At 43.4% G+C, this 144,179-nt stretch overlaps 2 protein-coding genes across 5 annotated transcripts; both read left to right on the forward strand.

Annotated features, from left to right (window-relative positions):
- The first annotated feature begins 289 nt into the window (after positions 1–289).
- On the forward strand, positions 290–39,975 carry LOC147893747 (zinc finger CCCH domain-containing protein 6-like). 2 transcript variants are annotated; one of them, XM_087386199.1, is made up of 6 exons: positions 290–1,043; positions 37,146–37,364; positions 37,577–37,701; positions 37,829–37,941; positions 38,144–39,242; positions 39,419–39,975. In XM_087386199.1, the coding sequence occupies exons 1-6, from the start codon at positions 921–923 to the stop codon at positions 39,459–39,461; spliced, it is 1,722 nt and encodes a 573-aa protein (XP_087242325.1). In that variant the 5' UTR covers positions 290–920; the 3' UTR covers positions 39,462–39,975. The 2 variants fall into 2 exon arrangements, with proteins under 2 accessions (XP_087242325.1, XP_087242327.1); XM_087386201.1 differs by having other exon boundaries at positions 38,147–39,242.
- A 28,324-nt stretch (positions 39,976–68,299) lies between these two features.
- LOC147893748 (homeobox-leucine zipper protein HDG2-like) lies at positions 68,300–75,063 on the forward strand. 3 transcript variants are annotated; one of them, XM_087386089.1, is made up of 11 exons: positions 68,300–68,328; positions 69,528–69,715; positions 69,875–69,992; positions 70,136–70,327; positions 70,413–70,874; positions 71,860–71,961; positions 72,107–72,316; positions 72,670–72,844; positions 73,130–73,392; positions 73,842–73,934; positions 74,039–75,063. In XM_087386089.1, the coding sequence occupies exons 2-11, from the start codon at positions 69,615–69,617 to the stop codon at positions 74,429–74,431; spliced, it is 2,109 nt and encodes a 702-aa protein (XP_087242215.1). In that variant the 5' UTR covers positions 68,300–68,328; positions 69,528–69,614; the 3' UTR covers positions 74,432–75,063. The 3 variants fall into 3 exon arrangements, with proteins under 3 accessions (XP_087242215.1, XP_087242213.1, XP_087242214.1); XM_087386087.1 differs by having other exon boundaries at positions 68,312–69,275; XM_087386088.1 differs by lacking the exon at positions 68,300–68,328 and adding an exon at positions 69,188–69,275 and having other exon boundaries at positions 69,436–69,715.
- The last annotated feature ends 69,116 nt before the right edge of the window (positions 75,064–144,179 follow it).

Here is a 144,179-nt window from a genome sequence, read left to right on the forward strand (position 1 = left end):
CAATATGTCTAAAACTTGCTGAGGGCACGATTGTGGGCATGATTATGGGCACTCGAGGGCCGCTGCGTGGCCGAGAGTAGATCGCCGCCAGCGGCGTGCACGAAGGGGGTGAGTGTGCAAGAAGGGCTGGGTGTGGAGAGGCCCTTGGGTTTCTGCCACCTCAGGATATCTCAAGCCTCGTTTTCTTCATGTCTTCGTCATCCTCAAAGACTTTCCCAAACATGATTGCTTTCGTCTTCAGTCTCGTATGGACTTTTGTCCCTTTCATCGCTTTCACAATTTCACAATAGCCTTCTCGCTCATTCCTACGAGCTTTCATATTCAGATTCGTCCTGCCTTTGCTTCGTCCTTTAGGAACGCATCGCCACCTTTTGTAGCCTCAAATTTCTACCAGTGTAATAACCGGTCTCTTGCCTTATAATGCTGCGTGGATGACCACTCCAGTTCGATGCATTTCATCCCTCAAACAGCCTTCTGGGAAGGCTTTTCACAGGAATCTGGCATCCAGTTGAGCTTTGTCATAAGTTATAATCACAGAACAAGCCTCTAGATCGGGACAATTTCCTTTGCAAAAGCTGGGCTTGCTCTCGAAATTTTTATGAACTATCCTAAACAATCCGCACCTGCAATTACAATAGCTGTAACCTTTGCAGAAAACAACATGGGCCTAAACAACATTCACAAGCACAAAACTCTAAAGAGTAACCTGCTTTGAATTCCTAAAGTCGGTAAATGCAAACTTGCGACTCGCCTACTCATCCAAACATCTACACTTATCACGAAATATATGCATTTGCTCATGAGAAGTGGAAGTTCATCGTGTATAACGTAAGCAGATTGGTTGAGAAAATCGGGTGTACAAACGTCACATCAGCATAATTTTTACACTAAGGGGGGAGAAGATACAGGCAGCTGGCCAAATGACGACAGCTGTGACGCCCAGCTCTCCACTTGTCCAGGTCACCCCTCAAAGATTAGAAAACAGGCCAAAGCGCCCCAGAGCAAAGAATGTGTCCTGGGCAGCAGAAGACAACTTGTGTCAGGTTGGTGTATTCTGTGGAGTTTGTGTGTTCAAAGAGATTCTTCGAGTTTTGCAGAAAGGGGAATGCTTCTACTGTATGAATGTCTGAACTCCGCCTCTTGTAATAACAATTCTGCCAATCCATTTGTTATTCTCATCTCAATCTCATGACGAACATTCCAAATCTATAAGGCTAACAATGGACAGATTCTGAGTGGTTGGGAAGTTTTGTGCAATGATGTTTCTCAAGGTTCCGAAGGACCAAGACAGGTTGATTTATGCTGATTTAGTGGAGATATTTTTTTTGCTACTTCTATCGTAGTTCAGCTTTGACATCCCAAATTTGTCAGTGTTTGTGCTTCCTTATTCTCGCAACTTCCTTGCGATGTATTTCAGGAGATGTCACCACTTTGGAGGCCATAGTAAGCCATCGTTTGGAGTTTTTAATCTGTGCGAGTGGAAGAGGGGAAGCGATTTTAAGTTCTTTAAACCATAATACTTTTCACAGGATGGGAATTGTGAAGGCTTGTCATTACACCGCCTTTACCCTGCCCACTCCCCAATCAAGAAAGATTCGTCCATTATGTGAATCAAAAGAAGCAGCTACTGCTGGCACATACATCAGGCAGCTTTGCGCCACACAATCAAAACCTAACAAAGAAAACTAAACAGGGAAGGGTCGATGTAGATGATGTCGGATTTTTTGTTCACCTGTCTAATGAAGTTTGAAATGTTGGACAGAACTAGCTCAGCTCCATGGACGGAACTAAATGTATGTTGTTGGCATCTTTCTTGGCCATGGTGTCGCCTCCTCTGATCATCAAGCTGTCAAGGTCCGCCCTCAGTTCGTGCAAGTTGCTGCTGGTGGTGGGAGCTTTGGAGCTGTCCCTGGAGTTCCCTCTCAACTACGGGTGCACCTCACCATTGCTCGCTGGTAACCCACCCTCAGCTCGGTGGTCGACCGGTTGCAGTTGCCGCTCTGGTCTTTGGAGTGGCCATTGTAGCCGCTTCTCAGCCCGTAAGCAAATGGGTGCAGCCCAGGGCACCCCTTTGGTGGGAGCATGGCTCAGCAGAACGTGTCTTGTGCCTGCATTTCAACAAGTAGCCCCCTTAGCCGAGTGTGTCTCTGCTCGGCTGGTTACCTTGTGCAGCTGGCTGTTTTGCTGGCAGTTGAAGGTTGGTGCTCTTGCCATAGGTTGCCATTTCTGGGCGGCTTGTTGCAGAGGCTCTTTCCAATCCCTTGCTGTGTGATACAGTCCGGAGGTATTCTAGGAGCTTCAAGGTTCTCCTTGGCGACTTTTTGGAGCTGTTTCTTGAGCTGTCCTTGCAGCTGGGAACAGCCCCACAGCCTTGGGCTCTCTTTTCTGTGCTTTTGGCAGAGGTTTCCGAAGCCCTGAGCCTTCCTACCTTTGCTGAGAGCCTATGTGTTTTACTGGTTGTTTACAGCCAGCCTTTAAGGGGCTTTTGAGGTCTCAGTCCTCTTTAGCCTCTTCCTTTTCCCTTTTCCGCCCATCTTGTTGGCAATGCAGCATTCATGTTTTGTCCCTTCTGAAGAATGAATCTTGGGGGTGACCTTGGTCTGGCTAAAGGGGATCACATGGCAGCACCCTCGACTCCCCAATCCATTAAGGTTCTTCTCTCTCTAGAAGACAAACAACACGTGAAGCAAGCAGTCAAGTCATCATGATAGTGCAGTGGGGCAGGATAGTTGGACTCACGCCCACGAGGAGTCAGGCGTGTGATCGGATTTAGGCGAGCCTCTCACTAAAGGGTGACCACATCTAGGAGGTTACCATCTATCTGAGAGGTGTCTTCTTCCTCCGGTTGATTTCCCCCAACACCACCTTGGCCCTTATGGAGCAGAGCCTGCTTTTCCTTGGCTCTTATTTGGTGTACTTTATGCCATGGTACCACGGGTTTACAATTGTTGATATGGATTTGACTCATCATGCGCCCCAATTCTCCGCTTCTCGGGGCTCCCAAGGGAGTATCAGACTACCCTACATTCCATCGGGAGAGCTTTTGGCATGGTGATTGAGTCTCCACCTCAGACAGCCCAGAGACTCTCCCCAAAAAGATCCTTCTTGAGACTCTCGATTGCGAGAATTCAATCAGTGCATTGAGATCTAAGGTCTGCTGGGTCAGTGTCTATGGTGCGGACAGATGGGTCACTTGGTATGTTATTATTGGAGGGTTTTGGGCAGGGCTCCTTCCTAGCCTCGCCAGAAGCAGAGAGCAGTGCGTCCGGAGAGAGGACAACGTGCAACTGGACAGCGGATGGAGTCCCTTACACACTAGGTGGAGCCTTCTGAGGGGACTCAGACCAAGGTGGAGTGCAAGAAGCCAAGTAGGAAGGCTTTGAAGAACTATAGGTGTTGATAGTAAGGTGAAAGCCTAACTCACTCTCTCTCCTACTCACTACTGATTGAACTGAGACTCAAACACAAGTGGAATGGTGGGTGAGTGTGAGAATCTGAGAGAGAAACATAAGGGGCCTCCGAAGAGGAAATAATAACTGAATAACTGTCTGCCCAATAAGGCTGAATACAACTGAAAGAATTAAGTACTAAAGGAACATTGTGGAGAGGGAGAGGGAAAGGGAGAGGGAGAGAGTGTTGGAAATAGAGGATAGAATCACTCACACGTCACTTCCGATCTAGCTCATACAACACTCAAAAAACGGAAAGAAAGATAGGACAGAAACTCAGATATATTCCTCCACAAAAGTGGGCAAACAAAAGTTCAAGGATGAGCGTGTACAAACAGCTCCGAGATGCTGTCAATTGCTGAGCCTCTTCCTCTCTCTCTGTGCGCTTGCCTGTGTGCAAGGCTGTCTGTGCAAGTGATGAGGAGTGAGGGGGGAATGGTGGCTTTTTATAGGAGGGGCTACACCCCCTTAAAGTGGCTGACCAGGGGGTCGGCTCATATAAGGGCCCATGTGCCCAGCACATGGGCTGCTGCTGCAGTCCCCAATGCCCCCCGTACGCTGATCTAGGAGGTGCCTAGGATGCCGCGCCTTCAACTTCTTGCTGCGCGGGCTCCAGGACAGGTAGGTGTTCTGCCTTCTCTTCTTCCCCTACCCCCTATGGTCTTATGCCCCCTTGTCCCCTCTAATCGGGGGCTCACAGGTGGAGCAGTGACCTTCTAACACCCCCTCTCAATGACACAACTGTGGGCCGATCCCCATGCGTCGAATGAGGTGTTCCATCTGCTCCTTGGGAAGTGCCTTCGTGAAGACATCTGAAATATTGTCATTGGTGGGGCAGTATATCAACTCTATGACTTCTTCGTCAATGAGTTCTTGAACAAAGTGGTAGTGAACCTCGATGTGCTTCGTCCGTGCGTGAAACACGGGTTTGTTGGCGATCGCTATGCAACTCTGGTTGTCGCACATAACCGCAGTCACATCTTCTTGGGCCACATTCATGTCCTCCAAGATCCACCTGAGCCACAATGCTTTACATGCCGCTGTACAGGCAGCCTTGTACTCCGTCTCTGCAGATGAAAGGGCGACAGTAGGTTGTTTCTTACTCAGCCATGACACAACTCCTGATGAGAGTAAGAAACAATATCCAGAGGTCGATCTCCGAGTATCAATGTCACTTGCCCAATCACTATCACAAAAACCTCCCAACTCAATGCCTCTGGTATAAGTGATGCCGTAGGTGCAGGTACCCTTCAAGTACCTTAGCATCCTCATACCTGCGTCCCAATGAGCCTTCTTGGGTGTGGCGGAGAACTGACAGAGCAATCCAAGTGCGAAGGAAATATTTGGTCGGGTATTGGTGAGGTAAAGCAAACTTCCCACCAAGCGTCGATATAGTGATGAAGCAACCGGCTGAGATGGATCACGCGCACACAGCTTCAGATCAATTTCCATGGGAGTCACTGCTGCTTTGCAATTTTCCATCTCAAAGCATTTGAGCAGTTCCTTGCAATACTTCTCTTGTGAAATAAAGATACTGCTCTTTCCCTGCTTCTCCTCAATCCCAAGAAAGTAGTGAAGTATGCCTAAGTCGGTCATCTCGAAATCCTCCATAAGAAGTCTCTTGACCTGAGCAATCTTCTTCGTATGATCCCCAGTAATGATGAGTTCATCCACATATAGAATCAATACCAGCCGCAAATCCCCCTCTCTGTCGAGATAGAGATTTGCCTATGATGGACTCCGCTGAAGCCCGATCTTCTGAAAGAAAACATCTATCCACTGGTACCAAACTTTGGGGGCATGTTTCCTTCTTCAATTTGTAGACTTTTGATGGGGATCCTGGAATCTGAAATCCTGGTGGTTGTGCCACATATTCCTCCTCTTCTAGGTTACCATTCAAAAATGCATACTTGACGTCCATCTGAAAAATAAGCCAACTGTGATGAGCAGCCAAGGCAATGACTGTTCGAATAGTCACCATCCTAGCTGTGGGGGCAAAGGTCTCGTCGAAGTCAAGTCCTTCTAACTGTGCATAGCCTTTCACCACCAATCTTGCTTTGTACTTGTCCAAGCTCCCATCTGACTTGAACTTAAGCTTGTACACCCATTTAGTCCCGATGACCTTCCGTTTGGTTGGTTTGGGCACTAAATGCCAGGTGTCATTTTTCAAAATGGCATCCATCTCTGCTTTTTTTTTGCCGAAAAAACAGTGCTAATTATATTACTTCGAGAACAAGATACAAAAGGTCAGCTTGTAGCTGACGGGCTGTGTTCACAAATCGGACACAGCCCTAAAAGGTAACACAATAAATCACACTCTCACGTCGGGATAAGGCGAGTGTGAATGAACAGCCATCGGGGTGGTGAGTAGCGCCACCGAAGGCCCTGCGAAGTCTGCTTGAAGAAGAGGCCCTGAGTGTTCCAAGTCCGGAGTAAGCGTCTCCGCTTCTCTTGACCGGACCGGGAATCTCCCTGAATCTGGTCCCACTGGCCTCTGAGGGTATGAATAACCTCGCTCCAAATATCAGTCATGATCTGGGCAGTCGATAAGGAGGTGCCACCGAGGATCTGCGCGCAACGCGAGGTCCAAATGTGCCACCCTGCTATGCTACTAATAATCTCCCAGACTGGCTGCCTCTCTTGAACTCCTGTATCCGCCTCTGCTAGGTGCTGCGGGATACCCTCGAGCAGCCCCCATGTACCCTGCGTGATAAGGAAAGTGGGGTCCTGCTGGCATGCCTCGAATAAGTGATGTAGACCAGGTGCGGTACTGCACCAACAGAACGCACCCCACGTGATCAACCCTAGCTCTGGTGCTACGCGAGTGAGAATCCCGAAAGTCCACCTCCACACTTCCTGGGCGCGAGTGCAGCTCCACAAGCAGTGTTTTGGTGACTCCTCAACCTCATGGCAGATCTGACAGCGTCCGTCCTGGCCTATCTGTCTCAACCAGCTCCCCACTGGAAGACCTTTGTGGGCGAGAAGCCACAGGAAGTAGGAGATCTTCCGCGGCCGCCAGCTCTCCCACAAGGCCTTCCAGAAGGCCTGCAAAAAGAATCTGGAAATACCCTGTGCATACCAACTGGGCCGCTGGGTGGGGGGGCGGCTCTGCATCCTCCCAAGAACTCGCCTGCCCAAAGTCGTGCTGTAGGCAAAGAAGGAGGTCGGCCCTTGTCCTGTCACAACCTCAGCTCCACTCTCCTGGGTCCCAATCAAGCTCTGACAAGGCCCGCCCCTCCCAGAGCCAGAGTCGCCAAAGCTGCAGCTGATCCTGCTCAATGCTAGGATCGGTACGCCAAACCTTCCCCAAAAGGCCTACGATCCGAACCCTCTGCCAAGGGAGTAGGGGGTCGATGAGTGCATCCTCTCTCCTGAGTCGTCCATCCCCTAGAACCGCGAAGAAAGAAATAGAGGAGTCGTCCGTACGTCCTGCGACCACCAGTGGAATGCCACGGGGGGTGAACTGTCCCAGCCAACGGTCGTCACCAGGCATGAGGATCTGAGGCTCAGGTGGAACCAACCAATCAGCTGGGATCGCGCCGTCGATCTCCGTGCGTCTCGCCTGGGCTCCACGTGCACCTCCAACTGCGTCTGCGAGATCAGCCGTCTCCAAATGTCCGTACGTGTCCCTCCAAACTCGAAGGGACCGAGCTGGCCCCGTCATCCAACCATCCCACTTGATATGTGATCTCTCCCCCAGCTGAAGGCCCTCGGCATCTCTGACCTGATCATTCCAGATAAGCGGCTGTCGATCGATCTCCTCCTGACAGCGGGGAGGGGACTGAATGAGACTGAGGCGGAGCCGCTTCCAAACCATGAGGAGGCTACGAACGAGTGGGGAACGGGGCTGAGTAAGCGGGGCGGAAGTGAAGATCCACCTGAGGGACGGGAGCCACTCTCCACTTCGGCGCGGGACCAAGAACCGACCCCCTGCTGAAGTAGCATCTTCCACGTCTGCCCCCCCGGGGTCAAACCGCGGATGACTAACTTGCCTAACAAGGCCTGACTCTGCAGCTCTGGATCGATGACTCTCAGGCCTCCCTCAGCCTGCGGAAGAATAACTGTCTGCCAAGCAACCCTGGCTCTGGTATCTCTGAGGCCATCCTCCCCGGACCAAAGGAAGTTCCGAACCAGCCTCCTAAGCTGTGCCACACTGGATCTCGAGAAACACCAACAGGAAGCCACATACCAAGCCGTGGCAAGGAGGACTTGGTTGACTACCAAGGCACAACCTGCAAGGGAAAGCTTAGCAGTGCTCCAGAAAGCCAGCTTCCGTCGGATGGAATCTAGCACCGGGAGAAACTGCTGAGCTGGCGTGATGTCCAGGCCGACCTGAAAACCCAGGTATCTAGCTGTCTGTCCCCGCGGGATCCACCTGAAACCCAAAAACCTCCCCCACTGAGAACGCGCCCCGGGGTCTGTGAGGAAACCAACTGATTTGTTCCAGTTGATTTTCGCACTAGCAGCCGAACAGAAGACCTCCAGGGCCATCCTCACCCTCTCCAGCATCAACTCATCGTCCTGGACATACAGGGCTGTGTCATCCGCGTACTCCGAGTCCAAGAGCTCCGTGTCCTCTCGGAGGGGAAGGCGAACACCCCTGATCCCTGTAGACCTCGCCCGGAGGTAGTAAGTCATAGCCTCGGCGAAGAAGAGAAACAGGTAAGGGGCAAGGGGGCAGCCCTGACGCACTGATCTCTCCAAGCTAAAATGCTCACCCATCCTGCCTCCAATGATGACTCTGCTAGAGGCTGTCCTGTACAAAGCTGAAATATCCTGAATCCAACCTGCTGGGAAACCTAGCCGCTCCAGAGTCCCCTCCAGAAAGGACTAGTCCACCCGATCGTAGGCCTTCTCAAAGTCGAGAAGTAGGATGGCAAGGTGTGATCCGCTGTGCTGAGCCCACTCCGCCGCCTCTGAAAAGGTGAAGACATTATCCAAGATACTGCGATCCTGGACAAAGCCTGTCTGAGTGTCATGAATGAGGTCTGGAAGTAGAGGCCGAACTCTAGCGCTGATCATCTTGGCTAGGATTTTGTAGGCAGTGGTAAGGAGAGTGATCGGGCGCCACTGACGGATCTCCTGTCTATCTCCTCCCTTCGGGATGAGGCAAATCAGTCCCGAGGAGAGGCTCTCTGGCAAATAACCGCTGCTGAAAATCCTCTGAAGAGCTGCTAAGAGGGGCTGATGGATCTGGTCCCAGAAGGAGGTGAAGAATGCCCGGGATAGCCCATCCTCACCTGGGCACTTCTGTCCATCGATGGCCATCAAGGCCTCCAACATCTCATCCGTGGTAAACGGTGCCAACATCGTCGCCTGCATGCTAGGCTGGACCAAGGAAGGAGTGTGTCTCCACACCTCCTCACGGGCACGGCGAGTGCGAGGAGCAAGCAGCTCCTGCTAGAAAAGGGTCCTGTAGAAGTCGGTGGCCAATCCCAAGACCTCTCCCGGATCCGTGACGATGTGTCCCTCCGCGGTCCTGAGACTCCGAAGCTGATCACCTGCAGCTCTCTGGCCATGTGTCCTGAAGAACTCCCTGCACATCCGGTCACCCTTCCGAGCCCAGAAGGAGAGAGAGGCGTGATAGGAAAACTCTGAGCGGCGCTGGAGTGTCTCCTTAAGAAGGGCTCTGGCTCGAAGGGCCTGGATCCGAAGCTCCTCCGAGCCCGGGGATGCCTGCTGGAGCCGCTGAATGGAGGCGAGGTCCCTCCGAAGGGCTCTCTCTCTACCCCACCACTCCTGTCGAACCTGTAGGGCTGCGAGCTGGCAGATCTGGCTGGACTCCTGCAAAGCCTGCGCCACCGAATCAACCAAATCCTCGCACTCGCCCCAGTCTCTATCCCAAAGACTGCAAATACTGCTGCGCACGTCCTCCCTCGAGAAAATGGAGTCGGGAATCCGGCATGAGCGGGGGGGAAGGGCCTGAGCTGCCGAATCTAATGATAAGAGCACCGGCGCATGGTCGGAGAGTGTCGTCCCTGGAACTATACCGGCCTGACCACCTCTGCTGATGGCCCAATCACTAACATAAAATCTATCCAGCCTCTCCAGGAGTCTGCCTCCTTCCCTGCGGAAACCCCACGAGAAGTCCAAGCTCCCGTGCCAACGCCGGAAGGACGGGTCTCGCCAACAGTCCCTTCCTCCTGTCGCAAAGATAAAAGAGTCCCAAGCGGACTGCTCTGCCTGAGACATACCTGTAAACTCCGGTCCTCTGCCCTGCTGGTCCTCCAAGGTCTCCAAATTGTTGAAGTCACCTCCAACAGTCCAGGAATCCATGTCTGGGAGAATCCCTGTAAGTGTCCTCCAAAAGGTGGCTCTACAACGGAGATCTGTGGGAGCATAAAGGTTGAGAATTCCAACTTTGGAGCCCTCCAATTCCAGGCCTACCCACAGGGCACGACCTGGAATCAACGTGCCATGACCGAAAAATCCCTGGGCTAGCTGCTCTCCCACGGAAGTACAGACACCACCACTCCTCCCCAGTGCGCCGATCAAGGGCTCCCAATAAGTGTGAGAGCGACCAGGGAGGATCTTCCCGCATCTACGGGAGTGAGCCGCCGAAAGCTTGTGTTCCTGGAGCAGAAGTACATCCAAACGTCCTATCACTGCTGGCTGAAGTTCCTGTCTCAAAATGAGCTTCCTGGGACCACGGGTGCCAGAAGAGTGAAACCCGTTCACATTCCAGGATACGAGGTGTAGGCTCATGGTGAGGGCTGGGAGGCAGCGAACAACTGTCTGCTCGCGGTCGAGGTCGAAGAAGAAGCTGACATTTCGGAGGAGAGGCGCTGGCGCTTATGGGAAGGTTTGGAGGGGGAGGCGGGGTCGTCCTGCCCGTCCTTCAACACCTTCAGCAAAGGCGAGAGGCCTTTGGTACCATGAACGAAGGCTTTCTCGAGCCAGCTCGAGATCTCTGAGGTGGACATCCCGTAGAAGGCACGGAGTTTCTGAGGCGTTTAGGCTCTGACATCTTGGGGGAGGGGCCAAGACAGGGGGGCCTGAGGATCACAATCAGTCTGAATCGTTTGGCGGCGCAGCGCCACCGCAGGCGCACGTCACCCTCGGACCACTGAGTCTCGAGAAGTTGCCCACCGGACGGGCCTATCCAGGAGCAAATCTGAGCATGCGTCTGCTCCCTGAGAGCCTCCCAGACCGAGTCGTCTGTCCAGGTCTCGGTGCTGTCGCTGAGGAATGTGAAAGCAAAGCTAGGGCCATCCCTAGGGGCCAAGGCGGCTATCTTCCCATCCGCCCCTTTGCGGAGCAGGAAGATACTGATGTCGAGGCAAGCAGGGAAGGTCCCGAGGTCGGCCACATCCAAGTAGTCCCATGGGCCAGATCTGTAAAAGTCGCGGGGGAGCTCTCTCTCCTGAAGCTGAGGCTCGTCAGAGTCTGCCACTGAGGGGCTAGCGGACGGAGAAGCCTGCTCCGGTGGTGGTGTAGACTCCGGGTGTCCTGCCAGCGGAGGGGGAGGGGGAGGGGGAGGAGGCTGGGGAATAGGCAACTCAGACTCCTCAGGGGCGGCTAGCGGAGGAGAAGGAGGGGGAGCGGGAACTGCCCTCGGCTGAGGAACCGTCAGAGCAGCTAGCTCTGCGGGAGAACTGAAAGAGGCGGGGGGGGGGGGAGGGATGGGGCTGCAACTGGAACTGGCGCTGAGAAGGAGGGGGAGAAGACTGAGGAGGACGAGGGGGCTGAAACTGCGGGTCGGGAGACAAGGGGTGCAGTTGGGGGATGGGCTGGGGCTGGATGGGAAGAGGCTGGGGAGAGGAAAAGAGGGGGACTTGAGGCTGTGGAGGGCGGGCTACCGTCGAAGAAGATGCTCTCCCATGTCCCTGGGGCAGCTGCCTGTCGGGTCTCTGAGGTGCAGCTACAGAGGCGGGGTAACCTCTGCCTCCTTGCCTTTATCATAAATCTTCTTGTTCTTTCCTCTTTTCCTTCTAACCTCAGTCCAGCTGCCAGCTATCTCTGGTCCGGGCTCCGGCTGCCTCTGCTCCTCCTGGTGTGGCTGCCTGGAGGGGGGAGGAGGGGGCGGAGAGGGGGGAGGCGGGGGAGGCCGAGAAGAGTTGGCGAAACGTGGGCAAGCAGCCGCCAGGTGTCCAAAGCCGTGACACCTCAGACACTGTCCTGGCTGTCCGGTGACTACCATGCTTTGGGTGATGCTGCCGGCACCTGTCACGATCTCGATCACTGCCGGGAGTCGCAGGATCCGCCAGAGCCACACGGACTCGGGGGGCTCCTGCCGTAGTCACCGCATCGGCGAAAGTAATGTGCATAACCCAGCCGAAGTGGGCACCCAGGTCCCTAACAATCGGCCGCAGCTCAGCAGCAAGACCAGGAAAAACTAGCGTCACTGGATGGCGAGGTATACGGAACCGGGCATCAAAATCTACTGCGCTGAATCCACGGTACCACGGGACTATCATGATAATCTTTCCATCCACTGACGTGGGGGAGCCAGCAATCAGGTTGCTCGCAGCTTTCGCATTGGAGAGTTTAAGCCAGAAGATGCCCCTTCCCATAAGGGCCACCTCCTCAATATGGCCGTCCTCTAGCATGAGAGTGGACTGGAGCCAGTCCCTGATGGCTGATCTGGATGGGGAATGTCCAATGACTCTGCCATAGACCGAGGTAAGAGCAAAGTCATTGGCAACCTCCTGAACCCGAGATGATTGCTGCTCTGTCAGGATGACGCGGTAGGCATCTGGAGAGGGAGGGACCGTCTGGGCCTCTGGTTCCAGGCAGGGAGCCGCCATACCGCCAAGACAAACTGCGAGGCTTCCGATGAGGAAGAGGCTGTCACCCAAAAAAAGGGGGGGGTAGAAGCGGGAGGGTGGAGCCTGGGTGTGGCGGGAACGGAGGTGGCGCGAGGTGGAGGCGTGGAGGCGGGGGACGGGTGAGGTGGGGCGGCGGGAGCGGAAGCGGGGGCGGAGGAGAGGCGGAGCGGGGACGAGGGGGCGGACGGGGGGCGGGGGTAATGGAGGGGCGGAGGGGGCGGGGTGGGGCGAATGGACGAGGGGGGGGGCGGGGGTAAAGGCGGGAGGGGAAGGCGGGGGTGGAACGGGAGGGCGGAGAGGCGGGAGGGGGCGGGGCGGGAGGCGAGGGGGCGGAATGGGCGGCAGGGGTGAGCGGAGCGGAGCGAGGGGGTAGCGGGTTGGGGCGGAGGGGGGTTGCGGGGCGGGGGTGAGTGGAGGGGGGAGCGGGCAGGGGTAGCGGGGCGGGGGTGAGCGGAGGGGGTAGCGGGGCGGGGGTGAGCGGAGGGGGTAGCGGGCGGGGGTGAGCGGAGGGGGTAGCGGGGCGGGGGTGAGCGGAGGGGGGGGGTAGCGGGCGGGGGTAGCGGGGCGGGGGTGAGCGGAGGGGGTGAGCGGAGGGGGTAGCGGGCGGGAGGTGTGGAGCGAGGGGGTAGCGGAGTGGAGCGGAGGGGGTAGCGGGGCGGGGGTGAGCGGAGGGGGGGAACGGGCGGGGGTGGAGCGTGGCGAGGGGGACGGAGCGAGGCGGGGGTGAGGGGGGAGGTGAGGGCGGAGGGGTAGGGGCGGGAGAGGGCGAGGCAAGGAGGGGGAGGTAGAGGTACGGCAGGGGAGGGGAAGCTCGCAGGAGCAGGTTGCAAAGCAGTACAGGGTGCATCCATCTCTGCTTGCATGGCTTCCTGCCATTCTGGTATATCCTTCGCTTCCTGGAGGGAACAGGGCTCCACAAGTTGAGCCACCAAAGCATAGTTCACGGAGGGAGTCTTCATGTTTCTTTGAGACTGCCGCGCTTCGGAACTGCTCTCGGGAATGCCCATGACCCGTGAGTCTGCTAATGTCTTCAAATACCATTTAGGTAGCTTCTTCTTAGATGGAGATGCTTTTGATGGAGTTGACTTGGGAGCTGGCTCTAGAATGGCATGCTGCTCCTCCTCCTCCTCGGGGTCTTCAGTCGGCTCCACCTCTCGGATGGTGACTTTGGGTGGGGGTAACGCTGGAAGTTCTCGAACCTCTTCTGCAGGCTGTGGCTCGGTCTCTTCAAAGATCACATCCTTGCCGATAAGGATCTTCTTTTAGTCCGGGTCGAATAGGTGATAGGCGTTGGACTCTTCGCTGTATCCCAAAGATACCACTCCGGCTATGGGGATCCAGCTTTGTCTGCTCATCTCTATGTACATGCACAAATGCTTTAGAACCGAAAACCCTTAGATGAGATATGATGGGCTTCTTACCATAATAAGCTTCGTATGGAGTCTTGTCATCAACAGCCTTGGTCTTGGTTCTGTTGAGGATGTGAACGACAATGTTCATGGCTTCACCCTGTAGGCTTTCGGGAGATTCCTCCCTCGCAACATGGTCAAACCTGTCTCTATGACGGTCCTGTGCTTCCTCTCATCAACTCCATTCTGCTAAGATGTGCGAGCTGTATCTTAATCCCGTGCTTCTTGCAGAATCCATTGAACTCGGTAGAAGTGAACTCTCCCCCTCAGTCCATACGGAAGGCTTTGATTACCTCCCCGCTCTCCTTCTCTACCTGGGCCTTCCAGTCTTTGAATTTCTCGCTCCTTGTCACTCAGTTGGAATTGGCCTCATGTGCCCCAACAAACTCAGATCCTCCTTGCCACTTGGTCGGGATATATTGAATAAAGGTTTTTGAGTCGAGGGATGGTTTTGATGAAAGTTTATTGATTCCACAACACAGAGGATTCTATAAAAGTGTAGAGTATTGAATATAGAACATGAGCTACAAAGTCTTAAGTAGAATACATGATGGATGTTGTCAAATTCTCCCATTAGAATTTTTAACATCTACTTTATGTTTTGGTGTGAAGGTGATTGTAATGCTATTTGGTTGCAGAAGCCTGAGAATTCTTGGCCAGGCAAAATACCCGTGTCATGCGACTGAAATCATCCACCTAATCAAACATTGGTCCGTAGATGTTAGCGTGAACCAACTCGAGCGGCTTCTTGGCCCGTGATGAGGCCTCTTGTGGGAACTTGTCCTTGTGTTGCTTGCCTTCTACGCAAGCCCTGCAGACACGATCATTGCCTGCAATCGGTGGAAGTCCATCCACTATCTTTGTCTTCTACATCTCGGAGAGAGTGCTATAGTTGACGTGACCGAACCGCTCATGCGACAATCTGGATCTGCCATGGTCCCTCTGCACCAGAACGCGTTGAGCTGATATAGCCCATGCTCCTCGACACCTTGAGCCACCACTTGTCCGTTTGCCTTGGATGTGACAGTGACCTTGCCGTTGTTAAAGAAGACCGACATGTTGTGCTTGTCCATCTGACATATAGACAATAGGTTCTTGCACAAATTCGGTACATACAGTACACCAAAAATCAACTCCTTGTTTCCTGCAGTCGTGACGAACGGAATACTGCCGACACCCTTCATAGGGCATGACTGGTTATCTCCAACATTGACCTTGGAATCGGGATGCGTACCTTCCATGGTTTTGAACCACTCCTTCTTGTTGGACATGTGCTTTGAATCTCCACTGTCCACATACCAACCTTCCTCTCCTTCACTGAATGCATAAGCGGAGCAGTACTCAGTGATGATGAAGAGAGCGCCGGTCGTGACGTTTGCCGATTTGGTCTTTGGCTCCTTCTTGGACTTGGACTCCTTCTTCTTGAGGTCTGTCTTCTTCTTGCGTTACTCTTTAGCAGAATGACCAAGCTTCTCATAGTAGAAGCACTTCATATGCCCCTTTTTCTCTGCATTCTCGGTCTTGCTTTTGTTCTTGGAGTCTTTGAACTTACCCTTGCCGGGCTTGTCCCTTGCCACGAGAGCCTCGTCCGATTGAGTAAACAAATTTTCCCAAGCCTCTTCCTACAATAGGAAAGGCCCAAGCTCCTCGAAGGTGAGAGGCTTGGTCCTCTGTCTTGCAGTGACCGTAGTCACGAAACTCTTAAAACTTCGAGGTAGCTTGTGTAAAATCAACAGTGCCAGTTGACTTGAATCTACCTTCTGACCAACTGCGACGAGTTGGTCCCTTACCACTTTGACTTTTGTCAGATGGTCATGAACATTGTCTGCCTCAGTCATGTCCAGGTTGTACAGTTGATGTTGGAGCATCAGAATTCAAGATGTATTGTCAGTTTCATACAAATCCTTCAGGATAGCTCACGCCTCTACAGACGTCTCGTCTATTTGGATGTGCGAAAGAACAGAGTCCGCCGTGTCCCAATGATTAATGCTAGGCAGTGGGCATCTCTCTCTTCCCAATTCTCAAGCTCTTCACCATCCATTGGAATGACAATGTTCCCCTTGCTGTCCAACAAGTCTTCCGGTTTTGCCTCCACCCCCATTGTTAGCTTCCACAACTTTCGGGCCACAAGATGGCTCCGGATTTTCAATTTTTAGATCGGGTAGCTCGACCCGTCTAGCTTCCCTGACTCTCCGAAGTTCGGGATTGTGAATGAGAGGAATCTGGAGGAGGAAGAAGGAAGAGAAGGGGCTGAAAACAATAGAATCTTTGTCCTCCATCCTTGCTGTAATAAAGAACAGTAAACTGAATTTACAGCTAAGAACCTGACCACGCAGCAAACCTGAGTGTTGATTGGAGTTGCCTTCTTGCAGAGGTACTCCGATCTAGAGCTGTGAACCTAGCTCTGATACCATGTTGGAAATAGAGGATAGAATCAGTCAAACCTCACTTCCGATCTAGCTCATACAACACTCAAAAAACAGAAAGAAAGATAGGACAGAGACTCAGATATATTCCTCCACAAAAGTGGGCAAACAAAAGCTCAAGGATGAGCGTGTACAACAGCTCCGTGATGCTGTCGATTGCTGAGCCTCTTCCTCTCTCTCTGCGCGCTTGCCTGTGTGCAAAACTGTGCAGGTGATGAGGAATGAGGGGGGAATGGTGGCTTTTTATAGGAGGGGCTCGGGCCCCTTAAAGTGGCCGACCATGGAGTCGGCTCCCTGATCTAGGCACCGACCTGCAAGGCCCCAACCAACCAGGCTGGGTCGGCTTTTCCTGGCTGATCTGGCCAGCTTGGGCCAGGCCTATATAATGGCCCATGTGCCTGGCACATGGGCTGCTGCTGCAGTCCCCAATGCTGCCTATACGCTGATCCAGGAGGTGCCTAGGATGCCACACCTTCAACTTCTTGCTGCGCGGGTTCTAGGACAGGTAGGTGTTCTGCCTTTTCTTCTTCTTCTACCCCCTATGGTCTTCTGCCCCTTGTCCCCTCAACAGGTGGGGCAGTGACCTTCTAATAGAGAGAGAGGGTAGGCTAGGGAGAGAGAAGATAATACCCAAATGGAAACATAATGAAAGTGAAAGGATTTGGAAATGAGCTATAGATCAAAATGGAAAGACTCACATTGATAAGCTTGATGCAGACTCCTTGATGTGTGTGTTGATGTGACACACAAGTACAATCATATATAGGATAGACACACATTAGAATACCAAAGTGTATATTGGATATCTCCCAATATGACACGTGGTACTCACACATAAGACTCTACTAGAACTCCTAGTAGAACACACTAAAATACACTTGACTTCCCCCATGAAGGAAAGGTGAGGGACTACTGGAATGGAACCAAGAGCAGAACATGACAATGACGGACTACTAATCTGTGCACCCCAAGTAACTCAGAGGCTAAAGTCCGAGCATGTTTAGAGGTTGATCCAAGCACTCTCATGGCTTGAGACTCAACATGACTCAGAGGCGCATGTCTTAGCATGGCTACATGACCAGCTCATAGGTCTAGGAATACACCAACATCCGGGAACTCGGCCAGGCTTGATAAAGAGACCCTATCAAAGCCAATACATGGCTCCTACAATATATCCCCCTCCAGGCTCTAAAACAGGGTGACATGGAGCCACACACCAAACATCATTTTAGAAGGACTATCGAAGGCTGAGAACCTTTATTGAGTCAAAGAGATATTACATTCAATTTTTGGGGGACTACCTAGGGCATAGTACCGATATACGTCAAGCTCATGGACATATTTTAGAAGACATATTCATCATCCTCATCTACCTCCCAAGGGAAGGATAGATTTCAGAGATGAGCAGTGAGAGCAAAAGTTGGTGTCCTCTTCTTCTTCTTCACTAGTGGAGTTGAAGCCAAGTTAGCATGCTCCTTGGATTATTGTTTGGCAAGCTTCTGAAAACAACGGTCCTCTGTATGGCCAAGCTTCTTACAAATACATTTGAAAGGTTTGAATGGCTTCTTACCCTTAGAATATAATGCTTGCTCCTCATCCTTGTGCCTTCGTTCATGATCGAGAAGCATTGCAACCATTTCATTAAAGGACATATCCCGTGCTACACGAAGCGTCGGGATGATATCACGATACAGAGGAATATCCTAAATGCTGAAAAGGAGGACATCCACTTGATCATCTTCCCCAACAGGGGCCTTCAAAGCAGCAAGTCGGGTGATGCGGGATTCCATATGATTCAAATGAGCATTAAGAGAATCTTCATGCTTCATATGGAGCTGAAAGAATTCTTGTCTGAGAAATACTTTGGAATTGATAATTTTGTTGCCAAATAAGTGCCCTAGCTTGTCCCATAATTCATGTGCAGTGCCATCAAAATCCAAGTGATAATAACGTCATCAGACAAACCCAAACCAATGATAGAAAGACCTTTGTCATTGAGAGTTTCCCACGCTAGAATTTTCTTTTCGTCAGATTCAGGTTTCTTGTCTTTGCCACTAATCACCTTCCACACAAATTCCTTCATAAGGAGAAGCCTTGGCTTGGTTTGCCAAGTTGGAAAGTTCTTACCAGAAAACATTTCAATGATGATTTCCACTTTGGAATTCTCCATGTCTGCTTCAAATGTTGCAGCAATACGGGATGAAGTACGAGCTCGGAGCAAAGGCTAGAGTAGTATGGGTTGTAGTAGCCGCTCAACTTGCAGTCGGGCAGAAAACAGCCAAGAAAAGGCAGTGGACCAGCTGGAATAGCATGGTCAGCAGCTCATGTTGCAGTTGGGGCAGATGGCGGCATTCTTGAGGTGTGAATAGCAGCAGCAGCAACACTCTTCAAGTAGGTTATTTCTTAAAAAACAGGCTCTAAATGAGTTCGTTTTTAGAGCGACCACCAGTAGAAACGTCTCCACAACAATAAGCAACTATTTCCTTCACAAAATAGCCCCCAAAACAATAAAAACGAGTTATCTTTGAGCAAAAAACGGGCTGCTTTTGAGCAAAAAATGAGCTGTCTTTTCCTCTATGAAGACGTCCACTAATGCCCACAAGAATGGTGACCAAGGTGCTCCAAATCTAAGCACAAATCTCTAGCAAACTCGAGGCCTAATGGTGTAGCAAAATCCGCAGCAAATCACACAGCAGCTCCAACTCCACGAATCAGCTCCAACGTCCAGTAAAATCCGCAGCTCATGAAGAGGCTACGAGTGAAGGAAGAAGGGCTGCCTTCCAAGGGAAAAGAGGGAGAGTAGCTCCTCTTTCTTGGCCTCCCTCACCTCAATCCCTTGGAAGAGCAAGGAGCAAGAGGAAAAGGACTGGGAGAAGGAAGGATGGAGGAAGAAAGAAAGGGAGGAGGAAGGATGGCTCTGATACCATCTGAAGGAACATGGTGCAGAGAGAGGTTAGGCTCGGGAGAGAGAAGATAATATTCAATTGGAAGCATAATGAAAGTGAAAGGAAATGGCAATGAGCAATAAACCAAAATGGAAAGACTCACATTTAAAAGCTTGATGTAGACTCCTTGATGTGTGTGTTGAGTACAATCATATAGGATAGACACTCTCTCAACCTTTGAAAAAAGCCATGTCATTTTTGTATTTTATACCCCTCTTCCCAAGGTCCAAAAAAATCAAATTTCACCCCCTCTTTCTCCCAAGCTTCTAAGATCCTCTTGACCCCTTTTTTCCAATCTCTTGCTGGTATTTGCATTGGGGATGCGTGGAGTAGCTCAGGCGCTTGATGTGCAACTTCTTATGGGAAGGATCGCATGGCACAAGAGCCAAAGTTGCTTGGCAGACAGTGGGCTCAGGCATTAGGAGGCTTGGGCATCATTGTTTTGGAGATAAAGAGTAGAGCCCTCCTGGGCAAGTTCATTGTGAGAGGTCTCAGCCCAGGTGCAGAGCCCTGGGGTGAGAGCTCCTACTTCAGTGAGGGCTTCTTAGGAATACCCCATGCACCGGTGGTCAATGGCAATAATCCCTTCAGTGGATCTTCTTTGGGACCCTGGATCTTCTTTGGGACTACTCTTACAAGGAAGGGCTCCCCATTGATGCGGAGTCTTTACAGGGCCTGGCAGCGGCTGGCAGGAGGACTCATTTGGGCTTGCCCCCTGTGCAGGAAGGAGTTCGAGTGCCAGCCTTTTATTTGGTATCTAGAGATTTGACAGGACCGTCTCATGCTTGGGCAATGGATTCGTATAGGTTGGGCACTATGGGACAGTGGTCCAGCCAGCTCTTTTGGGACTTGGAGTAGGCTCCCCGTGTAGGCAGAGGCATGGCTTGGTGCCATTTCCCATCTCCAAGGGGCTTGTACGCGGATGAGGGAGATTGATGCAGCCATTCTTGAGTCATGGCAAACAAGACTTCAAATATGACAGCTAGTCAGTGGGCCAGGCAATTCTCTAGGACTGGGGTACCTTTGAGGATTATGTTTAGGCACAGAGACCGAACCCGTTTCTTCAGAGTGGGGCCGGGAGGGCTCCTTCAATCAGTTGATGCGAGAGACCTAGATATGGATGGGAGCCTGGATTCACTTCACTGACAGATGATTAGGGTAGTGGGCTGTTTGGGCAAGGAGTGGTCCATCTACCTGTCTTGCATTTCGGATCAGGATGCACCTCGGTGGCAAATGTGGCTTTGGGAGGGACGTCCCCTTCGTGAGGTTCAATGATCCGAGAGAGTGGTTTTGGCCGTTCAGATACAGCAAGGAAGGTTAAGACTCAACCCCCGTCAGATAGAGCAAGGAAGGTTAAGACTCAACCCCCATCAGAAGAGAATTAATAGAGTGGTTGAAGACCCTTACATAAAGAGACTATGTCCATTGCCACTTGCAAATATTGATGCACATCGGTGACAAAGTTCAGATCGTGTTCAAATATGGGTGTTGCTTAGCATTTTCTCTGCTTCATCAATACAAGAAGCAAATTTTTGCTCAAATGGAAAGCTTTGGTGCTACCACAAAGTGTTTTTCCTTCCAGAATCTGAGCGTGTACAATAGAAACCAAGCATGAGAGCTAGGGCTGTTGAATTTCACACGTGCAAATTGTGCAATGGAAGTCTAAAGTGATCTAAAACACACACACACACACACACACAGTATTCTCATCTATGTAAGATTGAAAGGTCTAAGAGATTGAAAAAACCAGAATAGTGAAAGCTAAGGGGTGGGGCCACTAAAAATGGGCACTCATACCTCAAGGCTGCTGTTTGAAACAAGAAAACAAATACAATGTGCTATCGCTGCAAGAGAGAGAACCAAAATGTAAAGGGCAGCGATGGGAGGGCACTGCTATTGGCTGCCAAATCAGCAATTCATTCGGATAACTGTACATGTGAATGCTGTCTCATCTGATAGTGGCTTTGGATCTAGGGAGGGTTGGCATCGTTGAGGAAGAAAATCTGATGGATTACTGCTGGTGATTAGCATGTCCAGACTGTCTGGGTCCCTCCCTCCTCTATAGCCTCTAGAGAGGAAGCTCGTCGTCTAACAAGTGCCATTGTCACTCCTGTGGTCTCTCCCTAGTAGAGAGTAGATCCTCTGTGACTCTTTGCTATGTCTAGTCCCTTGCTGCCCATGGCTCAGGTTGCTGGAGGAAAAGTTCGTGATCATCCTCTGACTAGGCTTTGAGAGTCCCTCCTGTTCTCTCATTTAAGCTCGTACGAGCTGAAGTCTATGTCTATAGCCCTGGAGGAGGAAAATGGCCATGCGTTTCTGATCCGGGTGTGCCAGAAACTCTCTTAGTGGGCCAAAACTGCTGCTGATAGCGTCCACGAACCTCATATTGCACAGGGCATCTGAATGCAAAAGTGATCTTCTATCTCAGTCTCCTACATCTCACATAAAGTGCACATCCATCTCTCCCGTGGGATGCCCTCTGCCCACCCTGTCTCAACCCATAGCATGTGTGAGGATACTTGAAGTTGTCCAATTTAGCCCGACGGTTCGGTAAACCCCTCCTTTGAGATGCGTAAACAGTGATCTTTGTAAAAGTTGAGTGTTTAATCGGGAGCTTAGTGGGCGCTAACCAAGTGTTGTACGTGTGGAGTTGCAATATATCCTCTCTGATGACTTGCCAATATATCCTCTCTGATGGCTTGGTTCACCTCATAGTAGGTGAGCAGAATGGATGGAGTCTCAAGGCTATATTGAAATGGTGGCAGTTTGCCCATCTGTAGTCCCAAGCCTGCAAACCATATGTGTATCCGAGCATACCAGCTCCTGTGATCCCCCTTTGCCTCCAATGCCATAGATGAAGTCTAGGCTAGCCATGGCAATGTGCGGCGTTCAGATGTCGTGGTACCAAAGTCCTTGACTCTATGGAGATAAGTGACCACCTGGAAGACGGCATTGAGCTAGAGAGGAGTAGCTCCAAACTTTGCTAGTATTATCTGATGTGGGATCGATGGCTTGCTATGGATCATCTGAGAGCCTAAAGTCTCTATGCGTGACCAATCTCTCTGATAGACTTGTCTCCAAAAGGGATTGCCGTATATTCCAGCTGAGCAAGCAAGTGAATCAAATAGAACTGCAGTCCTGGAAATGAGAGTGAAAGCAATGATGCTCTAGACTGGCTAGTGTGGCAAGGGCATAAAATTTTGCTGGTTGCATGTGAAGATCGGGTTTGAGAAGAGAAACTCCATATGTATATAGGATGCAACAATCTCCACTGGTGTTTTGTCAAAGGTAAAGTGGTCTCGATTTGTGTCTCCCGAGCCTTGGTTTTACCCAACCTGACCTTACATGTGTCTCACAGAATGACTGGAGTGCATCCACATGCCGTTGGAGATCTTCGGCTGATGAGGAGAGTAGAACCACATCATCTGTATACAGTAGAATTGGGATGAAGGAACCAGCTAAGGGTGAGTCTGCTCCTCCCAAGGATGTGATGAAGGATTCAAGCTTGCCAATGTATAGGCCAAACAAGGTTGGTGACAAAGGACAACCTTGTTTTGACCACGGTCGTGTTCATGATCTCCTCTGACCAGTTGGTTGAAGTTTTGACTTTGCTTGATATTGGAAAGAAATCTACTGGATAAAGTGGGAGTACAAAAGAGAAAATCTGATGGTATGCAAGCTGCCTAAGGCACTTTATGTGCTGAGACAAGCTCCATGGGCTTGGTGTGTTGGAAATAGAGGATAGAATCACTCACACCTCACTCTCGATCTAGCTCATACAACACTCAAAAAGACGGAAAGAGAGATGGGATAAAAAATCAGATATATTCCTCCACAAAAGTGGGCAAACAAAAGCTCAAGGATGAGCGTGTACAAACAGCTCCGTGATGCTGTCAGTTGCTGAGCCTCTTCCTCTCCCTCTGCGCGCTTGCTTGTGTGCAAGGCTGTCTGTGTAGGTGATGAGGAATGAGGGGGGAATGGGGGCTTTTTATAGGAGGGGCTAGGCCCCCTCAAAGTGGCCGACCAGGGAGTTGGCTCCCTGATCTAGGCACCGACCTGCAATGCCCCCAACCGACCAGGCTGGGTCGGCCTTTCCTGGCTGATTTGGCGGGCTTGGGCCAGACCTATATAAGGACCCATGTGCCCAGCACATGGGCTGCTGCTGCAGTCCCTAATGCCGCCCGTCCACTGCTCTAGGAGGCGCCTAGGATGCCGCGCCTTCAACTTCCTGCTGTGCAGGTTCCAGGCAAAGTAGGTCTTCTGCCTTTTCTTCTTTCCCTACCCCCTATGGTCTTCTGTCCCCTTGTCCCCTCAAATCGGGGGCTCACAGGTGGGGCAGTGACCTTCTAACACCCCCTCTTAATGACACAACTGTGGGCGAATCCCCATGCGTCGAATGAGGTGTTCCATCTGCTCCCTGGGAAGTGCCTTTGTGAAGACATATGAGATGTTGTCGTTGGTGGGGCAATATATCAACTCTATGACTTCTTTGTCGATGAGTTCTTGAACAAAGTGGTAGTGGACCTCGATGTGCTTCGTCCGTGCGTGAAACACGGGTTTGTTGGCGATCGCTATGCAACTCTGGTTGTCGCACATAACCGCAGTCACATCTTCTTGGGCCACATTCATGTCCTCCAAGATCCACCTGAGCCACAATGCTTCACATGCCGCTATACAGGCAGCCCTGTACTCCGTCTCTGTAGATGAAAGGGCGAGAGTAGGTTGTTTCTTACTTAGCCATGACATAGCTCCTGATGAGAGTAAGAAACAATATCTAGAAGTCGATCTCTAGGTGTCAATGTCACCTGCCCAATCACTATCACAGAAACCTCCCAACTCAATGCCTCTGGTATAAGTGATGCCGTAGGTGCAGGTACCCTTTAAGTACCTTGGCACCCTCATACCTGCGTCCCAATGAGCCTTCTTGGGTGTGGCGGAGAATGGACAGAGCAATCCAATTGCGAAGGAAATATCTGGTCAGGTGTTGGTGAGGTAAAGCAAACTCCTCACCAAGCGTCGATATAGTGATGAATTAACTAGCTGAGATGGATCACGCACACTTAGCTTTAGACCAGTTTCCATGGGAGTCACCGCTGCTTTGCAATTTTCCATCTCAAAGTGCTTGAGCAGTTCCCTGCAATACTTCTCCTGTGAAATAAAGATACTGCTCTTTCCCTGCTTCACCTCAATCCCAAGAAAGTAGTGAAGTATGCCTAAGTCAGTTATCTCGAACTCCTCCATAAGAAGTCTCTTGACCTGAGCAATCTTCTTCGTATGATCCCCAATAATGATGAGGTCATCCACATATTGAATTAGTGTCACAAGAAACGTTTCTAGAAACGTTTCGAGATTTTGACAAGCGTTTCGTCTAGAAACGTGTAAAATTAGTTTGTTTTATATAAATGATAAAAATAGTGTATTTTTATAAATTATATTTCAAAAAAACTTCCACGTTTTGCACGTTTTAGGCAGAAACGTTTCTTCACGTTTCTACTTTCCGAAAGGCGTTTTCTGGTTACACTGTATAGAATCAATACCAGCTGCAAATCCCCCTCTGTGTCGAGATAGAGATTTGCCTCTGATGGACTCCGCTGAAGCCCGATCTTCTAAAAGAAAACATCTATCCGCTGGTACCACGCTCTAGGGGCCTGTTTCAGCCTGTATAAGGCCTTCTTCAGTTTGCAAGCTTTTGATGGGTATCCTGGAATCTAAAATCCTGGTGGTTGTGCCACATATACCTCTTCCTCCAGGTTACCAAATGCGAAGAAAATATTTGGTCGGGTATTGGTGAGGTAAAGCAAACTCCCCACCAAGCGTCGATATAGTGATGAATCAACCGGCTAAGATGGATCACGCATACTCAGCTTTAGACCAGTTTCCATGGGAGTCACTGCTGCTTTGCAATTTTCCATCTCAAAGCGTTTGAGCAGTTCCTTGCAATACTTCTCCTGTGAAATAAAGATACTGCTCTTTCCCTGCTTCACCTCAATTCCAAGAAACTAGTGAAGTATGCCTAAGTCAGTCATCTCGAACTCCTTCATAAGAAGTCTCTTGACCTGAGCAATCTTCTTCATATGATCCCTAGTAATGATGAGGTCATCCACATATAGAATCAATACCAGCTGCAAATCCCCCTTTGTGTCGAGATAGAGATTTGCCTCTAATGGACTCTCTTGAAGCCCGATCTTCTGAAAGAAAACATCTATCCGTTGGTACCAAGCTCTGGGGGCTTGTTTGAGCCCGTATAAGGCATTCTTCAGTTTGCAGGCTTTTGATGGGGATTCTGGAATCAGAAATCCTGGTGGCTGTGCCACATATACCTCCTCCTCCAGGTTACCGTTCAAAAATGCAGACTTGACGTCCATCTGAAAAATAGGCCAACTGTGATGAGCAGCCAAGGCAATGACTGTCCGAATAGTCACCATCCTAGTTGTGGGGGCGAAGGTCTTGTCGAGGTCAAGTCCTTCTGACTGTGCATAGCCTTTCACCACCAATCTTGCTTTGTACTTGTCCAAGCTCCCATCTGACTTGAACTTAAGCTTGTACACCCATTTAGTCCCGATGACCTTCCGCTTTGTTGGTTTGGGCACTAAATCCCAAGTGTCATTTTTCAAAATGGCATCTATATCTGCCTGCATGGCTTCTTGCCATTCTGGTATATCCTTCGCTTCTTGGAAGGAACGGGGCTCCGCAAGTTGAGCCACCAAAGCGTAGTTCACGGAGGGAGTCTTCATGTTCCTTTGAGACCGCCACGTTCCAGAACTGCTCTCGAGAATGTTCGTGATCCGTGAGTCTGCTAAAGTCTTCAAATACCATTGAGATAGCTTCTTCTCAGATGGAGGTGCTTTTGATGGATTTGACTTGGGAGCTGGCTCTGGAATGGCATGCTCCTCCTCCTCTGGGTCTTCAGTCGGCTTCACCTCTCGGATGATGACTTTGGGTGGGGGTAGCGCTGGAAGTCGGCTCGGTCTCTTCAAAGATTACATCCGTGCTGATAAGGATCTTCTGTTAGATATGCTCAATGCCCCACCCTCCTGGTAATTACTAGTGGTCCAAGGTGCTCATGTTGTAAGGCCCCCATATGAGGAGAAGCCATGTGTGAGCCCGGGACACTGGATGGATCGAGACTTGCATGTCAGATGAGGTCTATCAATGAGATCGTTGATGGTAGAAAGGTGATCTATGTGAGTCTAGCCTATGGGCTAGGCAGGGTAGGTAAGCTAGGAGCACAACGAGGCACATTGTCTTGATTGTGTGGAGCCCCTATTCCTTGAATATTCCATGGACGACTGGTCGGTTCCACCGACTAGGTTGATCCGACTACCACCCTCATAGCTATAAAGAGGCGATCTTCCCAGTCCATTGCATCAGATCAGATCAGATCTTCGAGCTAGTAGCTCTTCAACTAGTATCTGTCTAGATCGCCATCTAAGCTCCACTATGGGAGCGCACGGTGTCGGTGCGGAAGGCTTTGATTACCTCATTGCTCTCCTTCTCTACCTCGGCCTTCCAGTCTTTGAATTTCTCAAAAGCCTGAGATTTCTTGGCCAGGTAGAATACCCATGTCATGTGACTAAAATCATCCACTAATAAGAGAGAATACCGTGAACTTGCGAATGAATTTGTCGACATTGGGCCGTAGATGTTGGCGTGAACCAAGTCGAGCGGCTTCTTGGCCCGTGATGAGGCCTCCTGTGGGAACTTGTCCCTGTGTTGCTTGCCTTCCACGCAAGCCCTGTAGACACGATTATTGCCTATAATCTGTGGAAATCCATCCACCATCTTTGTCTTCTGCATCTCGGAGAGAGTGCCATAGTTGACGTGACCGAACCGCTCATGCCATAATTTGGATCTGCCATGGTCCCCGTGCACCAACGGAGCGCTGAGCCGATATAGCCCATGCTCCTCGACACCTTGAGCCACCACCTGTTCATTTGCCTTGGATGTGACAGTGACCTTGCCGTTGTCGAGTAAGACCGACATATTGTGCTTGTCCATCTGACTGACAGACAATAGGTTCTTGCATAAATTCGGTACATACAGTACACCAAAAATCAACTCATTTCCTGCAATCGTGATGAACGACACCCTTCACAAAGCATGGTCGGTTATCTCCAGCAGTGACCTTGGAATCGGGATGCGTACCTTCCATGGTTTTGAACCACTCCTTCTTGTTGGACATGTGCTTTGAAGCTCCACTGTCCACATACCAACCTTCCTCTCCTTCACTGACTGCATAAGCAGAGCAGTACTCAGTGATGATGAAGAGAGCTCCGGTTGTGACGTTTGCCGATTCGGTCTTTGGCTCCTCCTTGGACTTGGACTCCTTCTTGAGGTCCGTCTTCTTCTTGCAGCACTCTTTTGCAAAATGACCAAGCTTCTCACAGTAGAAGCACTTTATCTGCCTCTTTTTCTTTACATCCCCAGTCTTGCTTTTGTTCTTGGAGTATTTGAACTTACCCTTGCCGGGCTTGTCCCTTGCCACGAGAGCCTTCTCGTCCGATTGAGTAAACAATTTTTCCTGAGCCTCTTCCTGTAATAGTAAAGGCCCCAACTCCTCGAAGGTGAGGCTTGATCCTCTGTCCTGCAATGACCGTCACGAAAGTCTTAAAGCTTCGAGGTAGCTTGTGTAAAATCAACAGTGCCAGTTGACTTGAATCTACCTTCTGACCAACTGCTGCGAGCTGGTCCCTTACCACCTTGACTTTTGTTAGATGGTTATGAACATTGTCTACCTCAGTCATGTCCAGGTTGTACAGTTGATGTTGGAGCATTAGATTCAAGATGTATTGTCAGTTTCATACAAATCCTTCAGGATAGCCCATGCCTCTACAGACGTCTCGGCTCTCTGGATGTGCGAAAGAACAGAGTCCACCGTGGTCCCAATGATTAATGCTAGGGAGTGGGCATCTCTCTCTTCCCAATTCTCAAGCTCTTCACCATCCACTGGAATGACAATCTTCCCTTTGCTGTCCAGCAAGTCTTCCGGTTTTGCCTCCACCCCCGTTGTTAGCTTCCACAACTTGCGGGCCACAAGATGGCTCCGGATTTTCATCCTCCAGATCGGGTAGTTCTACCCGTCTAGTTTCCCTGACTCTCTGAAGTTCAGGATTGTGAATGAGAGGAATCTGGAGGAGGAGGAAGCAAGAGAAGGGGCTGAAGAGGCAACAGTAGAATCTTTGTCCTCCATCCTTGCTGTAATAAAGAACGGTAAACTGAATTTACAGCGGAGAACTTGACCACGCAGCAAACCTGAGCGTCGATTGGAGTCGATCTTCACTGCTCACCAGAGAGCCACCACTGTGCCGGGCTTTGGTTTTTGAGTCCCAGCTCCAAGATTGATTTGATTCAGTTTGTATTTGATTGATTGTGATTTTACTGGAGCTCCTAAGCTCAGCAGACCAGCATAGATTAGTACTCAACAAGGGCCCTAGTGCGCCCTTTGCTTCAGCCCATTGAGGCTTGTATGAGTCTTCTTTGTGTGCACTTTGTCCCATAGGCCCGTGAGGCCTCCTGTGGATGTTAACACATCTTTCTTTCTTTCTTTCTCTCTCTTGCAATCTCCTTTTCTTCCCTGCCCGCTGTGGAACAATAAAGAAAACAAGCGAAGGATAGCACCAACAATAAGTTGTCAGAAAGCAAATCAGCCAGATAGCCTCGAAATTCAGGATCCAGAAAATAAAACAAAAACAGAGTACTTGCCTGTTTGCCTTCAACCTAACAAAGTCCGGAACTCTCAGAAAGCTTGTGCTCTCCAATCGAGAGGTAGGGAGAATCTGTAATAAGACTGGAGCATGGTCAGATAGAACATAACCGGGGCGGATCCCAATCTGTCCTCCTCTGGCCTAGCCCCAATGGCCAATATAAAACCTGTCAAGCCTAACCAAAGAGAGAGAACCATGGAAAACCCCTGACCAAGAGAACTGAAGACTGTCAGCCAAGTGACGAAAGTCATCCAATCGAGCTGCATCATGAAGTCCAACATGTAAAACAAAACTATCCCACTCCACTCTCTCCCTATCAGAAAGGCCACCCTCTATCTGGCCCGACTTGTCTTCAGAGAATTCAACCATGTTGAAATCTCCTCCAACAATCCAGGTGTCCGCCTGAGGAAGGGCCTCTTTGAGCTGTCTCCAAAAAGAACGTCTGTGGGCTGGATCCGTGGGAGCGTACACATTGAGAACACCAACTGCTGTGCTCTCAATATGAAGAATAACATAGCATGCCCTGCTCTCCACTAGTGTACCCTCTTGTGTGATCTCTGGGGTCCACCTGGCTGAAACTGAAATGCAAACTCCTCCCCTCGTACCATCCGCTGGGCTCCAATATTTTCGGCTCTGTCCCCTGAGTAAGGATCTGCATTTGTCAATCCTATCCTGGGAGAGCTTGTGCTCCTGGATAATCACAATGTCTGGAGGGGACCCTGAGGAAATAAACCGAAGGGAGTCCCTAAGCAACTGCAATCTAGGAACTCCCGATCTACGACCATCTGCATCTGAAATAAATCTGCGGCCTAGACATCGAATGGGAGTGAGGGGATGCCAGTGGCAGCGGCACAAATGACTCTCTCTGAGGGTGCAGTCCAAAAAGCTCCAACTCTGCCCCAACTCATGTAAAATGGCTCCATCCAAGGGAATAATACTCTGGCGAGAACTAAGGAGCTGAAAGTCAAACCAACCAGCACTCCTGGGCAAATCAAAGTCTCCCTGAACCTCAAAGAACAGAAACAGAAAGGCCCTGCCACCGAGCCAGGTCGAAGAGTCCTAGGGCAAGAATGAATCTGCGAGCCGCGACTGTTGGGGAAACTGAAAGGAAAGCAAAGAGTGGACACAAACTCAGAATACTTGCATTACTTGGTTGTAGAATAAAGAAGAGTGAGGTCCTTAAGTAGGCACCTCATACATGCTCACTGACATCACTGATGACTTCAGAGCTCCACAATCATCTCCTCAATCTGCTCCTAGATTCTCTCAATCATCCTATGTGGCTCTTCCACCACCTAACTGTGCTTGTGGGCACCTAACTGTGCCTCTAGCACTCACACATAGAAACATAAGGTGTGCCTGAGGCATACACCTTGAGATATCCCAACAAACCCCCCCTCAAGGAAATGCCTCAGGCTATGTCAAGGATACATCTAGTCTCATAGTTTCTCATGCCATCTCATGGTGGTCAAGGATAAATCTATGGCTAGGTTCTCATGCTAGCAAGGGTTTCCTTGGGTGTAAGGTAAACAAAAAAGGGATACAAAAAGACCTTCCAATGGTTATCTCCCCTACATGTACATGCACACAATGTCTGCAGGAGGTACCATGGAGCAAAACATACACATGGCCTACATCATAAGGTGACCAGAGGTGTTTACAAAACACAATAGTTTATTTCATTCATTTTGGAGGACTATCCAGGCTGAGTACCTTGACATAAAAAGAGAGATTTGGAGCATACATAGAGATGTTTTAAAATGCATAATCTTCATGGGATGCCTCATCTTGTGGAGGCAAAATATCCATGTCAAGGCAAGGTCTTACCACATGGGCAGTGTCTAGTGCCTTATAAGATGGTACTATGATAGAACAAGTGGATCTGAAAGTCATATCCTTCAAGAGAACAATTATCTTGTCATCTCCATAGTTGTGTAGAGAAGCATATCTTAGGTATCTGACCTTCATCTTTTTCTTGTACTTGGAGTCAAATAAAAGTGCCATGAGAGGGTAGATCTCTGTAGTTGCTTCCTTTTTGGCAACCATTGTTTTGGCAATCTTCAACAAGGAAGTCAGGTTGGCATTTTCATCCTTTGTAGCATAACAAGACATTGCTTTATGTTTTGGCTTTTCACATATTTTGCATAAGCAAGCCATGAGAGGCTCTAACCCAGGTATTGGGTAGTGTCTTCTCTTACAGGGCTTAGAATAACAACTGAAATGCTTCAAAATATAAGCATTTAATGTAGCAAAGTCTTGTGACCAAATTTCAAACAATGATGCTTTCACTTACATGCTTCATAGAAGTGGCTAAAATGAATACTTTCCAATCAAAACCAGGTCTAGCAATTCAAAACAAAACTGAAGCCACACTTGTACTAAAGTTATTGAAAGTTTCAAAAAACCAGAAATGCTAGAGTAGCATTTTATGTAGCATCATCTTCAAAAACTTGTCCAAAACTGTTAAAACCAAAAGGCTGAACTTGGAGGGCTTGTAGTTCACTCTTCAAAGCAAGGAAAAGAGGGCTTTCTGAAGCAAAAGAAAGCTCATATACCAGAGAGGGTCCAGCACAGAGGTTGGACGAAATGGTGCGCACTTTTGCCCGGGAGAGTTGCTACAGGCTGAACCTGAGTTTTGACGATTTCTCCCTCGTTACTGAACCAAATGACCTGAAAAATGGCTCAAAATCTTCGTCTTGAGGTCACCCATCTACTCCTAAAAGGGCTCAGGCAATGGCGGAGTAGGCAGGGAGTATTGAGCAATAGAAGAAATTCGCTGTTTGGAGAATGGCAGCCAACAGAGACGTTTTTTTCTCAATTGCTTGCAGGTGGAAGTTTGCCCATACTAGAGGAGTTTCCAGCTCAGAGGGTTTGGGCAATGGTCGTTTGTAGGCGGAGAACCAAGCTCTCTAAGATTTTGGGAAGAAGGAGGAAGATGGGGAAGAAGAAGATGAAGAAGAAGATGATGATGTGGCAGAAATGGGTTCAAGGGGGATCAAAGGGCTCTGATACCATGTTGGAAAGCTGAAAGGAAAGCAAAGAGTGGACACAAACTCAGAATACTTGCATTACTTGGTTGTAGAATGAAGAAGAGTGAGGTCCTTAAGTAGGCACCTCATACATGCTCACTGACATCACTGATGACTTCAGAGCTCCACAATCATCTCCTCAATCTGCTCCTAGATTCTCTCAATCATCCTATGTGGCTCTTCCACCACCTAACTGTGCTTGTGGGCACCTAAATGTGCCTCTAGCACTCACACATAGAAACATAAGGTGTGCCTGAGGCATACACCTTGAGATATCCCAACACCGACAATACAGTGAACCGATGAAAACTGAGTCATGCTCAAAAGCTGTCTAGCAATCTCGCTGTCAAGTAGCTCAGCTGACCATCTTTCGCTCCCCCGAGAACGAAAACTGCCTGCGGAGAAACGAAGAATGTGCCCCTCTCGGGATAGAGTAACAGATCCCAAGTACTCCTCAACCTTCTCTGACCGTCGACAAAATACCGGGAGAAGCTCCAATCTAGTGAGGGAGTCTGTGGAGACCCCTCGAGCCAAAAAGGACCAAAACTCAACGGGCAGATCTCTGTCAACCATCTTGGGGTCAAGTCTAGGAGTCAGAAGAGCTGAAAAAGGCTGAGCTGTCCTAACTCTGCACCTGGAATAGGTGAGAGGAAGAGGAAGAATCTGCGACGAGGTGCCTGTAAGCATGGGTGACTGAAAATCTCGCTCGATCTCATCTGCTAGGATCTCCCAACCCTCACGCTTGTCTAGATACTGAGTGAAATTTGTGACCGCACTCGCAAAAGATCTGGATAAACCAGGAGTGAAAAGCTGCGAGGACGAGACTGTACTGGGAGGGGTGTCTAAGAGGACGCTCCGCAAAGCAACAAAAGAAGGTACTGTGCGACGGGGAAGAGAAAGAGGTCTCGAGGGAACCTCATACAGGCACATGAGATCCTGGGACGGCGGGCTCTGACTCTGACCTGTGTCGTGAAATACCTCTCTCAATGGACTGCTGTGAAGAGGCATCCATCTCCGTAACTGCAGCCTGAGCAGTCTCCTGCTGAATAATTGTCTCAGAAACCAATATCTGAAACTCCTGGGTAGAAGTATCAAGAGTCATCAAATCCTGAGCTACTGCCTCCTGCACAGTGTGAGGCCCTGCCTGCAGATGGTCCTCTACATCTCCCCTTTTCGGGGTCTCTTGCACGTGTGTCTCAGCGCGGCCAAGGCAGCTAGGCGCGGCCAAGGGGGGAGCGAAGCCCTGCCAAGGGGGCTGGGTGATGGCGACGGGCGGTGGCGGGCAGCTGCAGACGGGAGCTCCTCCAGCATGTGCTTTCCCCCTCCCTGTATTTTTGGTTTCATAGAGATCCTTCGAGATCTCCCATGCTTCATACACTGTCTCTGGTCTGTTTTAAATGGCCAGGCTAGTGCGACCTGCCTCCCAAATTGACCCCACCAAGGATATGTGTTGCTGACCTCAGTCTGTGGATCTGCCAACCACATGGCCAATCCCACTAGAATGTCCAGTCTGGCCAACCTGCTATGGCCGACCAGGGCCTCCTTGGCTACCAAGGCCTTTCACAGCTCCATATCTGGCCATGCTGCCCACATTGCAGCGTTGCTAATACTGCACACATTGCAATTTGCAGCCTGTTTTGCTGCCCGCATGGCAGCCCTCTTTCCCCTTCTTTGATCAGCCCTGTGGCAGCTTCCTTCTCTGCCCACATGGCCTCTCTCGGATCCCCTTCTGTCAACGTGCAACACAAGCAATTTTCCATGGTGGTTGCCTTTGATGAAATTATAGATATTTTCCAATACACTTATGCCACGTCCAATGGAACAAGATCAATACGGTGCTGCTGGTCATCCTCTACCATGTCCTCATATGGGCGCTCTGAAGTGTGGAGAAGATCCCAACAGAGAGACATTTGCTTCAATAGTGGGTCCCAATTGCCCTCCTCTCGAGATACTAGACAAGGCAGTGGTCCAACCACCAGCCATGGAAGATCTCCTATTCTTTTGGCTGGAAGCACATGGAGGTCTCCTCATTGGCCCATGGCTCGAGTAGATGGTGAGAGATGGTACGTGTCGCATTGCAATTACTATCTATGGCACTGCCGGATGGCCCAAAATTTTTGGAGGTACACACATGATTATTTCAGGACTATGGTGGACCTAGTGTGTGTTCACATGGAAGATGGTAGCCTTTCTCAAAGAGGGTTGGCATGCTTTCAGTTTGAGGCGGAGGTTTTTTTCCTAGTATATTCGGTGAGTGGGGACTCATTGATGCACCAGGAGATCAGTCTGCTCATGCTGCTTCCCACACAATGCCCATCTTGCTTATCAAAGGGTGATGCTTGGGAGACAATTCCCAGCATCACAACATGGCAAATATGGATTGCAAGTTGCAGGGTAATGAGGGCTTCAGGGAAACTCCGAGATTCAAGCACTTTTTTGCAACACCTATCTTGCAGGTATCTTCTACTGTCACACCAATCTGTGGAATATGTTCATTGTATAGTCCACCCCACTAAACTGTGAGCACCTACTTGGGGTTTATCTTAGGCGGTAGAGCTAGAAACCTGAGAAATATGCCACAAGGCTCTCTTTCTTATCAGCGCCCTTGTATATAGCTGATGTAATATGAATTTTTGAATATAGAAGGTTTTTTTGTACCTGTAAAAGAAAGGAGTAAGTGTCTTCTTCCTTCCCTCTCCTTTGCTTGTTTCTCCTTAAACTAGTGTTCTTGCATCATGCATTGCCCGTGGCCCCTGTGTAAGAGATGGCATTTGAATGAGTGTTTGCCATGGTTGGAGATTCGAAGCTGAGTTGGGAGCACTCTATCTTCATTGCATCCTTCTAGAAAGCTTCGATTGCATTTAAAGCAACTTCTCAATGTTTATCTTGTATAGTGCTTTGAGGTACTTCCCCTAGTGTCATCTTTATGGCTGAGAGCTGCTGCACAATCATATGCTTAGCTTTAGAGTTTTTACAAGTATGTAAGAAGCCTCGTTGCAAGGTTGCCCAATCGTGTGAAATGTTTCCCACAAACTAATTTAACTTAATGTCTACCTCATCTTCCAAGCAAGCAGTGAAGGTGTGGAGGTACACATCCTTGCAATCCACTCTCTTAGCCTTGTAAGCTATGATAATTTCCTCACATGAGCCTTTGTAGTTTTATGAAGGTATTCTCTGAGTTTTTTAGTCTTCACATGCATCTTATTTAGGAGCTTAGATAATTGCATTTTCTCTGCTAAGTGATAGGCATTGGCGGTGTTGGCCGTATGTGGTTTTCCAACTCCAGTTTCAATTGCACTCCTTTTTTACCTTTCTACCTTGTCTGCCTCTTGCACTTCTCTCTTGCTCCCTACATTGTATTTCTTCTTCCCTATTATAATTAGGATATAGATCAAGTTTGTCCACCATTCTTCCCCTAGGGCTTCCACGAAATCGATTGAAAGCATGTTCACCATGAGCATGGGGTATCGCAAGAGCCTAACATTTCAACGAGCATAACACAGGAATTTACTTGTCCCTTCTCATTGGTTTTTGTTCCTTCTAGTCTCTAAGGTACCTTCTATTCCTCACGTAGTTCCTCAGTCAAGGAAATGTCTTGCATAAGGCTTGACTTGGGTGCTGCCCCACTTCAAAGAACACCCAATACGATAAACCCAACCACTTACCAAAGCTTCGTTTCTCCCAATGACTAGTGTCTCATCTTGATCACCGGATGAGGTTGACGGGTTTGGTTGAAAACTTGCAAAATATTAGTGTTGGTCTTGGGATGCCAGTTCACTTGGCAATAAGAGTCCATCTAAATATGAATGGAGAGAAATCATACATGTAGTAATGGAAACACCAGAGAAAGGATAGAGAAGACTCAGACAAGAAGGAAGACCAAACTCCTCAAATGGGATTCCACTGTCTGGAAAAGTATTACACTTAGGCAAGCTCCCTTGGTCTGGCCAGAGGGGCTCTATGGCAGCACCCTTGAATCCCACAGACAAGCAGCAAGTACAATAGGCAGTTCAGTCCGTTCAGGACAAGGCGATCGTGGGCAGAATTGTGGGCCTCACGCCTACAAGGAGATAGGTGCGAGAGTGGATCTAGGCGAGCTTGACATTAGAAGGTGTCCACAAGGTCACCATCTATGGAAGAGGCGTATTCCTCATCCAGCTGAGCTCCCCCGACACTGCCTCGACACTCGTGGAGCAGAGCCCCATCCTCCTTGGCCCGCATCTAGTGTACCTCTTTCCTTGGTACTCTTTCCTTGGTACTATGGCTTTACAGTGGAGGACATGGACACGACACACCATGTTCCCCATTTTTCGGTTACGCTTGGCTTCTCAGGGCTCCCAAAGGAGTATCGAGCCATCCTCCCCTCCATTGGTCGAGCATTTGGCATCGTGCTCGAGTCCCTGCCAGAGTCAGCCGCCTCAGTTGTAGCAGATGACGGGGTCCCCAGGATGAGACTGGTGGTTGAGAGCCCAGAGTCCCTCCCAGAGTTGATCCTCCTAGAGACCCTCGAAGGGGGCACACTTCGCCAGCGAGTGGAGATTTCTGGGTTACTAGGTGGGTGTCTGGTGTGCAAACAGATGGATCACCTAGCCAGAGATTGCCCCCGTGGCCATGGCTGAGCGTCTCCCCCCCCACCCCCACAGAGTAGGCAGAGTCAGCAGACCAGAGTCCAACACCCCCTCAGATAGGAGTAGTAGGAGTCTCAGACCCCCTGGGTGACCCAGGTTAAATAGAAAAATAAACCGAGCAAACAAGGCTCGCAAGCGCTACACGCAAAGGGCCAAACGCAGAGAGAGAGACAAGGTTGTCCGCGAGGCACCCAAGGAGGAACAGCAGCAGCAGGAGCCCTTATGTGGAGATCCACCTCCCCCAGCGTTGGGTAAGCTGCTGGTTGGCTGAGTAATCGACTTCATAGTGTAGATGGAATGCCCTCCAACTCTTCGATCCTTGGTGGTTCTTGTGACTTGTCTTAGCTTTCCCTCTTGTGAGAGGAAGTTGGCTTCGTGAGACTAGTCCACAGGCTGTGGTTTTGCTTGTCGTTATGGTGGTCCATTTTTCTTTCAACTCCTCTTAGGCATTATTGACTCCAGTCTCTTACTTCCATCCGTGTCCATGTGGCTCCATCCGAGGTGGATGGCATCTCAAATCCCCTAGGTGGATAGCTTTTGAAGAATTACTGCCACTGCAGTTGTTACATTTTTTATGAAATTACCTAAAGAAATCTTATGCCAAAGCTTTTAAACTTCTATCTTGTCTGTCATCAGATCTTACTATTTTATGACAAATGACGATTGTATTTAAGAATTGGAGACTTGCCTTGATTGTTGTGTATAGTCTGTAACACTACATCGTAAATTGACTGCATCGTGAGTCTTATACTCTTACTATTTTTCTGATGATGGTGCTTGGTTCCAGGTCCGGTTGTTTGAAGCAGAAGATGCACCGTCTTTATCAGGATCAATATGCCAGGACCTTTTGCAGGCAAAGAAAACGAGATTCATGCATGCAGTGATTCCTGTCTCTGCGGATGATTTGCCTCCAGGGTTTGAGGGCATTGCTGCGAAGCGGGCCAGACTTGATGCAGAAGCTATGGTAGCAATGGTCACACAGATACCTTGGCGATGTCCCAAAAGGGTGATTTGCGATACCTGGTTATTATATTGTTTGATGGTCAATGTTGGATGCAAGGTTTTGAGAGTGATAGGAATCCTCTATAACTATAATGTAAATTCAAAGAAGATTTAGACTTGGTAGTTCTTCACACCAAATTGACTCTTTTTGTTGAGGTTCGAGTGTGTTGGAATAGGATGTCCCTTTGCCTGACTTTCTGCAGAAAATACTGGCAGTTTCTGTATGACCCATTGTGGAAAGTTGTTGCGGGTGATGAAAATTCTGTAGTCACTGTAGAGCAGCAGCGGGAAGTCAGGGTGCTGGAGGCTGTGTTTCCGCGCCCTTCAGCAATTCCTCATAGGTTAGAATTTATTTATGTAGCTTGTTCTAGCAAATATTTTTGAGTTGGAGTAACACAAAATCTATGACTACTCCTTTGTTGCCATATGGAGGAGATTCACATGCATTCATGATGTTATTTTCTACAGTCCAGCAGAGCCACAAGAGACACCAGAAGAGATTGAGGATGGCTTAATTCCTCAAATACCTCTTATTCCTATAGAAGATGAGGATGAAGGAATCGATGAGGATAGTCTGCCAGGTAAACTGTAGCACTAATTATGTCTTTTGCTTCATGTGTGCCTTTTTCTTTTTATAGCTGCACTCCGCACCAATGCTTTAGTTCCTTCACATTTATGAACAGAATGAAGCCTAATTTCTTACTTACCACACGGCATTTTCTATTTGTCTAGCACTTTTTTCTGAGTGAAGTATTGTCCATGACTCAAACCTGCCATGTGCAGCAGGTGCTGGGAATCTGGAGTGTCGCTTCTTTTCTAGTCATTTCAAAGTCAAGGCTTCTCCAAATCAGCATCCTGAGTATTTGTGGAAAGATTCCTGGAAAACAGTGTCAGGAGGACACTCAGGAGGCCAGCCCACCCCTGGGTCAAATGCTTGGTTCCTCCAAAATGCAGATCCGAATATTGCTGCTGTGGCTGCTGCAGCATATGCAGTAGTGAAAGCTAAGGAAAGTGGAACGTTGATAGATCATGACCTGCTTGTTAAAATTTTGAGCAACCCTCTTTTGATTGAAATTTTGACAGCCTCAAATTCAAAACTGAAGTATCAATCTGGAGATTTCTCCAACATGTCTCTAAACAGACAAGCTGTCAATGGAAGAAATTCCATAGGAAATAATGAACAATCCAGTGGGGGTTCTTCTAATGTTGTAGGCTCCCTTGTAGAATTGACCACTTTCTCTGACATGGCAGGAAAGCATCAATTTGATTCATCGTCTGAAGGGAGGATTGTTCAGGGGGCACAAGGGAGTTCAAGGCCACATGCCATCACTGATGTTGGGAATGTTTTCCAGCATAGGCCATTCTCTGCCTCTGGAGCTGATGAGCAATTTAGTGGACTGAAAGCAACGTCAGAACAAGCTAACAAGGGAACATTTGGGGCAAACTTTTCCCCAAGTATATATTTTCCTCCTCGTCAAGACCCCTTAAAAGAACTTATCCAACATGGTATAGTGAGGAGAAACAATGAGACTGAGTTAAGGCATCGTACAACATTTGCTTTGGATGAGGTCAATCTAAGTCATGATGTGGCAAGGCATCGAGCTGCTGGTCTGGGTTTGAGGGGAGAGCCATGGTTTCAGAATGTTCCATCTGCAGCCTCAAGAAATGAGGCTGCTTATGTTAGGCTTGGTACTGAAATAGTACGTTCAAGAATTAGAAAGCTGTGTCTCTATTTCAACACACCAAGAGGCTGCCGCAATGGGGTGAATTGTAACTTCTTGCATGATGCGATCTCTGAGAAACCTTACTCCGAGAGAATCAGGACAGACGTTTCCCAGCGTCAGCAGGCAAAGAAGTCCAGAATGGATACTGCAGATACAGAGTAAGTGAGAATCTGCATTCGAGGGTACCTGCCAGAGGGATGATTCATAAAGTCCCAACTGTCTTAGTTCTCTGTTTCTGTGAAAGAAATGATAGGCTGCAGTCATGATAGGTTGTCATTCATACAGGTCAGCTGTTGGTAATGATGTGCTGGACTAATATTTAAGACTTGACCAGGAAACGAGTCTCTTTGATGCAGAACATAATCTCAGATGGGTGAAGGCAACCTGAAGGGATGTTGGACTTCAGTCTTATGTACATGTCTGATACGGACCCTTGAGCTGGAACATACCCAAGGACTGGGGCTGCATGTGATCCTCCACTCTGGATTCCATCAAGCAGCTGTTACCATTGGCACGTCTGACCTATGTGACTAACCCTTCCTAGATTGACAATGCAAATGGCTGTATGGCTATCCAACAATAAGGTCATCCGCCGCACCTGCTGACACATCGGTTCAGTTACACGGTTGAAATCTAGATCTTCTTGCCTTGGGAGTACGCCAGATGTACTTCCTAGATGCGTGGTGGAATTGATTGGATGATGTAGCTGTATACGCCAGTGAGTCCATCCAAGGCTTTCAGCAGCATTTGAACTACTTTGTATGCTCCTGGCAGCTGTATTTACTTGTATTGCTAAAATTTGCTTCAATCAGTTTCAGTGTTCTCACAATAAAATAAGTCTCTGGGAGACAACCTTAACTGCTGAATTGCAAGCTAATAATCACTTTTCAATAATGACAGGCTGATTGTATTGACCTAAAGTATTGCAGGTCGAAGCACTGGGGAAAGAAAATGTGTTTCAAATTATACGTGCTGGTTGCGTGCTCTTCACTATTATGGAAGCCTTGAAAAGTAAATGGAAGGATAGAAGTTTGCAAACTTGCACTCGCTAGTTCAGAAGGGTTTCTATAAGTTTTTTTTTTGGGGGCAAAAAAGAGACTTCTATTAAGTAAGAAAGAAACTCACTAGAGCAAGCTTTGTGCGGAAATACAACATGCTAAGCATGTAATAAAACCACCTCAGAGGAATGAGGTAGAAAGAAACCAAGGCTGAGGCTAAAAATGCCAACTCAACCCTGTAGAAGTCTCATCAAAGAAGGGAGAGTCTCTCCAATCTTTGAGAAAAGTAACTCTTTTGGAGGAGGCTGCTCGAGATGATCCTTGCATGGTCGACCAAATGGCCATCAGAGTATGTACCGTATCTGTCCAAGTACTGGTCAAGATCTGAGAAGGGTGAACCTGAGAACCCTCCAAAGCCTCAGTGCATCTGGCTCTCCAAATGTGCCATGCTACAATGCTAGCTAAGACCTCCCAAGGAGAGTCAACCGAGGAATGAGCAGCCCTGATGAGAGTGGCTGGAACATCCTCTAGAGAGCACGACTCCACAAGGTGTCGTCGGATATGAAGAGCCCAAGAGGAGTCAAGTCTCTCAAAGAAGACCTGGGGCCCTGAAAGAGTGAGCCAAGCCACTGATCCCTAGGTCATGTAGAAAGGTAGGCGAATAAAAGTGTTGAGAAGTCTTGCCATCCCCTTCCATATGATTCTCGCCTATCTGCAATCCCAAAGGCAGTGTTGTATTGTCTCTAGAGCAGAAAAGCAACGAGGGCAAGAAGGGTCAGCTCCGAACCTGGATCTCCATTGGTTCACTACCATGAATAGAAAGCCAAAAGAAGAGAGTGATTTTTCTATTCCGGTGGGATTTCCAGAGCCTCTGCCAAAAAATTTTCTGCAAGTCGGCAGAAATTTGAAAATGAAAGAAGGGGATGCCCTTCTCTCGGTGCCCTTTATCTATCCATTCCCACAGATCCTCCTCTGTCAAGTGCCCAATCGTCTACATAAAATCTGTCAATACATGCATGGATGGGTATCTGTATTCTCTTGTTCGACCAAGAATACAGGAGAAGTGTCCCTGCCACTGTACTGAAAAAGAAAGGCATCCCAGGCTGCCCTCTCCAAAGAATGAATTCCACCTTGTCTGCCTCCCTTTTTGTCTGATGGCAACTCAACCATGTTGAAATTGCCACCAATGATCCAAGAATCTGCAATGGCGGCCCAAGAGAGTAACTCCTTCCAAAAGGAGATCCGCTCCCCTCTGTTGTTGGGAGCATAAAGATTGAGAAGACCAATCTTACGCCCTCCAATCAAAATAATGATCCATTGAGCTCTAGAGGGGGAAATAATACCATGACCAGCAACCAAGGGGAGAATAGAGGGAGAGACCGAAATGCAAGTACCTCCCCTTGTGTCCATAGCAGGCGACCAAAAGGTATGTCTTGAAAGCAGTTTGCTCGATTTAGAGCAATCACTGGCATCCAACTTGTGTTCCTGGATAAAAAGGATATCAATTGCACCTCCAGTGACACCTGGATGAAGCTGATTCCAGATCAGTTGCCTACGGCGACAGTGTGGAACTCCCCCTAGGCCCTGTATGTTCCAGCTGACTATCCTCATCGACGGGAGGATGCTGGATGGAAAGGCTTACCCGACCTAGTAGAGGAGTCCGAAACACTCCTGCTGAGGGCAGGAAACTCAACAGGTGAGAGGATCCCCACACCTGCTGAAGGGGAGGCCCTATCAAAAGGGATCCTTATGACCGGGACCCCTAGGCTGGAGAGCACAAACTCCTCATTCATGAAAGTCGCTGAATCTGCCAGTGCCAAAAAAGTGTTCCTGATAAGCAAGTATGGCCGAGGAGTGCGAAGAAGACCTGCACTCGTGGAAGATGGAGGAGAAGGACCTGTCAGGCGTCTATCAGTAGAACTTGAGCTGGGTGCTGAGAAGACGTGAGGTTGGGCTGAAGAGAAATCTGGAGTCCTCATCTGTGCCTACACTTTCTCGGTCGTCCTGACTGTGGTAGGAATAGTCTGCGAGGAAGAAGTGCCTGTAGCCCCCTCGTGGTCAGTAACCAAGGTGACTCGGGATGGTGCATCGAAAGGCCCCTCCTGATTGGAACTGTAGTGTCTGGGGCTGCAACAACATCCACCTCCGGAGTTTGGAAGGTGTATGTCTGAACAGGATCAAAGGTCTCCTCCTGAGGTAAGGGAGCGGCTCTGATAGCTCTCCACCGTGGTGCTGGGTGTGCTGCGGGCATTGGACGCTCTGCTGTCCCTGGTGGTCCTGGGGTGCGCAAAGCAGGGCGCCCTGTTGCTCCTAGTGATCCTGGAGTGCGTGGTACAGTGTGCTGGTGGGGAGGTGCAATCGGGGTAGTACGTGAAGGAGCCGCACTAGAAGACCTCTTGGGTCTTTTTCTCTTCCTTGGGCAGTCTCTAGCAAAGTGTCCAAGGGTCCTGCAAATCCTGCACTGGTCCTGACTACCTGAAATCTCGACTCTCTGTCAAAAGAGAGAGCCATCTGGACGTTGAAGCATGATGTGGTCATCTGAGATGTTAGGGTCAGAGACAATGATCCTAACACGAGGCACCCCGTCTACACTGACTGCCTCTGCCGAAGAAGAAGGCATGCAAGGAAGGGTGGGGATATCAGTGACCACTCCGAATGTGGCTCCGATAGTGGCAAGTAGTCGATAGTAGACCTGAGGAAGACCAGGAAATCTAATGAACATTGATGTGACCTACCTGTCCTCCTCCACCGGATCGAAGCCCAAGGTGTAGGGTAAAAGAAAGATCCTCCTCGAACCCAAAGCCAAGGGATTAGCTTTGAGAACAAGGGCTGTGGACTTGTGGGAGTCGAAAATCACTTGGAAGAATCCACGTCCTAGAAGTCGAATATCCTTGAGGTGTGGGGCGAGATCTTCTGGTAACGCCGCCAGCATCCAGACTGTGGCCTGTGATCTGGAAGGGTGTGACCCAAAGATGCGGGCGAAAAGTGATGTGGAGCTCTCTAATTCCACATCTCTCTTAAGCTGCTGCAACTTGTCTTCTGAAAAAATGACGGTTCTCGCGGCCGGTGGAGGTGGACGGAGATTGGTTGAATGGGGATCCATTCGCCAATCGAAGTGAAAAGGCCGATTCCAACATTGAAAAAGCTCCGATGGTGAAAATACTGCCCAGGACGCCCTCAAACACGGGTGTAGGAAGAAGGAGAAAGGAGAGGGTAGGAGAGAGGGGAAGGGAAGGAGATATAGAGTGAGGGGGTAGAGGAGGTAGGCTGAGGGGGGAGGCGTATGAGTTAGGAAGGGGGACGGGGAGGTTGCAGGCAAAGAGGGAAAGGGTGGGCGGGGGAGAGGAAAAGAGGGTGGGGGTAAGGAGGGAGGGAGGGGGCGGGCTAGGAGGGAGGGAGGGGGCTAGCGGGGAGGGAAAGGGAGGGCAGGGGAGAGGAAAGGAGGGGCGGGAGAGGAAGCGAAAGAGGGGGGGGGAGAGCAGGGGAGGGGGGGAAGAGGCGGGGGAGAGCGGAGGAGGGGGCAGGGTAGAGCAGGGTAGGGGGGGGGAGAGCAGGGGAGGGGGTGGGGTAGGGGCAGCGGGGGCGGAGAGGGAGGGCGGGGGAGGGGGTGGGGGTGGAGAAGGGGGCAGGGGGGCTTGCGGGTGGGTGAGAGGGAGGGCGGGGAGGGAGAGGGAGGGAGGGGACGGGGGTGAGATGCGGGTGGGCTGGCAGGGAGGGAGAGGGAGGGTGGGGAGGAGGAAGGGGAGAGGGAGAGTGAGGGAGGAGGGAGGGGGGGCAGGCAAGAGGGGAGGGAGAGGAGCAGTGAGCGGAGGGAGAGGGGGGGCAGCGAGGGTGAGGGAGAGGGAGAGGAGGCCGGCTGAGAGAGGGAGGAGCAGCTCAAGGGATTGTTGAAGTGCGGTTTCTATAAATTTGAAAAATGGACTATGAGAAGTAATGGCTTGCAAAATATTACCAAGGATATTTTGAAAAAAAGAATAGTTATAGCTATCTACCAAATTGTCCTTCAAAGTAATGAGTATCAGAACTAGCTCACTGTCCTAGGAAATTGATCCTGCCATCTACTCATCTGCCCCCATTGTATCTCGTAAAAGTGGCAAGCCGTCTAATCAAGTGGGTCTCCAGTGCAAATCCTAACATTGATCTCCAACGCTCAGCACAATAGGAAAGTTTTGGGAAATTCCCAAATTTTTGTACATGAAAGCAAGTAATGAAACTCCCCTTTAAATGCTATGCAAAGGTCATGAAAGAGAAGTTCAAGTATCGGATCCTGCTTTGCGTGAAGATGCACATCTAAAAACACGAGAAGAAGACAAGCTAAAACTTGAAAAACAAAGCTGCTCACTAGGAACAATCATCTTTCTAATTTCAAATAGTAGTTTTTAGAAGATATATGATACTTGTCTACATTTCCTTCATACCTCTCAAATGTGACCTTTTTGCATCCATCTCTAAAGGAGACAAATCTCCTTGAAAATGAGCCACACATACCCCTACATTACAAAGAAGCCAGAATTTCATATAACACATCTCCAAACAAGAAGCTGCAAAGACTTGCCCTTTCATTGACAATGTTTACACCAAGCGGTGAAAACAGGTGGGTGTGAGCGCGCGCTGCGGTCCTGAGTTCAAGCTTGAGGGGCAACTCAGAGCTCCATCTCGATTAGCTAGTATGGGGACGCTATTGGCAATTACCCGCCCCCCAAAAAAAGGAAAAAAAGAAAGAAATTTGCAGTTGCCAAGTGGCACTTTGGAGCATGTTGCAAGAAGCTTAATATTGAGCATCTCACAAGACTTGTGAAGTCCAGGGTTTATATCTAACATTTTCAATCATTTTCTATGAAATTTTCTCTCCCCCTCTAAAGAGGTTCACTTCATGTCCCTTGTCTAAAAGTCTCACTTCACATCATCCCTCCAAAAGTTTCTTAATTTAGTCTCTCTAGGTTGTGAATCTCCCCTCCGCCAAAAAAATGAAATTTCATAAAAAATATTTACCTCCGAGTTGGTGCCAAGGTTGTGAATGGTGGTAAATTGATCACATATTGAGCCCCAAAGGTTAAAAAAATGCATTTCTTATGTGCATGATATGATAAACTTAGGTGGAGGGTACTTTTTGCCCTATAGATAGATTAAATGTTGAAAGGCATGGAGATGTTACATTCCCAAACTCCTATGACAAAAAATGGTGACTAAAATGTCCCTTTTAAGACTCCAGTTGCCTTGACACCAATTGCATGTGCGGTGCATCCCAAAGAACTATCTTTGAGAGCACTTTGGAAGACCATCAACAAAGTACTTTAATATAATATGGCATCAAGGACACCCAAGGGAATATAACATGAGTCCATTGAAGCGTTAACGTGCCTAATTCAAGCTATTTGAAAATTATAAATCTCGAATGTGACAATGCCAATTTCATAGCTTACATTATACTATCAATGTTGATGTATGTGGGAAGGAATGTTTTTTTTGGGAAGGGGGTTTGGGCATGTCTTCCAAGTCCTTATATAAGGTCATAAATTGAAGATCTTGGAAGGCCTAGCCCTCGTTGTTGTTGAAAGATCTTGGAAGGAATAATCCCCCAAAAAGGTCCTAATTTCTCAAATATAATAAGGATACCTTGAAGGAGATGCAATAGTTTGCTATTGTCCATCCAAAGTGGGATACTTGTGTAAACTATGGTTAGCTAAGCATATTTCTTATATAAGATATGATGGCTAGGCTCTCGGGACGGATGGTGGACACATTACCTCCTTCAACACCCAAGAGAATAGAAAATGTATTCCTAGGCCAAGGAAGCCAATAATTCCTAGGCTCTTTGAAGAAACTTGGCTAGCAGATGCCTGGCTACTAGATGAAGAGTATTTAGGCATCTTCCCCATGCCCTAGCAAAAGAAGCATGTACTAGCATGGATGAGGATAAAAAATGTCATGGCCTAAACAAGAACTACAACAAGTGAGTAAGAACCCCTTGTTATCGCCCTCAAGAATCGGTAAAAGGATGCATTTTACAAAGATTTTATCGTCTTCACAACAACTTTTTGAATCAGAATCACTATTTTCAAATGTTATTTTAATTTTGGAAAGTGGTACTAACACCCTTTTATATACGTTGTAATACTTTGAATTCATGGTGTAATTAGAATCTATTAAAACTCATTGTCATAAAATAAGAAGAAAGTTTTCCTAAAGGAACTCCTTCCTTTTTATACATAATATAGTTTCCTAGAATAAGTTGCATATAGTGTGTAGTGGTGGTAAAGTATTTAGAGATTGTGCCCCTAAAGGTCCATAAACTTACAAAACAAAGGGAGAGGTTTACATGATAAACAAAAAATGATAAAGGGAGGTTTACATGCTAAACAAAAAATGTGATGAGCATTAAAGGGGAAAAATGTAAAATTTTTAGATGGGTATGAAGGACCATGGTTAGATACCATGATAAAAATTTATTTGGGTAAATGCTTAACTAAGTGAACCAACCTATCTATGTATTTTGTACTTGACATATGGTAACTTATTTGTACTAGAATATAACAGCTTACACTTAGCTAGCTAACACTTTTTAGTATGCATAACATTGGGTAACTTTCTTGTTTCTAATAGGATATAGTTGCTTACACTTAGTTGGCTAACACTTTTGAGTATGCATAACATTGGGTTGCCTAAGCAGTCTCTCCACCAAGATTGATATATGTCTGTTGTTTTTAACAATCACACTAACTGACTGATAGTGTTGGTGAATCTTGATATATAAATTACATAGCCTACTCCTTTCATATCAACACGGTCATGAATGAACCACAATTTGTAATCTCTACCTATCCCTAGCTATGCATATGTACATATCCAAGAAGAATCGGCTATTTTGAGGCCAAATTATTAAGTTTGTCACAATGGTTAATACTAACCATTAATCCATTACTTGCTTCATCAATTAAAAACAACATATCAATAGACTCCCCTACATTACAATAGAGAGGTTATACATGCATGGCAAATAGAAGACGTTTAGATAAATTCTTTGATTGAATTATTTAACCATTGTGGCCCTTAACTTTACATCAGGAGATTTGGATTCAAAAGGGGACCATATGGAATGCATTAAGGATTGGGCGTAATAAAAGTGGATGATTGAAATTGGTCACCATTGTGCCAAGTTACCATAATCAAAGTTACACTAGCCAATACAGGGACTTAACCAAGGTTGAGTGTATGGGACCTGAATGTATGGTTGGATAATGTGGTAAGTTTGGTTACTTGAACGTCACCACAATTCAAAAACTCCATCAAGTTGAGTTACTTGAACTTAACCACAATGTAAAAACCTCAATCACAATTGGAAAAGTTATCCAAATATTGATTTCCCACACATAAACATCCCTTCACAATTGCACATTTACCTCTATAAGCTTTACTCCAATTTCCTTGCAACATTTTTTGCTTTGCATGTAGTGCTCTATTGTCACTTGAATAGGACATAGTCAGCACTTGCATGTATACCAAGCCATCTACACTAAGATGGATTTCCCACACAAAAAAATCCCTTCACAATTGCACATTTACCTCTATAAGCTTTACCCTTCATTTTCCTTCTTGTTGCAACATTTTTTGCTTTGCATGTAGTGCTCTATTGTTGTCACTTCAATAGGACATAGTTAGCAATTGCATGTATACCAAGCCATCCACACTATCTCAAGAACTCACTACATTTCCTTTCTACTCATGCATGTTAAAACTCAAATGAAGTTGCACCTCTCTGACAACTCATCACAATGAGGTTTTGACCATACTATTTAGGACATTATCATCATGACGCTTTTCATTGATTGGTGGAACTAGTATGAAAAGTTTCGTGATGACATTGTCCTAAATTTTACTATTTGTTCAAAGTATTCGATTATGGTGCCAGTGCTTTGCTTTAACTTTGGAAAGAGTGGGGTAAGATAAAGATCATGATTAAAGTCTCTAGTGTGCAGAATTCAAAGGACTATGCTATAGTGCTACTTATCTCCTAGATCTTTGACCTAGATAAGAGAAAGACATTGTGGCTTCTTTCTTTTACTAAGAGATTGTGAAGGGAAGGACAACACGTGCTTGCTTGTTATAAAGTAAGTAAACATGGTTAGACAATGACTCACTAGATCATTTCTTACTTATGAGAAGATATATATGGATTGGATCTTTTATTATTAAACCCCCTATACGCATATAGAAAAGAACATACTTGAAAGGACATATATACTAGGTATGTACTTGGAAGAACATATTTGAAAGGATATACCCCCATATATAGAAATCTACTAGCCCTTCGATTTACCAATGGCAAGTAATGGAGAATATAGCGTAAGTAGGACCACTTATCGTTTCGACTATCTGGTTCGAGGTAGATTGGGCACAACATGTGTTTCTAATAGTTTCCAAAAGGTGGTGTACCATGGATGGTTAGACAATGAATCACTAAATTGATCAACTCACACACTAGTCATGACTGCATCAAATGCAATACATGCCCTTGCAAAGTTAGGAGCATGGAGGAATAATAGAGGAGTACTTAGAACCGAGGGAAGAAGAAATTTTGGAAACAAGTAGCTCCAAGGATTTCATTAACGTTTTCATGTTTGCATTAATGCATCGTTCACAAATATCATATTCGATCCCAAATAGCATCAGAATAACATCATGATATTGGTAATTGAGAAAAACAACCAGTAAATCAGATAATATTATTGCCGATAGTAGCCTATTATCGGTAGTAATAGGCCTAATATCTTGCTATAAGTACAAGGAGGCCTAAGATTATGAAAAACAAATAAAAGGCAATGAGCATGTTGTTTGATGCTATGATTTAACATCTCAATCACCTTTGTGTATGGAAAAAGATCACCTTTGTGTATGGAAGAAGAAATGAAAAGTGGTAAATAATGTTGGATATATCAAAAGAGCATTGCACGTGTATGAATTGAATATTCTTATTAGATTCATTTTCGGGTCATCCAAGGGAAGAGGTTACATAAAATCAAAGATCCACGTTTATAGAATGTGTTTTTTCACAGCTTTCTAGCTTAAAAAATTCTAAAAGAAGTTTGCGTATATGTTTTCATAGAAGGCATGCATATATATTAATATAAAGTATTGGAAATAATCAACAAGCTACTTATTTTAGTTTCACAATGTTGACAAAACATAGTATGTAAGTTTCTAAATTTTCTATCGAGGCTTAAAAACTTTTGACACACACAAATATAAAGTTTTTGCTTCTTAATGAAGCTAACATGAAAAAATAATCCATAATGAAGTGTATTTTGAAATGGGGGAATCATGAAACAAATATTAAAGCTTTGCTTCTTAATGAAACTGGCATAGAAAAAGCATCCATCATGGCATGTATAAATGTATGTGAAATTAGAGCATGCATTGGACACCCCCTTAACCATAGAGAATTTTGTTATTAAGTAATTGTATCCTATCTTTGTGAAAAGCTCAAGTATAAAGTCTAAGATGTTGTCTAAACTCAAGTATGGGGTATGGGGTATAAGATACATAGTTCACATGCAAAAAAACATTTGCAATGGATTTATGATCATGTTCAAGGAGGAAATTGTGCACAGTTATGTTCTCATATTAATGTTTGGAATATGTAGATTAGTTCAAACATCAACTTTGTAATTCATTGAACAATGGACAAGTTAGAGTTTGGCAAAAGGGCATGTTCTTGATTTGATGCTATGATTTAACAACCCCAACCAATTTAGTACATTAAAAAAAGCAATGAAAAATGCTAAATAATGTTGGACTTACTCAAAGAAGACTACATCCGTATGAATTGAAAATTTCTATTAGGTTATATTTATGGGTAAATCAAGATAAGAGTTCACATAAAATCAATGTTCTAAGGCCAACATGTAGTAAAATCAATGCTCCAAGACCACCATGTAGTACCTCCTTGTTGTAGAGTGTAATATTCCAAAGATTTCTAGTTTTAGGCAACCTAAAATGCGTATGTGAAATTTTAATATGCATAATATTAAAAATGTTGTTGAGTGGTGTATCCTTTCGTCTATGAGGACCTCAGGTAAATAAGTTGGGCTACAAGTTTCACATGCCAAATAATGTTCACAAAGGATTTATGATCGTTTTCAAATAGTAAATTGGTGTGATGTTGTAGTCTCATATTAAATTTTGGGATGTGTAAATTTGTAATTCATTGAACAATTCTCAAGCAAGTGTCCATACCATAAATGAGGAACTACGATTTTTTTATCTCCAATGAGGAACAAAAAAAGGTCAAGATTTGTGTGTGTGTGTGCACGCGCGCGTTGTGGTGGATCCATGTGTCAACTAAAACCATCCTATCTACAATCTACGTGCATGAGGATTATTTTGTATCCTTCCTTTAAATGTTCCACATTCTTAGAATAATGTTTTTGTATTTCTAGAGGATGTAATCTTGTTGACAGATCAATATTTGGACAAAACTATAAGGTATTGGTCGGTTTTTGAGACATCTTCTGATAAAAAATATGTTGGATTTTTCTTACCACTGGAAAAAATGTCAGTATGTCTGTCAAAATGGCATGTTTGGTATCGGTTTTGGGTCCCAACTGTATTTGATAATGTCCATGTAACCGACAACGCTGTGTTATATAAAAAAAACTATGCAGAGCAAAATGGGGCTTGTTCCAGCCCCATTTTGGTCCACTATATATATTTTATTACAAAATTTCCCTTGAAAGTAAGGTAACATAAAATGAATACATGCCATTATAGTGCATTAGAGCTACAAATTGTAAAATTTCCTGAAACTCTCATGTCAGGTATTATTAGAAAAGTTCCCTTTCAAAAAGGGTAGCACAAACATGAATGGGAGGTACAAGATGACAAAATACCAAAGGGTGGCTAAATCTAATCATAGCTACTCCTCATCCTCCTCCTAATCATATCAATCTCTGGTCTTGCCTCTTGCACCTCCAATCTTGTCTCCTCCCTCGCCCTCGCTAATCAGTTGTTCCCTAAGAATGTTGTGTGAAACAATTTAGAAAATATTTTAAAAATGGAAAGGTCAAACATGATTGAGAACAAGGAGGATCGAAGATTTACATGGCAACTCTGCACTACCATCCAAGCTACAAGTACTCCCTCACTATCCAACCTCTTGAAGAGAGACCACGCACCATGATCCTATGCATATTTGTACTCCTCATTTGTAGGGTTTCAAATGGTGGCCAATCACAAAATGCTTGTACACCCAATTGTGAACCTAAATTAAAAACATTAATGAGGTTCTACGAGCAAAACAATGTATTTAAACCAAACTAAAAATTATAAAAGAAGTATGTAGCACACATATACTTACCACCCATACCTGGAATCCTTTCCTGCCACCACTCCTGAGGTGTGAAGTAACTCTCTCGACTATCACCTCCTGCTTCTTGCCCCACTTTGTGGCTTGTCGCAAAGCTCCTGCTTGTTCCTCTTCCAATCTAACTTATTTGCATGAGTAGGCCTCAATGTACCCTCCCTTACTACATTGCAGATCTCTAAATGATGACGTTTGAGTACATTGTCTCATGCATTTAAGCATGTACCTCAAAAACTCTTGACTAGGCAGTATTGGGTACTCCTTCCTCAGCCGATCTATGATAGTCTTTTTTTCTTGGTCTTGCCTTGGACATGGATCTACTATATTTGAGTCAAACGTAACATCCTAGCAATCACGATGGCCCCTTTGTCATCCTTGATGATCTCTCGTAAGTCATTGACATAATAGTGTTGCTTTCATTTGGGGGAAATCAAAAGGGTGTGGATGGGTTTGGGGTGGCAGATATAGGTGGTGGTGGCAGTCGCAATGGGAGGGGTGGAGGTGATGTGAGGGGTGGCACGATAGCAGTGGGAAGGAGCGACAGGTGGCAAATAAAAGGGGTGGTGGTGGGGCCATTGGTGGTGGGCTATGTTTCAGCATATCTACCTCGACTAGAATGTGTGGGCTCATCCACATTACCTAAGGCTCGCAACATCCCTTAATCTTCTTTTTTTTGCCATAGACCCCAATAAACTCTGGACCATTGAAAGTGATACTTTTGTCCTTCCCATACAATGTGAACAGTTATGTACTAATGAACTAAGCTAATGCATTTGTTTTTAAACAATCGTATCATGTCCGTACTTAAGCATATTAATAATTAATGGTATTTTCATCTTAAACACAAGTGAACTTTTTTCTATTTTCATCTAATATGGTGGTGGTATGTGATCCAAGTTGCTCCTCAAAGTTGACGAACTTTTGAAGATAGGGATGTGGATACAGAGATGCCCAATGGATCAATTGATGCTGATGGATCTAGAGAAGAAGATGAAGATAGTGATATGGGAGAAGGTGGTGGAAATAATGACATTGCAATAGAAGAAGGTGGAGATTCTGACATTGGGAAAGAAGATGGGGCTTATACACAATTGATGCCAATGGATCTAGAGAAGAAGATGAAGATCATGATATGGGCGAAGGTGGTGGAAATAATGGCATTGCAATAGAGGAAGGTGGAGATTCTGACATTGGGAAAGAAGATGGGGCTCATGTATAAGTTGATATTATTGAAGAGGGTGAATTGGAGTATCAAGTCTTAGGTAGGATAGAACTTGATGATCTAGGTGAGTTGAGCATAGCACTAGAGATAGACTTATATGGCAATATGGACTTGGCTAAAGATGCAACCTTTGATTTAAATGCTACAAGTTGATTCTTTCGCCATTGATAGGGCTTCTCATTCTTGGCTCTTTCACTTCTATACTTGCATTGTGTGTCAATTCCATATTTAATTCATCATGAATATCTGAGTATTTTCACCCCAACTTGGTGTACACGTTCTTCTATTTTTTGTATTTAAAATGATCAAACTTGCAAGTCAAAATGATTTTGGGTCCTATTACAAAATACTTTCTGTAATTTTTGTTGGGGATGCTAGAGCCAATACAGATGGTATATCTATTGGTATCTAGAATGCCAGAGTTGATATGTGTGTTGGTATGGGTGTCTGTGTTGATGTAAGTAAGTGCGCTGGTACCTAGAATGTCCTTGACACACATACAAATGCCTATACAGACACCCATACTGACACCATACTGAGGGAATTTAGCACTTGCAAACCCTACTGACAATTTGCTAATTACAATGTAAAAAACATCATAAGGTCCGCAATGAATTAGGAAATAAGTATTGGAAATGGACTCCCATTGTGCTTGGCATTGGTGGTCCCATCAGTTATATCTACACCCAGTGTTAGGATAAATCTCTAGCTTCTTCATCCTCTTCAAATGGTATATGTAATTCATCTTCTGCTCCATGTCTTTCATGAAATATGATTTCTTTTCCCTATCAATTCCACTCTTGGAAAGATGGAACTTTAACTTTTATTGCAATAGGAAGGGTAATAATACTTTTCTTGAAGGATGGACCTTTAGATTTTATTGCAATAGGAGGGGTTAAAATACTACTCTTGGAGGATGGAACTTTAAATTTTATTGCAATAGGAGGGGTAATAATACTACTCACAAATAATGATGTTCCTTTGAGAGAATATGCCACTGAGCCTTCTTGAAAAGTTAGAATAAACCTTGTATTTGCTAAATGTTCTTCTTACTTGCTTTGTATTTCATGCTCTTCATCACTTTCAAAGAATTGTTGCAAAGTCCCCATTAGGTTTGTAAGAAATGTAATGATATCCTTGATACAAGAGAAAAAAGCAGTAAGTGTTACCCAAAAAATGCACCTAGTAAAAATAAAATCAAAATCATCAACAATTTGAAGATCCATTAGTTACGTGGGTTTGTAAGAAATGTAATGATATCCTAGATACAAGGAAAAAAACAACAAGAATTACCCAAAAAATGCACATAGTAAAAATAAAATCAAAATCATCAACACTTTGAAGATCCATTAGTTACATCATGGGCCTCCAAGACCTGTGAAAGTGTTGCTTGAAAGTTGATTAGTGAAACAATCTTCGAAGAACATTTTGTTTCTAAAATACAATAGATTATTGGCTTGGATTCACTTCCAAGATAGAAAGCATACATATTTTTTAAATTAACCTTGCTTGTCTTAAATTCCTTCACTCATTGCAATCTTTTTGAAAAGCATACTCATTTCGAGCTTTTGTGAGGAGCAAGGTCATTGTGGATTCAACTTCAACAACTCCCACAATCCAATGATTGGTGGTATCATCCACCTCCACAACATCCCCCTCTCAGGTCACACATTTCTTATTGTAGTGTAAACATAGTGCATCCAACCACCAACACGAAGCAAAAGAGTAGTAGAAAGTAGGGGCACTAAGCTCATATATAGATACCTTTCCAGAAGAACCAATCATTCTAGGACAAACTTGCCTTCCAAGAGAGGATTGCACCCCCTCTTGCAATCTTAGGCAAGGGTCAAGATGGAGCATATTTGGCAAACTCTAATGCCTCTTTGGCCTGCAACTTGGTGATGCTGTCTAGATATAGATTTAACATGTGCCATAGACTACAACAAGAAAAAGGAACCTGTGTATAAATTTAAATAGTCACAAGTTTTCAAGAAAACGCTATGCAAATGTTGTAAATCTATGCAAAAGCAAGAAAAAGTCGCCCAAAAAAAAATAAAGTTTGGACATTCTAAGCATTAAGATTTGAGAAGTCATGTTTAATAATGACGTATTTTACATAAAATAACATAGTAATGACCAATTTAATTGGTGTTTAACTATATAAGGTGTCAATTCATATGTATCTATCCAAGATGTCAGACTGCGTGGTCAAACTGTTTCATAATCTTACAAGGCAAGAAACAAATTTCAAAAGGAACAATGAGTGAGTTGAATCTATAAGAGATGTAGTGAAGGCACTGTTACTTAGGAAGCTTGATTAAAACAAGATTTTCCATGTGCATCTTGATACATCGGGGACGAAAATTATGTCAATTTTGACTCAACGTGAAGGGGACATCAATTTCCCAATCTTTTATGTGAGCCAAATGTGCTCAATGGTAGATAAAATTACTCCAAAACTAAAAGGGAAGGCCTCAAAATGGTGTACTATATTCAAAAGTTTCAGGACTATTTGTCAGGCAACCCTTCTTTGTCCTTTCGGGAGCATTAAGCATTTGCTATATTTGATTAACAAAACAATAATGAAACCCAAATTGATAAGGTGAATGCAAGGAATTCAATTGCAAACAAATTCATAAGTTTGGTTTGTCTCATTGTGGGGAAGATTATTTATCTCACGTTGAAGAAGAAAGATGAGCTAAATGATGCACGGTTGTTCACTGTGTCGAAGTACAAAGCTAGGCACAAACAAACCATGCAATATCCCTCCACAACAATGTTTTTTGAAGTTGATTTAACAAATGAGAGGTCAAGAATAGCACTAAAATTTTGGAAGTATACAACGATTGTAGGACATCTATAGAAAAAGACAGGGGTATGATCCTATGAAAATGTGTGCTTTCATATGAGAGGACCATAGTGGTGGTTGAAGGTCATCAAGAGCAAGAGATCATTTATGACTAAAGCCATAGTATTGATGTTGGAAAACCTGCAAGAGAAGAGAAATAAGTGCACCCAATGACCACCCAACCGTGCCTCTACATAGCCCTCTGGGCTTGCCTTGGACACCTTTTGTAGTTAGGGTAACCTCGTCTACTTGGCAAATCATCCATGCTCCACATGTGCGGCCACTACCATAGTGTCCATCACCATGTGCCCTCTAGCCTAGCTATGTTGGATCCCACCAAAACTTGACTAATGATCACACACCATAGATTAGTTTACAACATTATGCTTCCTAAGGTTGATATTTTACGAGCGTTTGTCTTATGTCCAATCCTTTTTGTGTCTGTTATCAATATTAGTCTCACTTTGTTTTAGGGATTACCATTGTCATAACATTTCTTTGCCCTTAAGAGAGTTTTCATTTGCAAACAAATTCTAGATATCTTTTCTGAAGTGTTCTCAACTTTTTCTAGGTAGAGACTCTGTGAGCCAATCCTTCCATTTAACTAAACATTCATGTTTGACGGAATGCTTAGTTCTCTTTTCTTGGGTATCCAAGATCCTCTTTGGCCCATGTGGCAAGGGCAATGCATCGATAAGGTCTACTAGTACCTTTAGGTAGACTACATTATCATCGACACCCAAAACTTTTTAGGTCAACTCACATGGAAGGCTAGATAAACTTTACTACCTTTGGATAAGGATGACTTATAAGTCATAATTATAGCTTTTTTAAGTATTACGAATGGACCACAATACCTCCATGATAGCTCTGGGACTACCCCTGATGTTAAGGATTGTGAAGGCCTTGGTACCCTTAAGTAAACTTTATCACCTTCCTTGAAAATGACTTGTCGATGACTCTTGTCAATGTAATGGCTGGCATGGTCTTGTGCTCATCTAGCATTATCTTTTGCTATCTTTAACATCTCATTGAGATCTTGAAGGAAATCTTTTACATTTTTTTAGTTTCTCCTTGTTGATTCCCATGGGGCTTGAGGTTGGATAGTGTACATCAACCCAAAGGGACTAACCTAGTAGCTAAATGCTTCACACTCATTGCAAGCAAACTCCAAAATGAGGAGATACTCTTTCGAATTCTTTTGCTTCTTGCTAACATATCCTCATAGCATATCTTCCGGGACTTGATTAACTCTTTTTGTCTGATCATCACTCTGTGGATGATCAAACACATTCATATTTGACATAGTGTCCAACCTTTCAAAACACTTTTGGCCAAAAATGGCTGTTAAACTTTGCATTTTGTTTGCTTACTATATTGGCTAATAGACCATATAAGAGATAGATTCTCAATGAATAGCCTCGCTAACTTAGGCATCTTCATTGTCCTTTTTGTCAAAATGAATTGACACATTTTAGTCAATCTATCCATGATTATCGATACTAAATCATGCCTCTATCCATTCTAGGTAATCCCAATATAAAGTCCATAGAGATGCTTTCCCACTCATCATTTAGGATCTCTAAAGGACTCAATAAACCACCTATTTAAGATGGTTTTCTTTATCGACTTGGAACTTTCCACATTTTAAAACATAATCTTGGACATCCTTAAGCCACACTAATAAAATCGTCTTTTTACAAGTGCATATGTCTTCTTTATTCTAGGGTCGCATGCACTTAGACTATCATCACATTCATACAAAATTTGGTGCCTAGTGTCCTCTTTTGATGGTATACATACTCTATCCTTGTAAAGTAGGTAACCATAATCAATGGAAGAATGTTTCCATTAATTCTTTTCATCACTCAAGGGTGACGTCTCTCGAGACGTAACCTAGTGGCCATGCCCGTGTCAATATTGGGGCCAATTTCTTTCAAGCTCCTTTTAATTCCTTTGAGGATGAGGGATCCCTCTTAGATATGGCATGCCACATGGGAATAATGTGGATCAGCTACACACTCCCCTTAAGTGATTCCAAGAAATTATTCTTTAATTGAGTAACACTCAATTTGTTAACCATGGTTATATGACTCAATGCATATGCTACCACATTGTAATGATCTTTTCAATTTTGAGTTCAGCTGCTTACTTGAGGGTAGCTCAATCCCCTTAAATTGCCCTTTCTAGCTTGCTCTTGGAGGAGCACCCTAAAGTATCAATAGAAATAGCAAAAAGAAAAGGTGCCAAAGGGAATCCCTATCTAATAGATCTCTTAAGGTTAAAGATTGTGTCGTCTCCCCATTACACAAACTTTTGCAGACGCACTAGTGAGCAGTAACCTGACATAGGATCATATATATTTGCCCTAGTCCCATGTCTTGCAGGGATTGCAAAATAAATTCCCACTTTGAATCTATCATAGGCCTTATCAAATCCACCTTCAGGAAGCATATGGCTGGCCTCCCAACTGTTTACAATGACTATAGTAAGTGCTTAAGGCTTTATAAAGCCTTTCTACTCTCACAAGATCCATGTATCCATCGTCCTATAGATCTCTATGTATTTGATTTCGTTTCTTTGTTATGCATATTTCATTCTAAGGTTTTGAAATCTTAGATTTATGCCACATGGCAGTGGATAAGTGTTAACTCCCATTTCTCACTCATCGGTTGGGATTTTGGAGTTCCAATGGAAGAGAGATATTTGCAGATTGTCTTGCCGAGTCCGATTATGCAATGGTGCCCATGTTTTGAGGCATCTCAGGTTCTATTTTCAGTAGCGGTCATTGTCATGGGACCATGATTTCTTGAGCATACCTTATGTAGATCACTCTGGTTGCACTTTGAGCTGTGTGCGCTCATTCGTGGTGTGCATTGGGTTGCAGTGGATGATTTATAGGCCATTTGGATGCATTGCGATCCTAATTAGATGTGCTGATAGGCCCAGATTGCCTTGTGGGATGCTATTTTTTATGGATGCTTTGCACATGGATGCTATTTTATGCTGAGAGATAGCCATTTGACACATTGCAGGTGATGCACTAATAGTGTTATGCTCTCTTAGATGAGATATTATTGATGGATATGCCCATGGACGGTGTTTATGCTTGAGCCATTTGGCACTTATTGTCATTTTGGATTGCCATTGCAATTGGCATTTTATTTTTGGCCAGATTTGCTCATATGGATGCATAGTACCTGCACATGAGTTAGCTGTATCTTTTGATGCTTTGAGCTTTGACTTTTGGTGATATTTCACTCTATTGTGGCATACACATTTGGGTGCACCTAGTATTTGGTGTGATTCTCTCTTACATGCATTACATGCACTAGCATTTCGGATTTTGCTTTATTTGCATCATGGCATCCTCTTCCATGTCTGAAAAGAAGCTTTTCAGCATTAAAAAGTTTGATGGGACAAACTTTTCTTTGTGGAAAGAACAGATAAGGGATGTGCTTATTCAAAAGAAGCAGATAAAACCCTTGCAAGGGATTGCAGCTAAGCCTGCAGCTATGTCCATAGATGAATGGAATGAGTTGGATGCATTGGCAAAGTCTACCATTAGACTTCATCTTGGGGAGACAGTTTATTTCACAGTAGTCATTGAAAAGACTACGAAAGCTTTATGGAAAAAGCTGTGTGCTACATATGAGAAAGAGATTGTCTCAAACAAAGTCTATCTCATGAAGAGATTGTTTGAGCTACACATGAAAGAGGGAGTATCCATAGCTTTGCACTCAAATGAATTTAATATCAATTTCAGTCAGCTTCAAGCTCAAAAGCTGAATTTCAATGCGGAAATGAGGGCAATATTTCTCTTATGCTCATTACCATCCTCATGGGATACTTTTCGTACTGTTATCAGTAACTTTGCACTTGGTGGAGTATTGAACTTTGATGATGTGGTTGGTAGCTTGTTGGTCGAGAGATTAGACGGATGTCAATGGAAGGCAACAAGCAGGATGCAGCCTTAAATGTGCAAAGGGGCAGATCATAGTCCAGGGGCAAGTTTCAAGAAAGAGGAAAGTCCCGTAGCAAGTCCAGGGCACGGAACATTGAGTGCCACTATTGTGGCAAGAAGAGCCACATGAAAAAGAATTGCTACAAGCTTAAAAGAGAGCAAAAGGATAAGAAAAAGAATGCAAATTGGGGTGCAAATCAGAAGGAAGAGAGGCCAAGGGAGGACAAAGGAAAAGTGAATATCAAGGAGATCAATGCAGTCACACATGATAGTGACAATGACATTCTCTTCATGTCTAGTTTATCTGCAGAGTTGCTTACCACTTCAGATGATGCATATTCCCAGGATTGGATTTTGGATTCTAGTGCTTCATTCCATGTTACTCCCCATAGGGAATGGTTCTCTACTTATGACAGTGGAAAGACAAGTTGTGTGCATCTTGGAAATGACTATGCATGTGACATAGTGGGAGTAGGTGATATAAAGTTTTCTTTTGCAAATGGGTCTGCATTTATTTTAAAAAATGTGAGACATGTGCCTAAGTTGACCAAGAGTCTCATTTCAACGAGTCAACTAGATGATGCTGGTTTTCAGACCATCTTTGGTTCTGGGAGTTGGAAAATTCAGAAGGGCTCTATGCTTTTGGCCAGGGGTGCTAAGTGTGGGACTTTGTATCCCTTACATGTATCAGGGGTGTTTGATCATGTTGTTGCAATAACCGAGCAGCCAAGCACTTCTTTATGGCATTGCGGGTTGGGCCATATGAGCCAAAATGGGATGAAACTCTTATGCCGTTTGGGTTATGTACCGCATTTGAGTTTCTCTGATTTTGAATTTTGTGAGCACTGTCTCTATGGGAAGCAGACTAAATCAGCCCATAAAAGAAGGGGGAAGAAAGAGTTTGAAAAGCTTGATTTGGTGCATTCAGACATATGTGGCCCCATGCCTACAGTCATTAGGCGGGGCTAAATACTATGTGACATTCATTGATGATGCAATTACGAAAGTGTGGGCTTATGCTATAGCTCGAAAGAGTGATGTGTTCTAGGTATTTCATAAATGGCTGGCCTTGGTTGAGAATCAGTCAGGTAGAATGCTTAAATGCCTATGGACCGACAATGGTGGAGAGTATCTCTCTCATGACTTTTAGCAATTTTGTGACACACGTGGGATTAAGAGAGAGCTCACATCCCCTCGTACTCCAGAGCAAAATCCAGTTGCAGAAAAGATGAACCGCAATATTCAAGAAAGGTTGTAATGCATGCTTTCCAATGCAAGTCTTTCTAGTGGTTTTTGGGCTGAGGCAATCAAGACTTCAGTGCATGTGATCAATAGATCACCTAGTAAGAGTTTGGATGGTGGTATTCCTAAAGAGGCATGGAGTGGCAAGAAGCCCTCTTACTCTCATTTGCATATATTTGGGTGTGAGGCATATGCACATGTGCCAAAAGAGCTTTGAAAGAAGCTAGATCCTAAGTCTAGGAAATGCATCTTTCTGGGTTATGGTGAAAATGGAGAGATGGGCTATCGTCTTTGAGATCCAGAAGCAAAGAAGATCATATGCAGCCATGATGTAGCCTTCAATGAGAAGAAGATGCATAAGGCACCCATGAGGGATGTGGAAATGAGGAGAATCACTTTCCATGACGTGAATCCACCTACATATGTTGATAGACATCAAGCTGTCCATGCACCAAATCTGCAAAAAATGGTACCGCCAAGTTCTCCCACAGGTATACAATCAAGGGTAGATGATGGATCATCTATTGGTGGAAATGATGAGCCAAATGTGGCTGATATGCAGGTGGGACAGTAAGCTGAAATGCCCTTGAGAAGATCATCTAGAGTGTCTAGATCGCCTGATAGGTTTGTTCCAGGGATAGACTATGTGATGCTTACTGATTGCGGGGAACCTTCTTGCTATAGAGAGGTTATGATGCGCAAAGATCAATGCAAGTGGGAGAATGCTATGCAATCAGAGAGGAGTTCACTTATGAAGAATAAGACTTGGGACTTGGTTTCTTTGCCACATGGAAAGAAAGCATTGCCATGTAAATGGGTCTACAAGATGAAGGTCACAGGTGATGATGTGCCTCGGTACAAGGCCCATTTGGTTGTTAAAGGGTTCAAGTGAGAGAAGGGTGTGGACTTTGATGAGATATTCTCTCCGATTGTGAAGATGACCACACTTAGATGCATGCTTGGCCTAGTGGCAGCAGAGGAGGATGTCAAGACAACTTTCTTGCATGGGGATCTGCATGAGGAAATTTACATAGTGCAGTCGGAAGGCTTTGAAGAAAAGGGCAAAGAGCATTTAGTCTGCAAGTTGAAGAAGAGTCTCTATGGTCTTAAGCAAGCGCCTAGAGAATGATATCAGAAGTTTGATGCTTTCATTCGATCCCAGGGTTTTAGAAGGAGTGAAATTGATCACTACCTCTACACTAAAAGGACTAAGGATAATAGCCTGATACTCCTAGCCCTATATGTGGATGATATGCTATTGGCTAGCAAGAATACTTTTGAGCTAGATGCATCAAAGGCCAAGTTGCATGAGGCCTTTGATATGAAGGATTTGGGACTTGCAAGTCATATTCTTGGTATGCGCATCACGCGTGATCGGAGTAGGAAACTCCTTTGGCTTTCATAGAAGGAGTATGTTACAAAAGTATTGCAGCATTTCAATATGGAGGGGGGGAAGGCAGTGAGTACTCGATTGCCTCCATATGTGAAACTGAGTCATACAGATAGTCCCAAATGAGATGAGGAGAGAGCCATGATGGCCAAGGTTCCTTATGCATCAGTGGTTGGGAGTCTTATGTATGCTATGATAGCTACTAGACCAGACATTGCATTTGTAGTTTGCATTTGCAGTGGGAGTTGTTAGCCGGTATATGGCTAATCTAGGAAAGAGACATTGGGAGGCAGTTAAGTGCATCATGAGGTACATGAAAGGTACCAAGAAGATGTGCATCTGCTTTGGTAGAGGAGACATGCATGTACTTGGGTACACAGATTCAGACTATGCAGGGCATGTGGATAGTAGGAGATCCACTTCTGGTTATGTATTCACCTTTGCAGGTGGTGTAGTGTTTTGGATGTCTCGTGCACAGAAGTGTGTTGCTTTGACTACCACAGAGGCTGAGTATGTTGTAGCCACAGAGGGTTGCAAGGAGGCTATATGGCTTGATCGGCTAGTGGGAGATTCGGAGATTCATACAGGTGTACCGACATTGCATAGTGATTCCATGAGTGCTATTCAGCTAGTACGGAATCCGGTCTTTCATGCAAAGACCAAACACATTGAGGTAAAGTACCATTTCATCAAGGAGGTACTTGAGGACAAGCGCATAGAGCTTGTCGAGGTTCATACGGATTATAACCCTGTAGATATGCTAACAAAGAGTCTACCTAGTCAGCGGTTTGAGTATTGTCGTGTATTGATGGGCATTGGATAGTATGCTCATTGGTTGTTCTCCCTTAAAGGCACATTGTCCTTCAAGTGGGAGCTTCAAGTGGGAGGTTGTGGGGGTTAAAGGTCACTGTGCCTTTACCCCGGTTACGTACAATACTCAAACACATATATAAATGAATGAAAAAGAAGATTAGGGTGTTCTGCACCCACCAAAAACTTGTGTGGCTCTCTGTTTCTCTCTCTCTCTCCCTCTTCCATTTTGCTTCCATTGAGAGCACTCTCATAAGGTGAGAAACCACCATATCATATGGTCCTCCTTTTTTTTGGGAGGGGGATTTCAAAATTATTGTGAAACCCTTTCAAGTGGTGAATCCACCAAAATGATACTTAAATTCAATCTTTGAATTTTGTGGCATAAATTATCAAGGCATTTGAACAACACGCACTACACCTACCATTTCTATGTGAGGAAGCTCCATTATAATTGATATTCTATAAGGAAAGGAAGAGAGTGCTAGTAAATCATGCCCTTGGTTGGACTCTTGCAACTAGTCTAAAGTGACCAACCACCCATATTACCCTCCTCCTTTTCTTTTAGAGGGGGATTTCAAATCCCTTTCAAGTAGTTCCACCATCTACCAAAAGGATAGGTAGGGTAAATCTTGAATCTCTTGGTATATAATATCATGGAGGCACCTCAACAATGCATGCTAAACCTACCATTTTAATGTGAAGGAGATCCATTATAGCTGAGTTTCTTTTTAAGAAATGAAGAGGGACATTTATTTTTATAATGCTTACTTTAGAATGTGAATTGCATTATATTTGTATATTCTCATCTTAATATTCAAAAGTATACCTTAGACTTGAGTTAGTCCTCACATAATATTTAAAGTTTACTTTAAGAAAATTGATGTTCCTTGCAAGAATTTAGTATTTTAGGTGCTGCACCTCTCAAGTTGTAATTGTTCGTATTTTAACAAGTGCTTATCAATACGATGGAGAGTAAAGAGTTATTCAAGGATGCAAAGTCAGGTCCTGGCAGTGTAAGTGGGATGCTTACTATTGTTGAATCGTTTCATGCTACAAAAAGCATCCCTGCTTAACGTTCCTATTGTGTACTCATTCATAGCTACGCCTTGGCATGCTCATGCCTTTGCTCATTTTACTTGCCTCCTTGCTTAACACTCTCTTTGGTCCACACCCATCTCTTCCATCACGCTCTTGGACTAGGCCTTCTACATGTCTTCCCTCACTGAGCCTATTTACTGCATTGAGCTATAATTCCAACATTCTAATTTTAGTCATACTAGTTCACCACCTTTAGAGTGTCTTTATGGATGAGTGAGGATGAAAGTATTATTTATTGATGAAAGATTGAGGATGAAAATATTACCTAGGTTAAGTATGCATAAACAGTCTAACTATTTTGTGCTAAATAAAGGAGACGATGTTCTAAAACTTTCATGATCACCCATCCTATAGAGTCTATGTTGTTCTTTTTTAAAAATTGAAAGTGGTCTTCTCATTTATTCCTTAGTAACTAGCAAAAGACATGTCATACAAAATGCTCTGTAATCGAGCTCGAACTGCCTCATCAAGCCAACTAACCACTAACCATCTAACCTGTATAGCTACGTTCATGGCTGATATGCGACACTACAAGATATGGGTCGCCCACTATGAGGCTTCGGTCAATAGACCTGTTGTTTTTTCTTTGCCATGTAAGTCTAGGTTGTTCTTGATGAGAATTCTCTTTATTTCATCGCACTTGGTTTGTTGCAATTTGAAAGTTCTATGCATAGGTAATGGGCTTTTCTGTTTTAAAGCTCCATGAGAGTACTCTTGTGTAAAAGATAGAGTGGGGCATGGACTCTGCACTCACTCATACACTAAGCTAGCATTGAAAATCTCCTCTAGTTAAGGAGGCACGTATTCAATTCCCCTAATAAATAAGTTGTAAGACCTCTATGACAATGAGAGAATACACTCTTCATGAAAGTGCCTAGGTAATGATCTCTTATGGCATGGGACAAGGGGAGAGAAGGCAATGCTCATTCAAGGTGCCTTTATACTGAATCTCTTGAGGGGTGAAGGGTAGCATTGAAGTGTACGTGGGCCTAATTGTGAAGACAACAAAGATAAGAAAAATATCTGATGCTAAGAGTGGAGTTGGAGGCCACGAACCCTTCTTTTAGCAAGCGATCTCTCGGACATGGTAAGGCAGACGAGAAATGTTCGTTAATTCAGAAGCTGTTTGCAGTTGAATTATGAATACCGCCTTTAATTTAGGCTCGGGATGAGCTTCTTTAATTCCTACTTACAGAAATTCTTTGCAGTTAAAGCATGTGTGTACGTGTTTAAATGCGTAAGTTTAGGGGAATTTAAGCTTGGTTAACGCCAATGTACGTACTGAATGTACGTCAGGTATTAGAGACCACGCAATTTCTCCCAAAACAATTAAGCCCGATGTTTTGGTGTTGGAGCCTGGAGGATTGCAAGTTTGTCATCGTCGTGGCGTAAAGGCAGAAATGTTTTTGATGTCATGTGGTCCGGGTTGTCTTGAATCCAAAGGACGTATCGGCTCCAGCAACATTGCTCGTGGGAGCACTAGTTTTGATTTCATTCTGCTGGCGTTCCTGGCATGCGTCCCGTCAAAAAGGCTGAGTAGGTTGTGGGTCGGCTCCATTTAGCCGGTTTAGTGGCAAGAAATGTTGGATCATGTTTTTGAAAGAAAAATTCGTTCAAATTGGCGCGGTGGAGGGGAGCATGGAGTCTGGACCTGCATAGTTCACAGAAGGAACTTAGAACGAAGTAGGAAGAAAGATTGGAGCATTGTCAAAAGTCCCGACAAGTAGTTACGAAACGCGCCTCTCATGCGCATCTTGCACATGGCCAGAATTGAGGGAAGTCCTCGAGCTACTGGAGCACTGATGGGGTATAGGCGTGGAGCGAGATCTCTTTCGATCAGACGTGGCATCGATGGATTGTCAGCAGCGATGCAAGGGTAGAAAAACCAAGGTACCCAGAGTGGAGCGATAATTGTGCTAAAGCGGCAGTAAGGTGAGGAATCTACCGCAACGAGGTTGTCTGCTGTAAAAGTGTTGATGGAACAGATTGATCTGTAAGCTAATTCTTAGTCTGCGTAATTATATCCTTCATCCTTCAATTAATAAAGACGCATAGATTCCGGAATCCAACTTGCGAGGTCTTCAAATAATCGGGTGATTCGGGTCGACCCGATGAGGAGGTTTAACGATCAAAGACTTCCGAGTTTGTATTAGGCAGTTACAGAGTTTTACAGCTTATGTTAGGCAGTTACGTCAATCAAAGTTTTTACAGTTTGTAATAGGCAGTTCTTCAATCAAGATGTCGAGTTTGCAACCTTTCAACTCCAGGGTGGAAAAAAACTGGATCGAGGTGACCAGCTTTTGGCGCTATGATTTGCCGGATCCCACACAAAGGTACGTGAAATTATCCGTCCCACATGTAGGAGGCTAGAGCTGCGCTGCTGGGAGCTGACAGGCATTGAAGGGCCGCATTGAATCAAAATATGAGGTGGCTGTAAGGTTCTCTTTGGGAGCTTGGGCTTTGGGTAAAATCCCAATCCGAGCCTCGTGTGTGCATTGAAGGCGAGGCTCATTCAATGCGAGCGGCCACCTTATAGTAGTAGTAGTAGTATTATAATATTTACAGCAGAAGAGGTAGTAGTAGTTTTATAATAGTTACAGCAGTGGTCGTAGTAGTATAAAAAAATGACACTGATAAAGCAAAAATAGCAGTACTAGCAGTATTGTAATCACAGTAATGATTATTTTGATGCTAAAGAGACACATTCTGCATTGCTATTTGATGCTCCAATATCTAGGGTTTAGGGTTTTAGGGATCGTTTGAGTAAAGTGTGCTCGGGGTGTTCCTTGTAATCCCCCCAATCTCACCCTCGTGTGTGCATTCAATCCCTCAGCTACGGTGCGTTTGGGCTCCTCGCTGTTTTTGCTGTTACGATGCGTGTGACGCAGTAATATTTACATCTGCAATATCCTTCCAAGATAGCAAGATTAATGGACCCTCTCATCAAACCCACTCAGTTGCCGATCGGGGAGATCTCATCCTTTGACGTTGTTGATTCTTGCAAGCTCTGCTTTGAGAATTGATCGTCCACGGTAGCGCCCCCGGGGTCTCATGGAGGAACTTGAGCGATTTCAAGCTTATGAGCATGGACTTCCTGTACACACATCACTCCAATTTCAAGCTTATGTAGATTGGAAAATCAGTCATATTCATATTGAGCATATAGCTATATTGGAAAATCAGTCATCCAACAAATTTCAAGCTTCCATAGATTGGAAAATCGGTCATCCTGGACATGGTTAATCAAACAGGTCGTCTCAAAATTTCCGGGATTGTAATTGCCAGGACTAAAGATCAAGCCTACCTTTGGAGGCTGCTATTCGACTTACGATAAATAAAAAATCTGTTTTCCGCAAAAAAAAAAACTCCTATATAATAATATTTGCCGGTTTTAGCGTAAACCAAACATTTCAAGCTTACATAGATAAGAAAATCAGTCCAATTGGGCGTTGCAAGCTTGCTTCTCAATCATCCAACCGATTTCCTATCGTTAATCAAACAGATGTGCTCAATTCTATTCCTCATAGTTCACTTTTATTTCTCACTTGGGGGGCGGGGGGGGGGGGGCATAAATCACTAGTAGACAAAATCGGTGCTTGATAAAAGCAATAGACCTGGAGAATTGAATCGGTGCTTGATAAAAGCAATAGACCTGGAGAATGGAATGAAGACTGACTAGTTTTACTCAAGGTGCTTCTCTCAATTTCTCTCTCGAGCAATAAGTAGCTACTCCTGTGATGTGATTCGGGCTCTCTCACGCAGTCACGCTCACTGCAACAAGGTGCGCACACCGCCTATAGCTGTTTAACACCAAATACAAGTGTACACTGCACACTTTGCTTGGCATCGAATCGTCATCACACAGGTGCTTGCTGAACCTCCTGCTGTCGCGAGGCCCTGCCTCTTGTTGCTTCACTCTGTATTTAAGAACCCCCTGTTACCAACCTGGCTTGATGCACTACAAGCCTCTGATGCTATCCAGCTCTTGAATGAATCAATACCTCATCTGCTATCCGACGCTTTTTCCTGCAGCTCTCTCGTCACAAAAAGAACTTCTATCCGCCAGGAAGAACTACTTCCTTGCCCACGGGACATTGGGGTGCCAAGAGCTTCGAGCAGTACGACCCCTGTCACCGCCTCCTTAACTTCGTTTCCAGGTGCAGCTCTGGTGTAGACGGGAGCAATTTGTGCTTCTGGGACCCGACCCCTACCTCGCATTCGCATCATCCCTTCGGGAGTCAATCCAAGCTTTTTGACAGCGTGCCTTGCGCCTCGGCTATTCATTTGGTTCTGCTCGCTCATCAACTCTGGTATGAAAGTTGAAACCGCATCTAAGATCTCGCTCTCCATCTTCTCATGCGTGCCTCGTACTCTTCCCACTTTTCATGTGCATGTCCCTCTATTTGTGCTATTACCGCTTCACTTTCACAGCCCATTTCACCTGTGCTTTTAGCTTAGGTAGCGGTAGCATCTGCGGGCGCCTCCTCTTCACTTGTGGGAGGATTCTCTTGTCTTGTGGGAGGATTTTGCTGTCACTGCGGATTTGGTTCCATTGTGTCTTTGCGTCGTCTGTCTATGCCTTGGGGTCCCTTTGAACGTTGCGCAAGCCATCCCAACATCTTCGCTGGATCTTAGAATTGCGACAGGTTGGGCTTCGAGCTAAGGTTTAGGCTTTTCTCAAGAAGGGGGAGAGACAGAGCGAGAACGAAGAGCAAGCGCTAACAGTGCTGCCTTCCTTCTCTCTCTTTCTCTCAGACGCCGAGACATAGAAGAAACAGGCTTGACTCCTTGCGTCTGGTAACTCTCTCGAGTACCTCGCTCTCCACCATTTTCCCCCCAGGTCGGCGTTTATCCTATTCACAAGCTGACATTGCATGATACACAAATCCGCGACGTATAATTAGGGCGTGCTGATCATCAGACATTACGCACAGGAGTATACCTGAATTCAGCTGCTAGCGGAATCCTCAACTCGTAGTTCTCTGAGATAGCGTCAGCACGTCTATAGATCATAGTTCAAAACTGGACTGTAGAATTTTCTGTGAGAACTACTGTTTTCTGTTTACCACCAAAGGGTCCTCTGATTGAGGTTCGCCGGTTCCGGCAATAATAGTTCATCAGAAAAGTTCATCAGAAAAGGGAGGGATAGGGAGTAATGCCTTCCCCTTTGTTGAACGCAACGACGGCATTCCCTCATCTGGCTACGGAAACGACGCCTCGACAAATGTATTCCTCCGAAAGCTTAACTTTGATTCCGGTGAGGCTCAAATCTATATACCTTAGAATTTTGATGGATGCGTGAGTAGAATCCTCCACTTCTCGCTAGCTTGACTCTAAGCACGATTGTAGACCTAGGGTTTGCTTCTGGGAAATGAGTCTAATGGTCGCAAGGACTGTGAACGGTGTGTCCTCGTTAGGTTGTCCAAGATGACGCTTACCTTATTTGACGGATGGAGGATGACCTGAAAGCCTTACTGAAGCTCTTGAAGATAAGTTTTGATTGATGCAGCCAAACGGGCTCAACGGAAAGCGCCATCTCGAGCAAAACTCAAAGTTCAAGGAAGAAGAGCATGAGTGTAAGTCTGGTAGTGACAATATGGAGGGAGGGTCAGGTGAAGAACAGGAACCAGATCAGTCTAACTCGCAAAAGAAACGCTATCATCGTCATTCCGCCTTTCAAATTCAGCAGATGGAAGCGTAAGCATACATTCTGAGCTCCTCAATTTGCCAGTTTTGGTTAAAAAATGTGATTGTCCGAGCTGTTTTTCCTGTATACCGTCGTTCTTATAGCTGTGATTGTCCAAGCTGTTTTTTCTGTATACCCGCTTAACATGACGGAGGGGTTTTTATGCGTAGTTTCTTCAAGGAGTGTCCGCACCCGGATGAAAAGCAGAGGCAAGAGCTCGGAAGAGCACTGAAGTTGAGTCCTCGGCAAGTGAAGTTTTGGTTTCAAAATCGCCGGACGCAAATGAAGGTATACTGCGTTACTAGGTAGAATGCAATACTCTTGGGGAATTAAAGTCGAAGTTGGATACTATTTCTTCCCAAAATTATGTAAGAGATTGCCGCAGTACCCCAGTGACATCGCTCAGTAAAAGCTTGGGGCAATGTACACAGGCTCAACACGAGCGCTCGGAAAATTCTCAACTACGTAGCGAGAACGAGAGGCTGAGGATCGAGAATATAACTATGAGGGAAGCTATCAAGCATGCATCGTGCCCATCTTGCGGCGGCCCCCAAGCTTTAGGAGAGATGTCGTCGTTCGACGAGCATCATCTTCGGCTGGACAATGGACGACTTAGAGAGGAGGTAAGGGCGATTTAATCATGGGCTATGCGAACTCCGCAGAGCGAATAGTGTGTTGATTGTCGACGATTCCTGTGTTATTGCGCAGCTGCAACGAGTCTCCTCAGTAGCTGCGAGGTACTTCGGTAGACCGATTCCTCCACTTGTGTCGGCTCCTCCCATGCTCAGCAGTTCGTCTCTGGACTTGGCCGCTGGAAGCAGTAGCTTTGGCAGCTTGAATCCGATCGGTAGTTCTTCCGCGGACATGATTCCAGGTCCATCAGTGGCAGAAGTTGCTCTCCGGCCTGGAGGACTGACGGAACTGGAGAAGCCCGTCGTTGTAGATCTGGCTGTAGCAGCGTTGGATGAATTGTTGCGTATGTTCCATGCAGAGGAGCCGCTGTGGGTGAAGAGTGGTGACGGCATAGATGTCCTGAACGTGGAGGAGTATGTGCGACAGTTTCCAGCAGGGATTGGGCCGAGGCCGTTTGGGCTAAGGACAGAGGCCAGCAGGGAGACGGGGCTGGTGATCATGCACGGGACAACGTTGGTGGAAGCTCTGATGGATGCGGTGAGAATGATTGCAATAGATGCGTTGTGTACACTTTTAATGAATGCTTGATATTCTTGTGGAATGGCTATTGCTGAATATCATGGTCGACTCGGAACTTGTCATCTGTTAAGAGATCGTTGCGTTGAGCATTTTGCTTATGGATTCTCTTACATTTTTCTGTGTTTGCCTCACGGATCCCCATTGATTTGAAAGGGAGGCTCTGGTCGAAAAATGAACATTTCTGCTTTCTGGTTGCCTCTGCTTGAAAAAATTTTATGCAAAATAAGCAGATTCCATGCAGGATTAATCAATTTTCGCTGCTGTAGTAAAGACATGTCTGCCTAGGCATATCGAAAGTGAACAAGCAAATCCCAAAAAGAGTCATAGATATCAGTTGGAAGAAAATTTCCCTCGAGAGTTTGTAAGATACCAGTTGCCTCGATGGATTAATCTAAATCTGAGACCAAAACAACTTAAGGAAGACTTAAGGCCAATTCTGCACACCCATCCCTGAAGTTCTTTGCTGCGTTTTCGTGTCAAAGATTATCCATCTAATTTGCTTCAAAGCCGTCGTAGAATTTGTCAAGCTCAGGAACTTATATACCTCTGCATGTCGAGTACCTGTGCCTCCTGCTGTGATCGGGAGCATCTTATACAGCTTCTGATCACTAAATTGCCAATGCTGTCTTGCAAGTTGGATTCCGCCTACCCATAATCCTCGTGTCTAATGCTTCCCTAATCAAGACAAATTGGAATCCTCGTAGGCTATATCTTTATTAGATGTGGATTGCTTCCTTGCTTTATCACGCGAGGGCCACAAGGCCAGTCTCAGATTCGGTTCCTAGGGAGTCGTGTGTTTTTGGCGCCTGCGTAAGCAGTCAATTACCGTCGCATCGATTACTCCTTCGGAGTCCTTACTCAATTCCTTCCATCGTCTTTATTAATGATAATCATTTCCTGTTTAAGCTTCTGCTGATGGAATTGTGGGTTGCTTCTTTGGCAGGATAAATGGGAGGAGATGTTCCCAAGCATTGTGGCCAAGGCGGTGACGGTGGAGATTCTGTCGGCTGGGATGGGTTCCTCTTGCGACGGAGCTTTGCAACTGGTGAGTATTCGAATGATGTTTGCGTGGACGTGGGTGGGATTTCTATTGTCGGTTTGATTTGCCGACATGTTGTCCAATCCGAGCGACTACTACCACAGGATTGACCGCTCTCCGCTCCCGGGGGGATGGTTGGAGTTGGTTGCAGATGTACGCGGAGCTGCAGGTGCTGTCTCCGTTGGTGCAGGCACGCGAGATCTACTTTCTACGTTACTGCAAGCAGGTAGGGGACAAAGTATGGGCAGTCGTGGACGTCTCGGTGGACAGTTTGAGGGACAATCCGCCACCGTCACTGCTGCGATGTCGGAGGAGGCCTTCAGGGTGCCTAGTGCAGGACATGCCAAACGGGTATTCACAGGTAACGGGGAGAACTTCCCGGCGAAATTCCCGGCAGAAATTGCATAACGTGCCGGCAGATTTGGGTAGTTACGTGTTTATCACGTTAGGGTAGTATGCATGGGAAAAGCTACGAATAAGAAATTGACACGTGGCAATACGTTTAAATGCCGAAATATCCCTATTACATTTGTTAGCCTCATCACACGTGTCAATTGTTTAAATATAATGCTTCATTTGCGGGAAAAAAATCTCAGCATTTGTAATGCGAAGACACGTGTCAACAGTTTTGAAAGTGTATTTGCGAAAATGTTTGGGGAAGCAACGCTGCATGGGATGCCTCGGTATTGGCGCTGACGTGGCAATGCTGACCAGGTGACGTGGTTGGAGCACGTGGAGGCGGATGAGCGTGGCATGCATGAGACGTTCCGGCGGCTGGTGAGCAGTGGGATGGCGTTTGGGGCGCAGCGCTGGCTGGCCACGTTGCAGCGCCACTGCGAGAGCGTAGTCACGCTGATGGCCACTAGCATCTCGCCACGTGAGCTGGGAGGTAAGAAAACAATCTAATGGTCTTCTTGAACGTGGTGCTAAGAGAGGACGCCCCTGAGTATGTTTTGCCATGTCGTCGAACGCCCCTTCAGAAATTGAGCGATAAATAGGCAATTTGGGGACTCTTAGGTGTGCCACGTGGCGGAATGCCACGTGGCGGAACGCCCGTGAAAATTTTTGACAAATGGTTGACAGGTGGCTCCAGGTGGAGCTGTCCAGGCGAGAAGACGGCCCTGGCCATGTGGACTAACGCCCTTAACTATTTCTTTTTTCTTTGTTTCACCAGTTATACAGACTGCAGAAGGGCGGCGAGGGATGCTTCGGCTTGCCCACAGAATGACGAGACGCTTCTGCTCGACCGTTAGCGCTGCTACCGCCAATTCTTGGCTCACCCTCCCCGACATTAGTCCCGGCGATGATGATGTTCGTATCATGATGCGTGACAGCCCCGGCGATGGCGTCCTCCTTTGCGCTGCTACTTCCACCTGGTTACCCTTCCCTCGCCACCGCGTCTTCGAGTTCCTCCGTGACGTCCACAACCGAGGCGAGGTCTGCCACCTATCTATATCCTCTTCCTGTCTTTGTCGCCGTGTTCCTCAAGCTTTACGTTTGTAGAATATGGAAACCTTCAACGTCCCACCTCCTAGATCGTTTTTAACGCGAAAATTCACGAAGAAAATGACAGTTTGGAAACTTTCAAAGATAAATCTACGGTAGATTTGAAAACTTTAGGTTTCAGTTTGCGGGCTTAAATTAACGAGTTCTGAAAATTGCAAAAGTAAATTCAGGTTTTATTGTACATGGTTTTTTAAAACTAGAATCGTGTGGAATTTGTTTTGTTAAATGCCCTCCCTTTAATCGTATAATTCATTTTCCTTCATCATCCAATACCGGACGGAGTTCACGGAAGAGATCCTAATTAGATAATCCTACGTGGATCTTAATGGAGGTAGAAAACTGTACGCTATGTCTGACTCTAAAGTCCTTTGCCCATGCAGTGGGACGTCCTTGCCAACGGTACCATGGAGGAAATGTACCACATTGCTGAAGGACAGCATCCAGGAAACAACGTCGCCTTGCTTCGTCCTCACGTAAGCGCTGCTGCAATGGAAAAGCTTGATTGCACTCAGACCTTGGGCTTCGAGTCCGTGTCAATGCTTCCAAGTCTGATTTGCCTGATGTGGGTCATATGCAGGCATCAAACCCAAACCAGAGCAACGTGATATTCCTCCAAGAAAGCTGCACTGATGCATCTGGTTCCCTTATCGTCTATGCCCCTGTTGATGTCTCCACTCTGAATATGGTGATCCACGGCGAAGATCCATTGCGAGTTATGTCGCCTCCTTCAGGATTCGTCATACTGCCCGACGGTCTTGAAAACCGTCCGAACGGGTTGCTCCTAGGCGACACCATCGGCATGGATAATCAACCTACAGAAGGGTCCATTCTGACAGTCTCCATTCAAATAGCAGTGAGCCACGTTCCCTCGTCAGGGAAGCTAAATGTCGAGTCAGTGAACACTATAAGCACCATTATCATCAACACTGTGCAGCACATCAAGGCCGCTCTCCAGCGCGGAAGTGCCTAGAATTCACGTGCGGAAAACAGCCCATGTTCCTCCTGTTGGCGATTCGAAATACTACAGCCCGGGAGACTACCAAGGAAGGAGAGCAGTTCTTGATGCGTGCGCACTTACAAGTTGAGGTTTCTGTTGTGATGAGGGGAAATCAACATTTGGGATAAGTCTCACATTGAGCAGGGTGTTGATTCCTCCCTCAGCAATGGATGGCTGAGAATAATTTCGTGATTCGCAGCTTAGGCAGGGAAATTGGACATGGTAAGCTGTCTTAGAAGATATTACAATAAAAGGATAGTTGAATTTCGAAGGGACTCGAAGGAATGAAACGGAAGTCGAGGTGGAGGAAGTCAAGAACGCACCTCAGATGCTCCTTGCCGAGTGGTAAAGAGAGGCTGCTGGCCAGTCATGCACTAGAAATCTTAATCTCAACTGTGCATGGGCTTCACCACTCAGCAAGGGTAGTGGTTCGGGTATTGACTTTCTTAGGATATTAACGCCTTGCTTCCCTTATTTACGTAAAATGTAAAGATAACCCACCACCTGTTCACCGTTGTCATGGTGGCTCGCCCTCGCGTTGAATAGTCGTGTCGATGAGCTATTATTAAGTCTTCTACTGTGCTTTTCTTCATGTGAATGATTCACCGAATTTCAGGACTTAGCTAGAAATGGAGTGAGCTTTGACAATTTTCGGAACGTGTTGAGGGTAAATGTCTTGTGTGCAGGTTTATGCATCTCTTTCAAAGGCTCCACACATCTGGGAAAGATTGCGAGTAAAAATGTTGTTTATTCACGCATATGAAAGTTAAATCCCTTAGGTTTTCCCATTAAAATAGTAACATATTATTCGAACATATCATTCATTTTCCATTGCCAATGGGATAACCTAGTTTTCTTAAAGCACAAGGCTTTAGTTTTACCCCCACAACACGACAAACTTGGACTGTTGCTTCCCATAATGAGATCTCAAAAGCAACCTTGCTAATTTGAGAATGGCATCCAAAGTCGATGCCACATGTAATGTGTGCATTGTCATGTGTGCGTGCATTGTTATGCATTCTCCCTCCCTTCCTCCCACCCCCTTCTCTCTCTCTCTCTCTCTCTAAGAGTGCACATGTAATATTTGTCTTTGCATCATAGACAAAGGTGTAGACTCTAGTCTTTTGTCATAATATGCATTCAAACATCGACACTCAAAACATAGGAGATTCCTTTTCTCCCTTCTCTTTCTCATGTATATCTTAACACATACATGCATAAATCCTTGTTACATAATCTCTCTCGCTTATGTTCTCTTGGGATGATTTCGTAGATGGGCACTCTCTCTCTCTTTCTTATACATTCTCTTGGGACGATTTTGCACATGGTCACAGTCACTCAAAACTTAGGAGACATGTGCACATACACAATGAAAGAGGGACATACACAATGAAAGAGGCACATAACCTTATAGAAAGTGCTTTATTTCTCCTTTTAGCACTATTTAGTTGTGACAACAAAATTGGCACAAGAAGAGAGAATGCAATGATAACACAAAATCATGGGCTAGGTAAAAGTTATGGAATATGATATGTAAGGTACCTATGCTTAATGGGTCTATTAATTACTAAAATTTGATAAGTTTGTGCTTAAGCATTGCATTTGCATTGACAAAATATGAAGAGGGGAGAGGAGAAGAGTGGAGATGAGAGAGGGCACAGCTAGAGAGCACACCACAAATGACTAATTGTACACTAGAATTAGTTGAAAAAATAGAATATATACAAACTTTTTTAGGGTTAGGGTAAGGGGATCTAACCCTTTCTTTTATAGCACTTTATAAGGTTAGTGTTATGCACATATGATCACATGATGTTGAGCGTGAACTTTCAATACCTTTCCTCAAGATCAACATCATGAAGTAAGTCTTCCCTCAAGATGATTCTGGGGAATCGAAGAAGTACTGAGCATTGTATTCCATCACATCCTTTTAATGGGAATGTCCTTTCTCTGCATTAAATCAAGTGTTTCTCGAATAGCTCTTTACCGAGTGGTTTGGTAAAGATGTCTGCAACATTCTCTTTGCTATCACAATGCTGCAGTGTGATGTTACTAAGTAACACTCTTTCTTTGATGAAGTGCTCTTTAACATCAATGTGCTTTGTCTTGGAGTGATATACTGGATTTTTGGCCAATGCTTGAGTCGACTGATTATCACAGTATATTGTTGGCTTTGACTCATCAAAGTAATCTGTTTCTGATAATAGTCTTCTGAGCCATATAGCCTCACATGCACCTATAGTGAGTGCTCTATATTCTGCTTCAGTTTAAGACAAAGAAATAGTTGGTTGTTTGTTTGACAACCATGATATAGCACCTTGTCCAAGGAAAAATGCATATCCCTGTGTCGATCTCTTGGTCTCATCATCGCCACAGTCATTGTCACAGTATCCACGCAACCGTGGATGACTTACTCTGTATTCTATCCCAAACTGTCTTGTATCTTTGATGTATCTCAAGACTCTTTTGGTTGCATTCCAGTGAGACTGTTTTGGATTTGCCATAAACTGTGCTAATGAGCTTATTGCATAACAAATATCTGGCCGTGTGATTGTCAGATATATAAGAGATCCAATGAGTTGCCTGTAGTATCTGTCATTGACTGTAGGCTTTTTTGAATCTTTAGTAAGTTTCAAACTCTGTTCCATGGGAGTGGTTGCAATCTTGTAATCTGCCATATGAAACTTCTTCAAGAGACTGTCAACATACTTGAGCTGACTCATGAATGTGTTATCTGAATCTCTCCAGAACTCAATTCCAAGACTAGTGCATAAGTCCAAGATCTTTCATGTCGAACTCTGCAGATAAGTCTTGTTTTAGTTTTCTGATGAAGCTATCCTTGCTTCCTGTCACAATCAGATCATCTATGTACAAAAGTGCAATAGTAATATCTTCCCCTTGAACTTTGTAGTAAAGAGTATGATCTGCATTGGACTTCATGTATCCTAGATCAGCAAAATACTTATCAATTCTGCTGTACTAACTTCTGGGTGCTTGTTTTAAGCCATAGAGACTTTTCTTGAGATGACAAACCTTGTTTTCGTTTCCGGATTCAACATAACCGGCTGGTTGTTGCATGTAGACTTCCTCGTCTAAATAACCATTGAGAAATGCATTCTTGACATCGAGCTGATACACATTCCATTTACTGAGTGTCGCTAGTGATATCAAGAACCATATGGAATCCATCTTTGCTACTGGAGCATAAGTCTCATCATAATCTTGGCCATATTGTTGTGCAAATCCTTTTGCAACTAATCTGGCTTTGTATCTCTGAATACTGCCATCTGGATTGTACTTCACTTTGTATACCTATTTGTTGGCTATGGCCTTCTTTTCTGGTGGAAGGTCGCATAATTCCCAAGTGTTATTTTTATACAAAGCATCCATTTCTTCATAGCAGTTTGCCATTCGGGCTTGTCTACTGCGTCTTCGAAGTACACTGGCTCTTCTGTAGCCATGATGGTAGTCATAAGAGCATAGTTGGTGGTTTCCACCTGAATTGCTTTGCCTTTCTGAGCATATGTCAATCTGGCTGGTGGTCTGCTTTCCCTAGTAGACCGTTTGAACTGCTGTGGCGCTGCTTGAGGTGTTGCTGGCAATTCTTGCTCTTCTTCATCAACCTGTTCTGTAGATGACTGTGAAGTTGATGCTTCTATCTCCTGTAGGTGAGGTTTTCCATTCTGATTCCTCATCAAAGATTACATCTTTGGAGATAATGACTTTGCGGTTGATGGGATCATACAATTTGTATGCTTTGCTTTCTTCACTGTAGCCAACCATGATGCATTTGCGTGACTTCGCATCGAATTTCCTGCGATGATCATCATGTATGTGGGCATATGCTATGCAACCAAATATGCGGAGATGCCCAATGCGTGGCTTGTGTCCAATGAATGCTTCATAAGGAGTCATACCTTGTATCGGTTCAGTAGGAAGCCGATTAAGCAAGTAGTTAGCTGTAGCTATTGCTTCTGCCCAATACTGATTCGGAAGATGTTTTTCACTAAGCATTGCTCTAGCACTGTTTGCTAAAGTCCCATTCTTCCTTTCAGCTCTTGCATTTTGCTGAGGAGTATCTGCACATGTGAATTGTCTTCGAATGGCGTATTAATGCTGGAGACATGTATTCACCTCCTCTGTCTGATCTCATGACCTTGATCTTTCTGCCTGTTTGGTTTTCTACCATGGCTTTGAATTCTTGAAATCTGGCAAACACTTCAGATTTCTCTTTCAGAAAGTAGACCGAACAATATCTGCTGTAGTCGTCGATGAAGGTCAAGTAATAAAGTGAACCATTGATGCTGCGGGTCTAGGCATAACCCCATACATCTGTATGAATCAAATCAAGAATACCTCGTGCACGAGAGGTACTTCTGACAAAGTTGGTTCGCTTTTGTTTGCCGAAGCAGCATGCTTCACAAACCTTTCTAAGAAACTGTAGCTTCAGAATCCCAATTGCCATATTCTGATTTTGGAGATCTAACAAGTACTTGAAGTTGACATGACCATATCTCTTGTGCCATTTTGCAGATAGTGGCATTTGTTGCATTTGAGTTGACATGGCATGCTTATCTGGTACTGTAGCTAGCATCCTGTATAAGCGTCCTTCCTTGACACCTTTTGCTACTAGCTGACCTCTTTTGGATTTGTCTCTGATAGTGCATTCATCACCGTCGAAGATGACTTTGTAATTGTGTTCCGTCATTTGACCTACTGACAAAAGGTTCTTGCTGAGCTTCGGAACATAGAGCACATCTTTGACTAATCCTTTTGTACCAGTGAAATTGTTCATAGGGATAACACCTGTCCCTTGAATCGGATTCGGTGTATTGTCTGCTGTGTAGATGACATTCTTTTGACCTTCTGATGGCTTCATTTTTGTGAACCATTCCTGGTGATTTGTCATATGAGATGATGCACCGCTGTCGATGTACCAAGGATCCTGTTCCACTTGGTCGACTTGATAGCTGAAATTCTCTTTGGGATTGAAATCAGTGTCTAGGTGCATTGTATCAGTCTGATGCAATTCCTCACTTGCAAGAAACATATTTCCATGTTCATTTGCAAAATGACTGTGACTAGAATGTCTACTACGATGATTTCGTCTTCCTCGGGAATTCCCTCGATTATTGCTGGATTGACCGCCTTGGTCGTACTGCTTCTTGCGGCAATCTCTTTCATAGTGTCCAAACTTATGACAGTAGTTGCACTGGATGTTTGACACATTGGTGGATGCATTCCCTCATCCTTGGAATCTTCCTCGGTTGGAATGATTTCCTCTTTGCTCATTTTGATGTTGCTGAGGATGATGCTGATGTTGATGCTGATTTTGTTGATGATGACCACTTTTCTGATATGATCTACCTCTGTTTCTGCCTTTGCCTCTGCTTCTGTCTGAAGCTGTGAATGCCTGATCATTAGAATGACCTTTACGTGCTTGAATGGCCTGAGTCCTGAGTTCTTCACCAAGTAGAAATGACTGAAGTTCTTCCAGTGTTGGAATTTGCCGTTGGATGGCAATACTCTGGACTAGATTCTCATATCCTTCTCCTAGTCCATTCAGGATTACTTGAACCATTTCTGGGGGATTCATAGTCTCTCCTACTGCTGCAAGTTGATTATTGTAGTCTTTGATGCGGATAAGCATGACCGGTTTCATTGCTATTGCGAAAACTCTGGTTGATCTGGTTTCTCAGGGTGAGAATCCTGGATGTGTTCTTGGACTCGTAGAGAGCTGCGAACATATCCCATGCTTCTTTTGATGTCTTGACTGTGTTGAGCTGTCCTAGCATGACATCTTGCACATTCTGCTTGATCAGGTGATAGGCATACTTGTCTTTCTTATCCCATTCTGCTTGAGCTCGGGCAATGGCAAGATCTGCTACTGGTGCGGAAATTGTTTGTGTAGATGTAGATCCTGTTGCTGGTACTGTGACAACAGATGGAGTAGAGCTACAGGTGGCTGGATCGGCCAATGGTCTAGGTATAGATCCATTGACATACTCCCATTTGTCCTGAAGCATAAGAATGGTCTCCATTCAGTATTTCCATGTACCGTAATTGGAGTTGTCTAACTTAGCAAATGCCTCCAGATTGAGGTTGCTAGTCGACATGGTGCAAACAATGTACTCAAAAGTGTCGTGAAAAACTCTGTATGAATCAACTGCAAATACACTGAAGATGCCAAGTGAAATCTCTGTACCGTCGGTGAAGATAGAACTTCAGTAAATAAGATCTGACCTGTGCTACAAGGCTTGTGGCAATGATGGCGGGAATAGCCAAGAGGCTTTACAAGGCTAAAAAATGATGTGCACGATGCCGTGAGATAGCCAAATAGGCTTTACAATGGTGGCATGTGTGTGTGAAATCAAATGATATCTGCCCACTGAATCAATCTGCAATGCCTCTGAACTCTGAAGTCTGCTCACTGAACTGATGAGCGTAAGGTTTCAGGTAATGTAATGATGTGAAATCGGATGTGAGCGTATGGACTGACTCCGAGTAGGTACTAGTCGAGAATTTCGGGCATGGCTTAGATTGGCAACTTGGGGAAATTCAAAGCGTCCCCTCTATGGCGATCTAGTCTACTCTGATCTAGATCTAAACCAACCGTCGATCGATGAAAGAGCAGCAAATAATTCATTTTCTTTTGTTCTTTTTATGTGCTGGGTCAGATGCGTTGATGTAGAGGCAAATGTGCGTGAAGGAAGTGGTTTTGTCGGCGAGGCATAAATGTGAGTGTAACTTGCGCCAAAATGTGCGCGTGATGTAATGAGCGCGTAGAGCATGAAAAAACGAGCGACTTTCCTTTTTGGAGCACCCTCAAATTCTTCCTGGATCAAGAGATAAGACTTGATCTAGGTGGAGGGGCAAAAGGAGTGCAAATGGTGCTCAATGATGATGTGTCACTGTGAGTCACATGCAGTGATGAAGTGGCACTGTGCTTAGAAAGAGGTGTGCCAGTGAAGCTCTGTGCTGAGGTGGCAGGAGTGTGCACATGCAGTGTGTGCACAGTGTGCTTGGCAAGGGATTGTGCCTACAGAGGTCAATGCTGAGGTGGCACTGCTGATGTGGCAGAAATGACGTGGCAATGATGATGTGGCTTGGTGACGTGGCCTTATGACATGGCCTAGTGACATGGCCTGATGATGTGGCCTGGTGATGTGGCCTGATGATGTGGCCTGGTAACATGGCCTGATGACATGGCCTGGTGACGTGGCCTGATGATGTGGCCTGGTGACGTGGCCTGATGATGTGGCCTGGTGACGTGGCCTGATGATGTGGCCTGGTGATGTGGCCTGATGACATGGCCTGGTGATGTGGCCTGATGATGTGGCACAAGTGACGTGTCTGTTGATGTGGCTTGCTGACGTGGCAAAGTGACGTGGCCTACTGACGTGGCTGTCGGTGCTGACGTGGGATGACGTGGCAATGGTGATGTGTCAGCTGACGTGGTGCGAGTGATGTGGCACTGTGGATAAGGTTGCCACGTGTCAGATTTATGAGGCGCTTATCTGCCATGTGTCGCTATGTCTCTTCACAGAATCTTTTGAAGATTCTGGCGAAATCTAGGAAGATTTCGTTCGCATGTGGATTTCCATCGATGTCGTGTAGAGAGTGTCGTTGGCGGAGGTCGCCTGGGTGCGAGGAGCTAGATGCAGCAGATTGGCGGAGGTCGTTCGTTGGAGCTATGGCGGCCGATCGTGAGTTTTGAGCTCTTTGGAGGCTGCGTAGGAGCTTGTTGTCGGCGGTCGTTAATCGGAGGCTGCATAGCGTAGTTACCGCTGCGGTGCTTGGAGGCTTGCCCTGCGAAGGAGCCGTGGAGAGCAGTCGACACGCCTGAGCCGAGCCGATGTGGGCTCGCTGCTACTGAAGGAGCACCCAGCAGACACAACCTTGCTGGCCGGGGAATACAAGGTCACAAGCTTTTAGAACCGAGAAAGAAGACCATGAGAGGATCTTCGAGAGGGCCAAGGCTTGTTGACGGTGAGAAGGATGACGATCAGGGCACTTCGTCAACTAGGATAGCTCAAGGTGGTAAACACAAGGAAATGATTCAGCCTATCGAGGGCACTCCTGCAACAATCGGGACGCCACGAGCACGGGCTCAAGAGCAACCATGCTCTCGCTCAATGACTGCAAAAATGAGATGGAAAGATCGAGCTAGGAGCACGAGTACTGAAAAGGAGGCTGATCCTTTGCCATCACGTGTAGAACAAACTTCGTTGGAAGCGCTAAATGTTGATCATCCTAGTCCCTCTGCTTCCCCTTCTGCCTTCCAGAGTCAAAGGCAAAAGGACCCTCCACAAAAGAGAGGGTGTAAGACTAGCCATAACCGGAATAACCAGCAGATCCAGAGCCCCCCGCCCACTCCCTCCGCAGTCCGCGCATGAGGAAAAAGCCTAGACGTTATGACAACGAAATTGATAGAGAACACACCATCGGTCTCCCACGGTCAGCGGGAACCCGCAAAGGAAGGAGAGGTTGTTGTAGACGCTGCTGGCTATGGAGAGCCAGGAATCCGAGTAGGTGGGCTGAGCCTTTGGAGCCTTGGCTGACTCAGACTCTCTGTCATAAGCATCTCTCTCTCACGAGGAGCTCTCACAAACTCTCAATAGTCTCTGAAATCTCTCCAAAGAAAACACTCAAAGATTGAAGAAGAAGATACTTTCTCTCACACCTCAAGAAGCTCTCAAATCAAATCGAAACTGCGGACAGAAATTTTCTTCACATGAACAAAAATCTTTCATCAACGGAATGAAAGATAGAAACCTCTCAATCTCTCAATCTCTCTCACACTCTCAAGAATCTCAATGTCTCAGCGGAAGACAAGGGAGCTCTGATACCATGACAAAATATGAAGAGGGGAGAGGAGAAGAGTGGAGATGAGGAGAGAGGGCACAGCTAGAGAGCACACCACAAATGACTAACTGTACACTAGATTTAGTTGAAAAAATAGAATATATACAAACCCTTTTAGGGTTAGGGTTAGGGGATCTAACCCTTTCCTTTATAGCACTCTATAAGGTTAGTGCTATGCACATATGATCACATGATGTTGAGCGTGAACTCTCAACATGCATCAGGTTTGGAATGTTTTATTTCAATAGTCTTGGTATTAGGAAATTGCATTGCATTAACAAAACTTGCAAAATTTTGCAGGATTCATTATAAAAGTTAAGTGGTGATCTAATTAAGGTGTTAGCCTAAGCTAAGCTAAAACCCCCCAATGTAAATTAGCTAAGCTAAAACCCCCAATGTAAATTTTTACATCTCCACCCTAGTACCCCTTGTTGGTGACCCCCTCTTTGACTACTTCCTTTGCCTCATTGCCCATCCCTTGCCATCTCTCTTCCTCTTCAACTTCACTCACTCACTTCACTCACTCACCTTTGCCTCGTTGCTTGTGCCTTTTTTCCCTCTACTCATAACTTTCCTGGGCTCTTGCATCACTATGTTCCTCCTTTTGTTGTTGCACCTCCCTCTTTTGCCTCCGATGGTCTTGATGACCCTTGCCATGAGATTCTAAAATTTGCTCTCGTAGCCCTTGGTGAGCTAGCCTTTGGTGAGCTTGACATGCGCATTGAAGAGATTTTGCCTCTCGCAACCTAGAAGAGAGTCCTATTGTGATTGGAACTGTTGCCTCGAAGACCACTAGTCCTCGAAGACCAACTCGGCTCTAGTCCCCTCAGCTCCCAAATCAAGCTGAAAAATCAAACTGTTGCCTCGAAGGCAACTTGGCTCTAGTCCCCTCAGCTCCCAAATCAAGCTGAAAAGTCAAACTGCATAAGCTTGGCAGGAACTCTCTAGCTTTGGAAAAGCCACGGTGGGAATAACAGAGATGGTTTTGGGGTCTCTTCCTTAAACCGGTGCAAATGTTGGAATCATTAACCATTTCTTTTAAGTTTCAATTGCTATTATTATTGATATGAGATGGTAGATTGGAAATTGAGGTGCTCTCATACCTTGTTTAGTTTTATGTGATGTCTAAATATCTTTCAACGTGATGTGTAAGTACATTTCAACGATTGTTATTGTTTAGAAATCTCTTATTTTTAGAGCATCTTATCTAATGTTCCTAACAATCCTACTTTGAAGTTTTAAGCATTGCATGTAGGTCCTTCTTGAAAGCATCACCATGACTCATTAATTTTAAATGCACTTCATTCTAATTAGGAATAGGTTCCTAAGACTTCAGAGTTGTTTTTGGGATGATACAAAGATTCACAATGTCCTTGTGTTTCAAATTCCTGTCTTTGCACATCGCATTAACCTTAAGATCTTCAGGCTTCTATCTCAAAGTGGGAATCTCCCATTCCACATATTATGATATAGATGTGACGGAAGCAACCGTCCTTGTTGATGTATTTTAATAATTTTGCTTTTGGATACCACTTGTTTGTGTCATAGAATTGGAGATAGCTCTTCGTGATCAATACCTTGTCTTTGTATCATATGTAGGATTGGACAATAAAATTGTTTATGTAGCCAACCTAATTAATACCCTTGTGTGGCATGCCTTGCCTTTTGCCATGTGTTTCAAGATCCTTAAGTAGGAAAACAGGATAAGGGCTACATAGTGTTGGCAAGGAAAGCAAGAGACCATAGGAAGGAGCTTTGAGGGGAGAAAGTCAAAGGGATGATGGAAGGGAGACCTGTAGAGATTTGATTTGTTTAACGAAAGCGAGGAGCCAATCATGGTTGAGCTTTGATCATTGTTCCCTCTTTTTCTTTCTAGCAATTGAGCACGGAAAAAGAATAAGGGAGATTTTTAAGCACTCTAAATCACAGACACTCGCACATGCCTAGAGCAGCAAGATACATGTATAGGAACACTCACATGTGTATGCATGCGTAGATTAAAAGACCTCTACATGTGCATAGACACACACACACACATGCACATAGACACTTGAGCATGTGTGACATGTGTAATGTTATGTGTAGGTGATATCAATGTGAGCCTTATCCATGTTGTGGCTCACACATTACTATGATCTAATTGTGCATTACCTACTTTCTCCCCATGTACTTATCTTTATACCATCTACTTCCCTCTTGCTCTTCTTTGGTATTTATTTTTTGCTAGAGTAAGAGAAACCACCCCTACTCTTTCTATATATTTTCCTTTGCAATCACCTAAATCTTTGATGATCACATCTTTGAGAATTTGGTTAGAGCAACTTGCAATGTGGATATGTATCCTAATATCTGTACCTATTCTCCCTCATCATTATGAATTCTTTCTCTAAGGTGATTAGCGGTTGTCTCTTTCATTTTAGGCTTTTGCATTACCATGCTCCCTTTTTTTCTTCTTTTCTTCCTTTCTTGTCTAGCATCGCCATTGCCATATCAATGTCAGGATCAATGGCATCGCTACTATGTTTGTTCTCTCCCCCAACCCTTCATTTGGAGGAGGAAAAATAATAACTCTAGGGCAATCTAATGCTTTATCTCCTTTAACAACCATGGAGTCTGTCACCGAGCCTGAGCCCTCCCTTAACTCCTCTTTGCACCCTCTCCTTGACACCTCATTGTCATGTGCTGGTAGGTGTATTCCCTGCCCCAATCCTCCTTTCCTCCCCCTTGCTTGGCCTTCCTATTTCTTGAAATTAGCATGGATATCGACATTTCAAAGTAGACCTATATAGGGAAGGCTTGAATTGAAGAAACCCGCTCTCTCCTCTATCTTGAAAAGAAATAAGAATTAAATAAAAAGTGTGCATATATATACATATTTATATATTTAAACATGAAATAAAAAAATACAAATAAATATATTCTCTCTCTCTCTCTCTCTCTCTCTTACGCTTTGAAAAAGAAGTAAACATTAAATATAAATAATTATATAATAATAATAATAATAATATATATATATATAATACATATGATATATAATATATAATATATAATATATTATATTATAGTCTCTCTCTCTCTCTTGAACTAACATCATAAACAATATTTTAAGGAGGATTGTTTAAAAATATTATATTAAAAAAATATAATATATAATATATCATATTATATAATATATTCTCTCTCTCTCTCTCTCTCTCTCTCTCTCTCTCTCTCTCTCTCTCTCTCTCTCTCTCTCTCTCTGTGTCTCTCTCTACCACCATCGTTGGGCCCTTGTCTATCTTCTACTGCCATGTCACACGCGTTGCATCATTGATGGCGGCCCCTTTGCTTGTGTTGTCACACGCACGTCGTCGCGTTGGCATGCCTTCGCATCTGCACAGCTCTACCGCCTCTGCACCTCTGTTGATCATCCACGTGGCCTCTCTTTTTGTTTGGCACCGCTCTTGCCACGTGGTCGATTTGCTGCTGCAATCTGTGTGACATGCGGCTCTGCTCAACCGTGAGTTCCTGCGCCCCTCATCATTTACTCCCTCTATGTGCTCTGCCCATTCATCCATTTATTGAGCCACACTGGCACATTCTGCGTGATAGCACCACGCGGTACTCTAGCACACTTTGCCCCTCGCCCTGCTGTCCCCTGTGCCAATGTATGCCAGCCATGCTCACCACGTGGTGACTCCGCTGCAGTGTCACATGTCTGCCTTGTCCGTCTGTCCATGGCTCTCGGAGCAACCACTGTAGAGTGCCACGTGGAATTTTTCCCTCTCTGGACCTCCTCCTCTCCTCCCCGAGCATTCCTCCTTCACCCCCTGACCTCCCGCGAGGCTCGCTCCTCTTCTTCCCAAGTCTCCAGCCTCAAGCACGTGGTAGGTTTGGGATTAGTAGCCATAAGGAATATAAGAGATGTTTATTTTTGGTTGGCCTTTTTTCTGTTGTTTCAAAATGCATACCCTTTATATGTTTGGGGGAGACTGGGGTATTACAAGAAAGGTTAAATGTATTAACTTTGGAAAATTCATGGAATTACATCAAAAGCCATTTTGAACATACTTACACAATTTATTGCAAAGGAGCTATTTGAAACCACATTCTATTTGGATACTAATTGGTCTCTTAAAAAAACTTCATATTTTAATTATGAAGCTAGCGATAATAGGGGTATAGTTTATGTTTAGGGGCTTGTTATCAAAAAATTAAATTCTTGGCCTTCCAAGTTTTTTGCCTTTTTTTTTTGGGTAGTAAAAGAATGTATTATACTCAAAATTAGAATCTATTAGAATCTTGGCCTTCCAAGTTTTTTTCCCCTTTTTTTTTGGGCAGTAAAAGAATGTATATACTCAAAATTAGAATCTATAGAGAGGCCTAAAACACCCTTTGTAGCAAAGGACATCCCTTAGCCTATGGCTAAAGAGAACTATCTACACTGGCTATCCTTGTTATCAAAATACTTGAAAAATTGTAACTATTTCCTCAATCACCATCTTTGAAGAGAGCTTGTCATTGCGATGCTTCTTCAAAATTACCTTGTTTTATTGTTTTTTGACTTCAAACAAGATAAGTACTATGAACAATTGCCATATTGCATAAAGCACATCGATCAATTCTTCTTTATTGCTCAACAAAGCAAATTTCCATGATAATTGAAAAATATAGAATGATCGAAGTCTCCCCATTTTTGACTTTCCACCAAATCTTGAGGATACTTTAGCATTCCAAAAAGGCATGGAATAGGGTGTTCTTCACCTTGCGCAATGGGCACAAAGGTGTGAGTCTTGAATTTCATTTTGTTAGAGCCTTGAACTAAAAATGTGACTTCGGGATTTCATTTTGTTAGCCTCCACTTGGTCGGCAATTTGTGCACAATGGCAAGAAATTAAACTTGAAAGAGGGAGTTGTGCGAACCAATCTTTATCTTCCTCAACACCATTACTTTCCATTGGTCATGTGCCAAGAAAGAGACCCTTTGAGATCGGGGCGGAGGTTTAAAACCTTTTCAAAGACATTCATGTAGGGGCTTACTAGAGCTTCAACTATTTTGATGAAGTTATTAAAGTATCTAATAGTGTACCCTTGATAGGCCAATCATCTTTGATTTTATCACTTGGTAAGATCGACATTAGCCTTTTTTGACTACTAGAAAGCTGATACCACCCAATCATCTTTGATTTTATCAAACAAGATCACCATCAACCTTCTCTCACTACTAGAAAGCCGATACCATCCTATATCTCTTTTAAGAGATATCATCTACTTTTGCTTGGGTCTGAGACATTCGTAAATGTTTTAAACCCTTTCTTAAAGAGCGCTTTTGTTGCTCTAGGATGAGATTGTACAAGAGGGAGGGGCCTTCCTTGAGTGCCCAATCTATTTCCCATAGAGGTCTCTCCAAGGCAAGATTACAAAAGATTTGGGAAAATAGGAAATGTCCCTTGTAAGCCATGTTTTGGAGGTGTTAAGGGTTTAATATTTCTTTCTGCAAAGAAAAAGAATGATAGGCTCAAACTTGCTGATGAGTTTGATGTGTCATGAAAGCTACACCTATTGTGAACTAGGGGGGAAGGGGAAAAAAAGATTGAAAGAAGCTCGAGTTTGGTTAGCTCTTGATAGCTTGGTACCTTTACTACAAAAGAAAAGGTTTAAAGATGATGTGCACTGTTTCATCAATGCTGTGGACCTTAGCTAGAATATGGAGATCGCTTGGGGGAAGAATCATTTCACACAGTACATGGTAATCTCTAACTTACATGTTAAGATGCACATATTGATTGGTCCCATACTTATTAATTTGTTTCTCGTTTTGTAGCACATTTTGTATGCCCATACACCATACATGGCATGGCATTATGGAAGCATTGGAGTGTGGTCCACTTTGGGCATGGAAATATCGCATTAGAAAGTGCTTATACGTATAACAGAGAAACCCAACATGGAGGTGCTAGAACTAAGTCGAGACCGATTGTTTAATTGGGTCAATGGTGGTACCTGTGTATCAAAGACAAAATCATCTACAAAAGGTCCATTCAAGGTTTCTAGAAAGGATAAAGTAATAAAAGAGAAGCACTGGAAGGGTCACATTGTTGGGTTTTGTAATACAAAGAAAGGACTTAAGGTGAAGGTTTAGCACGTGTACATGTCTTGAGACATGAAATTGGACCTTGCAAGTTGAACTTGCTTTCCTTCAAATTGTATCTGTCTTTTACGTTGCCACTTTTTTCATTATGTCACTTCATTTGAGCATTCTAATGATTGTATATGTTTAGAGAGAGAGAGAGAGAGAGAGAGAGAGAGATTGATTTTCCCATTAACATCTTTCTTTGCTTCCTATCACTCCATGACAGCTCGACCACAATGCAGTCCTACAGATAGTCCTCAGACACCTCCTCTAGCGCGGTTGACCCGAGGGTGGATCAACAACAGGAAGGGGGGCATGTTAACATCCACAGAGTACATTCGCAAAGTAATCAATGATTAGAGGTGATTAGGCTTCATGATCTACTTCAACAGACAAGCTCAGGGAGTTTGATCCCCAAATAGGTATTTTTCTTCTATCAAAGTTGAAACCCAGCCTCTGGATAGTCTCATGGGAACATTTTAAGCTTTTTATCTAAACATCGGGGAGTTAATATTCTCAAGACAAAGTTTTGGCTCCTTGACAAGGTCCAGTATTTTTTTCTCTAATTCATGTTACTAAGTACCTCGAAGAGAAGGTGCATATGGAAGCCTCCATCCTATTCCTCTCCCTAACTTTGATAGTCTAGAATGGCCTCTTCCATATCCATTCTCTATAGATGCATTTAAAATAAAGATGAGATTAGATATTCAACCATCAATGAAGTTTACTTTTGGTTGAAAATCTGTGGGTGTTAGTTGGTTCATGCCATCGATTATATTTATTTATTTTTCAGATCAGTCTTCATCCATAGAACAAAGACCATGTGGGTATGAAAAGACCTAGCAAAGGAATTTATTGATAATCCTCTAGGATGTTAGGGAGAGTTTGCAGAAGGGAGACCATTTACGAGGTATATTTACTAAAGAAAGTATAGTGATAAGATATCAAGTAGTGTTGTGGAGTATTCGCTACATGAGATATGCTTATAGACGTTGGAAAAATAATCATGGCACATGGAGACCTATGGATTGTGATGTGGTGGACACCACATAGGTAGAGATACATATGCCCAATGGGAAAATCCAATATCTTAAGGTCACAGGTAGTTGGAGCTTGAAGCACATTCGTGAATACATTGCTGTCACCTTCGTGAATACATTGCTGCCACCTTTGATGTATAGAAATGCGATGCAACGGAGAGATCGTTTGACAACAATGATAGTACAGAAACCAAAGAATAGACACAATAGAATAGAATAATTTTTTGTATCACCAAATACGATACAACTGCTGGTGTGATCCACCCATGTGCTCTCCAATAGAGCTTTGATGGTGATCTAGACAAACTCTGGATGGAGAAGGACTTGAGGTAGGGGTATTGGCATTTGATATTGAGGCTTGAGAAGTGGCCTCTGTATATAGACTTTTGTAGTGGACCGATTCCACCACATTGGTGGGCTGGTGGTGGCACATGCATATTGATTTAGCACATTGTGTGACTAAGTGTGAGGATGGTGGCGCATGTTTACTTGAATTTTGCCACCAGCCAAAGATGATTGACCACCGACCATCGATCACGCACACATAAGTGACTTCGCACGCGAATGATCGTGCGCATGCAACAGAGGGCATACCATTGTGGGTTGGGGCCTATCAGTAGGCCTCGGACCCTATTGCTAGGGGCGTTGCCCCCACAGCCCCATTGAGGGCGTTGCTCCCAAACTCCCACTAGGGGCACTGTCCCCAAACCCCCGAGGAGTACATTGTTCCTTCTACCATCTCCTAACCATCAAACCGTCACCATGAGATCTCATTTAGTGTCAAAACTAGGATCCTACCAATGTTTAGTGCTTACACCATGGCTTCTCCTCATAATGGGGGCCTTATAAAAGGGCACTATGGAACATTGGTGGCTACATACGAAAGGTGGGCATTGCACATATACCAACATGGAAGCCTCCTTGTAACTTGGCCATTCATAGTGGTATTGAATAAATGTAATAGTTTTTGAAGTGTGATGTAATTTGTACTAGCAGAGAGTCTATACTTAATACAATTAGTAGAGTTTTTGAAGTGTATGGTAATAGTTTTGAAAATATGATATAGTTTTTGAAGTGTATTGTAATAGCTTTTGAATAAATGTAATAGTTTTGAAAGTGAGTTGTAATAGTTTTTGAATGAATGTAATAGTTTTTGTTAAGTGTGATGTCATTTGTGCTAACACAATTAAAGTAGTAGATTTTTAGTTCACAATTTATGGATTCTATACAATGAGGCCACATTATCTTTATGAATCTTTTAAAATGTTGATTTGTTTGATAGTAGTGTTGTGCTAAATTATCCTCATGATTTATAAACACTTATTTCATTAATTTTGGACTCATATGTCTACATTTGGACTAATCCTAAAAATCCTTCCCAAATGGAAAGATTACTTTATGAAAATGTCATTCAAGAATCAAAGTTTACTTTCTGATACTAGCATTTCCACATAATAAATTTCATAGTATCTCTCTACAATGTTGCATTGATAATGCAAAAACCACTATTAAATCCTAATTTTGCATTTCTTGTTTTTAAGAGTCCTATTCATGTTTAAAAAATTCCTTGATTTATTATTGTAAATCCATGAAAAATCACTTACAAAATGAAGAATTATTAAATTAATTTAATCCATGCAAATTCACTTAAAATTCAATGCAAAAAACTATAATGCTCTTAAAGATTCAAGAAATTAAAAGGTTTATATAGACAAGAGACATGGAAGACTCTTTTGTATTCTAAAAAATAACAATAGCTATGCCTGCAATTTCACATTATCATATGTTGACAAGAAATTTTGCTTTGGATGAGTCTTTGTACAAAGGAGTTTGTCACGGCCTTTTCAATAATTTAATTCTACCTTTACAATGAGTTAAGTACAAATGGGTGATCCTAACATTTTCTTGTTTGAATGTCCGATTGTCGTCACTTGTCGCTTGGGTGCCATCGTCATTTACTCTCATTTAACCACCATCACCTTCAGTCTTTATTGATGCTTGAATGATGTTAGCATCCCGTTATCATGGGCATTCTTCATTTGCACTATCTCCTTCTACTTTCTCCTTAGCGAGCATCTTTAAGAACTCTATAATGTGCAAAATGATTGGTTGTGGTATTTTTATTTTTTCTTCTACATCATACCCCATGTCCTTCTTTGCTTTCTTTATCCTTGATTTCCAGGATACTATGACTGTCTTTGTGGAAAGCTTTGAAATTACTTCACCGTTTGGGATCCATTTCTTTTTTAGACAACGAGTATACAATGTATTGTTATCCTGGTCCTCCTTCTTACCCCGTGGCTCATACCATACCACTGTAAATGTTGTAGATCTCCCCTGGTCATCCATGCTCACGTCCACCACTTTTGCACCCAAAAGGTCACATTATCATGTTCATCATCCAATGGTCTAACTGTAACAAAACAATGGATGTCTATGTTTATTTGTGGCATAAACTCTCTCTTATTTTGTATACAATATGGACATGGTAGTAGCAATTCAAACTCATTTCAAAGAGACCACAAGCTGGGCACAAGTCGTTACCAACATTTGGCCAAAATAAAAGCCGTTCTCTCTTAACATCATCTTCTTGCATTTTATCAAGGTCCTTTATCAATTGGTAGGTCTTCCTAATTTTAACAATAGTGTGCTCCTTCCAAGAGGGCTTCCAATAAGAAAATCTCTTCAACATTTCCTCTTTGTATGTAATAAAAGCTTTTAAGCCTTCTATTTCACCTTTGGATTTCTCGCTGAATTCTTTTATAGAAGCCTTCTATTTCACCTATGGATATCTTGCTAAATTCTTTTATAGAAGCCCATGTTGGATGCATTTCTTTGCCCAAAATTGAAGTTAAGATACTGTAAGGCTCTTTAGGTTCCCATGTTGTATATGAGAATAGTGTTGCTACTGTATCACTGGTTTTTCATGCTTTAAGAAAAAGCAAAAGTAGTGTGGAGCACTATGACCTATGAGAGCATCACCACCTTTTTGTATGAAAGGTAGAATAAAGCTCTTCCAATCATACACCCTTTCGACCATGGATCATACTATACCTTCCTTGCGGCCACCAAGTTTCCTCCGACATTTTCTTATCAAGTCATCCATTGTCTCCATGTCCTTGTGTTTTAGCTCTTAGGAGACTGTGCTAAATACCTGATTGATATCCTCATGTGTGTGCCCAACCAACAAAAACCCAACTTCAATCTCATTGAAGATTCGATGAGCGATTAGCATTTAGCAAAATGCAAAGAAGAGTACATTCTTATTCTTTTGTCCACAATTGTCTGTCTGTATTCTCAAATTTGCTACTAGTAGGCGACCTTTTTCTACATATACACTATGAATTACCTCCATAAACGGATGTCACAACTTGATTGTTGTCATGTAGATGTAAGGAATCAATCCATATGTCTACAAACAAGATGAATTACATTTAAAAGGCCTACCAATGGAGTGGTATATTAAGGAATGATGTGACTAGAAAGAGTTGTGTATGTTAAGGAATGATCGGACCAATATGCATAGTGGGTATCTGTAATTGTATTTTTGTTGCAAATGTTTGTTCATATATGATCTAATATTGAGTTATGTATTGTAGTTGGTTGATGAATGACTTGTTTCATATTGTAATGTCCCATGAAAATGCTGAGTTTCTCCATGTTTGCATTCTTCAAAGTAAAATCCATGTTGAAATCCCCTAAAATATAAGTAGGAATGTTGACATCCAAATCTTTGAGGATGATATTGAGTAGTTTTATAAGTTATTTGTTGTAGCTATTGGGTGCTTGTATACATTAAGTATGACTAGTTTGTTCAATAATTCAGTTTCAAAGATAGTAAGTAAACATTGAAAGTTATTTTCTAAGAATTGTTGTTGTGTTATAAGTTTAATGCTATCTTTGTAGTAAGTACAAATTCCAACTCCCATTGATTGTGAGATATATTCAAAACCTTTAATGTGCATGTCTGTAAAGGAATTGTTGTGTGTTTCTTATAGGCAAAATATTTGGGATGCAAGAATGTTGAAATTTGCTAATATGTCTTGCTTACTTTTTTGAAAACTACTGTGTTAAGTGATTATAATATTTTTCATGTATTGTGAAGCGTAGTGAAATTCACGAAGTACAATTTCCATGCTCTTTTTTTCCTCAATCCTTTGATCTCTTAGAAAATAGACATGTCAACTTTGATGTGCTTCATTTGAATTGGTTGTATTATGTAAAGCTTCCTTGAATCTCGTAGACGTGACAATGGTGTATATGTTAGGCTGTGTGATTTTATTCCTATTGGTTCAAAACCTAATGTACTCATTGAGAGTCCTTGTGAGCGACGAATTATTCTAACAGCAGCAGAGCAACGGGTTGTATTGGGAAACATATACTAGTGAGGAAGTTCTTGCCCACTTGAAACTCTCAAGTAACTTGCAAAATAGGTGTCCATGAAAGCTTCTCTTTGTTTGTGTACAATGCAGAGTTTGCATTTCGTGTCTTTGAACCTATCCTCATATCTGTAAATTGCAACCATATTCTGGGTAGTTTTTAATCAATATTTGAGCTCATAAAAATAACATCTACTCCATTAACTAGGCCATCCGAAATGTCAAGATTTTCGAAACATAGTTCAACTATCATGTCGGGATTGAGCTTCAATTGTGCATGCAATCCTCTGGTACTCTTTGGTTCCAATGGTATGTTGATCATTTTGCTGCATGTTTGTGCCTAATATCAATTGCAACAAGCAAATGTGCACGTGTACTCAACATAGAGAAAACCTCATCATTGTGTTTGTCTTTAGAGGCATTTGTAAAATATAAATATGGTGCTTGGGTTTTTTCTTGAGGATTTGGATGGTAATGGTAGTTCAAGTAGTCGATATCTAACAAAGTTTGAGTTACTACTCGAATGCGATTCAAGATTTCTAAAAACTTATTGTCATTTTATTGCATTGGTGTGTTGAGCTCATAGTACATTATTTGGTCTTTCCAACATTGATAACATTATTGGCTTGTTCGAGAAAATCCATGCATCCTTTGTTGGGCTTGCTTGGCAAAGATCTCCACACAATATGACATCCACACCACCAAAAGGTTCAGAGTGATTGTGCTTTATCTCGCGCATATGCATGTCAGCTACAATAAATGTGTTTTGACTGACCAAAGAAATTTCATCAATAACTACTAGTAGGTCGACATCTTTGTAAAGGGCAGAGAGGGTCTGCAATGATTCTGCAGATGAAGATTTGTATGAACATGTCATTAGTGGGGTAAGTCAAAACATCGAGCGACTATGTTCGAGCGAGCCCAAAGTTTGAACGATGCTTATGAGGAACTTTGTCTAAACCTGTAGGAGCAATAAATTTTTACTAAAAATGGTTGAATCTACATGACACTATTACAGATTGTTTTTAATTATCTTTTGTACGATTCTTGGCAACTTACAAAGATTAAACTTACTATTGGATAACTCATAAATCCATGCAAGTCAGCAATCATTAAATGAATACCAAAGGGAAAATTCTTGGCAACATACAAAGAGATTATTTGATAAATAATAAATACATGCAAGTTAGCAATCATTTAATGGATACAAATGGGGAAACGTTACAATGTCTACACCTCGAGGTGATTACTCAGAATTATGTAAGGTAGTATGTGAGTTGAAGGGGTTTCTTTATTTTATGGAGTTACATACATGGCAACAATAGTCCTACCAATGATATAGAAGCTCCTCTTAGCAAAATCCCTCACAAACAACTATTTGTAGCTCATCGATTTTTATGCTACTAACATGATTTGATCCATGTTGTACACAAAATGATCACATGAATAAAATGTTTAAATTATGGAACTAATAAATTATTGATCACCTTATGACCATGATGATGCTAACTAAATATGGATCGCCTTCATATGTCCTTGACCATGTATACACCTCTAAGATGGAGGGAGGAAACCAAAGACCCAAACTCTAAATGAGAAAAATCCATGGTCATAATTAAATATAGAGTTTGATAAGGTTCGGCTCTCATGAAACAAAGGTAAGTATACACTTTCTAGATATCTAGAATTTTGACACTTTAATATGATATATGTATTCTAAATGAGAAAAATCCATGGTCATAATTAAATATAGAGTTCGATAAGGTTCGGCTCTCATGAAACAAAGGTAAGTATACACTTTCTAAATATCTAGAATTTTGACACTTTAACATGATATATGTATTCATTCATATCATTCCGATCGTTTTGACTACAAACATGACCATATTTGAAGTCCGATTGACTAAGTTATGGCCCAAATAAAATTGGCAAGAGGAGCCTCTCAAGAGGCCGCGATATCACGGCCTCTAGGGAGAATCCTCCTCCCATTATTATTTTTGCCTTGAAAATGGAAATTGCACAAGAAAAACACATACTTTGACCCCTTTCTTCCACCCCTCCGTCGTCGACCCTTGAAAAGCATTACCAAACATTTTTAGAAATTGTTGTTTGTCTATAAGACAATTGATTACTCACACAATATCATGGGTAGGAAAACCACCGTAAAAGTAAGAAATGCAAGCTACTTTTTGAACATAAAACATCATGAAATTCCTCGCTTGAACCATCGCCTCGCTCGAACACAGTCGCTCGGATTCTGGTAATCCTCTCATTAGTGGGAGGTGTAGTGCAGAGTGTATTGTGTTCCCACCTACAATGAATGTAGCTTTTCTAGTATAAGCTAACACCAGTATTTTCGAAAGCAAAGCATCTCTTGTGTCTCAATGGCTGTAGTGTTTTAGCAAACCTTGGATCAATATAAGCAGAGTGAATCTCTTGCCAGTTCCTGCATTTCCAGACAAAAAAGCATGAAGAGATGCAGATGGATGTAGGCGTTTCTTCAATAGAATGTCTTCAAATATTGTGACTTTTTCCATTTATAAGAGGCTTTATATGTTGTTTGAAACTTTTCTTTTTCTTGTCATTTACCAAAAAGCAAGAAAGCCTCGTGAGTATGTATTCATTTCTTTTGCTCCCTCTCCTTTGCTACACCTATTGTCCACACCCATTGATGTCATGTAAGTTAATGGAATGCATACATCTACACTTGCAACATGTAGATTGCATTGCTTTTAGCATAACATATTAATTTATTAGTCTTATTCTCTTGGATTTCTTTTCTAGATCTTCTTGGACTCACTTTCTTTTCATGCATATGTATATCCATTTTTGTTTCTTTTGTACATCCTTATTTGAATTTGTACACTTCTTCCTATCAAATTTATTTATCACTATGTTTTATGGGATGTTGCATCCTTGATCTTCTCATAGTCAAAGTCAAATATCGAACCTTTGTTGATTTCATTCTTGTCTTTGAAGCAATCGTAGGACCATTTGAATCAATATCCATGTCATCCATGTTTGATAAGCCAACACTTTTGAACTCTTTGCTCTTGTCAACGTGTGTGAATTCATCCACTCCGAATAAGACATCACTTTTGAAACCTTTTGCTTTCTCGGTACCAATGAACTCATCCACTTTCGATAAGATATGTTGGCATGTGCTAACACTGGCTTCACCCAAGCAAGCTGCCCAATGTCCTCAAATGAGAGGTCAAGGCAATGACTTGTGCATCTGGCATAGAAAATATGGTGCCACTCCTCCTCTACCAATTCTCTTGCTTACACAAAGTATTCTATAGTTAAGTGCATTGAAATGATCCAAGTAATGATATCTTTATCCTTCTCTCGACATGTGTGAATTCATTGACTCCAGATAAGACATTGCTATTAAAATCTTTTCCCTTCTCAGTACCATTAAAATTAGCTAGCTTTTGATAAGATGCCACTTCTATAGATGATTGAATTATAACCATCTAATTCTGAAGGAACATCACTTTTGATGTCTTTGCCTTTCTCAATATGCATGAATTCATCCACTCCAGATAAGGCATTGCTTCTGAATTCCTTATCTTTCTTGGTACCAATGAACTCATCCACTCTTGATAAGATGTCACTTCTATAATCGAGTCCATTGAAATCATCCACGTCTAAAGGGACAAATCTTGGCTCTTTGGCATATTCTTTCAATCCTTTGAAATTGTAGTATACCTTATCTTTATCATTGAAAACCACCTGTCCTTTTTGAATCTTCAAAAATTGCTTGCTCCATCTTAAATATTTTCCTTTCTCATAATAGGGACCATCCAATGATGTTGCATTATAATTTATACCATCATTAGTAACTTTCACAATCCTTATCTATGCAAATGACCACTGATCCACTTGTTCAAACCCCAAAACTTGACCTTCTGCTATGTTCTTATTTGCAAATGATATCATTTGCAAAATATCTCCCACACTAAAGTCCAAAGAAATGCACTTTGTATTCTTGATGATATGTGTTGGTGGATAAGTCTCATATCTATCCCATGAAATAAATGATTTGTTGAAAACATTAGAAGGCATAACATCTCCAAGTATTTCTATATCTCCACACTTATGCTTTAGCTCAACATGTGCACTAAGAATCTTTGATACAACAACTGCCACATTATCTTTGTCAAGTCTTTTAAATTGACAAAGAGAATTTGGATCACTATCATGGATTGTAGCAAATGCAACTACTTTTGTTTTTCTACATAAAATCATCTCCATCCCTGGAACAAAATCTATAGCCATCTCCTTTGTGAGAGTCCTTTGTAAGCAAGCTGCAGCAGCAACAATTACATAAATATTAATCTCTTTTCAATAATCTACTTATTAATTATAAAATTTTATTAGTACCTTAGGGTGGATGAAGGGTTTAGGGTTTAGCATTTATGATATAGGATTTAGAGTCAAAAATTGATAGCATAGGCTTTTTATATATGTTAGGCATCGATGGTCGAAATAAGATGAAACTTGGTAGGACTCTAAGACATCATGGCATAAAGACTTTGACTCGGTGTTATTGCATCTCAGTAAACTAACATGGATACCTTTAATTTGGTAGATGGTGATTAGATGAAACACCTAGGATGGCTTTAGTGGATGGTGGATGCACTTTGGTGGGCTCCAAGTAGCTAATTTTGACTTTGGGGAGGCTACGGAGGCTAAGTTAAGAAGTGGTAGGCACCTTTTAATGCAGACCATTATGTAGATCAAGATCAATGGCTAAGATGGAGTTATATAATGGAGGGTTAGGATGGAGGATGATAATTGAGGGTGGAGATCAATCTCCTTAGATGGAGGTCTAGGATTATTGAGGTGCAATAGATGTCCTATCATACATAAATTCTCTATTTGTATCAATTAGTTGTTGGGGGGAGGGAGGAGTGGTATATGATGGCAAAATATTTAGGGATAATGAGGGGTGGGGGAGGGCTTCAAGTAAATAAAATATTTAGGGATAAAGGGGGGAAGGAGGGCTTCAATTGAATAAGAAGAGGAGGGGGAAGGTGGGGGGGGGAGTGGTATATGATGGCAAGATATTTATTAGGGATAAAGGAGGGATGGGAGAGGTCTTCAATTAAATAAAGGAGGGAGGGGGGGGTGATATAAATATTAGGGATAAATGGGGGAGGGAGGGCTTCAATTAAATAAAGGGGGGGGAGTGGTATATGATTGTAAAATATTTAGGGATGAATGAGAGAGTGGTGAGCAGAGTGGTATAAATATTAAGGGATAAAAGGGGGAGGGAGGCTTCAATTAAATAAAGAGGGGAGGGGGGAGTGATATATATACATGGCAAAATACTTAGGGATAAAGGAGGAAGGGGAGAGGGATTCAATTAAATAAAGGGGGGAGGGGGGAGTGGTATAAATAGTTAGGGTTAAAGGGGGGAAAGGTATGCCTTCAAGTAAGTAAAATGTTTAGGGATAAAAAGGGGGGGAAGAGGGTTTGAATTAAATAAAAGGGGGAGGGGGAGGAGTATTAAACGTGATCAATAGGTACCTTTCCCTTGATCCAGATCAAGATCAATGGCTAACATGGAGGCGCATAATGGAGGGCTAGGATGGAGGACCATAATGGATGGTGGAGATCAACCTTCATAGATGGAGGGTCAGGATTGAGGTGCATAATGGAGGGCTAGGATTGAGGTGCCTACTACATTTATCTCCTCCCTTGGATCTCCCATCAAATCTATGGTCTAGATTGAAGCGCCTTCTACACCCATCTCCTCCCTTGGATCTTCCATGAGATCTATGGCCCAAATTGAAGGGGAACAGAGCTTATGAGTGAAATATGAGAGAGGGAAAGCATATGATTATGCTTATGCTTATATGCACATGCATGAGCATATGAGCATATGATCATGCATAAGAATTTTCATACGCAAATGCATATGCTTATGAGTGTGGGAGGGTAGGGGAATTAGGAATGAGGGCATACGAAAGGCAAAGAGGCATAAGCAAATGCTTAGGAGTAATAGGATAGGGGAAGAGAGCTTAGGAGCAAAATAGGGGAGAGGGAAAGCATATGATTATGCTTATGCTTATACATTAGGGGAGAAATGGGGTCTCAAAAGGGCCTCGAATTAGTGTTTCGTAATTTCAAGGGATTAGAGAGTGATTTGAGTTGTACCAATGAGAGTGCTCTCAAGTGTAGGGTAATGGTATGTTGAGGTGGCCTGTTGCATTTACTCATAGGTGGTTTTGATTTGAAAAAGATGGTTTCAATTCAAAAAAGAGGGAGGAATACCATGGATTTTGGAAGGAAAACCACCACGTTTGGGGAGGGAGCACTTGTGCTGCCATGTGTCTAAATTTGAAAAAGGGAGGGGGAGGGGTGCATTTAAGTAGCTCCAAAAGTCAAAAAAGGTGGGCACGATGCCCATGGACTATGTAAGGTGCAGATGACAGTGCACGCCATGTCGCACTCGCTCCTGCCATGTGTACATGGGAGATGTAAGCATCATTTGGGAAAGGGGGCACGCCCACCAAAACTTAAATTCCATTTTTGTCATGTAGCAAGACTTGAACAAATGACTACTTGCCAAGGCCCCCCCCACTCTTACCGCTAGACTATTAGCCAATAGTGATATATCCCTCTGCCACATTTTATTTAATCTAATGCGACTTTTTGCCATTTCGTCATAATTGTTTCCAAATCCATGTACAGGCTACCAAAATCACCTTAGCCTCCATTATGACTCCTCCACATAGGATTGGATTATGAGAACTAATATTTCACTAATACATTCCTTATGAGGCCCTTTTGACACCCTAATTCTCCCCTAATGTGAATATGTATGAGCATATCAGCATATGCTCATGCATAAGCATAAGCATTAGCATACGCAAATGCATATGCTTATGAGTGTGAGAGGGTAGGGGAATTAGGGAAAGAGGGCATAAGAAAATGCTTAGGAGTGATAGGATAGGGGAAGAGAGCTTATGAGTGAAATAGGGGAGAGGGAAAGCATATGATTATGCTTGTGCTTATATGCATATGCATGAGCATATGCTCATGCATAAGCTTATAGCATTTGCATACGCAAATGTATATGCATATGAGTGTGAGAGGGTAGGGGAATTAGGGAAGGAGGGCATAAGCAAGGCAAAGAAGGCATACGCAAATGCTTAGGAGTGATAGGATAGGGCAAGAGAGCTTATGAGTGAAATAGGGGAGAGGGAAAGCATATGATTATGATTATGCTTATATGCATATGCTCATGCATACGCAAATGCCTATGGTTATGTGTGTGAGAGGGTAGGGGAATTAGGAAAGGAGGGCATAAGAAAATGCTTAAGATTGATAGGATAGGGGAAGAGAGCTTATGAGTGAAATAGGGGAGATGGAAAGCATATTATTATGCTTATGCTTATACGCATATGCATGAGCATTTGAGCATTTGAGCATATGATCATGCATAAGCATAAGCATTTGCATATGCATATGAATGTGAGAGGGTAGGGGAATTACCTAAGGAGGGCATAAGCAAGGCAAAGATGGCATAAGAAAATGCTTAGGAGTGATAGGATAGGGGAAGAGAGCTTATGAGTGAAATAGGGGAGAGGGAAAGCATATGATCATCCAGCTTATGCTTATATGCATATGCATGAGCATATGAACATCTGCTCATGCATAAGCATAAGCATTTGCATATGCAAATGCCTATGCTTATGACTGTGAGAAGGTAGGGGAATTATAGAAGGAGGGCATAAGCAAGGCAAAGAGGGAAAATGCTTAGGAGTGATAGGATAGGGGAAAAGAGCAAGGCAAGCATATGCTTAGGCAAGGGGAAGCTTATGAGTGATAGGATAGGGGAAGAGGGCAATGTTTAAGAGTGATTGGATGGTACCTGCAACCCCAAACGCCTCACGGAGAATCCTGTGGAAAAACAAAATGAGAAAATACAAATAAAAGGGGTGAGATGACTTACTTGAAAGTTTAAGGTTGAGGGTTGGTTGGTTTCCTTTTAGTCCTGTAAAACCAAGGGAAGAGGGCAATAAACCATTATGTAAGAACAAAGGAGAGACAAGGAGAGCAAAGGAGAAGCAAAGGAGATGCAAAACAACACACAAATCCAAGGGAAGAGGGCAATAAACCATTACGTGAGAACAAAGGAGTGACAAGGAGAGCAAAGGAGCTACAAAACAACACACAAAGCAAGCAAAACAAGGGAAAGAAAGGGAAAGCAAGAGAAATACCAAAAAAAGAAGAGCTAAGCCTTCTTTCTTTCACCAAATCTCATTTTTTGTCCTTCAACTCTGAAAAAATAAAGCATGAAAATGAGCACATGGGATTAGCAATGCAAGGAGAAACATGCTTCAACACTCACAAAATGAAACGGGGGAAGGAAAAAACCTACATTGTTTCAATAACACACCTTCTTGGAAAATCACCTTTCACATGAGTAGAGATGGAGAGGGATGGAGAGGGAGCACAAGTGTTGGAAGAGGTGCTAGGTAGGGGTGAGGAGTGTGGGGAAGAGGTTGGAGGAAGGTGAGGTCACCAAAGGTGAGAAAGGGGGAGAGGTTTTTTATTTTTTCGTGATGGAATTGTGAGGGGCGGCGACACGGGTTTCGGGCTTAAGCGCTTAGCATCAGTATATACCGACACTGTATTGTTTCCAAACAATCAATATATACCGACTCTGTGTATCCTTTAAAGTCGGTATATATCAACGAACAAGACTGAAAGTTGGTACATACCAACGAACAGGGCATAAAAACTAACAATAGCTATTTTTTGGATCTTGAGTGGATTGTAATCATTTTGTGTTGTGATTTTGGAGGTGTGAAGATCGAAGACACCAGTGGAAGCTCATCAGATGATGCGCCAATGCCCGAGAGCACGGAGTGGCTTACCAAGAGGTTGTATTTTCATCGCATTCATTGCAAGCGAGAAGTACAACATCAATGCCATATTATTATGTGCCACTTGTAGATGTATGGGGAGGAGTTTGCACCAGTTTTGACCATTGGTGGTGGTTATGAATCATTGGTAAGTCAATTCTATTTGAGCTCATGATTAATATTACATGCGTACTTTACACAAAACCTTGAGATAGGATCTTGTATTTACATGAAACCTTGAGATAGGATGAGGAGGGTGGTGAGGGGGCGTGTATACCTTCACACTTTGAGTAGGAGGGTAGTCTCTCGGATGATGACGAGGGTATGGTGGACATGATCGATTCTATTTTTAGTGCATAATTTATCTCAATTTGGATCTTGATTGTTTTGAGAATCATCATAGTTTCTCATTAGTGGAAGCATATGTATGTTTGAATTACGATAGGTTGCTCTAGAAGATGTTGCCTGCACCAAATACCATGCCCACATCAAGAGATTAAGCGAAGAAGATGCTGACAATGGTAGGTATGGATTATGATACTATCCATGCTATAATGGTTGTATTCTCTTTTGTCATCATGAGCATGGGGATTTGGTTAGTTTTCCGGAGTGTGTAGGGTGAGCAGATCGCAATAAAGGTCTTGAGACACTTTCCCATCATTGCTAGAATACAACACATGTTCCGATGCAAATCCATAATGGAGTTGATGACTTGGCATGCTACACATCGGTCAACTGATGACACATTGAGGAATCCTGCAGATTGTGTTGTTTAATATCACATAGGCAATTAGTTGGTCAAACTTTGTGAGTGAGCCATGAAACTTACATCATGGACTCGCTATGGATGGTGTGAACCCTTTCCGGTTATGCTCGATATCTTGGTCGACATGGCCTATAGTCTTGGTGAATTATAATATCCCACCATGGCTAAAAGTAAAGAAGGGACACCTCGTGCTTGCACTACTTGTGCCAGGGAAGTACAAATTAAGGCAAAAAATATGAACGTGTACATGGCACCTTTGATGGAGGAGTTATAGATCTTGTAGAGAGGCATACGGGTCTTTGATATTTCTAGAGCTCCTAGACATACCAATGACATTTCGGTCAAGGGAATCTTGATGTGGACCATGCATGACTACCCAAGATATGGAGAGTGCACAAGTACGTGGTTGTGTCTTTACATGTATAATGATACTTTTATGACTCTCTTTCTAGCACATGTCTTTATACTAACACATTCATGCATGCATGTAGGACTTGCAATAAGTGGGTACCGTGCTTGTTTTGTTTGTGGGAAGGGTTTGAGTGAGCTTGCACGACACTCCAAACATATAAGGAGAATGCCACTTTAGCAATGACTTCCTCACTTAGGATGTCTCTCCTTTTCTTGCATTTTTTTGATGCCCACAGGCTCACCCCCAACCTAGGGATTTCGTGCATTAGTTGCGTTTGAATTAATTTCCTAATCTATACAAGAGGCCTCTCTTATATAGAGAGTGAAAAGACACACATGAAAAGGTGTGTGCTCACATGAAGACCTCTTGTGAAGGGTGTGATCCTTAATGAGAGGGTACACTACAACGCTACAAATAGGAGTGTCATCTTCATAAGAATGTGCCTATTTGGAAGAGTTGTAGTTTTTTTGACGGAAATGTTCCGTCGCAAGGGCATGCCCTTCCATGAGTGTCCATTCATTTGACGATCCGTTAGTATAAGGTTTTAGGATAAGAATACACGATAGATTGTGACAGCTATCGACAATTACCTATCATCTAGATCCGATCCAATATGCCTACTGTTTTGTAACTCAATCCTGAAATTGTGCATACTTTGCCTCTAGTACCAAGGCCAAATATGTCTTTGTCATTCAGATTTACTAAGAAGATTGAATACCTTGTCTTTGATGTGAAGGCTGAATAGGATCTTCATAGTTTACCTTCGTTGAGAAGGCCAAATATGAACTTCATCATTTAACTTTGTTGAGAAGACTAAATGGGGTCTATACAATTGCCTTGCCGTCCTTCTCATCTAGGGGCTCACATGTGAGGCATCGATCTCTAACACCCCTGTCAATGACTCAAGGTGGGCCCACACCCAAGTGTTGCATGAGATGCTCCATTTGTTCTGTAGAAAGAACCTTGGTGAAGATGTTAGTAGCATTTTCCTTCATTGGAGAATAGATCCATTGTACCAGCCGGCCCTTAATTAGCATCCCTAATGAGGTGATAATGAATCTCGATGTGTTATGTCCTAGCATGGAACACCGAGTTCTTCATGATCACTATGGAACACTAGCTATGGCAAGATCTTCATCACTTTGAAAGACTTGCATGGATTCCAAGATCTTTATCACTTTGAAAGACTTGCATGGCTTCCAAGATCCCAACTGAGCCATAAAGACTCTCACGATGTCATGCATGTTGATCGGTACTCTGCTTCAAGCAAAGACAGCGACACTGGATTGCTTCTTGCAAAGCCATGAAATAGCCCCAGCACCTTGTACAAAGCATAATCCGGAAGTGATCCTCATGTCTCCACATCTCTGGCCCAAATCTTAAACACAATATCCGTGGAAGTCGATTCCACATTGGTAGGTGATCCATATTCGGTGAAGCATTTAACATACCAAAAGCACACGAAGGAGGCAAGCCTTCCAATGTGGCTCCTTTGATGCAAATGCAAACTAATAGAGTAGTTCGACAACGAATGCATTGTCGAGTAGGATCTTTGTCAGAAATAGTAGGCTCCCACTCAACTGTCAATAATGGGTCGAGTTGGTTGAGTCTACCGGTCGACTAACATTTAATCCTCCATCTGGAACTGCTCATGTATCTTCAGATAGTATTTCTCCAGCGAGATGAACACGCTACCTTGCTCCCATCAAATTTTGATATTGAGAAAGTAATGAAGCATATTGAGGTCCATCATATCAAACTATCTCTTCAATATATTCTTTACATTCTCAACCTTCTTTTTATGATCCCTGTTATGATTACATCGTAAACCTACGGAATCATCATTGACTTCCTATCCTCCTCTAAATAGAGATACAAGTGAGCATCTGATGAATTTTGGATTAGACCAATTCTTTCAAAGTAATCATTGGTCCTTTGATACCATGCCTGTACAATGCCTTACAAAGTCTGCACAGTTTGTCACCCTAGATGCAAAATCCGGGTGGCTGCTCCACATAGAACTCTTTGAGATTTGTTTAAAAACAATGATTTTGTGTCCATTTGGAAGCAGGACCATTGTGACAGGATGCCAATACAATCAATGTTCTGATCATCTCCATTCACACTGTTGGAGCAAATGTTTCTTTGTAGTTGAGCCTTTTGGTCTGTGCAAACCTCTTGCCACCAGCTACCCCATATACTTGTTGAGAGTCTCATACTTGACCTTACATATCCACTTGTTCCCTATGACTCTGTGCTTGGCTGTCTCAAAACCAAATCCCATGTCTGATTGTTCTCGATATATTCCTTCTCATTTTCAATTGTGGATTGCCAATCCTGATTGTCCTTTGGCTCTTCAAAGGACCTCAACTCTTTGATCAACTTTACCTGATGCCCTTCACTTGAAAGCCATCAAACCATAGTTCATTTTTAGCAAGTTTTGAAGTTCGTACCCCTTAAACTTGTCTTTGGGATGTCATCATTCCAGTCTTCTATAGTCTTCTTACACCAACAAATCCATCACACCAGTTGTTTTCTCCTCTGGGGTCCTGATCTAGGTTGACTTTGCATCACCTTACTGGAGTGTGATCCCCTCCACTGCTCTAGGATTCGGTCTCTGAAGATAACTTCCAACTCCTTGAATCCAGCATGGTCCTCGTCTCACTGTGGACAAGCATCAGAACCGAATACTTGGAGATGCTTGATGATGGGCTTCTTTCTAGTGCATGCCTCCAAATGTATCTTTGCTTCAACTGCCTTCATAGCAGTTTGGTTCGGAACACGAACAACTGCATTAAATACCCATTAGAAATAACGACAACAGAGGGTACACGCAGCGGAAGAGAGAGAGTAGCCCAAGAACTCACACAATCGTGTTATGGGTGAAATCCAAAACTTATTTACTTTGTGTGCTTAACATACATGTAAAATGGACCATGCTCATAGGAGAGAGATAAAACCAACAAAGACCAACGGACACAATACAAAATGAGTGCAGAGTCCCACCAAAGCAACACCCCATCCATCAGTTGAGGAGCACTCAACTGAACTGCACAATAGCATTGGCCCTTCCTCTATATAGAAGGAAACCTGCTATAGATAGCACAATGCTATGAATAGCTCCCTCCATATAAAGCGAGCACTATATATGAATCAATCTCTATATATAGCAATCTCGACTAAAAATAGCCATCCAGCCCTATGCTATCCCGTAACCCACGTTCACCTGCTATCCAACCCTAGGTACACCATGCACATGACATACTCCCCTTCCTCTAAGAACTCACTCCTGAGTTCACTAGAAAGCCCTAAAACTCTCTGTGAAGATGAGTCAATGCCAATAACTATATCTGACTATCAGTTTGAGTGTGCTATATGTTCCATGAGATTCAAATTAAAGAGAATCTAAGGCCAAAGCCACAATCTTTGATAACTAACCCACGGAAAGTAAATCTCTCAATCTAAACAAGGTTACCTATCGTCAAGTATTCTCCTCGAGAAATCAAGTAATGCTTGAATCCACAGAGTTAGTTCCGTTGACATATCTGTACACAAGCATGGTAAAATCCGTACCTGAAGGTAAATGATTCTATCAACCTTATCTATCGAGTTCTAATTGGAAATTCGTGAAAAAATATTCATCATGCTGAGTACCCTTGAACTCAAAATCTTAGGTTGAGATCGAGGAATCATTGTTCGAACAACTCCATCAATTGAGCCCCTCGAGGTCAATTCCTGGGTTGCAATTTCTATCAACCCTAATTCTTGAATTACTTAGTATTCAGAAAATCCCTCAACGGAATACCCTTGTAATTCAAATTCTTGGGTTGAAATACATGATAGACTTTCCATCGCGGAACAATTAGGTATCAGTTCATAACTCATGATGGAAGAATCTTCATGGAAGTAGCAATTGGCAAAATTCTGACCAAAGATATGGTTTCCTTGATCTATCCTCGAAATGCCCCTACATGAGGATAATCAGTAAAAATTCAGTTGGCTATATCCAGTCAATGGTATTGTTCTAGACATGTATATAGTCAACCATCATAGGAATAGCATCCTATGTGATCCAAAAACTACGTAAAAATACAATCCAAAATCTCTTAAAACAAGATCCACTATCGAATATCATGTATAAACTTCTGCACAATAAACTGCTCCGATCACAGGATCATCCAATTCTTAGGATCTGTTATCTAGAAACATCGACTTCCAAACAAGGCACTGACAGACCATCATCAGAAGAGATGCGATAACCCTCCCTGAGATTGAGTCTAGACTATGGAGCTCCAGGGTTGAACCTACAAAATACATGGCTTCTCTCAGGGTAAAGAATCTTAGTCAGCCCTCGTAAAAAATCTAATTAGGTTGCCCCCAATTCAATTCAGCCTACTTGTACTTCACCCTAGAGGTCCTTGGGTATTATTTCACGCTGGATTATACCACCACATCAGAGAATCTTAAATGTAACATACCTTAGCGTCCCATACCACCAAAGTATACTGCAAATAAAAACCTCAGTGGACAATATGAGTGACTCAGGGTAGCCAATCCCTCTTCAACTCAGATGATCCCAGATTGAGTCAGGGTGGCAAATCCATTCTCGATCCTTTTCTTAATGTGATTATATCACTCCCTTGTGTTACAATACTCCAACCAATAGGTCAAAGAAGAAAACAAGCAGGTTGCATCCCTAACAACTCTTGAATCTTGACTTTCCATGACCTTGAGCAAAAAGAGTGAGAATCAGAATGACCCCACCTTTGGACATGAATTCTGACCCCACCTTTGGACATGATTCAAAGAAGGTATCCAATAAGATTCATCCTGGTCTAATCAATAAGAACCTTCATATGTCGAAACAATAACTCGAAGAAACGTCATACCTCACAATCACATCGAGATCAAAACTTCAAATAGAAACCCAAATAGGAATCTATGCACCAAGATTCGAGAAAGGAAAATCCAATTGTCTTAGTTAAGTCCAATTTAACATGTAACAAAGTCTCAAGCATCCTCAATGTACCATATGTCTAAAAAACATCAATATATATGGAACAAAAGTACACATTGTATAATTTGAAAAAAAAAACCCATCAAATCATAGATGCCACTAGTTACAAATCATAACCAAATTAACCAAAACCTGGTCAATTTAATAATAAGATAGTTTACAATTCATACAAAATTGGGGAACATCTTGAACCAAACGTGGTTCAAAAGATCCAGTCGAGCAAAAAATAATTGGGTGTCTGTCAAAACTGAGGATTTCAACTTCTTCATCGCTTCTCAATAACTCAAAAGCGGTACAAAGACTCTAAAACAAGTTGTCTACATTTAGAACAACATGAGCCTTCTTCAATATATATGAGGTCTACGAGGAATAATCTCCGATGTAGCCTCGTCCTCCATCTCAATAAAACAGTAATCCAACGTAGGTGTCTCATTACTTTGATGTCCTTCCATGGCTAGAAAATATCTCGCACGGGAGAGGGACTAGAAGAAAAACAACTGCCTCCAAACACGTGCTCTTCACACTAGCAAAAGAGAATCTGGTGCTGCGTGGAATCAAGGAAGAAGGCGGGTAGAGGACAGCAAGAAAGATGGCGGAATCTGATAGGTTGATCTTAGATGGAAAGAGGGTGGGAAATTCACCTTCATGCGCTGAAGTACTGAAGTGAGAGAGAGAGAGAGGAATCCCGAGTATATAAATAGCCAGGAAGGGCCATCAAAAGCTAGGCGAATTTAGGGTGGGTGCTTGATTTAGAGCAAGTGCTTTCCTTGCTAGAGAAAAACAAAAAAGCAACCTGCTTTTTTTTACCAAAAACAGTCTTGCTTTTAATAGATCTGGTCCCACTTTTCTCTAGCCAGCCAAAAATAGCCAAAACGCGCTAAAATCAGGCCATACACTCCTTCCCAAAGCCAAGTCCCTGCCCCAATCATATCGCTCCTATCTCTAATGCCCAAATTTTCTAGACAAGTCGTTCTTTGGCTTACGAATGTCCTCTCTTTCCTCCTACTTCTCAACTGCAGTAAATCTAGGTCTCTAGGGTAGGAATCTCATCCTTGAGACCTAGAGCGAATTCTTTCCCTAACGAGCCCACTCTCACATGTCCCACACAGCCAATCACATCAACAACCCAAGTGTGGGAAGTTATAGGTCAGAAACAACACATACTCATATCTCTTGCTGAAACATCAAGTCTTCTCATCACCTACCCTTCTCAAGGAATCTCCATTTCCAAGCACGTATCAACCAAGAGAGAGCACACAACCTATGGACGTCTATTTCTTCCACAACTCTCCCAATCATGAGCGCGTAGCATCAACCAACAATTCAATCCATACCGGAGCAGAAACTCAGATTTGCAAGGGCAATCTCAAAAAACATACCTAGAAGACATCTTTTCTGCATACCTCGTGTTGAATTCAATTGTGATAGGATGGCTCTGATACCAAATGACACGACCCCACAAGATTTGACCCTGTCAGTGACCTAGAAACTTGTCCTCAATCCAATCACAATCATAGCACAGGCGCCTCGATCCTCCCGACCACCCCCGAGCACGTGGGCTACAGCTCGACTCATCCATAAGCCCGTATCTAACCCAGGCATCCCATACCACATGAGCCCGTCCAGAGGACCTTTGATACACCACCTATGATCCGCCATGAGATGGCTAAAGTCTCAGCCTAGGTCCAAGCCCCATCCATCAATTGAGGAGCGCTCAACTGAACTGCAGAATAGCACTGGCCCTCCCTCTATATAGAAGGAAACCCGCTATAGATAGCACAATGCTATGAATAGCTCCCTCCATACACTATATATGAATCAATCTCTATATATAGCAATCTCAGCTAAACATAGCCATCCAGCCCTATGCTATCCCGTAACCCACGTTCACCTGCTATCCAACCTTAGGTACACTGTGCACATGACAGTGCTACCCATGTGGGAGCCTCATCTCCTTGGTTTTCCTTCTAATTTTGCTACCCACATGGCAGCACTAGGTGCTGCCCATGTGGTAGCCACATAAACCCTAAGCCCACCTCCCCCATGCTCTCCTTATCTAGGGGCTAAAAGATGGGAAGGTGACTTCTCCAAGACCTCTCACCGAAACATCTTGGCCAAATTCCAAGTTCCAACTCGTCAATGAAGATGCTCCATCAGCTCTCGTGTCGAAACCCTTTGGAAGAATCCGGTGTTGATGTTGATTCTTGGTCTTTCAACTAGTTTCTCCTACTCCTCCAAGTCCGGTCCCACATAAGCAAATCATCTTGCATAGGTCCACCTTGGCACATGTGGAATATCTGCTCCATGCCATGTGGCAGCTTGCCCTTTGCTCATACCTTGGCTCTACAAGTGCTCATGGCACCACAACTCTCAACATGTGAAGCATGTTGCTTCGGCAAACAAAAGCAAACCAATTTGTCAGAAGTACCTCTCATGCATGAGGTATTCTTGATTTGATACATACAGATGTATGGGGTTATTCCCAAACCTGCAGCATCAAAGCAAACCATGTACCTCATGGAGACACATTCAACTGCCTTGTGTAATCCTATGATGCTCCTTTTGAACCACATTATCCATCTGACCTTGAAACCCTAAGCCGCTCCATGGAATCCTCCCTTATGTCAATACTATCAGCCAAGCACCTGGAAGAGTCCAAGCACTCCATGCTTTCCTTCATCTTCACAAAGATTTTTGACTTCTCGTCTACCCACATCTCAATATCAGACATCCTCACTGTGACTTCTGGGCCTGCATACTTGATCTCAGCAACACTCAGAGATGTCACCAAGAATAATTCTCTACTGACTACCATATTGGCTTTATGGAACTCCCTAAATCTAAACTGGACCCCTTCTTGTTCTGGTGATCCACCTTACTTGCAAAATGGCCTTGTGTATCACAATAGAAGCACTTAAAATTATGCTTCCTCGTTTTCTTGTTTTCAAAAGTGTCCTAGTCGTCCTTGGGCTTGCCACTGCTAAGCTTGCCCTTCCCCTTGTAAAATGTCCTTTGTTAGCAATGCCTTGTCATCATTTTTGTTACAGGGCTTCTCTTGAGCCCCCGCCTCTAGCAATGAGAGACCCTGCTCCCCAAAAGCCAGATATATGCTCCTCTCTCCTGCAGTCGAAGTCGTAACGAGGCCCTTGAAACTCCATGGTGGCATCCCAAGTACTAGCAAGGCCACCTGGCTCGAGTCCACCCTCTGACCAACAGAGGCCAGCTAATCTCTCACCACCTTCACCTTAGTGAGATGGTCATGGACCATATCTCCATCCATGCTCATATTGAACAACTGATGATTCAGAGCTAAGATCCGAGATGTATTGTCCTTCTCGTATAACTCCTTCAAAGTGGTCCACACCTCGACCGACGTGTTTGCCATCTAAATGTGAGAAATCATCGCATCTACCGTTGTCCTTCTGGTCAATGTAAGGGCTTGGGCATCTTTGTCCTCCCATGCTTTGAGTTTATCTAGATTACAGCAAGGATAACATTACCCGTGTAGTAACATGAAGTGAGGGAGAGAGTTGGACAGCAGCATGAGCATACATAGCAAACGTGAGAGAGAACCAACGTGAACTCTAGATAAGAAATGAACATAAGAAATGAACACAAATATGAGTCACCACACATCTAGTGACCACTGGGTATATATATGACCCATGGTGTCACATAAAAAGACTAAGTCTAGACTAGCCTACATGTCCATACCAATGACATAAAATGTCCTATATACACAATCATCCATGAAAGGATATAGCAACCTATGGGTAGTGTACACATGGTCACAATGCCCTCATCCCTAGCTTCTCTCATAAGCGTATGAAAGGATCTGCTACGAGAGATTTGGTGAAGAGGTCTGCCATATTATCCTCGATGGGACAATACTGAAGAGCAATGTAGCCGTCATCAATATAACCCTGAATAAAATGATAGTGGTTTTCAATATGCTTCATGTGAGCATGAAACACTTGGTTGTGAGCAATGGCAATGCACAACTGCTATCACAGCATATAAATGTGCGAACATCATCCCGTGAATGATGAAGGTCATACATGAGTTTCCTCAACCACATGCATTATGTAGTGGCTGCAACTGCTGTCTTGTCATCCACTTCATTGGATGAGAGTCAGTTCTGTTTCTTAATTTGCCATGAAATAGAAGTGCTGCCCATAAAGAAACTATATCTAGATGTAGATCTTCTGTCATGACAATCTCCTGCCCAATCTGAATGAGTAAAACCATGGAGATGTACATCATCACCTGTAGCATAATGCAAACCAAAGTGAACAGTCCCACATATGCATCGAAGGACCCTCTTGGCTGCATTCCAATGTGTGACAGTAGGAGATTGCATGAACTGGGATAGCAAGCCCGTGGCATATGAAAGATCTGGTCTGGTAGAGCACAAACAGATGAGCTTCCCAACCAGCTGCCTCTATAGTGTGCCATCAAACTTCTTTGCAGTATCATACTTGTTAAGTTTGAGTCCCTTCTCCATAGGAGTAGACACGGATTTGCTGTCCTGCATATTAAATTGCTGAACTATAGTAACTGAAATGCCATGTGCCATATTTGCCAAAACTCAAGTCCCAAACAATGATGTAACAGCCCCAGATCAGACATCTCAAACTCTGAGAATAGCATGGTCCTGATGGCTGCAATCTTCTCTGCATCATTGCCTGTGAGTATAATATCAGCCACATATAGAATTAGGATGACTATGTAGTCATGTTCCTGCAGAACATACAAGTTGGGCTCACTTGGAGTATTGCAAAACTCATGTGACAGTAGACAAGCATGCATGCGATGATACCAAGCACAGGGTGCTTGTTTTAAACCATATGATGCTTTCTGCAACTTGAGGTCTCCATTCAAGAAGGTTGTCTTGACATCAACATGATATATTGGCCAACCATATGAGGCAGGCCAGGCCACAACAAGTCATCTTGGCCACGAGCAAATGTCTCCTTGCAGTCAATGCCTTCTGCTTGTGAATATGCCTGGGCAACCAAGTGTGCCTTATATTTTTCCACTTCACTGGTCTCTCAGGAAGGTCTGCAGCTCTCAGCTCCCACTGGTCCCTCAGGATGATGGCCCAAATACTTGATGCTATGCTTCTCCAAACTGCCCCTCAAGTACTGCTGCAGTGGATGCCTAAGGAGCCCAAATGGCTCCCTTTATATAGGGGCTGGAAGGCCCCCAAAATAGGTTGACTAGGGGTCTAGATGGACCAACCCAGCAGCCCTCTCCCCCAGTCTGTAGAACCGACTGAGGGGCAGCCCTTTTGAGGCCCTACCTGGCCACGTGGCAGCAGGCAGCCATTGGCCCAGGCACTCATGCCCCTGCCCCTGCCCCGACCTGTTGCAGGCCATTTCCTTGTCCCAACCATGATCCAAAACAGGCGCCTGTCTGCTGGTGCTGTCATGGCATGTTCCTCGACCTGTTCCACTGTCCCACCTGTTGCAGCTGCATACAGCCTGCTGGATGCGTCCGTACAGCCCTATACCATGGTGCCACCTGGACCGGGCCAGATCAAAGCCCCTAAACAGGCCGTGCACCTGCTGTACTTTCTCTTGACCATGCCACATGGTGCGGCATTTCCTGGCAGTCTTCCATGCATCCACGTAACTCTGAAAAGCTAGGTACCCTTCTTGACTGTGCTGCCCATGTGGCAGCCCCATCTCCTTGGTTTTCCTTCTGAGTTCACTTAGTGCTACCCACATGGCAGCCTAGGTGCTGCCCATGTGGTAGCCACATGAACCCTAAGTCCACCTCCCCCATGTTTTTCTCATATAAGGCCTTACAAATGGGGAGGTGACTTCTCCAACACTGCCTCTATTCACAACGAAAGTTGAAGATTCTTCCCTCGCAGCATACTCAACTTCATCTTAACAATCACCCCATTCTTTCGCTCTACGACCCTGTTTTGTCAGGCTATCTTGGCCATCATCAATTGCCTCTTGATGTCAGTCTCCCTAAACTACCGTTCAAATTCGATCAATGTGAAATTTCCCCCTCTATCTATACGATGCATCTTCAGTTTCTTCCCAGTCTCATTCTATCTTCACCCTTCATTCCCTGCATTTGTCGAAGGCCTAAAACTTCTGTGGCTTTAGACCAAATGAGGACATTATCTTTATCAATCCCATTTCTTGTAAGCTGGCCCACAGAGAGCAAAATTTTGCACAGATGTAAAGTGCATCCTAGTTTACTTTCTTCTATCCCATGGCACCGTTCCAATTCCCTTTGATGACAACTTCAGTTGTCACCCATCGTGACATTGTATCCCGAAACAACGTTGATGAGGGCCTTGAATCTTTGGCATGTGCTTGGATGAACCACTGTCTGCGTTCCAATCTTCCACAAGTGCGGACATTTTTCCATCCCCAGGCCAACAAAGAGTTCCTACTTGACAACGTTTGCCTTTTCTACATTTGGTGGATCCGGTTTGACTTCTCTAGAACTGTTCCGTTGTGGACCCGTTTCTTGATTTGGCAATTTCTAGCAAATTGTCCTAGCATTCCACAATTGATATATGTCTTCGGGTTCAGTCTTTTCAGAGCTCAAACCCTCATTGGGCTTAAGTATCTTTCTGTTGTTCCCTTTTGCAGGAAGGCCTTGTCTTTGGATCTGCCATGATTCTTCGGGCGGGCTCTTCTTGCAAGAGCAATGAAACCAGCTGTTTGAATGATACTGGCACCAACTTCTGTGCTGTCATCATGGTTGTCACACGAATCATTTGGAGCTCTGTGAAGCATGCCCAACACCAATCTGGCAATCTGAGATAAATTCGTTTTCTCGCCAAATGCCTAGAGTTGGTCTCTGAATATTTTTACCTTAGTGATGCGAATCTTCCTCGTCCATCTTCATGATGAGTTGGTCTCTGACTATTTTAGCTTCGTGATGTAATCCTGCACCGAGCCTCCATCGTCCATCTTCATGTTGTAAAGTTCGGACTCAAGGTCAAGTATTTGAATTTCAGAGTTAGCCACTGTTTAACTTCAAAGAAGCATTTAAAACTCTACATATTATACACACGATTGTCTTGAGCCCTCTGGAAAAGTACCACATTCAGATTTGTGTGCTGAGAACTTCAGATTTGTTAAGACAAATGTTAAGCAAACCTTTAACCTACTAACAATGAACCCACGTGCCTACTGACAAACACTTGGACTACAAGTAAAATGGAGCTTTTTGCGTGCCTTGTCGCGGCTATAACTATATTTCAGTTGTAATTCAGAAAAGAAAAACATAGCTAGTCCCTCCAGCCAGTGCAGGAGTCGGAGAAATAATAGCAGCAACGAACCCTTTAACGAAATGCACAACAGCCCTGTACTTTCTTTCTAAGATCGAGACAACTCCACACTCCTCATATGTCAGCATGTCCATCAGCGTCTCTTCTTCAAACTCCTTTGGTGTCTAAGCAAATTAATGCTATGGATAAAAAGGCATCTCACAAAGTTTGAAAGGAATTAATTGGAAGGAGTTAAAGCTGTGGAACGAGGAGCCAACGAACTCGTCTCAAATATTTCCCTTGACTAATGGATTGCCACCACGTCACCAAAAATCATGTGTCAATGGGTACCAAATCTTCAAGCGTGCATGCCCATTTTTAAAAAGAACACTTTGCTTCTTATCTTACTATTTATAATACGAGTAACCTGACTCGTCTACGACGAGCTAGCGACCCACTCCGCCGGGTCTCAAGATGCTAAAATGTCTGAAACCAGCAACATATTCTAACAAAAAAAAAATGTCTATGACATAGTACTTCAAAATATTACATCCAAAAGTAAAACCAGAGAACTCATTGATATGTCCAAATACACATCCGCATACAACGTCATAACTGAACATACAAAATCTACAATAGACACACAAACATCCCTAAAGGGAAAAGTCTGCGGCCATGTACTATAGGGAAAAGCTTGCGTCAACCATGTACTCCACATCCGCCATGTCCAAAAAAAAATTCTGTATGACAGAGTACTTCAAAATATCACATCCAAAAGTGCAGTCACATGTCTGAACATGCAATAGCTACATCAAAGAACTGATTGATATATCCAAATACACAGCCGCAAATAAAGTCATAACTGAACATACAAAATCTACAAGAGACACACAAACATCCCTAAGGGAAAAGTCTACGACCATGTACTGCACGAAAAAGCTTGCGACGGCCATTCACTCCACGTCCACCGCGTCCGCCGTGTCCACCACGGCTACAAACATACAACGGAGTACCAACAATCGTATCTGGACCAGCATCACATAGAAAGATAATTGAGGAACTATAATTATTAAGCCATAAAACTTTTATACATGTATGTTGGTAAAACCCAACTCATTCTTTAGAGTACTTACTCAGACGCAAAGGGCTGTCAACAATGCTCACATAGGTGTACGTGTAGTCCCCATTTTGCCCTCGATAGAAAAATAGTGTCCCCACACATTCGTAGTATCCCAGCCAGCGAACAGTGACATCATCCCTATGAATCCAGCAAGCCAGGACAGCGTAATATCCCAAATGGACTCGTCCATCCAAAGGATTGTGAATGTGGAGATTCATTAGAAACCTTGGACTAGGAACAGTCCTAAAAGACAAACAATAGCATGTTTTTTCACTCACATATAATCGAAAAAAAAACCTTTTAACAAAAAAATAAAGCAACAAACAATGTACACGATTCTTACCCAAGGTAGCTCTCCAGCTCAAGCAAATCCAACAATAGTTGTGCGCTCTCCAGAGATCCCCAGCCCGCAGGATCTGCAATTTTCTAAAAGTGAGTGACTATACTATTAAACATGTCAACATAAAATGTGGTTGTCAAGCAACTATGTACCTTGCACCTGTGCTCCTGTTTCGATGACAAACGTGAACTGCCTAGACATCCTATCGCATTACAAAAAAAGAACGCACATGTCAATCTACATATACTAGAAAAAAACAATAGGCTTGAAGAGAAAATAGGCTGTAGTATATTGCAAACCCATGACTCAAATGAAAAATGAAATCCAAACATTATCAAGGACAAAGTCATGAAATATTACGTCTCAGTTCATATTTCTGTAAATAGCCAACATTCTCGAAGGCCTATGACAGTTGGAATATTGAAAGAAGTTTAAAAAAAGCTATACAAAGATTACCGAAATGAAGATTTGCCACCCAAGAAAGTCTCAAGAGGGCTTGAAAGAGCAATGTCATACTCCTAGACTCTTGCTGTTGCCAATTGCAAAACTTCCTTGTACACAACATTTGTGGTAGAAGTATTATCCATCTCCTCGCCCCTGGCATCAGACGCACTCTGCAAAATGAAAGCCTTAAGTAACAGCGTTTGATGCTCGGATATGTGAAAATGCCACGTATAGTTGGCCATGATTGAATATCGGTGTCGCCAAGTACAGCCCCAAAACAAACAATGTTTGGCCCTGTGGCTTATTGATTGTCATGCCAAATGCCAATTGGATAGGAAATTGCCATCTCCTCATGTCGAATGGGAGTTTAAGGTTGGTCGGAATGAATGTTATCCTTCGAATAAACGTTTCATCACCAGCATTGGTACTAGTAATGATCTGGCGAGGATTCAAATTATGCAACAAAATTATAGGAGCATTCCTTTTCAAAACGAACCGATGGAGGGGATATCCACCACCAAGATCAAGACTGTTCAAATACTCGACTGCAAACAAAAAGGAATCTCCCCCTAAGTTGTCCACTGAGTCTGCACTTAGGTACTCCCTTTCCTCACCGGGCATTGCCTTCAATGCCATAGCATTAATTGCATCAACCTCGATGTTTCAAGGTGCAAGAATAGCGCGCTCTTGAAAGTATGGTGCATAGTCCAAAACAGTTACAAGCCCTCGATACACCCATCCAATGAGGCCTTCCATGGACTTTGTCTCTAAAAGCATATGCGATGGAATCACAACAGTATCTTCTTTTGTACATCTATTTATCCCATTGTCAATGTCCAAAACCCATTGCATGAACTCTTGCTCAGCACAATTATCACCATTCTGAAGGACCCGCATATTCTGCGTCAACTTCAATACTGTAGTGCGACCCCAAATCCTTGAGTGGCATAAGGTAGCATTGACAATGTCCTCTCGTCCTGCCTTTGGAAGAACTGGCAAGACTTGCCTAAAATCCCCCCCCAACAATACCACCTTCCCACCAAAAAGTTGCTCATTGGACATGATATCTCGTAAAGTTCCGTCTAGTGCCTCGAAAGCAAACCGGTGAGTCATGGGTGCCTTATCCCATATTATCAGCCTAGCCATCTTCAAAACATCTGCGAGTTGACTATCAACCTTAATATTGCAATTGCTAGTACCATCCATCTCTAACGATATCTTGAATCATGAGTGTGCCGTGCGTCCATTGGCTAGTAGCAATGTAGCAATCCCAGAAGATGCACATGCCAAAGCAATGAGCCCCTCCCCACGCAATCGAGAGAGCAAGCAATTGTAGAGAAAGGTCTTCCAGACCCTCCTATACCATCGAGAAAAAAGACCTCACCACCATCTCCATAGACCCTTGCCAAAATCTGATCGAATGCAGCACGTTGACAGTGATTCAAGGACATTTCCATCGCCGAGTAGTCTGTGCTTCTTTCACACAATCAAACATTCTTTCTTCTTGCAATAAGCCATTTCCAGCTTCTAACAAAGATGTTCTATCTACAATAGGCATTCCGTCAAACTCAGCCAACCTTCGCCCATGTTGTTGAAGAATGTGCTCCAAGTGCAATACAACCTTCTTTATTGCTAGTTCATGACGACCAATTAAATTCCCCATACTTGATTCCAATATATTAAAAAAATCATCCGAAAGCTCAAGGGAAAAATTTTCCCACAAAAGTCGAGGAGACGTTGGCTCACAAAAAACCAATATTGTGACAAATAGGTGTCTCAGTTGTGCACTATTTTGATAAAACACAGCTCTTGCATACACACAAACCATTCATCATCACTCTCCAACAATCCCCATGCTATGCATGTTGCCTTGAAAGTAGGGTACACTTGGCTATCAAAAGTACGTAGGTCATCAAAGGACTTGCATCCCGTGCACACATTAAGAAGCATACGCATGAAGTAGAGCTCACCAGCTGAGGGGGAAATATTGTACATCCAACCTATGGTATTCCCCTTTTGTCTTCTAGTCCACCGCTTACTGGTTTTGTTCCAAACCAACTTGTCTAGCAAGTCACCATACAGCAAGTTGCTTGCGTCAGATTGCAACTAATTGTAAGTGAACCATTCTGTGAGGGTGGTCTTTTGATTTTGTTCCCTGCCTACAACATTTTGCAAATCATCATCATCTCGAAAGATGACATTATTGTGCATCAGAATATGAACCTACAATCTTTGCACATCGGGTTTTTCATCGTGCATGACATACTCATAAATCCGCCAGCATGCTTCTGATGCTGACACGTAACGTGCATCTAAGTAACTACTAATCTCATCAATGCCACCGTCAACTATGTTGTGCAAATGCCCTTGCTCTCCTGCATTATTTAGCTGCATCTTGATAATGGCTCTATCATGACCTTTGTACACATATTTATACAAATACTTAACTGCAGTGATTGTGGAGCATATTTCAACATTTATGTGTGCCTTGTACTTCGCGGAGAGGAAAGGATTAAATGGCACAATCCAACGATTATCAATCACACCCCCTTTCACTTGTATCTTTCTACCATCATCATGACGCATGTAAACTGGATAGCCATCGTTGCCAACAGTAGTCGTCTGTGAGAATCCACGTGGATAATGACGAATGCATTTTCCATCAACCATGCAAGCTGCAGATGGATTTAGTGCACCACACGGACCATGGACATTACATTGCCCAAAAATATCATACAACTCCAGGAACATAGCCTTATCTGGCAACTCCACACACACTAATCGGTCATAGTGACCAATCTCCACGGGTTTGAAACCACTTTCTAATATCAACAATATGTGTGAGTGTGGCAGACCTCTCTTTTGAAACTCTATGACACTCACAAATCCAGCCACCTTCCCAAACAAATTATGTTTGTAATTGACTGCATCATGTCGTTATGCTTTTGGAAAAACACACGGGTTGTCAAATCTGGACAGTCTTGCGCAGTTTGCCCCGGCAACAATGCTATAGATATTTCAGGCCATTTGGGATTACAGGCGAATGTTATGAATAAATCAGGTTTGCCCCTTTTTCTGACAATTGCCATAGCATCTTGGTATAGCTGACACATATACTGAGGCCCTCCCGTAAAAGAAGAAGGCAACACCACCCTACGCCCTGCAGCATTGCCAAGCACAGTACGTGTCCCATCAGCTGTATTCACCATGTCCATCAACCCTTGATCGACTTCAGCACGTAGGGAAGCTTGGTTGTTTCGTATCCACACCAACCTGGACACTTCCATGCTACTGTAGGCATCAACCATGTATTGCTGCAGCAATCTACCCCCACACAAAAGACATGCATTTGTATCATATCTCACTTGCAAATGATATGCGTAGTATTATCTCTGGGTGACACAACTCTATCCACGTATCTCATGCAATGGTGTGTGATTAGGAACATCACTATATGGGATATATGGATGCCAACCATCTTCCCCCCGAGGGAACAAAAGAACATACATGAGAGGCATGTATGATCCGTGCAAATTAGATATTCTACGCACAAACCCATTGCGGCTAAAAATCTGAATGTCCCGATTTCCAATATCGAAGTCATCCCCTTGTCTTGGCATGATTGCAGCAACCTCGCTAGCCATAGGAGCCGTCTTGCCATCTTTTGTATCCACTCAACCAACTACATAAATATCTATTCCTCAAAGGGAAAAATAGCTTAATCAAATAACTTATGCATCATCCCTAACCATGACAAAATTGATGGATCTCAACAAATGTGCCCTAGGAAGAAAATAATTTAGAAAAGCAAGAAGCAAGGTTAATTAGCAAAGCCATCCCTTTCCCATCTATCTAAAATTGAGAGTGGACCATCTATGCATTGAGCTCATAGTGTCCCATGACCAAGTTTCAGTGTCTCACTATCTTTGGTAAGAGTAATGCTCATATTTTTTCAACATGTGAGCAAAATAAAATACCATATGTGCAACCATTATTTGAAACATAAAAACCAAAGCTAACATATCTAAAAAAACTCAAATTTGACCATCTCAAAAAAGTATAAGCATTGCATCAGCATACATGATTCAAAAAAATTACAAATATTTGAGTATATCTTAAATAAAACGAAAATGGGAAGGAACAATAGGCAATTCAAATATTGAATTAAATTAGCTTCCATTGCCATATATACGTCAAATGAAAGTAAATATAATCATTTGCAAAAAACTTGTCTTGCCAAATAACATAAGGGCAACCCAACTACATGAATCCTATAGAAGCATTTGGGATTCCAGTACAAAAAGTGACATAAAAGTCTCAGGAGTCAAACTTGTCTTGTCAAATAACATAAGGGCAACCCAAGTACATGAATCCCATAGAAGCATTTGGGATTCTAGTATAAAAGGTGACACAAAAGTCAGGAGTCAAACTTGTCTTGCCAAATAACATAAGGGCAACCCAAGTACATGAATCCCAAAGAAGCATTTGGGATTCTAGTACAAAAAGTGACATAAAAGTCTCAGGAGTCTCTTAATTGTCACGGGTTGTGATCTAGTCTAGTTTACGGCTCATCCTGGTCATCAAAGCAGTTAGCCTATTTAAACCAACTTTGAACATTGACACCTCAGTGGACAGTAGCTAAACTTGTTCTTTCAGCTTATCAACTTGTAGTCTACACCCATTCTCACATACAATTGCCCCTTCTCCACCTCTCCCCAAAATCTGCTGCATCCATTGATTAGAGTCCATAACGCTATTCTCAATTTGAGAAATCCTTGCAATGAGAGTTCCAGGCAATTCTGCCATGCCCTGCGCTATTATTGCAGCACCATTTGAATGGATTTCTCCCCACAAAGAGCCCAAATATCGTGTGTTCATGGCACATGCATCCTTATTGTTCTCGCACATGGCTTGAATGGACTTTAAAAGATTGTAATGACTTGAATGCTCAGTTGCATGGGTTGAAGCTCTCCCCCTTGTAAGTCGTTTCATTATATTAGCAATGCGACGTTTGCGGCTAGACTTAAAACGCTTTGAAGGCAACTTGGGACCGTGATTTGCTCCATGGGTTGAAGTCTTGGCCCTTGCAAAAACTTGATTTATCACATGAAGGCTATCTGGATCAGGAAAAGATGACAACACAATGTCAGAAATTGCAGAGCCCTCCACCCTTGCAGCTCGCTTTATTGCCCGAAGGCTTTGTCACCCATGGAAACCTGACTCCCCAAGATTTGAAACAATGGTAGAATCCATTTTTGGAGCTGCATCCATAATAAAATACAAAAACCTTTTCAGGTATGTATTGGCTCAATTGTATAATTGGATCACATAGATTCCATAGAACAAACATGAGCAGAAATCAATTGGCATAGGAGGTAGATACACAAAGATTGTAGCCCATCTCCTCTCAACAAAGAATTTGGAATCAAGTTAGATGGATTGAGATATTTGTGAATGAGCTCTTGCCAAGCATTCGTGCAAAAATTTTCCGATTCAAAGGCAGTAAGTTGCTTAGAGTGACCAAGGATATGGTGGTAGGAAGTAGAAATCATAGGACATTAGTCCTATGATCATCACCAAGCAATCTTACTGCAATCTTACTGTCTACTCATGAAGGTGTATCCAACCACATCATGGACTTATTTCACTTCTGTCCACCATTATATTTTGCTCTCTATGTGTGAGTGTGTGTGTGTAGTCCCATATATCATCCAATCGTCTCACCTCTCGAGCTTAGTTCTCATGGCTATAAAGCACATGATGTGAAACACACTTAATCCTTTACTCTCCTTGAGAAGCAAGGCTAACTTTTGAAAGAGGTTAGATTAGATCACTTAGGGAAGAGGATGCTGGCTTATCTCTAGACATACTGCCAGCTCAATGCTCCTAAGAAAAATACAAATACCTTTAATGATTACTGGTCCAAACACATCATGGCCTTGTCTTATTTCACTTCTAGCCTACCATTATATTTTTTCGTCCCCTCTCTCTCTCTCTCTCTCTCTCTCGGTGTAGCCCCACCTATCATCCAATCGCCTCACGTCTCAAGCTTAGTTCTCATGGCTATAGTCCACATGACATGAAACATATTTGATGCTTTACTCTCATTGAGAAGCAAGGCTAGCTTCTCAAAACGAAGGTTTTATTAGATCACTTAGGGTAGAGGGTGCAAGCTTATCTCTAGACATATTGCCAGGTCATCAAGATGCTCCTACGAAAGATACAATGACATTCAATGATTACTGGTCCAACCACATCATGGCCTTGTCTTATTTCACTTTTGCCCTACCATTATATTCTTTCATCTCCCCCCTGTGTGTGTGTGTGTGTGTGTGTAGCCCCACCTATCATCCAATCGCCTCACATCTCGAGCTTAGTTCTCATGGCTATAGTCCACATGACATGAAACATATTTGATGCTTTACTCTCATTGAGAAGTAAGGCTAGCTTCTCAAAATGAAGGTTAGATTAGATCACTTAGGGTAGAGGGTGCAAGCTTATCTCTAGACATATTGCCAGGTCATCAAGATGCTCCTAGGAAAGATACAATTACATTTAATGATTACTGATATCCAATCGCCTCACCTTTGGAGGTTACTTCTCATGGCTATAATGCACATGACATGAAACATACATAATCCTTTACTCTCCTTGAGAGGTTGATTAGATCACTTAGGGTCCAACCACATCATCGCCTTGTCTCTAACTAATACACTAACTTAATTCACTTTTTTCCATCAATATATTTTCCCTCTCTCTCTCTCTCCCTCTCTCTCTCTCTCTCGCCTCTATTATCTTTTAGTTCTTCCGTCTTAATAATATAATCATCTAGAAACTATAAGATCATAATGGTTTGGATGATTTTAAAAATGTAGCTTACATTTAATGATTACTGGTCCAAACACATCATGGCCTTGTCTTATTTCACTTCTGGCCTACCATTATATTTTTTCGTCCCTTCTCTCTCTCTCTCTCTCTCTCTCTCTCTCTCTCTCGGTGTAGCCCCACCTATCATCCAATCGCCTCACATCTCAAGCTTAGTTCTCATGGCTATAGTCCACATGACATGAAACATATTTGATGCTTTACTCTCATGGAGAAGCAAGGCTAGCTTCTCAAAACGAAGGTTAGATTAGATCACTTAGGGTAGAGGGTGCAAGCTTATCTCTAGACATATTGCCAGGTCATCAAGATGCTCCTACGAAAGATACAATCACATTTAATGCTTACTAGTCCAACCACATCATAATAGAAGATAGATGCTCAAGGGCGGTCATATAACTGTACATCTCTCTCTCTCTCTCATAGAAATACCATAGCTAGAGAGAGAGAGAGAGAGAGAGAGAGAGAGAGAGAGAGAGAGAGGGGAGGGGGGAGGGGGAGGGTTTATCAAATGACTAACGACACTATCTCTCGAAATGCACATCTCAACACACACACACACAAAAAAAACCCGTAGCTAGAGGTGTTAACACATACACACACACACACACACACACACACACATACATGCACACACACACACACACACACAATTGATTAGATATACATATAGCTTGTAAGGATTATAAACGGTATGTTTTTACATTTGTGTGTGAATGTGAGCGCCATGCAAGATTTGTGAATGCGAGAGAGAGAGAGAGAGGGGGGGGGGGCGAGGGCTTTATCAAATGACTAACGCCACTGCCTCTGGAAATGTGTATCTCAACACACACACATACACACAAAACCATAGCTAGAGAGAGAGAGAGAGAGAGAGAGAGAGAGAGAGGGGAGGGGGAGGGGGAGGGTTTATCAAATGACTAATGACACTATCTCTCAAAATGCACATCTCAACACACACACACACAAAAAAAACCCGTAGCTAGAGGTGTTAACACATACACACATAATCTCTCTCTATCTCTCTAAAAATGGCATGTACACTTCTATGCATGCTATAGATAGAGGCTAGAGGCACAAAAATACAAAACTTCACATGCCACTATCTCCCAAAATGCACGTAAGATTGGCGCCAGCATGTACCCTAACTTAAGGAATATGCTAAAATCAGTTAATTAGTTGAAGGGAAAGGAGGGTGTAGCATATGTGTCTACATGCAAGGTTGCACGATGGTGATTGATTGACCTATAGTAGGGTGCACACTACCTCTTTTCCTTTAGGAAAATGTCCCCTTGCTTGCTCAAATCTACCTTCTTTCGTTCCTCCATTATCTTCATTTTCTTTCATCTTCTTTCCTTAGATATTCATGCCCTTTCATCTTCCCCTAGCATCGATCAACCCCTACACCTCTCTTTCTCTCTCTCTCTCTCAAAACCACATACAAAAATTCTATAAACCTCCCCCCCCCTCTCTCTTTCTCTCCCTCTCTCACAAAAACACAAAAGCACACACACACACACACACACACACACACACACACACACACACACACACACACACACACACACACACACACACACACACACACACACACACACACACAAACACACACACTCTCTCACACACGCACATATAATCTCTCTCTCTCTCTCTCCCCCCCCCCTTCCACTTATCTTTCTCTACTGCACATGCTTAAAAACCATCTTGAGGGATGATCCAATGCAAGAGAAAGATAAGTGGAAGAGGGGGGGGGGGAGAGAGAGAGAGAGAGAGAGAGAGAGAGAGAGAGAGAGATTGCAACACGTCCACTATCTCTCGGAATGCAAAATAAACTCACTTAGTAGACCGATCAACTGAAAGTAAACCATAGCAAATCGACCTGGCAATACAAATGGTTGTTGAAGGAATCATCCACCAAGACGTCGAGTTGAGGATGTCTACTTCAAGTCTGCACACAAGAGCAGAGGATGTTTGCTGGAGCCTACTCGTGTACGTGAACTGAGGACGTGAAGTCCTTGGAGCTGGCTGCTAGTCGATGGAACTACTGGAGGTCGAGATATGGAGCGGATCGAGGTTGAGGTAGGAGCTGCTCATAGATCAGAATGGCCGTTATATTTCTAGACGGTAGAGGTACAAAAGGGTGCACAGGAAGGAGCTGCTAGAGAATGCGGCTGGGCAACACAGGTACAAAAGGCTGCACACGAGGTGGCGATCGAAATCTATACTATCTATTATGGGCAACAGAGGTACAAAGGGCTGCACAGGAGGTGGCGATCGATATGGAGAGCAACAGAGCAAGCTGGCACTGGAGGTGGTGATCAATAAGGAGAAGCAATGGGAAGCTAGACGGCGGATGAGCATCCAGATGAATAGTTGGAGGTGGCGATCAGAGCAAGCTGGCGCTAGAAGGATGAACAACTGGAGGTGGTGTCGATATGGAGAAGCAACGGGAAGCTGGACGGCAGATGGAGTTGCTCAGCGGGAGGAAGCTGGAGAGGCGCGATGGAGGCTGGAGGAGACGGGAGGTGTTGAAGGCGAATTCATGGCGTGATGGCTCCTGACGGCTCCAAAGCATTCATGGTTTGACATCTTTCCTTCAACCCTCCCAGCTCCCTCCGAGCTCGACACGTGGCAGCTTGGCTACATGTGACATGTGGCAAGGTTGGCTCTCTCCCTCCATAATAGATAGTATAGATGTAGCTTATATTTCTCCTTCGTATGTTGATATATTAGACATATAGGATGCTCCTCAACAAAGAAGTGATCGCTTCACCATAGGTAAGTAAAAATGACACTAGGATTTCCCATTCATAATAGAAAGTCCTCAATTTTTAAAAAAAGAAAAGACATTCACTCCTCTCGAGGCTCCTCCGCCTAAAAGACCCATCTTTGGATCTACAAACTCAAAGCCAATTGACATGACTAAATATCAAGGAAATTAGGGGCGTGTATTTGGTGAAGGACTCTCTTATAACCGTGGGGTAATTATTATGTGAATTTGGTGAAAGACTCTCTTATAACAGTGGGGTAATTATTATGTGAATTTCTTTAACCCAAAACTAATATGTTGAGTTTTGTAGATAAGGAATGCATATAATACAATTAAAAGCAAATGAAACCTCTCTACATGTAGGTTTTTACAACATTTTTGCATGTAGAAAGGCATGCAACTAAAAACACATGCTACCACTTTGCCTAAGGCATGCAACCAAAAATATTTAGAAACCTTGAACAACATGAAAAACACAACCAATACTTCTACATAATACAATTAAAAGCAAATGAAACCTCTCTACATGTAGCTTTTACAACATTTTTGCATTTAGAAATGCATGCAGCTAAAAACACATGCTACCACTTTGCTTAAGATGTGCAATGAAAAATATACAACCCTAGGGCATGGTTTCCAAAGAAATCAAACTAAATTCAAATGATCTACATAATAAAGCAAGCTAAAAATTGTAAGTGGAAAAGAATCTATGACTCATATGTAAGAAAGGGCTTTACAATACCCCTTGAATGCACAAATGATGTAGATTTTAGTAGTGAACACTGCATGCTTCTATGCTCTCCTCCTCCCAATTTAATGTCATAAATAATGCTCTCTTTTTGGCAATCGCTTTTTCTTTTCCCCATTTCACACTCTCTTATGTGTAGAGATGAATATAATAGAAAATACATGGCAACTTAGCCTCCATGTCTCTTTGAACTTTAATAAATAAGCAATTGAAAACAAAGTCTACTTCTATGCTTGTTCAATATCTTCTTATATGTTGTTGTCAACACTTAATGCTCTTGATTCATAAAATAAATATTTACAAATCTTGTCTTGCCATTACAGAGTATGAAATTTCATGTCATGCTACCTTGAGAAGTAAAAGTAGGCAAGTACCATTAATTAGAATGGCAAGTTTTAATAATAACAACAATGTTATCTTTTTTTAGGTACCTCGTGATTGTCTTTGGGGAGATAACACACCCTGCATTTAAGGTGAGGATGAGATAACACAACCTTGGATTTAAGGTGAGGATCAATTGAGTGAGATTTAATCAACATAAGCAACAAGGTAATACATCTCAAAAATACCCACTCACCTCATCCTCTTTAGCAATATGTATATTTTGACATTTTTGCCCTTTTTGGAAACCCTTGGGCCTGCTAAAATACTTGCACACCTGTAAGATGAAAACTTAGAAGAGTATTGGCAAATGTAGGTTCAAATGTGGTGGATATGCATCTAAAGTCCTTATTTGTACCACCTCTAGCTGTTTTGGGCGTTGTGCACGGAGAATTTGAGTATATGACTGTCCCTGCCTAAACCACACATATTTATCATCAACAAATTGACAATAGAAACCAATATTTATAAGCATAGTTATGAACAATATCATAATGTATTACCTTCCATTTAGAGTCATCATAATGTATGAAAAATATCATAGTGTATTACCTTCCATTCAGAGTCATCTAGCCAACCAACTGCATAATTTGGTGGTTGTAAATCTTTTGTATCCTCATCAAGTATCATTGGCCTTAAAGTGTTTTGATTCTCTTGAAGTGTACCCATATTATCCTTGTATAAGAAAAGAAGCACGAGCATAAGTCCCTTGTTTGGTTTCCAAAGAAAGAAATGCTACATAACCTTTCAAAGCTTACCATGGTCGCCATTATTAAGGAATTAGCTCCATCAATGTCAAATATCACTCGCCTCATATTGTTTTAAATATCTTGAAGATTGCCTATATTGCATTCCTACCATACAAGAAATGGCTTGCATAAGTCTAGGTACTCCATACCCTTTCCATTGTAATGATAGTCAAGATTAACAAAGCTTTTAGAAGATGAAAGAAAAAAACAATGCATACAAGTTTTATTACTTGATTTTGTGTAGGCGTTTCTACGTTTTGTGGATCCAATCCCATGTTTTGTGAGGTGTCAATGTGGTCAACATCCTCTTGTAAGTCTACATTCAATCATAGAAACTCCTATGAAAGAAAAAATCAATCTGTAACCGTAAGTTAAAACTGCAAAAGAAAGTGTTATCTTCAACGTAAAGAGTAGCCACAAAAGCAAGTTTTATGAAGTTTGCAAGTACCACATCAAATTTTATGAAGTGTGCAATTACTACATCAACGTGTAGTCAAGATTAACAAAGCTTTTAGAAGATGAAAGAAAAAATAATGATTACTTGATTACCTGGTTTTGTGTAGCAATTTCCACGTTTTGTGTTGACACTCCCATGTTTTGTGTAGCCAATCCCATGTTTTGTGTAGCCAATCCCATGTTTTGTGAGGTGTCAATGTGATCAACACTCTCTTATAAGTCTACATTCAATCGCAAAAAATCCTATGAAAGGAAAAAATCAATCCATAACCGTAAGTTAAAAATGCAAAAGTTAAATGCTATCTTCAATGTAGAGAGTAGCCACAAAAGCAAGTTTTTACAAAATGTGCAATGACATGGAATGTATAAATGCAATTGAGTAACTCTTATGCCATATGCAAGACACCATGTTGCACCTATGAAAATTTCTAGGATCACATACAAAATGATCCAAACAGAGAAGGGAAATTTTATAATTGAGTTACTTACATGCCATATATACATACATGAAGGGATCACATAGAAATTGATCCAATAATATTTTGTGTGAATTAGACATGAAAACTTTGTACATTTTTGGCTAGCTATATAAAATATACACTCTCACATAGTCAGCTCAAGGTGAGCCCCCTACCCCCCCATGATCCCATGGCATAAGAAATTCTATAATTTAATGGGAAGGGGTAGGGGGGGTTGGCTATTGCACTACTTAAAATCCTATACATCACAAGAGTTCAAGGGGTATAATTAAAACCATTATTTTAAAAATGTAGACCTTTAAATGACCCTTTTTCTATGTTTGATTTTATTTTATTTTTCCCAATGCCCCAATTTCAAAACCCATTTATAAGTATATTTCTATTCAATTTCTTTCACAAAGGTGGGCTTTTACTATTGATGAGGACCGCTTCTAATTGAACCCACATGCTATATTCATATATGATGAGTGACCCTACCTGAGTTAATAATCTCCTCCTAGGATAATGCCCATTTTCTAGCCTCATCCAAGACATCTCAATAGCCATCTCCTAGGCCTCTTGTAATGCATCCATCTACTAGGTTTAAGGTCCCTCAATGCAACAAGGCTAGCCTAACATTATTATACTCATTCCACGTGGGTGAGAATCTCCTTCCAACTAAGGACTATCCCAAAAATTAAGTCTAAATTTCCAACATTAATAGAAGAAAGAGACATAAATGCATACCTCCTCATGTGGCTACCCTTGCTAATCCACTATGGCCAATAAATTATTTTGTGGCATAAGTCCTTAACCCACCTATTTTTAGATGTACTAACCATTTGGCTGTGACAAAACCTTTCTTTTATTGGGTAGGCATTCCCAAGCCTCTACATGACTTAGGTGAAGCTCGAAAGCTCAAGCAATAGCACGGTGTTTTTTTTTGTTTCTGTGGGTTAGAGTAAATAAAACCCTCATCATTCTCTCTAATCTAGTCTAGTGGCACTTTGTTTGAAGTCCCTAGATGGAGGTTATGTATATTAAGGAAGAGAGAGATGAATCTTGATTGCCAATGTTTCAACTTAGATTATAGCTTATCGACAAGCTACTAGAACTTGGACTTGGGTTGGATGTATGATCCCATAGGGCATCCCAAGTTCTTGAATACCATCCTCATACTATCGCATGAGGCTTCATCTTCATCCCCAAACTTATGCAGCCATTTTGGGCATCTTAGCATAGATATCCACAATACAATAGATGTATGAATATTGGAACCTAAGGCAATAAAAAAGTCTTGAAAAAAATTCAATGGGTATTTAGCTTTTTATTCCCCATAAATTGGGAAGGTGCAACTGAGAATGCATTGGTATAATCAACAAAGAGCTAGAAATCAATTGTTTCTCTAATTGTATAGTTTAACTCCTTCCACCTTGTTGTCTTAGTCGATGGCTAGAAAATCCCTGGCTCCTTAGCAACAAAGGGGTAGATTTGTCTTCCTGATATGTGAAAATGGGATCTTCTTATTTTCTCCTTCTACTAAGTAGAACCATAGGGGTTGCATTCCAACACATAGGCTGTGGATTATCTTGGCAAAGTTTTGGCTAAATTCCAAATTATAAGAATTGCTTTCTTGGATATATGACCAACATATTTTGCCATATGCATTTTCTAGGTTTGAATTTAACACTTTACTCCCCTACATTAAGGGTGTTACTCAGAATGTTCCTATTGTGGACCTCATGCATATTGCTCAAAAGAGAAAATAGGGTACATGAATGTAATCCTTAGAGCAATTACTTTGGTGGCTATTTAATATGGTTTGTTCAAAAATGTTGTACTACCCCAACTTTTTCTTGCGATTTAGGTATCCATTTTATCACACTCTTATCAGTTGACAATGTCTCTTATTAGTGCCAATTTTATCATACTCTTGTAACTATCTCTTGTCATTGTCTCTTATTAGTGTCTCTTGTCAATATCTTGAGAATATCTCTTAGAAGTTTCTCTTGCTAGTAACTTGTTAATGTCTCTTGTTAGGGCTCCATGTCTTCGAAGCTTCATTGGCCACCCATTGGCCTATTAGATATCAATGCTCCACTCTTGTGTAACTACATCCATTTTATCACACTCTTATCAGTTGACAATGTCTCTTATTAGTGCCAATTTTATCATACTCTTGTAACTATCTCTTGTCATTGTCTCTTATTAGTGTCTCTTGTCAATATCTTGAGAATATCTCTTAGAAGTTTCTCTTGCTAGTAACTTGTTAATGTCTCTTGTTAGGGCTCCATGTCTTCGAAGCTTCATTGGCCACCCATTGGCCTATTAGATATCAATGCTCCACTCTTGTGTAACTACACACAGGAACCAGCTAACTCTACTTGTAAGCCCCCCATATGAGGAGAAGGCATTTGAGTAGCTCAGTTATCTGGTAGGTCGTGGTTTGGACACCAGATGGGGGCCATGTGTGGCCTGATGGCCAGACGACTTCAGATAGAGTTGGCATACCACCAACTAGGCTACATGCAAGTGCGGGAAGGCATCCCATGACTGACCGCACTGAGGGTAGATGGAGCATTTCCCGAGGTAGTCCACTCTCAGGTTACGAGGCCTTTTTGGAGCCCTAGATGATCCTAGATGGCTGTGGGCCGAACGGGTAACGTAGGTTAGTTGCTCTATTCTATGCCATGGTTCTATCGTGTGGTCAGTGGCTTATTTCAGGACTAACCTCTAGTGGGCCAGTTTGGGTGGACTAGGTCGGTTTCCCAATTCAGTCTAACCAACTACAACTGATGGCTATATAAGAGCAAGCCCGTGAAGCCCATATTCATCACTGGTTACAGCAACCTTGATTCCTTAGCATCCAGCCTCCATCCTCTACTGTTTCCAGCATGCCATCGATGCTTCTCTCATAGGAGCGCACGGTTGGGAGGTAGCGCCATCTATTGTATTAGTTTTACAGTAATCAAATTTTTGATTCTCCATACTATCTACTTTTCTTTCTTGCATACGAGATCTTGTTATCTGTTGAGCATAGACGTTGTATTATTTTCTTACATGGTATCACAGCTCGGGGGCTCTAGCAAGAAGATTTGGTAGTGTGTTTCTGTTTGCGAGCAGATTGTGAGAGATGGCTTAGCCCGCAAGACTGCGAATCCCACCATTCGGCAAAAGCGAAAAATTGGACGACACTAACTATCCAATCTGGAAGTTCAAGATGAAGACCATCCTAAGCGCATACGAGCTTTGGGATACTGCTACTGGGGTGGACATGAAGCCGGTTGCGAGCCCAAATCCAGCCAATGCAGCATAATAGATAGTACTGAGATTCTCGCATGGATAAGAAGAAATGCAAATGCGCTATATTCTATTGTTTGCAGTGTAAGTGATTCTGTCATGGCGTTAATTCAAGATATCACCACAGCGGAGGAGGCATGGATGGTCTTGAAAAATCAGTACGAGACCACAAATCAGATGTGGATTCAAAATTTGGAGACTCAACTCGCGAACGAGAAACTGTCCGAGTCTAAAATGGCAAAGAAGTTTATCACCAAGGTGAAGAATCTGTGCGATCAGATGACTACAATTGGCATCACCATCACCAGTGAGAATCTAGCACGAAAGTGTATACAAATTCTCCCACTAAAGTACGACAGTCTTGTTACGATGCTGAATATGTAGAACAAAACTCCACCCCTCAACTTTGAGGATTTCAGCACAATGCTTCTAGAGGAGGAGATGCATCAAAAGACGAGGACTGGAGAAGATTCGGCTTTCGATGATGGATCAAAGAAAGGCAAGGGTAAGGACTCTGGCAACCCATGTTCTTCTGATGATAAAAAGAGAAAGAAGAAGATCAAGTGCTTCTATTGCAACAAGGCAGGGCACAAGCAGAATGAGTGTCAAAAGAAGATTGCAGATGAGAAGAACGAAGTAAAGAAAGAGTCCAGCAATAGCGCACAGACAGTTTCAGTAGAGCTATTCATAGCAATTGAGGAGATTTGCACGGAGGCAGTTCATGTATCTGTAGATGGAACCTTGGATTATTGACAGTGGTGCATTGCACCACATGACCTATACCTCTCTACATCCGGTAGGGAATGACATCCTGGTAGCAGTCGGCAATGATGCAAAATGTCTAGAAAAAGGAAAAGGTACGATTGCTCTCAAGTCAGATGGAGTTGTAAAATAGTTGTCCGATGTTTTTTATGTGCCAGATATCAAGAGAAACTTGTTGTCTATTTCTGTGATCACGGATTGGTGGGACCTCATTGGTGGGACCTCAAAGTTCAATTCGATAAGAATGGTGCCCAGATTCTGGATCTTCAAGGGAAGGTCATTGGTAAAGGTACACGGTGTAACAACATCTATGAACTCTCAGCTTTCAGTGCTCAAGCCAATGTGAAGAACACTAAGCTGTGGCATGAGAGGTTTGGTTATCTAAACCTTAGTTCTTTAAAGGAGATGCATAAAAGTGGAATGATTGCAGACCTACCAGAAATTACAGATCTACCCGATGTATGTGAAGCTTGCATGATGGGCAAGCAACATCGGCAACCCTTTCCTAAAGAGGCCAACAGGGCAAAGGCTCCTCTAGAGCTCGTTCACATGGACCTCTGCGAAAAGATGGAGACGGAAGCTTTGGGTGGTTCCTACTACTTCATGACACTGATCGATGACTACAGTAGAAGGATATGGATATACTTCCTGAAGACTAAAGATGAGGCATTTAGTAAGTTCAAAGAATGGCATGTAATGGTCAAGAAAGAAATGGGGAGGAAGGTGAAGAAGTTGAGATCAGACAGAGGTGGTGAGTTCACATCAAGTGAATTCGAAAGTTACTGTAAAAGTTACAGGATCAAGAGGCAGAAACCCTCGCCACATACATCACAGCAAAATGGAGTAGTAGAATGCAAGATGCGCATCATCTGTGAAATGGGCAGGAGTATGATGAAAGGGAAAGATTTGCCAAAGACTTTCTAGGTTGAAGCATGTAACACGGTAGTTTACATTCTGAATCATAGCTACACGAAGGTTGTGAATGGGATGACTCCACTGCAGGCCTTTTCTAGTAAGAAACCTTCAGCTACACATTTCAGAGTTTTTGGATGTGACTGTTTTGTGCATGTCCCTGATGCTAACAGGACCAAATGGGAACCGAAGAGCTGGAACTGTGTTTTCTTGGGCTACAGTGAAGAGGCAAAGGGTTACCATCTCTATAACCTTGTTACCAAGAAGGTAATAGTAAGTCGCGATGTGGTCTTCTCAGAACAGTGGCATCAAATGGAGGAGGATGCTTCCTTCCCAGATAATAGGATATCCATCTAGTACAACCACCAATAGCAGACCGAACTCCCCCAACAATGCTTGGGAGGATTCAAGATAAAGAAGAGGAAGAAGAGTGTGTAGAACCGCAATGGCAATGGCCATTCCCGAAGTGGGTAAAGCAACTTTTGGATGGCAGAGAACCTCCAGCCATTGAGGAGGAACCATTCAAACATTGCTGGTCCAAGAGATTAGAGGAGCAAAGAAGGGCGCAGGAACACTTAGTCAACTATGCTTTGATGACAGAGGTGATCCATGCTAAAGAACCCAAGTGTCTTGAAGAGGCATAGGGTGATGAGGCTATGCAATCGGAGTATGGCTCCATAATGAAGAACAACACTTGGGACCTTGTGGATCGACCACCAAAATGCAAGGTCATCGGAACCAAGTGGGTGTACAAGACCAAGTACAAGTCTGACGGCACGTTGGATAAGTATAAGGCTCGGCTCGTGGCAAAAGGATTTGCACAGGTACATGGTTTTGATTATCAGGATACTTTTGCTCCCACAACTCGACTTACCACAATTCGCAGTGCTTTAGCAGGGACTTGAAAGTTGGCCCGTGTTTCAGATGGATGTAAAATCTGCCTTTCTAAATGTAAACTGAAGATGGCACTTTACAGGCTGAAACACGCCCCATGAGCATGGTACCAGCGGATTGATGCCTACTTTCTACAAAACAAGTTCAGGAGGAGCCCATTTGATGCAAATTTGTATAACTACAGAGAAGGAGGCAAGTGTATGATCGTGGTCCTTTATGTGGACGACCTTGTCATAACAGGGAACCATGAAGAGAAGATCTTGCAGACAAAGCATTTGCTAGGAAGAGAGTTTGAAATGATAGACCTCGGAGTGATGCATTTTTGTTTGGGAATTGAAGTTTGGTAAGAGCCAAAACAAATCATCTCACAGCTGAACTATTCTTTCTGGAGAGATACTGAAGGCATTTGGCATGGATGAGTGCAAGTCAGTTGGCATCCCTATGGAGTTTGACATGAAGCTCTCAAATGAGGATTCATCACCATTGGTGGACGAAGCAAAGTACAGAAGGCTTGTGGGTAGCTTGATTTACTTGTGCAACATGTGGTCAGACATCAGCTTTGTGACTGGTGTACTAAGTAGGTTTTCCAATAAGACTTGGGAGAACCATTGGAGGGCAAGGATGCAGGTGCTGAAATACATCAAAGGCACACTTGATTACTATACCAAGGGAAACATCTTGACCAGATTCTGTGACTCGGATTGGGTAGGAGATGTGGACAGTAGGAGATCAGTGACAGGTTACTATTTCTCACTTGGATCTGGAGCTGTGTCATGGGTTAGCAAGAAGCAACCTACAGTTGCTCTTTCTTCTACCGAGGCTGATGAGTACAAATCATCATGTTTTGGTTCTTGTGAGGCAGTGTGGTTGAGGAGGATTTTAGGGGACATGGGTGCAGTGCAGAATAAGCCTATGCAGTTATCATGTGATAATCAGAGTTGCATGGCGATTGCAAAGAACCTTGTGTTCCACGCTCGCACAAAACACATTGAGATTCAATATCACTTTGTATGCGAGCTCATCATGGATGGAGAGGTCGACTTGGTGTACTGTCCGACTACAAAGAATGCTGCAGACATCTTCATGAAGGCTCTTGGAAGAGACTTGCTGGAGAGGCATCTTCATTGACTTGGCATTGGACCGAAAAAGTAAGTTCACTTGCGGGTGGACATTGAGGGGGGGTGTTAGATATCAATGCTCCACTCTCGTGTAACTACGCCAAAACTAGCTAACTCTACTTGTACATCTCTCACAAGAGAGATGAGTGCCAGTCTACACACTAAAATACAATACAAAACAAACATCAAATAATTTAAAGAGACTGCAGCACACAACTCTCATAAGAGAGATGAGTGCCAATCCAAAACAAAACAAACATTAATTAATAATGAAAGACTACAACACACATCTCTTGCAAGAGAGATCAGTGTCAGTCATCCGAAAACAAGGGTGAAGAAGGTACCTATGAAAGGTGGGTGAGCTGGTAGTTACCATAACAAAGCAGGAGGTACCAGCTGGCAAGCAAGTGACTAAGGTGGCAAGGAAGGTAGGTGGATGTATTCGTATGAACACCAAAAATGGCAGTGGCTATTGCTTTTCAAAAACATATAGCATAATTACTTCTTACAGTCATAACAAGTATCCAAGAGAAGGGTGGCAAATATCTAAGAGAGGCATAACAAATATTCAAGAGAGGGATACAACATAATCACTCTTAGATCATAACAAATATCCAAGAGAGAGGGTAACTCTCATATACTAGAAACTTTAAATTGAGTATCCAAATCAAAATATTCTATAATACTTTGGCATAGACTAGTCTTCTCATCATTTGGTCAAAGGTCTTTGATGAAGTGCTACGTTCTTCTCTGTCATCCTTCTTTTTCTTCTTGTGGTCCTTCACTTCTTTTTTCTTTTGCTCCTCGAAGTATGCTATCATAGCTTCTTCACTATCTAGGAGCCATTGAGAGTAAGGGAGTAAAGACTGTAAGAGAATGAGGGGCGAAGCAAAGTAGGAGAGGAGAAGGGAACGATGAGAGATAGAGGAATGATGGGAGGAGTAGTAGAGTAGGAGAGGACTGATGAGAGTAGTAGAGTGGAAGGAGGGGAATAATGAGAAGGGAATGATGAGAGAGCGACGAGAAGGGAACGAAAGGCTATAACCATTTACAAACATTGGCTATTGTCTTTCTACTATCGCTAAGTATAGGAGAAAGGAGGGAATCCAACATATACACACGGTTTTGTACGACTGTACCAAATCGTGAGATAACTATACTGCACCAACAAATAAATGAATATTAGCTTATTAGATTTACTCAAAATATTGAATTATCAAGCAGAGAAAAAGTTTGTATCAAACCTGAGAATGGCCATCATAATGTTGTTATTGACCTCATTTGAAGCTCTAGAGAGGATTGAAATCTCCTCTCCCCCAAATTCAAGATACTGATGTCTATGTTGAATCATAACCCTAACATTAAAAGAGCTTCCCAATTCTTCCAATGAAGCCATGTTTATAGAGTTGAGGTCTTCTATCCCCTTTGACTCTTTGACGGCATTCATTTTGCACTCCTCTGAGCCATTATCTATTTGCCTTGTGGGAGAGTCCATAATGTCGCCCTTAATGATTGCTCGAATGGTACATGTTATAAATGCATAGAGATGCAAATCCGTATATGTTGATAGTGTGGTGTCATTTTGTATCTCAAAAATTTGACCAAGTACCCAAAAGCAATTGTAGCCCACCCTCCATCCACAATTATAGATGTGGCTATTCTCTTGATGTGATACCTGACATGTTATATACTCTATTTGTTGTGCCAAGTCACATTGCCGCATTACTGTGTCGATAACACCTACTAACTTTCGAGCTGATCTGCACATCAAAACATATAACAACAGTGAATATGGGCATTGCATATCAATCTACATGTCAAGAAGTGACAACAAGTGTAGTCTATACTTACTCTAACACAGTGCCATGGACGGATGTCATTGAGTTGGTAAAGAAGCACTTCTTCGCAAGGATGTCCACGACTACCAGACTCCAATGTGAGCTGCATTATCAATAAAGAATAATTACTGTGTTTGAGACAATTCTAGCAATGCAATAGAAAAAACAAGTAGGGTTTGATGCTTACTTCTCATAATATGCTGTAAAAATAACTCGTGCATCGTTCATAGGAACGTGCTTCAACCACTTGCAAACATCCTCTATGGTTTCTTCTTTGTTGCTAAGCACTTCTGAAATACGAGGATCGACCATATATGAAACACTTTGTATATTTTGCGGAAAATTTGCTATAACATTACTATATTAAAAAAAAAGTATTAGCTTCTTGGGTTTAATCAAAATAAGCAAAGGATAAAGCCAAGGAAAAGGCTGCATCAAACCTGAGGATGGTTGTAATGACTTTAACATCAACCTCTTTCTTAGGATTCAAGAGGATTGAAATCTCTTCTTCACCAAATTCAAAAAAATGAGGTTGTTGTTAAATTAACAACATAGCAGTGAATGAACTTCCAATCTGCTCCAATAGATTCATATTTTCATGACTCATCTTATTGAGAGAGTAGTCTACATCGTATTCTTCTTCACTTGCTATGTCTTCTACATCCTCCTTCTGCTATAAAAATATAAAAAAGTTATGCGATGTACACATCCCAAATTAAGGCTTAAACAAGCAGATAAGTTTTCATACATGCTTTCATTAGAGTGAGTCTCTCTCTGCTTGGAGCAAAAATTTAAAAAGTAAGGTTTCATACATGCTTTCATTAGAGTGAGTCTCTCCTCCTCTTAGAGGAAAAATTTAAAAAGTTATGAGATTTACACATTCCAAATAAAAATAAAGGTTTAAATAATCATAGAAGTATAAAGATAGCATGCTTTCATAAGACTCAATCTCTTCTCCTCTTGGAGGAAAATATAAAAAAGTTATGAGATTTACACATCCCAATTAAAGGCTTGAACAAGCATACAAGTATAAAGATAAGGTTTTATACATGCTGCAATGTAGTCATATTTTCAAGTTGTTTCCCAATGGTAGTAATTAGACACTGAATTCTCTCAGCCCGAAATGCTAGCAGATCGGCTTCTGTATATGATTCCATTTTGACTGTTAACTCCAAATCAAAAATCTCTCTAAGAAACAACATGCAGTTGTAGGCAACTCTCCACCCATAGCTGTGCCCATCTTTTTACTCCACTGGCAGACGTCTTTTGAATTCTACTTGATCTTGTTGCTCCGTGGTTGTTTTGACAGCAGATACTAGCTGATATGCAGCACTGTCCATCATGACATATTAAATATATTAATATGTCATGATCATAAGATACAAAATAAGAAAGTATCAAAAATATTAAGAGAATAATTACCTTGGGGAGTTGGCATGATAGCCTTCCATTGAATTCACAAACCACAAATGGTTGAGTTCAAGGTCAGACGATCAGACTCTAATGTGAGCTACACGACCAGAATAAAAATGATTATTATTTTACACAAACTTGCCAAAGAAATAGTAAAAATAAGGTTAGAGTTGATACTTACGCCTCATGATAAGGCATTAAGATGACTCGCACCCCATCTAAATTCAAAGGGCTTAACCAGGTACAAACATCTTCTATAGTCTTTTGAGGAGAGCTAAGAATAGAAGAAAGGAGAGCATCGAGCATGTAGACACGATGCTGCATTGCACTAGGAAGCTGACAAATAACTACACTGCACCAAGAAATAAACAAACGTTAGCTCATAGAATTGATTTGCATTCTGCACTAGGAAACTGATTATATAACTACACTGTGAATAAATAAACAAATGTTAGCTCATTGAAGTAGCAACAAATAAACAAACGTTACCTGAGAATGGCCATGATAACATTGTCATTAACCTCTTTTAAAGGATTGTAGAGGATTGAAACCTCCTCTCTACCAAAGCTCAAATACTGAGGTTCTCGTTTCAAAACGATCCTAACTTCAAATGAGCTCTCCATTTTATACAATGCAGCTAAATTTGCAGAATGGGTCTCTGTCATAGCTTGTATTCTATGTTTGGGGTCATTCTGCTTTTCCATGGTGTCTTTAAAGCTCTTGTGCGCATGGGATTCTTCAATCAAATTTAGAGGTGGTTGCATTGTTGAAGTAGAAGGGAGTGCCTCCGTATTGACTTCATCCATTTCTTCTCCCTCTATTGCCTGTAAACAAATATGAGAGATTAGATTCATTATCTTTAAATTTAAATCTTATTTAAAAAATTGTATTTAGTTGAGAAATAGAGAGTTCATACCGCTAAGTATTGTCGTAGTGGTCTTTTTTCATAACCCTGCGAGCCATAATTATCAAAGAAGGCATCATCATGTTTGTCTTCATCCACCAACCTCTCTTTGAACGGGTCATGTAAGTCCATCTTTTCATCATCATCAACTGGGACATTATGATCTTCAAGGTAATCATCCATGTCATCAGTGTCCTTGTGGTCTATCTCTTTTTCATAGCCTGTGGTTAGATCTGCTTGAAGCTGAAAATAAGCCATGAAATGCTTATTTTCAATAATATTTGTGGAGTTGCCTTTTCTGAGGAGATCCTCAAATAAATATCCCATCCTGCATAAGGTGACCTCCCAACCTGCCGGTAGTAAATTCTCCATCATGGTAAGCAAGAGACTCCCACTTTTTGCAGGACTTCCATAGTTGTTTTTTTGATAATGTATGGACTTGGGAATATCTTGCTCTTCTAGCATCAATCTCAAATTATTTGAATTCCCTCTTATGTTCTTTTGTAAGGAGTGATCAGGGTTGGGACTCCGCATACACAAAAAGAATGATTCAAGAGATTGAATTGCTATGCCACATTCTCTCTTGCCTCTCTTTGCTGCATAAACACCACTATAGATCTTCAAATCTGATGAATATGCTCGCTCTAGAGTAACCTGCATGGCTTCTGTCTTTTTTATCAACAAAAATGACAATGTTGCAAATTGCCACTTTGCTAATGGTGGTATCGCTAGAAACTTCATTAATAAAGAATAGTTGTGGCTTATACCATGCTGACTCATTCTTGAAGAAGTCATCTTCTGAGACTCCCCTGAAGTTCACAAGCTTTCTAGACTCTGCCGTAACCTCTACATTGAATTGAAAACTTTGGTGCATATTTGTCGGCATCCTTATCTTGCTGATTAATCTTTCCACATATGCAACCACCTGTTGTGGGATTTCTTTTCTCATATAAGAGGTTACTATTTCTGACCCATCTTCATCCTTTTTAATCCACCTGTTTGCCCATAGATTTACCTTGGGTGTTGACAAAGAAGCTATATGCTTCACCACATTATAGTTAATGTTACAATGAGTAAGTGGAATTTGTTTCTTTGACAGCAAATACTTAATGGCACTATGCACTGTATCACGCCTCACCTGTACATTGATGCATTCTTCCATGCAGTGGTCTTTGTCTTTTTTTCCAAAAAACCATTCTTTCTTTAAAATTTTTTGTGCTGCCATGGATGCATACTTGTCAGGTAAGTACTTTATAGGCCTCCACATCCTTGCCGTCAACTCCTTCTTATCCATTACCTTTGACTTTCTGGAGATAAACAAAGGAGCTTCATAGGTCAATTGTCCACGCTCACAAGCAATGCACGTTTCAAGCATCTCATTGAACACTTCAACATGATGAAATATGATAGAAGTGTAGTCAGCATATCTGTCCATCACCACCTTGAGGCTTGTCATACTTTCTTCTCGCTCTTGAGTTCCCCCAGGCACAACTGCACTCAAAGAAGTATAGAAGTTCGT

This window comes from Dipteris shenzhenensis, chromosome 15 (genome assembly GCF_047967505.1).
Source record: "Dipteris shenzhenensis isolate YYH24624 ecotype China chromosome 15, Dip_SZ_1.0, whole genome shotgun sequence".
Lineage (NCBI taxonomy): Eukaryota > Viridiplantae > Streptophyta > Polypodiopsida > Gleicheniales > Dipteridaceae > Dipteris > Dipteris shenzhenensis.

What these genes read in the sequence shown, in the direction of transcription:
- LOC147893747 (XM_087386199.1), top strand. Translation starts at nt 921, where the DNA reads ATGACGACAGCTGTGACGCCCAGCTCTCCACTTGTCCAGGTCACCCCT. An exon ending in CGATGAGGATAGTCTGCCAG is followed by an intron (nt 37,942 to 38,143) that starts GTAAACTGTAGC and finishes TGCCATGTGCAG; the next exon opens with CAGGTGCTGGGAATCTGGAG. An exon ending in ATGGATACTGCAGATACAGA is followed by an intron (nt 39,243 to 39,418) that starts GTAAGTGAGAAT and finishes AGACTTGACCAG; the next exon opens with GAAACGAGTCTCTTTGATGC.
- LOC147893748 (XM_087386087.1), top strand. Translation starts at nt 69,174, where the DNA reads ATGCCTTCCCCTTTGTTGAACGCAACGACGGCATTCCCTCATCTGGCT. An exon ending in TGGAAGCTCTGATGGATGCG is followed by an intron (nt 70,875 to 71,859) that starts GTGAGAATGATT and finishes CTTCTTTGGCAG; the next exon opens with GATAAATGGGAGGAGATGTT. An exon ending in TCGCCTTGCTTCGTCCTCAC is followed by an intron (nt 73,935 to 74,038) that starts GTAAGCGCTGCT and finishes GGTCATATGCAG; the next exon opens with GCATCAAACCCAAACCAGAG.